This window comes from Scyliorhinus torazame, chromosome 4, assembly GCF_047496885.1.
Source record: "Scyliorhinus torazame isolate Kashiwa2021f chromosome 4, sScyTor2.1, whole genome shotgun sequence".
Classification (NCBI taxonomy): Eukaryota; Metazoa; Chordata; class Chondrichthyes; order Carcharhiniformes; family Scyliorhinidae; genus Scyliorhinus; species Scyliorhinus torazame.
Window position 1 is genome coordinate 225,317,287 of NC_092710.1, and position 136,862 is coordinate 225,454,148.

General features: G+C 46.2%; 1 protein-coding gene and 1 pseudogene across 2 annotated transcripts; one reads left to right on the plus strand and one right to left on the minus strand.

The window, feature by feature from the left end:
• Nucleotides 1–24,821: 24,821 nt before the first annotated feature.
• tube1 (tubulin, epsilon 1) lies at nt 24,822–67,110 on the minus strand. Of its 2 annotated transcripts, XM_072499413.1 has the most exons (12): nt 66,986–67,110; nt 63,976–64,049; nt 63,468–63,520; nt 62,870–62,930; nt 57,620–57,735; nt 56,111–56,232; nt 54,278–54,465; nt 49,032–49,204; nt 40,524–40,664; nt 35,480–35,620; nt 33,976–34,150; nt 24,822–26,625 (listed from the first exon to the last, which is right to left on the minus strand). In XM_072499413.1, exons 1-12 carry the CDS (start codon nt 67,008–67,010, stop codon nt 26,467–26,469), a joined length of 1,428 nt encoding a protein of 475 aa, XP_072355514.1. In that variant the 5' UTR covers nt 67,011–67,110; the 3' UTR covers nt 24,822–26,466. The 2 variants fall into 2 exon arrangements, with proteins under 2 accessions (XP_072355514.1, XP_072355515.1); XM_072499414.1 differs by lacking the exon at nt 33,976–34,150.
• A 95-nt stretch (nt 67,111–67,205) lies between these two features.
• Nucleotides 67,206–99,915, plus strand: LOC140410791 (BSD domain-containing protein 1-like; annotated as a pseudogene).
• The last annotated feature ends 36,947 nt before the right edge of the window (nt 99,916–136,862 follow it).

Sequence of the window (136,862 nt, forward strand, 5' to 3'; positions counted from 1 at the left end):
ATGAAGAAACTGAAGGTATGGTTACTAATTTTGCTGATGACACAAAGGTAGGTAGGAAAGTAAATTGTGAAAAGGACATAAGGAGGCTACAAAGGGACATAGATAGGTTAAGTGAGTGGGCAAAAGTCTGGCAAACGGGAATATAATGTGGACAAATGTTACATTGTCCATTTTGGCAGGAAGAATAAAAAATCATATGAACTAAATGGTGTGAGATTGCAGAGCTCTGGTGTGCAGAGGGATCTGGGCGTCCTTGTGCATGAATCACAAAAGGTTAGTGTATGGAACAGCAAGTAATTCGGGAAACATTTTTAAACATAAATTTAAAGTACCCAATTCTTTCTTTCCAATTAAGGGGCAATTTAGTGTGGTCAATCCACCTGTCCTGCACATCTTTGGGTTGTAGGGGTGAGACCCACGCAGACACAGTAAGAATGTGCAAACTCCACACAGACAGTGATTCGGGATCAAACCCCGGTCCTCAGTGCTGTAGGCAGCAGTGCTAACCACTGTGCCGCCATGCCACCCTGCAATTAGGAAAGCTGATAGAATGTTATAATTTATTGTGAAGGGAATTGATTCCAAAAGTGGGGAGAAGGCTGTGGAGGCCAATTCACTGAGTGTCTTTAAGACAGAGATAGATAGGTTCTTGATTAATAAGGGGATCAGGGGTTATGGGGAGATGGCAGGAGAATGGGGATGAGAAAATATCAGCCATGATTGAATGGCGGAGCAGACTCATTGGGCCAAGTGGCCTAATCCTGCTCCTATGTCTTATGGTATGTTCAAATGTAATTTTAATTGGCATCTTCAGAAACAGGTTTCGAAACCAGACAGTTGTAATGGTTTACAATGCTTTGAAATATATACATTGTATGATTGCAATTAAGTTGCAAATGCTATATTCAAATATTTATTATTTTGCACATTGATACACAGATTTATTGTTCAGTTCTCTATATTCCCTTTGTGGTAGTCAGTATTTAAAAGTTGCCAACCCTAGCTCAGTAATAGGTTTAGCTGGGGCTGGTTTAGCACAGTGGGCTAAACAGCTGGCTTGAAAGGCAGAACAAGGCAGAAGCGTGGGTTCAATTCCCATACTGGCCTCCCTGAAAAGGTGCCGGAATGTGGTGACTTTGGGCTTTTCACAGTAACTTCACTGAAGCCTACTTGTGACAATAAGCCATTATATTATTAATAACGCTCTTGCCTGAGTCAAGCAGTTCTGGGTCGAAATTCCCCTCTACCACAGTGAGCACGTAAAGCAGTCTGACATTTCAGTGCCTTACTGGGAGAGTGCTGTGATGTTTTTCAGATGAGACATTACCCAGAAGTCTGAACCCCTGTGTCCAACTCTAATCAGACACAAATCACCCACTTTCTGGCATATGTTAAAAAGTCTCTGAATTTTGATGGAGCATCCGTCAGAAATTCCTCAGCATAGGAATCCCCTCAGAAAGCAGCAAAGAGAATCTTCACACAGGCCATGCCCCCTTTTTAGATCATGAGCAGCTAAATTCTAATAAGTGTTCAAAGGTCCCCTGACTTCTAAGTGTGTTAGTGAATGAGTGTGTGAGTGAATGTATGTATGTAGGTGTGTACGTGGGTAGGGTGGTAGATGGGTAGGGTGACAGTCAGGTTGGGTGACAGCTTGGTAGGGTGTGTATGAGGTGGGCAGGGTTGGAAGTTGGCCAGGTCATGAGGCGTTGTCAAATCTGAGTCTAGTTAAGTCTGGCTGCAGGGCGGGGTGGGGGGGGAGGGGGAGTCAGATGGTGGGGGCTAGTCAGGTCGGGCTGGGAGGAGTCAGGGGTTACAAGAGGAGTTGGGTGGTGGGGGGGCTAGGAGTTGCAGGGAGGGGAGACACAGGCGGGTAGGTTGGTAGAGTTGGGGGTGTCAGTTGTATAGTTACCCAGAAATGAAACTAAGATTTCCCTCTCTAATATTTCCTGTGTAACCGTGAGGCGGAATTATCTGAAGTTCCAAACTCTTGCTCGGAGTTAATAACGTTTTTAGAAAGTCCCAAGGAGCAGGGGAATTGCCGAGTCATTGCATCGGCACGGTGGCATGTTGGTTACCACTACTGCATCACAGCAGCAGCAGGGATCTGGGTTCAATTTCGGCCTTGGGTAACTGTGTGGAGTTTGTACGTTCTCCTTGTGTCTGTGTGGGTTTCCTCTGGGTGCTCCGGTTTCCTCCCACAATCCAAAGATGTGAAGGTTAGGTGGATTGGTCATGCTTAATTGCCCCTTAGTATCCAAAGTTTAGGTGGGGTTACTGGCTTACGGGAATAGATTTGGGGCATGGTCGGTGTAGGCTGTTCTTTCAGAGGGTCGATGCAGACTCGACGCACCGAATGGCCTTCTTCATACTGTTGGGATTCGATGATTCTATGACTTCAGCATGGTTCTGAAGCACATCTTGGGTCGTGTGTGTGATCTCTGACAATCTGGAGACCACAAAATTTGGGACAATAAACCAAATCTCCCTCTGGTTTCTCGGTTGGACGCAGAGGATAATAATAATAATCTTTTATTGTCACAAGTATGAAGTTACTGTGCCCCTAGTCACCACACTATCCCATACGTATGAGTTCATACATGCCTAGTGTGTCAATTTTCTGGTCATTATAGTCCTTCAAAAAGACTGGCTTATTTAATATTCTGGGTTTAATTTCATAGCTTCAATATCACTGATGCTGATGAGATTCGCTCTCGCTCCTGTATCTAATTTAACATTGATGAGTAATTTATTTATTAACAAAGAAACTGTCCAGTTACCATTTGTTACTGTTGAAATATCATTTTTAGAACTTTGTGTTTCTGTAGGTCACAGTTTACTCTGTTTGGCTTCCTTGGCCCTGTCTTCATTCGAGACTACATCGATGAAAAATGTGCCCTCTGAGTCAATATCATCAATAGTATCGATGGACTTTTCTAGATTAACTTTCTTATTTGTAAAACATTGTTTTTCAAATGCTGGCCATTACCTCAGTAGGTGCCTGTTACCTTATCTTTTCCACATAATGGCTGCTCTGGCAAGTGTTTAAATTGGCTACCACTGTTGAGACCATGTTTTATTTTTGAGTGCTTCACAACATCAATGGAGTCGGCATCGTTCCCAATTTTTGCTCCCAAACTCTGTGCATTCAATGTGTTTATATGTTGCCCAGAGAATGGATTCACAGCGTGGATTGGCATAAGTTGGCATAGATGGGGCATTGGGAGTGGGTGGTGGGGGTGTGTGAGGGCTAAAGAGCTCAATATTTAACTAAACAAGTGGGACAAAGTCCCAGGGAACTGGGACAGGCATTTTAAACAGTCCACCTCAGCGCTCAGCAGCCCCTGTGGCAGGCTCCGATCTGTTCTGGGGCAGCAGGCGCAATTCTATCCTGAACCTGCATCCCCACCTTCTCAGAGTGAAAATTATACCATTCTGGGCACCTTTTTCCGGAGGCAGGTGCACTAAGCTTGGAAATTTCCCAACTTGAACTATTCACCAAGAGTGAACATTTGGCCCCATATAAGCAGAAGTTACAAAAGTTATTTTCAAACTCTAGTCTGTTAACGTATTCAGCAATGTAGATGATGAAACATCTAACTGTCAAACTGAAAGTTTATATTTTGAAAGTGTTCAACAAATCACATGCCCATATTTCATATCGGTTGACTGTAAGACATTTTATGCCACTATTCTTCAAAGAGTTCAAAAGAGAAAATGAAAAAGCCAGAAATATTTTGACTGGCTGGCATTTCACATCCACCTGACTATAAATTCTGAATAAAATGTATTACATAATCACAGAAAAAACAAATGGAGAGGGCATTCAGCAGAGTGCATACATATGTCTGCCACGGTGTGTTAACTCTACATTATTAAAATGATGCATTTCTTCCTTGAGACTTTTCCCTGCCTAGTTGATGTCCTGTAACTACAAAGCTGAAAAAAAATTAATTTTGTTGAAAGTTTCCTTCTCGCTGAAGAGGCCTCAGATGAATCCATATCCTCTGCTCACATGTTGACAGCTATGACAAATTCCACCACAGCAGCTGGGAAAATTCACAACAATCTCAAAAAATCACCAACATTCTAAACCAGTCACGGGCAACCTAGGTTAGTGATTGGTGAGCCGCGTGAGTGACCCTCCTTCACCTCAGTGGCCAGCAAGGTCGAAATCGGGCTCCTTGACCAATCATGAACCCATGAATAAGATTAAATTCATTTAATACACACATAATATTTCATAATGTGTTATAGAAAATTCATATATTAATAGATCCGTTATCAAACTCAAATGGCAAAAGCAAAAAAATATTTACACTTTGGACACAGAGGGAGCACACGGCTCTCACAGTCAATCGTGTGTGCAATCAGAATGCACCTCGCTTCATTTGCTCTTGTTTTCCATGCATATCACTTCAGTCATACAGGTCGGAAAAAATATTACGTGGATGGAAATCGGTGGGATACGGCAACCCTGCATGCGGGCAATGGTCATCAAAATGTCTTGTGGGCCGCACTCAGAACCCAGATAGGCCACATGTGGCCACGGGGCTACAGGTGTCCGACCACAGTTTTAAATAAAACAATCCATGTTTGGTTTAGAAGTCAATATGCTCTCTTTCACAATTTTAATGGATCCTACAAAAGAAAATTAGGATTTGGATCCATGAGCGCAATTCTCCGGCTAACGGCCTTAGAGAATTAATCCCCCATATCTTTGCTCAAACAAGTAATCGGCTCTTCCTTTTCATGTAAATCTGCGTAGTTTTTGAGATATATTGTTAACAGATTAACAAATGGATGAAAACATTACCTCCATCCATCTTCAGTGGCAGAGGTAATTATCAATAAGATTATTGATCTCATGTTTCCATTACATGCACCTATTTTCTATTTGTCTCATCTTGTCTTTACTCTTCTCCCAGAACATGGAAGGTTTAATTGGCCTCGGGTGCAAAAACATATTTCCTAATTATTTTTCCTACAAATGTGGATAATTTCAATGTTCTAAACTGGAGCACCAGGATGAACCCCACGCAGACGCAGGGAGAATGTAATAATAATCGCTTATTGTCACAAGTAGGCTTCAATGAAGTTACTGTGAAAAGCTCCTTGTCGCCACAGTCCGGCGCCTGATCGGGGAGGCCGGTACGGGAATTGAACCCACGCTGCTGGCATTGTTCTGCATTACAAACCAGCTGTTTAGCCCACTGTGCTAAACCAGCCCCTGCTAAACCAGCCCCTGCGTAAACTCAAACGTGTAAACTCCACTCAGTCATCCAAGGCCAGAATTGAACCCGGGTCTCTGGCACTGTAAGGCAGCAGTGCTAACCACTATGCCACCCTGATTAATTGTCTAATTCTATTTCCACATTCTCCCTTATCAAATCACTGTCTCTGACTCTAATGGACCTGCATTTACTTTTAGTAATCCTTTTCTCTTGACATACGTACAGAAACATTTACTATCTGTTGCAATGTTATTTGATTATGCAGATGTTGAATCTTGATGTGGTAGTGTTAACAAGGAATATTAGACTTTGTTTTACAACAAAATTATTTATTACTAACACTACTCTAAAGGAGTACCATAATGTCTAAGATTGGTACAGTTTGGAAATAATGGTCGAACATTAACCTACACTAAGATATGACAGGGCTACTCTAATATGCTATCAACACTTTACTAACACCTTGTCCTGGAACAAATGATGCGTCCAAGTCACGTGCCTGCATTCTCACACTACCTGCTGGTCGGATGCTAGAAATCCAACAGTAAAACATATAACTTATAATACCCATACAGGTGATGAACTACTCATATTATATACAGATAATAATAATTGCTTATTGTCATAAGTAGGCTTCAATTAGGTTACTGTGAAAAGCCCCTGGTCGTCACATTCTGATGCCTGTTCGGGGAGGCCAGTACAGGAATTGAACTGCTGCTGGCCTTATTCTGCATTACAAGCCAGATGTTTATAAGTTAAATAAGTTAATAGCCCATTGTGTTAAGGGTAAGATCCTGGCATGGATAGAGGATTGGCTGACTGGCAGAAGGCAGAGAGTGGGGATAAAGGAGTCTTTTTCAGGATGGCAGCCGGTGACTAGTGGTGTGCTTCAGGGATCTGTGCTGGGAACCACGTTTCACAACATGCATTAATGATCTGGAAGAAGGTACTGAAGGCACTATTGCTAAGTTTGCAGATGATAGTATTGAGGAAGCAAGGGGGCTGCAGAAGGACTTGGACAAGCTAGGAGAGTGGGCAATGAAGTGGCAAATGAATTACAATGTGGAAAAGTGTGAGGTTATGCACTTTGAGACGAGGAATTTTGGCATAAACTATTTTCTAACTCGGGAAATGCTTCCGAAATCAGAAGCACAAAGAGACTTGGGAGTCCTTGTTCAAGATTCTCTTAAGGTTAATGTGCAGGTTCAGTCGGTAGTTAAGAAGGCAAATGCAATGTTAGCATTCATGTCAAGAAGGCTAGAATACAATTCCAGGGATGTACTTTTGAGGCTGTATAAGGCTCTGGTCAGGCCCCATTTGGAGTATTGTGAGTAGTTTTGGGCCCCGTATCTAAGGAAGGATGTGCTGGCCTTGGAAAAGGTCCAGAGGAAGTTCACAAGAATAATCCCTAGAATTAAGAACTTGTCGTATGAGGAACGTTTGAGGACTCTGGGTCTGGACTCGCTGGAGTTTAGAAGGATGAGAGGGGATATTATTGAAACTTACAAGATACTGCGAGGCCTGGATTAGAGTGGACGTGGTGAAGATGTTTCCACTTGTAGGAAAAACTAGAACCAGAGGACACCATCTCAGACTAAAGGGACGATCCTTTAAAACAGAGATGAGGAGGAATTTCTTCAGCCAGAGGGTGGTGAATCTGTGGAACTCTTTGCCGCAGAAGGCTGTGGAGGCCAATTTACTGAGTGTCTTTAACATAGGTTATAGATAGATAGATTAATAGGTTCATGATTAATAAAGGGATCAGGGGTTATGGGGAGAAGGCAGGAGAATGGGGATGAGAAAATATCAGCCATGATTGAATGGCAGTGCAGACTCGATGGGCTTAGTGGCCTAATTCTGCTCCTACGTCTTATGGTCTTATGGTTTAGCCCACTGTGCTAAACCAGCCCCAAATGATAGGCTACCTATCATCACCTCTGTTTGAAAGCCTCTTGCTAGTCAACTCATATTCTCTTTATCTATTTTTTGGTACTCCTTTTCTGAATTCTAAAATGCTCCCAAGTCCTCATCTCATCTCTAATGTTTCTGCCAATCACTTTAAATCTGTACCTTCGTCACTGACCTCTCTGCGAAAGTAAATAGGCTCTTCCCATCTACTCTATCCAGGCACCTCACAATGTTACATCTCAACCAAATTTCCCCTCAGCCTCTTCTGTTCCAGGGAGAATAACGCCAACCAATCCAACCTTTCCTCATAGCTGCATTTTTCCCCATTCGGGCAATGTCCTCATGAATCTTCTCTGTACCCTGTCTAATGCAATTACATATTTTCTGTAATTAGGCGACCAGAACTGCACACAGATCTCAAATTGTGGCCTAACTAATGACTTCTACAATTCCAAACTTCAGTTAATAAAGGAAAGGATTTCATATGCCTCCTTAACCACCTTATCAATCTATCCTGCTAGCTTCAGGGATCTGTGCACATTCACTCCAAGGTCCCCCACTTCCTCTACATCTCTCAGTGTCATCCCCAAATGCATCACCTTAGCAGACATCTCTGGGTTGAATTCCATTTGCCACTTTTCTGCCCACCTGACAGTCCATTGATACCTTCCTGCAATCGACAGATACCCTCTTCGCTTTCAACTACACAGTCAATTTTTGTGTTGTCTTCAAACTTCTTGATCATATCCTACTATACATCCAAATCATTAGCAGAGGACCTAGTACAGAGTCTTGTGAAATCCCACTGGAAACAGCCTTCCATTCACAAAAATACCCGTCATCAATTACCATTTGTTTCCTGTCACTTTTACATGCATGTTGTATCCTGCAGCTATGAATAATGATGGTAGAGGCTCCAAATACTTTAACATGGTTGACCAGGAATCTCTCCCGCATTTACTGCCTACCGTTGGCATATGTTGGAAGGATTTGCAGATTAATACTGTTTCTGTTATGAATGTACCTTTCTTGACCATCAAGCCTTGGAGTGGCACTTAACCAACACTTCTGGTTCAGAGGCGGGAACACTATCCACTGAACAACAAAACCTTAATGATCCAATATCACGGTCATATTAGCTCTTTGGAAGCACAGTTTTTAGCTCTTCGGAAGCACAGTTTAGTAATGTCTAACTTCTTTGAATTTAAAAAACTCCAAAAGTGCCCTACAGGTATGCTACTGAGCTCCTGAGTGAGGCATATACATTTCTACTCCACATTTAATCTACACTGTGCTATTTATTGCAGGTAAGGTTTGCTCAAATGATGATCCGACTAACATATGTTATGCGGCCTAAGACATCTTTCATAGTAGAATTAACTAAACCCAAAGAAAACATCTATGTCATGGCTAAAGATAGTGATGGGCTGGATTCAAGTTTTTAAAAAAAATCTATTCTTGGGATGTGGGCATCGCTGGCTGGGTCAGCAGTTGTTGCCCATCTCTAATTGCCCTTGAACAGAGTGGCTTGCTAGGCCATTTAATTAGGGAGCAGTTAAGAGTCAACCACATCGCTGTGTGGGTCTGGAGTCACATGGTTGCCAGACCAGGTAAGGACGGCAGATTTCCTTCTCTGAAGGACATAGGTGAACCAGATGGGTTATTACAACAACCTCGACAATGGTTTCATGGTCATCATTTTAATCCCAGATTTTTATTGAATTCAAATGTCACCATCTGCCATGGTGGGATTCAAACCCGGGACCCTGGGTCTCTGGATTACTAGCCCAGTGACAATACCAAAACACCACCGCCTCCTCAGAGAACTATGAAGTGCCTTTCAAGATCTGGCAGGGTTGGCAGTTAATTTTTGCCTGCCAGAAATAAGTAACAAGGCCAACAGCGTGATGCAGGCACCAAAGAAGCTTAACGACTAAAAAAGATAATGAACAACCTCAGCAGCATCTGATCAGAGAACATAAAGTAAATAATAAAGTAACAAATTCAACTAACACCACTGCAAATCATTATAAATCAGAAAGTTATCAACAAGCAAAATCGTTCCCCATAATGGGGTCAAAAGATGTCTAAATTCATTACAGCTTTGGTTATACAGGACATTGATGAGACCACATCTGGAGTACTATGTACAATATTGGGTCTCCTCATTTAAGGAAAAGTGCAAATGCATTCAAAGCAGTTCAAAGATTTAGAATAATATCTGGCATGTGAAGGTTGTCTATGAAGAAAGGTTAGGCAAGCTAGCCTTCTATTTGCTGGGGAAGAGGTGACTTGATTGAAGACCTTGAGACATTCTGACAAGGTGGATGTGGAAAGGATGTTTCCTCTTCAGGGAGAGTCTAGAACGAGGGCTAACTGTGTAAAAATTTAAGACAGATGAGGAGAATATTTTTTCTCTCAAAGGATCGAGCGTTGAAGTAGTCTTTGAAGGCAAATGTAGGTAGATTCTTGAAAAGCAAGGAGGTGAAAGGTTATTGTGGTTAAGGAGAATGTGGAGTCGAGGTTACAATCGGATTAGCCATGATCTTATTAAATGACAGAGCAGAATCGAGGGACCAAGTAGCCTGCTCATGATGTATGTTCATATGCAAAGCCTAGCAACCCCGGCTATTACTGTGAAATGCCAACACTTTGCTTCACTTTCAGTTCAGATTGTCAGTAAGAAGCGAGCAGCGATACTCCCCTAAATCATGGCGGCATGGAATCATACAGCATACACCCGTCAGACCACCGTGCATCTTTGAAAGGGCTATTCAATTAACGCTGTTCTCTATAGACCCGCAAACTTTTCCTTCCTGAGTATTTATCAAATTTCCTTTTAAAAGTTACTATTGACTGTGTATCCACCACATTTTCAGACAGTGTATTTCAGATATGCATGTCTGATTTTAAAAAAAATGATTTTTCAGCTGCACTGCTTTTCTTTATATGTAGTTATGTAAAGCCTTCCTAATTTTCCTTTTCAAAATACGCTTTGATATAACTTAGAAATAATGATGTCTCATCTGTTTGAGTTTCATAATTACAGTCAAATATAGTAAAAAAATATAAAGAAAATAAGATGAGCTGAAAGCAGTGCATTGTTAATATTTGAAAACAAGTAATAATAATCTTTATTATTGTCACAAGTTGGCTTACATTAACACTGTAATGAAGCTACTGTGAAAAGCCAATAGCTGCCACATTCCGGTGCCTGTTCGGGTAAACTGAATGTCCTTCAGAATGTCCAATTCACCTAACATCACGTCTTTTGGGATTTTGGGAGGAAACTGGAGCACCCGGAGGAAACACACACAGACACAGGGGAGAATGTGCAGACTTCGCACGAACAGTGACCCAAGCCGGGAATCGAACCTGTAGATCACTGAACAGCTTTCATTTTACTTGGGCAAGACTATGCTGTTCAGCATTTTGCTTGCGTGTACTTCTTTTGTTTCCATGACTCACTTAATTGATTTGGCTTAATGACTAATCATTATATTTACAAAGTTGACTAGTGTGTACTACTTTCTACTGAAATGACCAAAGGATTAAGTGTCCCGGTTTTTTGCAAGTTATTACAAATCAAGCTCATTCTTCGAACTGAGTTATGGCAGTTTAGTGAGGTTGGGATTAAAATGTGTCAGTTTCAGCCAGGAAGAGATGAAATATATGATCTAAACTATGATTATGCCTGGTCGAGCAGGTGTCGATGGACCTGGGAGGTGTGACTGGTGGGGGATGGGGATCGATACAGAGTGAGGTGTTTGTAAGTGGAAGTTGATGGGGAAATTCTGGGGAGGGGGGCTGTCGACGGTAACAAAAAGATGGGGTAGGTCTGGCCGGGTGGGCGGGGCCTGTGCAACGGTGATGGCGAATAAGAGGGGCCGGGGGGTGTGGAAGACCCCTAGTCACAATGGTGACGTGCGACGCGAGGGGGTTAGGGGAACCAGTGGAGAGAGCGAGAGTTTTTATACATTTGAAGGGTTTATAAGCCGATGTGGTGGTGTTGCAGGAGACCCATCAGAGGGTGAAGGATTAGATGAGACTTTGGAAAGGGTGGGTGCTTCATTCTGGGTTTGATAGTAGGGTTTGGGGGGTGACATAGCGGGGGGCAGGTACGTGATCATTACGGGTGCGTTGAAGGGGAGACAGGTGGCACTGGTAAGCGTATATGCCCCAATTGGGATGATGCGGATTCGTGAAGAGAATGTTGGGTGCCATTCCGGATCTGATAGTGGGAGGAGTGCGGGGGAATTGAAATGCAGTATTGGAACTGAGAGTGGATAGGTCCCAGCCACGCTTGCTGATCCTGCCGGAGGAGGAGGGCGGCGAATGCATTGACTGGGCTCATGAGAGAGATGGGGGGGGGGGGGGGTTGCGGTTGGAACCGTGGAGATTTTTACATCCGAGGGACCGGGAGTATTCGCTTTTCTCCCCGGTGCACAATGCGCTCTCAATGACTTTTTTGTGGTGGGAAAGGCACTTTTGGCCGGAATTACAATGGCAGATTATTCATTCATTGTGGTTTCGGATCATGCTCCGCATTGGATTGATGTGGTATTGGAGATGGGGGCAGACCAGAAGCCGGAATGGAGGATCGGTATGAGTTGTTGGGTGACAGGAGCTTCTGTGACAAGATAAGAATGGTGTCAGTAGTTTGGGAGGTTCTGAAGGCAGTGGTAAGGGGGAGGTGATCTTGTTTAAGGCCAAGGTGGATAGGGAGGAGGGAGGAATGCCACCGATTGGTAGAAGAGATGTTGGAGGTGGATGGGAGGTACGCAGGGAACTCGGGGCTTCTGGCAAAGGGGGAAATTTGCATACGTCCGTGTGCTCACCCTAACTTGAAGGTGTACCTGAACAAGAGACCCTAGCTGTTCAAGTGAAGACAAGCATCCAGCAGAGGGCAGTAGAGCAGAGATGCTGATTGACTGTTGCGGGGGAAATTTGCATACGTCCGTGTGCTCACCCTAACTTGAAGGTGGTTTGTGGAGGAGCTGTTGTCAAGTGACACTTAAACCCGAAACACTTCTTCAGTGTTTCCCTCCCTACCCCCTCCTCTAACCAAAAAAGCCCAACCGCTGTGACGATCAAGAGGAAAGCTCGAGGGCAGGCAGAAGTAGAAAGAAGTTGAACCGTGATGTCACAGCCTGCAGGTAAGAGATTGTGTGGTGACTGGTAAGTAGTTTTTCCTTTATTTTCCCTCAGGTGTTATCGTGCGGGGCGCAGAGGTTGCTGAGTGAGTGCTTGCTGAGAAGGGGAGTGAATAACAGCTAAGCTCTTTCTTTCTTTTTCTTTTTTTATCCAGAGGGGATGGCAGGGAAGGTAGTGCAATGTTCCTCCTGCAGAATGTTTGAGGTGAGGGATGCCGTCAGTGTCCCTGTTGATTTCATCTGTGGGAAGAGCACCCAATTCCAGCTCCTCAGAAACTGCGTTAGGGAACTGGAGCTGGATGAACTTCAGATCATTCGGGAGGCAGAGCTGGTCATACATAGAAGCTTCAGGGATGTAGTTACTCCGCAAATAAAGATAGATGGGTGAAGGTGAGAGGGGCTGGGAGGAAGTAGTCAGTACCGGGATCCCCTGTGGTTGTTCCCCTTAGCAACAAGTATACCGCTTTGGATACTGTTGGGGGGGGGGACTTACCAGGGGTAAGCCATGGGGTACAGGTCTCTGGCACAGAGTTTGTCCCTGTTGCTCAGAAGGCAAGGGGGAGAAGAGTAGAGCATTAGTCATTGGAGACTCCATAGTTAGGGGGATAGATAGGAAATTCTGTGGGAACGAGAGAGACTCGCGGTTGGTGTGTTGCCTCCCAGGTGCCAGGGTGCGTGATGTCTCGGATCGTGTTTTTGGGAGCCTGAAGGGGGAGGGGGAGCAGCTGCAAGTCGTGGTCCACATAGGTACCAACGACATAGGTCGGAAAAGGGATAGGGATGTAAGGCAGGAATTCAGGGAGCTAGGGTGGAAACTTAGATCTAGGACAGAGTTATTATCTCTGGGTTGTTACCCATGCCACGTGATAGCAAGATGAAGAATAGGGAGAGAGAGGAGTTGAACACGTGGCTACAGGGATGGTGCAGGAGGGAGGGTTTCAGATTTCTGGATAATTGGGGCTCATTCTGGGGTCGGTGGGACATCTACAAATGGGATGGTCTACACCTTGAAAAGAGGGGTACCAATATCCTGGGGGGGAAATTTGTTAATGCTCTTCAGGAGGGTTTAAACTAGTTCAGCAGGGGCTTGGGAACCTGAATTGTAGCTCCAGTATACAGGAGGTTGAGAGTAGTGAGGTCATGAGTAAGGTGTCAAAGTTGCAGGAGTGTACCGGCAGGCAGGAAGGTGATTTAAAGTGTGTCTTCTTCAATGCCAGGAGCATCCGGAATAAGGTGGGTGAACTTGCGGCATGGGTTGGTACCTGGGACTTCGATGTTGTGGCCATTTCGGAGACATGGATGGAGCAGGGACAGGAATGGTTGTTGCAGGTGCCGAGGTTTAGATATTTCAGTAAGCTCAGGGGAGGTGGTAAAAGAGGGGGAGGGGTGGCATTGTTAGTCAAGGACAGTATTATGGTGGCAGAAAGGACGTTTGATGAGGACTCGTCTATTGAGGTAGTATGGGCTGAGGTTAGAAACAGGAAAAGAGAGGTCACCTTGTTAGGAGTTTTCTAAGGCCTCTGAAAAGTTCCAGAGATGTTGAGGAAAGGATTGCAAAGATGATTCTGGATAGGAGCGAAAGCAACAGGGTAGTTGTTATGGGGGACTTTAACTTTCCAAATATTGACTGGAAACGCTATAGTTCGAGTACTTTAGATGGGTCCATTTTTGTCCAATGTGTGCAGGAGGGTTTCCTGACACAGTATGTCGATAGGCCAACGAGAGGCGAGGCCATATTGGATTGGGTACTGGGTAATGAACCAGGACAGGTGTTAGATTTGGAGGTAGGTGAGCACTTTGGTGATAGTGACCACAATTCGATTACGTTTACTTTAGTGATGGAAAGGGATAGGTATATACTGCAGGGCAAGAGCTATATATGGGGGAAAGGCAATTATGATGCGATGAGGCATGACTTAGGATGCATCGGATGGAGAGGAAAACTGCAGGGGATGGGCACAATGGAAATGTGGAACTTGTTCAAGGAACAGCTACTGCGTGTCCTTGATAAGTATGTACCTGTCAGGCAGGGAGGAAGTGGTCGAGCAAGGGAATCGTGGTTTACAAAAGCAGTCAAAACACTTGTCAAGAGGAAGAAGGAGGCTTATGTAAAATGAGTCATGAAGGTTCAGTTAGGGCGCTCGAGAGTTACAAGTTAGCTAGGAAGGACCTAAAGAGTGAGCTAAGAAGAGCCAGGAGGGGACATGAGAAGTCTTTGGCAGGTAGGATCAAGTATAACCCTAAAGCTTTCTATAGATATGTCAGGAATAAACAAATGACTAGGGTAAGAGTAGGGCCAGTCAAGGACAGTAGTGGGAAGTTGTGCTTGGAGTCCGAGGAGATAGGAGAGGTGCTGAGCGAATATATTTCATCAGTATTCACACAGGAAAAAAACAATGTTGTCGAGGAGAATACTGAGATTCAGGCTACTAGACGAGAAGGGCTTGAGGTTCATAAGGAGGAGGTGTTAGCAATTCTGGAAAGTGTGAAAACAGATAAGTCCCCTGGGCCGGATGGGATTTATCCTAGGATTCTCTGGGAAGCTAGGGAGGAGATTGCTGAGCCTTTGGCTTTGATCTTTAAGTCATCTTTGTCTACAGGAATAGTGCCAGAAGACTGGAGGATAGCAGTTGTCCCCTTGTTCAAGATGGGGAGTAACTATAGACCAGTGAGCCTTACTTCTGTTGTGGGCAAAATCTTGGAAAGTTTTATAAGAGATAGGATGTATAATCATCTGGAAAGGAATAATTTGATTAGAGATAGTCAACACGGTTTTATGAAGGGTAGGTCGTGCCTCACAAACCTTATTGAGTTCTTTGAGAAGGTGACCAAACAGGTGGTTGAGGGTAAAGCAGTTGATGTGATGTATATGGATTTCAGTAAAGCGTTTGATAAGGTTCCCCACATAGGCTACTACAGAAAATACGGAGGCATGGGATTCAGGGTGATTTAGCAATTTGAATAAGAAATTGGCCAGCTGGAAGAAGACAAAGGGTGGTGGTTGATGGGAAATGTTCAGACTGGAGTCCAGTTACTAGTGGTGTACCACAAGGATCTGTTTTGGGACCACTGCAGTTTGTCATTTTTATAAATGACCTGGAGGAGGGCATAGAAGGATGGGTGAGTACATTTGCAGATGATACTAAAGTCGGTGGAGTTGTGGACAGTGCGGAAGGATGTTACAAGTTACAGAGGGACATAGATAAGCTGCAGCGCTGGGCTGAGAGGTGGCAAATGGAGTTTAATGCAGAAAAGTGTGAGGTGATTCAGTTTGGAAGGAATAACAGGAAGACAGAGTACTGGGCTAATGGTAAGATTCTTGGCAGTGTGGATGAGCAGAGATCTCGGTGTCCATGTACATAGATCCCTGAAAGTTGCCACCCAGGTTGAGAGGGTTGTTCAGAAGGCGTACGGTGTGTTAGCTTTTATTGGTAGAGGGATTGAGTTTCGGAGCTATGAGGTCATGTTGCAGCTGTACAAAACTCTGGTACAGCCGCATTTGGAGTATTGCGTGCAATTTTGGTCGCCGCATTATAGGAAGGATGTGGAAGCATTGGAAAGGGTGCAGAGGAGATTTACCAGAATGCTGCCTGGTATGGAGGGAAGATCTTATGAGGAAAGGCTGAGGGACTTGAGGCTGTTTTCGTTTGAGAAAAGGTTAAGAGGTGACGTAATTGAGGCATACAAGATGATCAGAGGATTGGATAGGGTGGACAGTGAGAGCCTTTTTCCTCGGATGGCGATGTCTAGCACGGGGGGACATAGCTTTAAATTGAGGGGAGATTGGGTAAAGACAGATGTCAGAGGTAGGTTCTTTACTCAGAGAGTAGTAAGGGCGTGGAATGCCCTGCCTGCAACAGTAGTGGACTCGCCAACATTAAGGGCATTCAAATGGTCATTAGATAGACATATGGACGATAAGGGAATAGTGTAGATGGGCTTTAGAGTGGTTTCACAGGTCGGCGCAACATCGCGGGCCGAAGTGCCTGCACTGCGCTATAATGTTCTCTGTTCTAGAGCTGCAGTTGAGGTTTGACCTATTGTCCACGGGGCAAGCAGTGCATCAGTTAAGACGGACGAGGGGGGCTGTTAGCGAGTATGTGGCAAAGGTAGGGCGTATGCTGGCTGATCAACTTCGTAGGGAGGCTGCGGTGAGGGGATAGTTCAGGTATGAGACAAGACAGGGGAGTTGGTGGTGGCTCTGGAACAGATTAAGAAGGTACTTGAGGAGTTCTATAGGGACTTGTATAAGTCGGAGCCACCAGAGGATGAATTGGAGATGAGGGAGTTTCTGGGTGAGTTAGAGGTGGAGAAGGCAGGGCTGGAGGACCTGATGGGGGTGGAGGTGGTGAAAGTGGCAATCGGGAGGATGCAGGTAGGGAAAGCGGTGGGGCCAGGTGGGATTCTGGTCGAATTTTATAAAAGATTAAATGATAGGCTGGCGCCATTGATGGTGGGAATGTTCCAGGTGATGGACAGGGGTGCCTTGCCGCAAATGATGGGGCAGGCCTCCATCTTGTTGTTGCTTAAGGACAAGGATCCGCTGATGTGGGTCGTGCAGGCCTATATCTCGCTGAATGTGGACACCAAGATATTTGCAAAGGTGCTGGCGTTAAAGATGGAGGGGTGCCTTCCAAAGGTGATTAAGGAGGACCAGACAGGGTCATAAAAGGTTGTCCTCGAATGTGAGGAGGCTGTTGACTGTGGCACTTTTTCCGGCAGAGGGAAGAGTGATAGAGGTGATGGTGGCATTAGATGTGGAGAAGGCATTTCATCAGGTGGAGTGGAGTTATTTGATGGCGGTGTTGGGCCGAAGTTTGTGGCATGGGTGCAGCTTCTGACGCTTCCGGGTGCGGCGATGACCAGCTAAGTCGCACGTTTCGGCATCTCCCGGTGGAACGGACTTTTGGGCTCTTGATAGGAGCCCCATCGGCAATTTTAACGGCAAATAACACTGTGCAGTAATCCAGAAGGGAATCCCCCCCAGACACGGATGGATAAAAGAGAGGAAAGTAGCCGTATTGTGGTGGATCCTCAAGAGCAGCGGCCAGGAAGGCAGGCACAAAGCAAGATGGCGTCGGAAGAAGGCAGTTTAATATGGGGCCCTGACCAACAAGAGTTCCTGCGGCGTTGCATAGATGAACTCAAAAAGGAGATGAAGAAGGAGCTGTTGGCCCCGATATTACAAGCGATTGAGGGGCTAAAGGAGGAGCAAAAGACCCAGGAACAGGAGCTTTGGGTCGTGAAGGCAAAGGCTGCTGAGAATGAGGACGACATACAGGGCCTGGTGGTGAAAACGGAGATCCATGAGGCACAACACAAAAGATGTGTGGAAAGGCTGGAGATGCTGGAGAACTATGCGAGGAGGAAGAACTTAAGGATTCTTGGTCTTCCCGAAGGTGCAGAGGGGGCGGACGTCGGGGCATATGTGAGCACGATGCTGCATTCGCATGTGGGTCATGCAGGCCCATATCTCGCTGAATGTGGACACCAAGATATTTGCAAAGGTGCTGGCATTAAAGATGGAGGGGTGCCTTCCAAAGGTGATTAAGGAGGACCCGATGGGTCCGCTGGAGGTGGAGGGAGCCTATCGAGTTATGGCGCGAAGACCGAGGGCTGGAGAAACTCCTCGAGCAATAGTTGTGAGATTTCTCCGATACAAGGACAGAGAGATGGTCCTCAGATGGGCCAAGAAAACTCGGAACAGTAGGTGGGAGAATGCGGTGATCCGCGTGTATCAAGATTGGAGTGCGGAGCTGGCGAGAAGGAGGGCAAGCTTTAATCGGGCCAAGGCGGTGTTGCATAAAAGGAAGGTCAAATTCGGAATGTTGCAGCCGGCGAGACTGTGGGTCACACATCTAGGGAAACACCACTATTTCGAAACGGCAGATGAAGCGTGGACATTTATTGTCGAGGAGAGGCTGGAGTGAGCGGGCCAGAAGAAAAAGAACGTTTGGGACAAAAGGGGGGGGGGTGAATTTGTGGGATGAAGGGGGGAAAAGGGGGAAGAGAAGACTTCCCAGATTGTTAAACCTGCGACCCCTTAACTTCTCTCTCTTCCCCATGTCGTGGGGGAGGGGGTGAGGGAAGATGAGGAGCTGTGGGCGCCGGCCATTGGGGGCGGGGCCAAAAGGGGAAGCGCGGGCTTTGTTCCCGCGCTATGGTAATCATGGCGGGAACAGGGAAGCAGGAAGGAGGGGTCCTCGCACAGTGTGAGCCGAGGTTACGGGGGGAAGCCGAGGTCGGCCAGAGTTTGCTGACTTCTGGGAGCAACATGGGGGGTGCAATTACGCTAGCTTGGGATCTAGCGGGGGGGGGGGTTAACTGGGTTGCTGCTGCTGGGGAGAAGGGGGAGCTGGTATGGGAGGGGGGGTGGTCGGGTGCGGGGGGGCGCCGCTTGGGGTCGATACAGCTACGTGGGAACCGGGTGAGGAGCTGGATTGAAAAAGGAAATGGCTAGTCGTCAAGGGGGGGGGGGGGGGGGGGAGGTAAAGAGCCCCCCAACCCGGTTGATCACGTGGAATGTGAGAGGGCTGAACGGGCCGATTAAGAGGGCACGGGTACTCGCACACCTAAAGAAACCTAAGGCAGATGTGGTTTTGCTGGAGGAGACAGAACAGGTTAGACATCGCAAAGGATGGGTGGGGCAGGTGTTTCATTCGGGGCTGGATGCAAAAAACAAGGGGGTGGCCATACTAGTGGGGAAGCGGGTAATGTTTGAGGCAAAGGCTATCGTGGCAGATAGTGGGGGCAGATATGTGATGGTGAGTGGCAAACTGCAAGAGGAGGCGGTGGTATTGGTGAACGTGTATGCCCCGAACTGGGGTGATGCCAAATTTATGAGGCGTATGTTAGGACGCATCCCGGACCTAGAGGCGGGAAAGTTGGTAATGGGTGGAGACTTTAATACGGTGCTGGACCCAGGGCTGGACAGATCGAGGTCCAGGACCAGAAGGAGGCCGGCTGCAGCTAGGGTGCTTAAGGATTTTATGGTGCAGATGGGAGGAGTAGATCCCTGGAGATTTAGTAGACCTAGGAGTAAGGAGTTTTCGTTTTTCTCCTATGTACATAAAGTATTTTCACGAATAGATTTTTTTGTTTTGGGAAGGGCACTGATCCCAAAGGTGACGGGGACGGAGTACACGGCTATAGCCATCTCGGATCCTGCTCCACACTGGGTGGACCTGGAGATAGGGGAAGAAAAACAACAGCTTCCACCCTGGAGAATGGACATGGGATTATTGGCAGATGAGGGGGTGTGTTTAAGGGTGAGGGGGTGTATTGAAAGGTACTTGGAACTCAATGATAATGGGGAGGTACAGGTGGGAGTGGTCTGGGAGGCACTGAAGGCAGTGGTTAGAGGGGAGCTGATATCTATTAGGGCACATAAAGGAAAGCAGGAGGGTAGGGAAAGGGAGCGGTTGTTGAAAGAACTGCTGAGGGTGGACAGACAATACGCGGAGGCACCGGAGGAGGGACTATACAGGGAAAGGCAAAGGCTGCATATAGAGTTTGACTTGTTGACTACGGGTAAGGCAGAGGCACAATGGAGGAAGGCACAGGGTGTACAGTACGAATGTGGGGAGAAGGCGAGTAGGTTGTTGGCCCACCAACTGAGGAAAAGGGGAGCAGCGAGGGAGATAGGGGGGGGTGAGAGATGAGGAGGGGGAGATGGAGCGGGGAGCGGAGAGAGTGAATGGAGTGTTCAAGGCATTTTATGAAATATTATATGAAGTGCAGCCCCCGGACGGGAAGGAGAGAATGATGTGCTTTCTGGATCAGCTGGAATTTCCTAAGGTGGAGGAACAGGAGAGAGTGGGGCTGGGAGCACAGATTGAGACGGAGGAAGTAGTGAAAGGGATTGGAAGCATGCAGGCGGGGAAGGCCCCGGGACCAGACGGATTCCCAGTTGAATTCTAGAAGAAATATTTGGACTTGCTGGCCCCGCTACTGATGAGAACCTTTAATGAGGCGAGGGAAAGGGGGCAGCTGCCCCCGACTATGTCAGAGTCAACGATATCGCTCCTCCTAAAAAAGGAAAAAGACCCGCTGCAATGCGGGTCATACAGGCCCATTTCCCTCCTGAATGTGGATGCTAAGATCCTGGCCAAGGTAATGGCAATGAGGATAGAGGATTGTGTCCCGGGGGTGGTCCATGAGGACCAAACTGGGTTTGTGAAGGGGAGACAGCTAAATACAAATATACGGAGGCTGCTAGGGGTAATGATGATGCCCCCACCAGAGGGGGAAGCGGAGATGGTGGTGGCGATGGATGCCGAGAAAGCATTTGATAGAGTGGAGTGGGATTATTTGTGGGAGGTGTTGAGGAGATTTGGCTTTGGGGACGGGTATATCAGGTGGGTACAGTTGCTGTATAGGGCCCCGATGGCGAGCGTGGTCACAAATGGATGGGGGTCTGACTATTTTCGGCTCCATAGAGGGACGAGGCAGGGATGTCCTCTGTCCCCGTTATTGTTTGCACTGGCGATTGAACCCCTGGCCATGGCATTGAGGGGTTCCAGGAAGTGGAGGGGAGTACTTAGGGGGGGAGAAGAACACTGGGTATCTCTATATGCGGACGATTTGTTGCTATATGTGGCGGACCCGGCGGAGGGTATGTCAGAGATAATGCGGATACTTGGCGAGTTTGGGGATTTTTCAGGGTATAAACTGAACATGGGGAAAAGTGAGTTATTTGTGGTGCACCCGGGGGAGCAGAGCAGAGAGATAGAGGATTTACCGTTGAGGAAGATAACATGGGACTTCCGGTACCTGGGGATCCAGATAGCCAAGAATTGGGGTACATTACATAGGCTTAATTTAACACGGTTGGTGGAACAGATGGAGGAGGATTTCAAGAGATGGGACATGGTGTCCTTGTCATTGGCAGGTAGGGTGCAGGCGGTTAAAATGGTGGTCCTCCCGAGATTCCTTTTTGTGTTCCAGTGCCTCTCGGTGGTGATCACGAAGGCTTTTTTCAAAAGAATTGAGAAGAGCATTGTGGGTTTTGTGTGGGCTGGGAAGACCCCGAGAGTGAGGCGGGGATTCTTGCAGTGTAGTAGGGACAGGGGGGGGCTGGCACTACCGAGCCTAAGTGAGTACTACTGGGACGCCAATGTTTCAATGGTGTGTAAGTGGATGGGAGAAGGGGAGGGAGCGGCGTGGAAGATAATGGAGAGGGCGTCCTGCAAGGGGACTAGCCTGCAAGCAATGGTGACGGCGCCGTTGCCGTTCTCACCAAAGAAATACACCACAAGCCCGGTGGTGGTGGCTACATTGAGAATTTGGGGGCAGTGGAGACGGCATAGGGGAGGGACGGGAGCTTCGGTGCGGTCCCCGATAAGAAACAATCATAGGTTTGTTCCGGGGAGAATGGATGGGGGATTTGGAGCATGGCAAAGAGCTGGGGTAGTACAATTAAGAGATCTATTTGTAGATGGGACGTTTGCGAGCGCTGACGGAGAAATATGGGTTGCCCCAAGGGAATGCATTTCGGTATATACAATTGAGGGCTTTTGTGAGGCAACAGGTGGGGGAATTCCCGCAGCTCCCGACGCAGGAAGTGCAGGATAGAGTGATCTCAGAGACATGGGTGGGGGACGGTAAGGTAGCGGACATATACAGGGAGATGAGGGACGAGGGGATCATGGTAGATGAGCTGAAAGAGAAATGGGAAGAGCTGGGGGAGGAGATTGAGGAGGGGCTGTGGGCGGATGCCCTACGTAGGGTAAACTCATCGTCCTCGTGTGCCAGGCTAAGCCTGATACAATTTAAGGTGCTACACAGGGCGCATATGACTGGAGCACGGCTTAGTAAATTTTTTGGGGTAGAGGATAGGTGTGAGAGATGCTCGAGAGGCCCAGCGAATCACACCCACATGCTCTGGTCATGCCCGGTACTACAGGGGTTCTGGGTGGGGGTGGCAAAGGTGCTTTCGAAGGTGGTGGGGGTCCAGGTCGAACCAAGCTGGGGGTTGGCTATATTTGGGGTTGCAGAAGAGCCGGGAGTGCAGGAGGCGAGAGAGGCTGACGTGTTGGCCTTTGCGTCCTTTGTAGCCTGGCGCAGGATATTGTTAATGTGGAAGGAAGCTAAGCCCCCGGGGGTGGAGACCTGGATAAACGATATGGCAGGGTTTATAAAGTTAGAACGGATTAAGTTCATGTTAAGGGGTTCGGCTCAGGGGTTCACCAGGCGGTGGCAACCGTTCGTCGACTACCTCACAGAAAGATAGAGGGAATGGAAAAGAAATAGATAACAGCAGCAACCCAGGGGGGAGGAATCGGACGGACTCTCAGGGATGTTATTGTACATGTATAGGTATTTGGTATATGTAATAGTATATTGGACTGTAATTTTGGAGTATTTATTTTGGACAAGGCAGTTGCCATTTAGTTTTGTTTTTCTTTTGTTTTTGTTTATATATATTTATTTGTTTTAAACTGGCCACGGCTATTTATAATTTATATTGCTTTATTGTTGTGTGAAAGAAACACTACGTATTGTTATTTGGCCAAAAAACTCGAATAAAATATATATTTTTTTAAAAATGGGTGCAGCTTCTGCACAACGAATTGATGGCTAGCGTACGCTCAAATAATATGAATTCAGGGTACTTTGCATTGCACCAGTGTACAAGGCAGGGATGCCCCATGTCCCCCCTTCTGTTTGCATTGGCTATCTTACCCTTGGGGGTTGTGGAAGGGGATAGTGAGGTGGAGGGGGGTGGGGTTGGAGTGTAGGGTATCCTTATATGCTGTTGACTTGTACATTTCGGAGCCGAGCACTTTGGTGGGTATCATAATGGGGTTGCTTCAGAGATTTGCGATTTTTCAGGATACAAATTACTTTAGGGTGAGTATTTTATGGTCTCCTCTCTGGGAGTGGGAGGGCAGCCATTTCATCTGGCAGCGTCTCACTTTAGGTATTTGGGAGTGCAGGTGGCCCGGGAGGGCATGTCTCCGGAAGTTCAATTTCACTAGCTTGGTAGGGAGGGTGAAGGCCAACTTGTTGAGGTGGGATAACTTTCCCCTATCGCTGGCGGGCCGGGTACAGGCAATTAAAGATGAATACTTTACGATTCTTGATTGTGTTTCAGGCCTGCCAGTCTTTTTACCCAATTAATTTTTTAAGGGGCTGGACAGGCTGGACTCGTTTGTTTGGGCGGGAAAGGTGGCCACGTTTAGGAAACTGATATTGCAGAGGGGCCGGCAGACAGGTGTGCTGGACCTCCCAAATTTGATGTATTACTATTGGACAGTGAATGCAGAGAAGATTCAGGGGATGCAATATGGAAATGTGGGCTCTTGTAAAGGAAGTCAAGATTGTGGGTGGTGGCAACGGCGCCGCTCCCAATGGCTCCAGGGAAGTATTCAGTAAATCCGGTGGTGGTGGCCACGCTGAAGATCTGGCAGTTTAGGTTGGAAGGTGTGGGGGGGGGGGGGGGGGGGAATGCCGATTAAGGGTGAGTCATGGGTTTGAGCTGGGGAGGATGGATGTGGGGGCCCAGAAGGGAAGATACGGGTTCAAGAAAATGAAGGATTTTTTTCTGGGAGGGCGATTTGCGAATTTGGAGGAGCTGGGCAAGAAGTTTGGACTGGCGCAGGATGAGGGTTTTAGGTAAATACAGAAGCAGGACTTTGCAAGGAACCTCTTCCCGAACTTCCCCATAACAACTGCCTCATCGTTGTTGGAGGCGGTTCTTTCAGTGAAGCGGGTTGTTTAGTGTATTGTCTTGGCAATTTATGGGAGGATTTTGGAGGATAGGGTGTCCATGGAGAGGGTTAAGGCAAAGTTGGGGGCAGGGCTGGAGGGCAGATTGTGGTGTGAGGTGCTGTGGAGGGTACAGCTGATACAGCTGAAGGTAGTGTACAAGGCACACCTTACAAAGTCTAGGATGAGCTGGCTGTTTGAGGGGGTGGAGGAGGTCTGTGAGCGATGTGGTTGAGGCTCTGCGAAACATGGGCATATGATTTTGGCCTGCCAGAAGCTGGGAAGGTTTTGGAGGATAGTGTTCAGCATCGCTGGGGATCTACATGTGGAGGTGGAGCTTGGTTCCCTAGAAGCCATATCCAGGGTGCCAGACCAACTGGACCTGCAGGCGGGTGCGGGGGCAGATGTTTTGCCTCGCTGAGTGCTCGCAGGCAGGTCCTGTGGGGATGGAGATCAGCTTCTCCACCCTGCATTTTGGGGAGTTGGTTACCGTTGACTGCTGAGGGAGGGATGAGAGGATGTTAGTCAGGGGTTTGTTGTAAAAAGTTTGAAAATTTGTGGAATAAAAATACTTAAAAACATGTGATTATGCCATTTACACAAGAAAACATTGTTGCTCGAAGTCCAAGCCATTCCATTGTGTTCAACAGCTCAGTTGTCTGGCAGATTTTGTGTATAATTATTTTAATCTTCTCCAGCCATTGTTTTGGTGCGCAAAGAGTGGTATCAGTGGACCGCACTGTACAAAACATTACTTTACCACTTTGTGCTCTAAGTAGGAAAAGCATATGATACACAGATCAAATAATACTGAAACAGCTGCACAAAAATTATTTTAATAGTTATAAAACTAAAGATGTAGGAAAACATAGAAATTGTATTCTTGTATTCTGATGCGCAAATTTACATTATGCAAAAATGAGTATATATTGTATACCCATCTTGCTACACATTGATACTCCACTAAACTAAATATTAGTGAAAGCAATATAATCACCTTTGTTTCATTCACAAAACAAAGTTTGTTGTGCAGATCATTTATAAAAATGTTTCAAATTTAGTTGGTATAAGCAAACAAGGATACAAACTAAATTGATTTCGGATTTTATTTTCTTCTAAATAATTTGCTCAGATGTTCCAATTTGAGAAAAAAAGTTCAACTCGAGGAATCTAATTCAACTTTTAAAGTGCCATTTCAATTCCTTGCAGTGCACTAAAATATCAGATTGTTCATTTGATACTAGGACTATGTCCCTGCATACTCTAATCCAGTGGCAGTACATCATTTTCTATTTAATTTTTCTGATTCAAAAGGAGATAATCAATACTGGTCTGCAATTCCAAGTATATTATCAGCCCTATGGTATATTATATGATAAACTAGCCAAGTAGCTAGTTTCCGTGTTTAACTTTACAAAATATCAATAGAATTGGAAATCATGTCGACACTCCTGGACGATATTGTACTAATCCCAGATGTACCTTCCTGTAAAATTTCCAGACTGAAACTTCCACACACCATGGCTGGATTTTATGCAGCATACAGTGGCAGGAAATATGTTGGCTGGGGCCAGTTAATTGAGAGAGGCCCCATATCAGGCCTACTCCTGCTCCTCAGTCAGTCTCCAGGTGGTGAGAAAAACTCCCCAAGCAAGTCAGAAGGTAGAAGGGACTGACTCAGTATCCTTGGCCAGCATTAGTGGGTTGCCTGGTACCCTGCCCTAACCTGTGCCTCCCCTCCCCCATCCCATCCTGCACTCCTATCCCACCTTCATTCACCTGTGGGCTGGGGTCCCATGATTGTGGGCTTCTATTAGTGTGGGACTTCTGCCACTGGGCACCTCAATTATGGGGAAGGTCCAATGGCAGTCGGGCACTGTAGTAAATGCTGTAAATATTATCATGCTGTGCAATAATATATTATCTGACATAGGAGCAGTAAATAGTCCATTCAGACCCCCACAGCGGTTGGTTCCGTTGGTTCTCTTGAGACCCCCATTAGCCTGACAAAATCCCGACTACAACATCAGGAACAGGAAGACTTGACTGATTTTTCTCTTCCTAAATTACACTGTGCCAGATGAGAATAATTTACCATTAATGTCAGGGATGTAATTTAGGACTTTCCCAGCTATTTAACAAATTAGTACTCCATGTTGGTGGCCTACCAACTCATCACAGGAACACTGCAAGTTTATTGAAATAAATATTGTAATTGTTTAGAAATAGTGAAGAATGCCCATTCAGAATGTTGTAACAGGACACATTTTATGCCGTTACACCTGGCACAGGCCAAGTTGTGAAAGACCTTTCAGGACTGAACAACACAGGCTACCTTTTACATGCCTTCCAGGTTTAATAACTGTGCACTTGATTATTTTAGTATTATATAAAATTAAATTAATGCTGAGGCTCTTTGTATTCCATTATGGGTTTAACAACCCTTAATGTCACTATATGATATTTTACATTGCAATGGAAAGACGGGGCACATTGGCGGATGTTAGTCCTTTAGTAGCATCCAATTGGTTATACTCCTCTATTAGAGATGACAAAGAGTTATTAGCTTCTGTGAAACAGCTTTGTTCCATTCCATCCACATGAAGGTAATGGTGAATGTGAGCCTGAAATGACAAAATGAGTTTGACTCATTATTCAAACAATTAATTAAAACATTTTGTGACTGATAACAATGTCCTATCAATACATCGACAAATTGCACTGAAAAAAATGTAATAACGTGCAGAAGAAATGTTAATGGCACGATTAATGAACATATTTTATTTTGCCCATTAAATGGAAAGAGCTCCCCAAATACGGACAATATTCAATCTTGTTTTGCTTATACACTAGATGTTCTCCAGTTGCATTTTGTAGTAAATGCTGTATGCAATAATGTATTCATAGAATTCAGTGCAGAAGGAGGCCACCCGGCCCATCGAGTCTATACTGGCTCTACGAAAGAGCACCCCACCCAAGCCCACACCCCCACCCCTTCCCCATAACCCAGCAACCCCACCAACACTAAGGACAATTGTGGACATTAAGGGCAATTTAGCATGGCCAATCCACCTAACCTGCACATCTTTGAACTGTGGGAGTAAACTGGAGCACCCGGAGAAAACCCACGCACACAGGGGGAGAAAGTGCAGACTCCGCATAGACAGTGACCCAAGTCGGGAATCAAACCTGGGACCCTGGAGCTGTGATGCAATTGCACTAACCACTATGCTACCGTGCTGCCCACCATTATTATGATGTCAGTATTATCTGACATAGGAGCAGTAAATAGGCCATTCAGCTCCTTGAGCATATCCTATGGTAACTGCAGCAAATATGCTTGGATGGTTACTGAGGGGTAAGGGGTGGGGAGAGAGGATGTTCAAGGACGGCTAGTTTTTTTATCTTCAGCATTGTCTCAGGAGAACGAAAAATGCACGATTGATTTGAAGGCAGCTGCACCTGTTCACCCGAGCGAGATATGGATATTACGTGATTGATTGTTTAGAATACTACAGGAAGTCACAATAACAAAAATGTAAAGTTCTGGATCTTACTTGCACATGAATTTAAATCTATAAAACCAAATTACAAATAAACAAGTAGGAAAACTACTGGAGATATTTGAAAGCAACCAAGAAACAATGAACAGTTATCAAAATCTATCAATAAAAACCATTGAAATAGGATTGCATGGGATATACAGCCATTTAGTTCAACCAGTCCATGTCAGTGATCCTGCTCTAGTCGAGTCTTAGAGTCAGAGTCACAAAGAAGGCCTTTCGGCCCATCGAGTCTGCGCCGATCAAAATCAACCACCTAACTATTCTAAACCCATTTGCCATCACTTGGTCCATAGCCTTGTGATTGCATGTGCACATCTAAATACTTCTTAATGTGATGAGGCAGCGAGTTCCACACTCCCACCACCCTCTGGGTAAAAGTTTGTCCTCACACCTGTAATTTTATACATCTCAATGGTGTCCTCCACCCTCAGTCTCTTCTGCTCCAAGGAAAACAATCCAAGTGCATCCAATCTCTCTTCATAACTACAACTCTCCAGCCCAGGCATCAATCTGGTAATTCTCCTTTGGACCCTTTCAAGTGCTATCACATCCCTCCTATCTTGTGGATTCCACACCTGCACACAATATTCCAGCTGTGGTCTAACCAATATTTTATGCAGTTCCAGCATAACCTTACTGCTCTTAAACTACGCATCGGCTAGTAAAGGCAAGTATACTATTTGCCTTAACCATTGGATCCACCTGCTCTGCTGCCTTAAGGAACAGGTGTACATGCACACCAAGGTCCTCTGATCCTCGATGCTTCCTAGGGTCCTGCCATTTATCATGTGTTCCCTTGCCTTGTTAGTCCTGCCCAAGTGCATCACCTCATACTTATCTGGATTGAATTCCATTTGCCACTGCTCAGACCATCTGATCAGACCATCTGGGGATAGGGTGGAGGTGTTGACCGTGGGTAGGGTGCTCTTTCCAAGAGCCGGTGCAGACTCGATGGGCCAAATGGCCTCCTTCTGCACTGTAAATTCTATGATAATCTATATCCTTGTGTAATCGAAGGCTAGTCTCCTCACTATTTACCACCCACCAATTTCCACATCATCCGCAAACTTGATGATCAACCCTCCTACATTCATATCCAAGTCATTTCTATAAACCTCAAACAGCAAGGGCCCCTGCGGGACCCACTGCACACAGGCTTCCAGTCAGAAAAACACCCATTGACCCGATTCCTGCAGGACCCCACTTCTTTTTTGTTTTTTATTTGTTCATGGGACATGGTTATCCCTGGCTGTTCCAGCATTTATTACCCATCCCTAATTGCACATGAAGGGCAGTTAAGAGCAAACCACATTGCTGTGGCTCTGGAGTCACGTGTAGGCCAGACCAGGTAAGGATGGCAGATTTTCTTCCCTAAAGAACATTAGTGAACCAGATGGGTTTTTACGACAATCAACAATGGTTTCATGGTCATCGTTAGACTTTTAATTCCAAATTTTTATTGAATTCAAATTTCACCATCTACAGTGGCGGGATTGTAACTTGGGACCCCAGAGCGCTATTCTGGGTTTCTGGATTACTAGTCCAGTGACAATACCATTCGGGCACCGCCTCCCCATGCACACAGGCTTCCAGTCAGAAAAACATCTCTCGACCATCACCCTCTGCTTCCTGCCACTCAGCCAATTCTGGAATCAATGTGCCAAATTTCCTTGGATCCCATGGGCTCTTATCTTCGCTATTAGTCTCCTATGTGGAACCTTATCAAAAGCCTTGCTGAAATCCAAATAGTCAAATGCATTTCTCTCATCAACACACCTGGTCACCTCTTCGAAAAATTCAATCAAGTTGGTCAGACATGACCTGCCCTTAACAAAACCATGTTGGCTGCTCTTGATTGATCTCTGCCTCTCCAAATGTAGATTAATTCTGTCTCTCAGAATTGCTTCCAATAGTTTCCCCACCAATGAGGATAGACTGACTGACCTGTAGTTTCCTAGTTTATCTTTTCCTTGCTTCTTGAATATTGGTACCACATTGGCTATTCTCCAGTCTAGCGGCACCTCTCCTGTGGCCAGAGAGGAATTGAAAATTATTGCCAATGCCCCTGCTATTTCCTCCCTTGCCTCACTCAACAGCCTGGGATACATTTCATCTGGCCCTGGACACTTGTCAACTGTTAAGTCTACCAGATCACTGGGGAGGTGGTGGCGTGGTGGTATTGTCACTGGGCTAATAAACCAAAAACCAGGGTTATGCTCTGGGGACCTAGGTTCGAATCTCACCACTGCAGACGGTGAAATTTGAATTCAATCAAAATCTGGAATTAAAAGTCTATTGATGACCTGAAACAATTGCCAATTGTTGTAAAAACAATTTCCTTCCTTTAGGGAAGGAAATCTGCCATTCTTACCTGCTCTGGCCTACAGACCGGCTTTTAACTGCCCTCTCAATGGCAATTAGGGATGGTCAATAAATGCTGGCCCAGCCAGCGATGCCCACATACCATGAACGAATAAAAACTCAGAACCTACTCTCTGTCTATGTTAATCCCTTTAATTTTATTACAGTTTCTATACCCTGATTTCTATACCCACTGTCCCGCTCATCCCATCTTTTCTCATCTACATGCATCATTGAAATTCTCTATTCCAAACACGGAGGGGCGACCCGCGGGTGGGTCACAGAGTCGTCCGTTGCTGGGCTTCCGATCGCGCAAATCCGCGCGCAACAGCCGCAGAGCCGGCTTTTAATAACACCGGCTGCAAGCGGCCTTCAAAATGGCCGCAAACATGTAAATAAAATGCGGTCGCACTGCGCATGCGTGCCATATCATCGGTGCGCAATGCACGCCGGTAATGGGGCACGCATGTGAAGTGCGGTTGCTTTTTTTTTAAACGGTCGCAGCTTTTTTTGTTACAAGTTCAGGCGGTTTTTATTCATTTTATTATTTTCATTTATTTTATTCATTTTATTTTTATTTACAAGTTCGGGGGGGGGGGGGGTTTATTTGATAAACTTTTACAGGAAAAAAATGCAGAACTTTGGACAAATGGAGACTCCATACTTTCTGACACTGGAAGGCTTCACCTTCATCCAACAGGTTCCATTGGAGGAGCGTGTACGAGGGCCAAAGGGACCCAAAACCATTTCCTCCATTTTTGTCAGCACCAAACAAGGTAAGAGAAAATGCTGGGTCGCGCAGGTCAGCCAGCGTGGGCTGCGAAAGTCGGCTGGCATGGGTCGCAAAGTTCGGCCGGCGTGGGTCGCGAAGGTCGGCCGGGTTGGGTCCCGAAGGTTGGCCAGTTGGTAAAAATGGATCCCCGGAAAAAAAGTTTGAAAAACACTGCTCTATTCCCCTCGCTCATATGTTTGCCTCGTTTGCCCTTATGCATCGATATTATTTCACTTCAAACCCTCCTTTTGGTCACAGGCTTTATTTGATGCATTCAAGGGACGTGGGCTTTGCTGGATAGGCCAGCATTCATTGCCCATCCCTAATTGCCCTCGAGAAGGTAACGATGAGCTGCCTTCTTGAGGTGTTGCATTCCATGTCGGTACACCCACTGTGCCGTTGAATTCCAGGATTTTGACCCAGCAACAGTGAAGAAATGGTGATATAGTTTCAAGTCAAGATGGTGTGTGGCTTGGAAGGGAACCTCTAGGTGGTGCTGTTTCCATATGTTTGCCATATTCCACATTCCAAATTCTGAAGACAAGTCATATTGGACTCAAAACCTTTACGTTTTCTTTCTCTCCACAGATGCTACCAGACCTGCTGAGTTCCTCCAGCACTTTATGTCTTGATTCCACATTCTCACCAGTTTTAGGATAAAGAAGTTTCTTCTGCATTCCCTACTGGGTCTCTTGGTGACTATTTTATATTGATGGCTTCGAATTTTTGTTCCTCCTCACAAGAAGAAACAGTCTCTGTATCCATTCTATCAAAATCTTTTGTAATTTTAAATACCTCCACTAGGTCATCCCCAAACTCCTTTTTCATGAGAAGAAAGACCAAGTCGGTCAATCCGTTCCAGAGATGTGTACACCACACATTTGAGATTATTCTTGTAAATATTCTCTGCACCCTCTCTTCCTCCATGTCCTCTTTATAATATGGTGACTGACTGCACATAGTAGCTCTTAAGTGTGGTTAAACCAAGGTTTAATACATGTTTAGTATAACTTCCCTACTTTTCAATTATATTCTTCAGGACGTATAGCCTAGTGTTTGGTTTGCTTTAAAAAAAAAAATTATGTTCCTAACCTCTGGCACAGCTTATACTGATTGAAATATTTGTACTCCAAGCTCTTCTTGTTCTAGAATTCCCACAGGAGGTGGTCATTCAGACCATCGAATCTGTACCGGCCCTCCAGAGGAGCACTAGATAGGCCCATTCCCCCACCCTATCCCTGTAACCCAGTAACCCCACCTAAGGGGAAACATTTTAAAATATTATTCGGCCATGAACCTGGACTGAAAATCAGGTTTTTATGAAATTGTATATTTTTCTTTAATATGAATGGATAGTAATAGTCAAGCCAGGGCACTGTGTGTGTATATATGTACGTGCACGCGTTTAGTACCCATCATCTTTCTGATACCATGGAACTATATCAGTGGTGCGGAAGGTGGAGGGAAGCCTCCGCACCCAGAGGCCAATTGAGATCCATAAATGACCCATGGTTACACACTCTCTGCCAACATGCCCCCAGCTCCTCCTTACCAGTGCCTTCCTGACTGGCCCTGGCAACCCTAACCCCACTTACCTTATTCTGAGGGCAATATAAACACTGTTTCTGTGGGCTGGGTGCAGTCACAGTCGCGTCCAAAAATTCCATTGGCTCTGCTAGAACTGAAGAGTATTGCGTGCAATTCTGGTCGCCGCATTATAGGAAGGATGTGGAAGCATTGGAAAGGATGCAGGGGAGATTTACCAGAATGTTGCCTGGTATGGAAGGAAGATTTTATGAGGAAAGGCTGAGGGACTTGAGGCTGTTTTCGTTAGAGAGAAGGTTAAGAGGTGACTTAATTGAGGCATACAAGATGATCAGAGGATTGGATAGGGTGGACAGTGAGAGCCTTTTTCCTCGGATGGCGATGTCTAGCACGAGGGGACATAGCTTTAAATTGAGGGGAGATAGGGTAAAGACAGATGTCAGAGGTAGGTTCTTTACTCAGAGAGTGGGAATAGTGTAATGGATAAGGGAATAGTGTAGATGGGCTTTAGAGTGGTTTCACAGGTCGGCGCAACATCGAGGGCCGAAGGGCCTGTACTGCGCTGTAATTTTCTATGTTCTAGCTGCTGGCCCTCTGATCAGACAACAGCTCCTGGAGGTGGAATCTTGCCCCTTAATGGGAGGTGCCATGACAGCAGCTCATTAGCTGCCTGATTGTCACAGGCTCAGTCAAAGTTCTTCGGTTTCCTCCCACAAGTCCCGAAAGACGTGCTGTTAGGTGAATTGGACATTGTGAATTCTTCCACTGTGTACCTGAACAGGTGCCGGAGTGTGTCGACTCGGGAATTTTCACAATAACTTCATTGCAGTGTTAATGCATGCCTACTTGTGACAATAATAAAGATTATTATTATAAAATAGCCAAGACAGCATTTTCCCAGCTTTCAGTCCATTACCACCTCAACAAAATTTAGCCGTCTGTGTTTAAACAGTTTTTATCAACTTTAGGTATTGAGAGGCCTGTGTTACTTTGACAAGTCTGAAGCTTTAGCTTGGGGGGCTTCCTAGAGATATCAGTCTCAACAAGGTACCAAGCAACAAGGGGTTGGTTTAGCACAGGGCTAAATCACTGGCTTTGAAAGCAGACCAAGGCAGGCCAGCAGCACGGTTCAATTCCTGTACCAGCCTCCCCGAACATGCGCCGGAATGTGGCGACTAGGGGCTTTTCACAGTAACTTCATTTGAAGTCTACTTGTGACAATCAGCGATTTTCATTTCATTTCAACAATTCCCAAAATGTATGTACATTATTGACGTGAAGACACAATCTGCTGACAACACAAAAATAAGGGAAAAAGGAAGCTGCAAAGGGATATTATATGCAGTTTGTAATGTAAAAAGATGAAATTCAATGTGAAAGAGTGTGAAGTGGTACAGTAATAGTGTGTGCCTCTAGCTAATCACTCCATGAACTAGTTGCCAGGTAAAGTTGCCACAGTCCCAGCTGACCATAGGTTGCATTCCCCTTTGAGGGGGGAAGCTGACTGGTGGCGATTTAAATTGAGGATCACCACACTTCAGGTGAGGGGCAAGTTTGAGAAGGTGGGCCTTGATGAATAACTTCCGCCTCTCACCTGGCCTTGCTTCGCATCACGAATCAGCTGTCTAGCCAATTGAGCTAAACCAGACCCCGTATTTAACCTTTTACTGCTATTCAGCCAGTTCCTTAGCCACCTTCAAGTTGAGATATTGGAATTATTCAGAATTTACCTTTTTCTTGTAAAGTTTTACAAATCGATCCTTAAGATCTGTGAAGGTAGATTTAACACAGGTATTATTGGCTAGTGCCAATAAGGAGTGAGTGTGACCCACTGGCGGTATTGAACAGAGGCTGGTTTTCCAACCTTCCTGATTCCATGAGATAAATTGGAGAGAAGGTTTCAACCTGTAGGGAAATAAGAGTGTTATGCTCTCATCGCTTGATTGAGAATGTGATTTGTAACTGCAGCTTTCACAGAGGTCAAAATGCAATAATGCTACAAATGCAATAAAATATTTAAAAAGCTACTTAGTCATTGTTGTGACAAAATGTAAGAAAATCTTAAGAGTTTGGTCAATTATTAAGCTAAATGTCTAGGAGAAAAGATGCAGCGAACACGCAAATGTTCATTAATTTGATAGGACTGGAAAATCCAGCCCCGAGTAAAATCCAGCCTCAGAGACAGGTGGTCTTAACATCCCAGGAAATTGGTCACAAACTGATCACTTCTGTACTCTCCAGAAACCCCCGTTCAAAGTGAATACCGGATGCGACTGGATCCTGCACATATTGATACAAGTCTCGTTTACCCACTCGGTAATAAATGGTCTGCAGATCTTAATCGTCAGTGTCTTTGTAAGAAAAAGTGCATTATTAATATGTCGATACAAAATTTTCTTTTTAAAAATGTGAAAGATTTTATCACGGGGTGTGGCACGGTAGCACAGTGGTTAGCACAGTTGCTTCACAGCTCCAGGATCCCAGGTTTGATTCCCGGCTTGGGTAACTCTGTGTGGAGTTTACACTTTCTCCACTGTCTGCGTGGGTTTCCTCCGGGTGCTCCGGTTTCCTCCCACAGTCCAAAGATGTGCAGGTTAGGTGGATTGGCCATGATAAAGTGCCCTTAGTGTACAAAAAGGTTTGGTGGGGTTACGGGGATCGGGTGGAGGTGTGTGCTTAGGTAGGGTGCTCTTTTGAAGGGCCGGTGCAGACTCGATGGGCCAAATGGCCTGCTTCTGCACCGTAAATTCTATGATTCTATGATCATGAATCTGTATTTCAAAATCCTCTCTTATCTCTTCCCATTGGGAATAACGGGTGGTTTTGCAAAGTACTGGGGTGTTCAATCACCATGGGCCAGTAAAGGGTCAAAGCTTTCAGAAAGGTGAAAACTGGCACCACTTTAGAGAAAAAAAAACTTCTGTTAATCGCAATCTGTACAATTACTCATTACCCATGACTCCAGTAGAAAGTAAAATGTAATTTAAAATACAGTATAAGACAGCTTTAAACATATGAAAGAGTAGGTATCCATTCTGTGAACATAATTGCTAATCTGGTATGAGATCCTGCCTTAATTTTTATAATTGGCAACTACTAAAAGAAGTGTTTTGACTAAAGATGAATTTCTCCCCCAAGTACGAAACTTCCAAATGAAGAGGAGCTGCACTAATTTCACATAAAAGTACAGCATGTGCGTACACACACACACACACACACACACTTGATTCAAACCTCTCAATGTTTCTTCTGACATCAGAAATCTGAACATTTCCCCGAACCATCAGTGCACAGGCTAGGTACAGGTTACGTTTTGGGTCAGCATGCATCAACTGGTGATCCTTACTAAAAGCGTCGGTGAACATCTGATCCAATCTGTTTAAATGAAGCAAAGAGTGGATGGCTAGGATAGTTTACTATATGTAGTACATGTTAAACCCAACAATAATAAATACATCTTTTAAATTAGAAGTTGTATTAAACTTGTAGGAGGGGATTCTAATCAGCAGTACTATAAAGCATCACAAGAAAAAGTGCATTACTAACCTGCAGATAAGATTTTTTTTTAATTAATAGGTTTTATTAGGAATCTCTATTCCAAAATTATCTGTGATCGGTTTTCTCCCAACTAAAAGTACCATTTGATACCACCCTTCCTTTGGACTAAGAGTTGAGCTCTACAAACTAATTTAGAATGGTTAACCAACAGAAACCATTTCGCCTATTGGTCCTGTACTGGCTCTCCACAAGAGCAATTCACCTAGTGCCATTTGCCTGTCTTTTCCCAACAGCCGTGCAATTTTTTCCTCTTCACATAATGATCCAATTCTCTTTTGAAGCCATGATTAAACCTTCCTCCATCACATTCCCAGGCATTGCATTCCAGAACCTAACAACTCACAGGGTAAAAGGTGCTTCCTCATTTGCCATTGCATCTTTGGTCAAGGAAGGATCTTAAGATGTCTTTCAGTTTTTAATTCCAATAATGGGAACAGGTTTTCCCTCTCAACGCTGTCTAGACCCTCATGATTTTTTATGCATCTATTAAATCTCCTCTGAACCTTCTCTTTTCCAAGGAGAACAGGCCCAGCTTCTCCAGTCTATCAATGGAACTGAAGCTCCTCATCCCTGGAGTAATTCTCATCAATCTTTTCTGCACTGTCTCTAATACTTTCGCATCCTCACTAAAGTGTGGCACCCAGAACTAGATGCAATATCCAGTTGAGGCTGAACCAGTGTTTTATCCCGACGTATTGGAACTTACTTGGTTTTGTACTCCATGACCCTATTTATAAAGCCCAGGATTCAGGTTGCTTTTATTAACTGTGCTCTCAACCTTCCCTGCATCATTCAATGATTTGTCTATATATACCCCCAGGTTCTTCTGCTCCTGCACCCCCTCTAGAATTGTATCCTCTATTTTAAACTATGTCTCCCCATTCTTCCTAATAAGATGAACCACTTCACACTTCTCTGCATTAGATTCCATGTGCCACTTGCCCTCTCATTCCACCAGCCTGTCAATATCCTTTTGAATTTCAGCACAATATTCTTCACAGCAATACTTCCAATTTATGAATAATCTCAAAATTTGACAATTTGAGAATATTCTTGATGGCACGATGGGTAAGGCAGAGGGAGTTCCATCAAGAAGGTATCTGATATTGACGGAGTCACTATCAATGCTGGACTTTGGAGGCCAGATAACAAGGAATAAACCATGTCTTAGAAGCAAGGGCTGCAAGAAGGGGCATAAAGCGGAATTAAATTATTTACAATGAAGGTAAAGAAAAAGGTTTTGATTGTCTGGACTCCCTTGGTTTAATCAGCGGAGCTTGACAAGAATCAAGGCGTTCGGATTGCAGAATTCTGAGTAACGGCAGAGGTATCCTGAATGAATTGTAATTTATGGACCGAGGGAAGCTCGCACAGCGAATAGAAAATTTGAGCCATAGGCTGGAACTCAGTGGCATGGAGTGGGGAACAGTGTTTGAAGGTGGAAAAGTGCTTCTTAATGATGACCCAATGTGAAGAAGAAAATTAATTCCAGATCGAGAGGGGTCAGTTGAGAAGGCTGACTGTGTGAAAAAGAAATGCTCACAAGCTGACTATAGTTTTTAAAAAAAGGGAGGTTGGCGGGTAAAGCCCCGGGTCCGGATGAGTACCCAGTGGAGTTTTATAAAACGTTCTTGGGGATATCGGGGCCAGTGTTGTTGAGGATGTTCAATGAGGCAAGGGAAAGAGGGGTGCTGCACCCGACGATGCCACAGGCAACGATTTCGCTGATTCTTAAGCGGGACAAGAACCCGGAGCTGTGTGGGTCCTCCAGGCCGAACTCCCTGTTGAATGCCGATCCCAAGTTCCTGGCAAATATCTTGTCCTCCAGGATCGAAGGTTGTGTTCCGGACGTTATTGGGGAGGACCAGACGGGGTTTGTTAAGGGCAGGCAGTTGATGGTCAATGTAAGAAAGCTGTTAAATGTGATCATGATGCCCCCGGAAGGTAGGGAGATGGAGAGGTAGTGATCGCAATGGATGCAGAAAAGGCTTTTGATCGGGTAGAATGGGATTATCTGTGGGAGATACTGGGACGGTTCGGATTTGGGCGGGGCTTTATTGACTGGGTCAGGTTACTGTATCAGGCCCCTGTGGCAAGTGTACGGACAAATAGGACAGCATCAGACTATTTTAGACTGCACCGGGGGACGAGACATGGATGCCCCCTCTCCCCACTGTTGTTTGCGCTGGCTATAGAGCCGTTGGCAATTGCTCTGAGAGCCTCGAGGGGCTGGAGAGAACTGGTCCGGGGAAGGGGGGGGGGGGGGGGGGGGGGGGGGGGGTGTGGAGCACAGGGTTTCGCTCTATGCGGATGACCTGCTTCTGTGCATTTCGGACCCAATAGAGGGATGGAAGAAAATCATGAGGACTCGAGGGGAATTTGGCCAGTTTTCAGGGTATAAGCTTAATATGGGAAAGAGTGAGATGTTTGTGGTCCAGGCGAGGGGACAGAAGAGGCGACTGTGAGAGTTGCCGTTTAGGATAGTAAAGGGAAGCTTCAGGTACCTAGGCATCCAAGTGGCGCGGGAATAGATAAATTGAATCTGGCCCGGCTGGTGGACCAAATGAAGGACGATTTTCGGAGATGGGACGCAATTCCGTTGTCTCTGGCTAGGAGGATGCAAACGGTGAAGATGACGGTCCTCCCGAGATTCCTATTTGTATTTCAGTGTCTCCCCATCTTTATTCCGCGGTCCTTTTTTGAGTGGGTCAACAGAGTGATCACGGGCTTCGTCTGGGCGGGCAAGACCCCGCGAGTAAGGAAGGTAATGCTTGAGCGAGGTTGGGGAGAGGGCCAAACTTTAGCAACTATTACTGGGCAGCTAATATAGCCATGATCAGGAAGTGGGTGGTGGGGGAGGGGTCGGCATGGGTGCGTATGGAGGTGGCTTCATGTAAGGGCACCAGTTTGGGGGTGTTGGTAACTGCGCCTCTGCCATTCCCGCCGGCACGGTACTCCACCAGTCCAGTGGTGGTGGCGGCCCCGAGAGCTTGGGGCCAGTGGAGGCGGCATGTGGGAGCATCGATCTGGGCCCCAATCTGTGATAATCACCAGTTTGCCCCGGGGAGTATGGATGGGGGTTTCCGGATATGGCGGAGAGCAGAGATTGAGAGGATGGGGGATATGTTTATAGAGGGGAGCTTTCCGAGTACGAGGGCGTTGGAGGAAATGTTTGGGTTGGTGAGGGGAAACAAATTCAGTTATCTGCAGGTGCAGGACTTCCTTCGTAAACAGGTGTCAACCTTCCCGCTCCTACCGCTAAGGGGGATTCAGGACAGGGTAGTTTCCAGAGGGTGGGTAGGAGAAGGGAGCATCTCGGATATTTATAAGGAGCTAATGGGGTCGGAGGGGACGCAGACCGAGGAGCTGAAGCGCAAGTGGGAGGAGGAGCTGGGAGGTGAGATAGAGGATGATCTATGGGCAGACACGTTGAGTAGAGTCATCACGTCTGCAACATGTGCCAGGCTCAGCCTGATACAATTTAAGGTTGTTCACCGGGCTCACATGACAGTGGCCCAGATGAGCAGATGCTTTGGGATGGAAGAGTTCACCGGGCTCACATGACAGTGGCCCGGATGAGCAGATTCTTTGGGGTGGAGGACAGGTGCGCAAAATGTGCGGGAGGACCGGCGAACCATGTCCACATGTTTTGTACATGTCCAAAGCTGAGGGGATTTTGGCAGGGGTTTGCGGATGTTATGTCCACGGTGTTAAAAACAAGGGTGGCGCTGAGTCAAGAGGTGGCGATTTTCGGGGTGTCAGAAGACCTGGGAGTCCAGGAGGAGAAAGAGGCAGACATTCTGGCCTTTGCTTCCCTTGTAGCCCGGAGACGGATACTATTAGCATGGAGGGACTCAAAGCCCCCGAAGTCGGAGACCTGGCTATCTGACATGGCTAGCTTTCTCCGTTCGGAGAAAATCATCTTCGCCTTGAGAGGGTCACGTTAGGGTTCGCCCAGAGGTGGCAACCGTTCGTCGACTTCTTTGCGGGAAATTAATCGTCAGCAGACGAGGGGGGGGGGGGGGGGTAGTTTAGATTAGATTAGGGGGTCAATAAGGGTGGAACCTGTACAAGAGGTAAATGGCTTTTACACTATGTTTATGGTTTCATGTAAATTGTTTATTTTGTTGTCACCAAAAATCCCTCAATAAAATGTTTATTTAAAAAAATGGAAGATTTTAGCTTTGTATGCAATTTGGAAAACCTTTGATTCATTTGTTTGAGACATGTTGTCAGGTTCCTAAATGGAGATGGAAATAAAATCAAAAGGAGGTGTAAAAGTAAAGTTACATGTTCTCAGCAATATATGTTTTTGGATTATGTCACTAATAGTTCAGGGTTACTGCTGCTAATTGCAGTACCTGTTCTACAACCCACCTTGGATCAGCTAATTCAACACAAACGAGTGTTCAAAACAATTATTCTTAGCTCATCATTAGTGCAATTACCTGATCACCAGCGAGGATTTCAAGGTCCCTTTTCATTAGTCTAACAGATGGAAGAAGTCTCTGTATTTTAAAGAATTCAAAATCTCTGGAATTCCTCCCAAAGATCTTTTCCCTTCTGTTCATTTGATCCCATCTCCCAATACCACCTATCAGTTCTTCCTTTTCATTTTGATTCAGTTTTTGCATGTATGCAGATTAACCTTAATCATATAAAAGAAAATAATTTTGCAGCAATATGATTTTTTCCACAAATCTACTGGTAAAAGCTCTACCTTCTTGTGGGAATGTTTACATCAGCCAGGGTGTATAAAGGAGTTAGACTAGAAACAAGGTAATGAAGTCGTGGAAATGGAACCAGGTTCATGGTGATCTCATTAAGATCCATATTGAGGGATCCTTCAAACCTGGCGGAACTGCGGATGAAATAAACAAGATAAAATAAACAAATATAATTAACAATCTACACAAATTAGGGTTAGTTCAAAAGTTGTTCAAAAAACAGCTTGTTTTCAGTAGAAAAAATTACATTGCATCAACTACTAGCACACAACCATGGAATTAAACAAACAATGAGTAAATCATTCAATGGTCAAATTTACTGTCCGTGTTACTTATGCAAGATCAATCGTATCTCTGTAACTATGTGAAACATTGAACAGTAAATCTCACCTATATAAACAGAAGTACTAGATCTAACAAATACTGGTGGGAGTTCCCATTTTGCAATTAAATGGTATGGGCTCCATAAATGGTTTTCTATAAACTATTACATTCATGATACTAAAAATCAAAGAGAAACATTTCTGACCTATGTTGGGGGAGGAATACAAAGTACAGGGAATGTAGAGAGAGAAACAAAGGCAATTTCAAGCATTTGGTCAGTAAAATACCGAATGGGGACGCAGCAGGTTGCTGTGATTCTTTAATATATATGCAGGAACGAATTACATTTTACAGCATGCTTGAAAACCCACAAAGATTCAAAGTCTACTGATTTTTGGAGAACACTAGATAAACACTGTTCAATAAACATAATTCTTCAATTGATCAATGTTTACTAGAAAACAGTAAATAACACATTTGTTAAGGGACGGTTTTCTGTGGAGTTTTGAAGTACTCTACAGAATACAAGTTGGTTGCAATGAGATACCCCATTTCAGCAGAAGCCTTTTGTCCGGCACTCATCAGGACAGATTTGCAAGAATATCAATAGTAAATGGAACAACACTTAATACTGCAGAAGAGTGCACTGATTGGTTGGCAAGTGAACTCTAATCAATAGAGGCATTGACACGGAGAATGCACCTGGGAACAGTTAAAAGCCAAACTTTAAATTCAAACCAGGTAAGTAGACTCTGGATTGGTCAACGGATTGCCCTGGGGAATAAGCCAGGGAGTGGCTCTCCCAAAAGTTTTTCTTTAGTTGAAAAAGGCATAATGTATGGGCATGCTCCTCTGTCTGCAACTGGCATTTATAATGTACAATATCACAGCACAGCAGTCACAGTGGTGCAGGCCACTGACTTTACAACAAAGAGGTCAGCCATTCTGTCCACTGGGTTACTGCTCGCTGTTCAATAGAAGCAGTCTCTTGGAGTCAAAGACGATTTTCATCCACACTAAAAAGGAGTTCTCAGGTGACTGAGGAGTCCAATGCGTAACCTACAGTGTCTGTCATAGGTGGGGCAGACAGTGGTTGGAAGAGCTGGTGGGTGGGGTGCCTTAATTGGCAAGAGATTATTTTGTTGTCAATTGGTTTCACCTCGCTCTTGGCGATGAAACTAAAGTTGTTACGATCCCCTGGGCTAGTGCGCTATTAATTTCAGCCCCTGAGGTTATCTGAAAACCATCCCACTTGGGGATGACCCAATCACCGCCCGTTACCGGGCAGAATACGGCCTTTTTGCCAATTCATTAGTCACCAACCAACCAACCAATCGAACCAAATCCTTCAGATCGCTCATGGGTGCCAAAATGTTTGACCCCTCTCTGATGGCTAGCAGAGTGTACTCATTTGTAACTTGTGTTCCCCACTTCTCCTGCTCGACTTAAAAGATACATGTCCATTAAGCACCCATGGATCAAAATGGTAATAGTAAAAATAACGAAATTGGAAATAAGGGAATCAACAGAAAGGGCCCTTAGAGTTCAGCTCCTTGCCAGATGCTTTTCCTCTCACTTCAGGTGCTCATGGGCCAGGGATTCCCAGGTGTTGGTGGGGATGTTGTACGTTTCCAAGGAGGCTTTGAGGTTGTCCTTGAAGCATTTCCTCTTCCCTCCTTTGACTCACTTGCCATGTCGAAGCTCCGACTAGAGCGCTTGTTTTGGAGTCTCGAGTCAGGCATGCAGCTGATGTGGCTCACCCAGCAGAGCTGATCCAAGCATAGTCAATGCTTTGATTCTGGAGATGTTGGCCTGAGCGAGAACACCAACATTGGTGCACCTACCCTGCCAATGGATTTTGGAAAGCAAGCGCTGGTGTTACTTCTCCAGGGTTTTGTAGTGTCTGCTGTACGTAGCCATGTCTCTTGAGCCATATAGGAGATCAGTTATCACTACTGCTCTGTACACCATAATCTTGGTGCTAAGTCTGAGGTCCTAGTGTTCAAACACTCTCTTCCTCATGCAACTGAAGGCTGCATTCGCACACTGAAGTCAGTGTTCAACCTTGACATCAATGTCTGCCCTTGTTGACAATAGGCTCTCAAAGTGGTTCACTTTGTTCAAGGCCTCGTTGTGGACTTTGATAAGGGGGGGGGGGGGGGAGTGCTGTGAGGAGGGGGCAGGTTTGTAGAGGACATTTGTCTTACTGATATTTAGTGTAAGGGCCATGCTCACGTACACCTGGCTGAAGGTGTTGACGTTGATTTGCAACTCTGCCTCGGAGTGTGCAAAGACATGAGCATCGTCTACATACCTGTAGTTCAATGACAGGTTGGGACAATCTTAGATTTGACTTATAGGCGGTGGAGCTTGACCAGTTTCCAGTTCGTTCTGTGGTTTAGCTCCATTCCAGCGGGGTGCTGGCTGAGGATGAGATGCAGCATGGAAGATTGAGAAGAGCATTGGTGCAATGGTTCTGCCTAGCTTGACCCCATTCCAAATGTGAATTGGTGGATCGGTTGATCAAGGTCACAGCTTGCATGACATCATGGAGCAGGTGGAGGATGGTGACAAACCTTTGGGGGAAGATGAAACAGAGGGGGATGTTTAATAATCCCTTGTAGTTGACAGTTGAGGTCAAAGAAGGCCATGTACAAAGATTGGTGCTCTTCCCTGCATTTCTCTTGTAGTTGCTGCGCAGTGAAGATCATGTCCATTGTGTCCTTTAGTAGGTAGAATCTGCATTGCGATTCTGGGAGCCACAGGGAGAAGGCAATTAAGGAGGACTCTTACAACAAACTTCCCTGTGACCAACAGGAAGGAAATTCCTCTGTGGTTACTGCAGTCAGACTTGCCACCATTCTCAAAGATGGTTACAATTGTGCTGTCTCAGAGATCTCCTGACATGTATACCAAAATAAGGGAAATTAGGTAATGTATTCGTACCAGTAGTGCGTCTCTGCCAGGTTTTAGGGCTTTGGTAGGGATTCAATTTGCTCCTGATGTCATGCTATTCTTCAGCTGTCGATGGCCTTTTCTAGAGATGTTAGCAGGTAGCATGTGTGGGATGGAGTAGAGGTCTCCTTCCAGCGAGTGATGACTGCCTCTCTGTTCTTGGCCAGCAGCAGGGTAGGGTCTTGGTGCTTGGGCCATAGGTGGTCTTGACTGTGCTAGAAACCTGGGCGTCATGGTTGTCGGCTAACTGCTGGGTTTCCTATGCTTTCTGCACCCATCATGTGTTCTTTAGGTTGTGAGTATTTTGCTGAACCTCAGTCTTCAGCCCTTGAGGGCTGCCTTCTTGCTCTTGTGTTGGGTTGTTGTTTCAGGTTCAGAAAACCTCGTGCTTGCGGTTCATCAGCTCCTGGATCTCCTGGTTGTTCTTGGTGTTTCCTGGTCGAGTGACCAAGAATCTCTTTGCAGGTACTAATTATGAAAGACTTGAGGGCAGACTAGGCACTGTGGACAATCTGCGTCTCTGGGTCAGCGGGAGTTGTCAGGCTTGCAGTGAACCGCTGGCTGAATAGGGCTGTCTTACCAGGGTCTTTGAATGCCTTAGCGTTAATTTTCCTGCAACACTGTTTCTTATGCTGTAGCTGCTTTGCAGCTGCATTGATGTTGATCACAGATTGCATTAGATGGTGGTCTGTCCAGCAACTGTCGGCTCCTGTCCTTGCGGACGATGACGTAGTTGAGCAGTTGGCAGTGCTTGGAGTGAGGGCGTTATTTTGAGGCCTTGTACTCTCTGATGGAACAAGATGTTGGGTATGACAAAGCTGTGTTCCAGGCATTTTGTCAGGAACAGGGTAATCTTGGTGTTGGATGTTTCTAGCCCCTCTCTGCCAGAGGTCTGTCCTTCCAATCCTGGCTTTCAAGTCACCAAAGGAGGCTTAGTTCCCTGTTGGGACCCGTCCCACAGATTGTATGAGGCTGAAGTAAAGTTCCTCTTTGGACTAGTCTGCAGCTTCTAGTACTTTTCTTTGATTGCCACCTTGATGTGATGGAGGGACTTGAATGTTTTGTTGACCCCAAGAGCAATGCCGTTGGGAGTCTTAAAACTCCTGGCAGGGTCATCCATGATGGCAAGGTCGGAGGGGAAGAAGCAAAGCGCAATCCAAAACAAGTCCTCAACAGCGGATCAGACAAAAGATACTCGTATGGTATCAACAGCTGCGATGGCAGATGAAGGCTGCAGCAATAAGATCCCCAGTCGTCGAGGTTCCCTTGCCACTGGAACAACCCTCTGTCAAGAACCATGTGTCTGATGTGCAACGACATAGACATACCCATGTTAGAAGATGTCCCGCACCAGGCATCTACCTCGAAGAAACCAAAACACGCCCCCACAGACAAGCCCTGCGGTGATTGGCAAGAGGTGACGGGGACAAGATTCAGTCGTCTAGCTCTTGGAGTAGGAATAGGCGAGCATTTCAGCAGCTTCCTTCATTACTGAGCAGCCCGTTTCAGGATCCACTTTGCTCACCTGTATGGGGAAAGGGCTAGAAAAGATACCCTAAAAATCACCTGTTCCATCTCCAAACTGGCTGGAAAATTACATCCAGCAGGCTCACCTACTTGCAGTCAGAAAATCAAAATTAAACTAAATTTCAGAACCCGGAATATATGAATACCAGCAATCTAGACTCCAAGGACCAAGCCCATCTCCCTGGGATACCTGCCAAGTGTGCGGTCGAAGATACGACTCATCAGCCACGCAAGGACCCACAGAACCCATGATCAGTAACACAAAGTTTCTAAGGTGGACAACCAGACTTGTTAGCGAGTGATCACTGTAGAAGGAGCTTCTAGTGTGGGGATGTATGTGCTGAGGACTATAGGGCACTGGTTCTGGGCTAGAGTGAGCTGAAGGATCATGAAGCATTTGTTATTCCACAAGGAAAGTCTCGGAGATGGCTAGCTGCTTTGTTTTTAAGGGTGAAACCAACCCCTTGAAGATGGCGATCATCTGCTGGTTTATCTTTCCAGAAGATGTAATTGCCACCTTGTTTCTTGACCTGGCCAGGTCTCGCTTAGAGTGGCGATGTCAATGTCAAAACATCGGAGCTCCTGGACAACGATAGCATTTTGTCATTGCTGTCTGTTGCTGCTGGGGTTCTTCATCAGGGTCCTGAACTGTATTTTAAGGGGTGGAAAATGCCTGTGCAACGTGGAGTGGTCGATGCCCTCCAGCTACCACATGTGCTTGATGAAGCAAGGCCTTGGTCCAGTGGCAAGGAGATCAAAGACCGACTGGAAACCTGGCTCTGCTGTACGGACCTAGTTCATGCATATTCCTACTGTCCTTCTTTCTCCTTCCTACATGACAGCTCTCCCTGGGTTTCATAAAATGCTCTGATGGCTTCATAAGCTCATGAGGTTGGCACTGGCATCTTGCTGTTAATGGATATTTTGCACCTCTCTCGTTAAGAATGGCCCCACTGTTGCTTCTCGCTGCGAATGGCCCTTTGCTCCTCTCTCACTCTTCCACATATTGGTTACTGCCTCCAGGTCCTATTTTCATCCACTGCTCAATAGAACACGGCTACTCTAAGATAGGTTCAATAGAATGTGATTACTCGGAGTCCACTTGAGCCTTATCCTTGAATCTTTCATTATTCTTTCATTTCAAATACCCAATTCAAATTTAGATTATTGAGTTTCCACCTCAAAAGTCATGTATTAGTAAGACAGTCAATGATATAAGAATATTCAGGAGTCTAGTCTATTTGCTATCAATTCAACCACTGAAAGCAACTAATTACCTGTTCAAAATCATTCACAATGTTGAAGAATGGAGAAACTTCTTTTAAATCTCTCCTTTTGGTTCCGGTAACGAAAACCTCAATTTTGCAAATCTTGCTTCAAAACTATAATCTTTTATTTCTAGTAATATGCTAGTGAATCATTTTGATCTTTCCAAGTTTTATTATCCTTCTTCAAGCAGGATTCTCAAAATACACAATTCTTCAACTGCAGCATAACTAATCTTGAGCAAAGGTCAACACCACTTACATATATATGAATAATGTAACTGGCTTGGAAGATAAGAAATAGGAGCAGGAATGGTTCACCCAACCTGCTCCACCATTCAATCAGATCACGGCTGAATTTCTACATCAACTCTAATTTGATGTATGTTTGCTTTTATAGTCAATGTCACCATGTATAAAACCCAGAATCCCGAGCGGGATTCTCCACTCCCACGCCGAAGTGGCCGCACCGTCGTGAACGCCGTTGAGGTTCACGACGGTGCGGAACGGCCCCGGTCCAGACCGATTCAGGCCCTGACAATGGGCCAGTATCGGGGCCGCGTCATCTACCCACGCCAGGCCGCGTAAAAGCGGCGCCGCATAGATGACGCGGCCGGCGCCGCATAACGGACATCATCTGCGCATGCGCGGGTTGGCGCTGGCCAACCCGCGCATGCGTGGTTGCCGTCCTGTCCAAATCCGCCCCGCAAGAAGATGGGGGACGGATCTTGCGGGGCCGTGGAAGGAAGGAGGTCCTCCTTCAGAGAGGACGGCCCGACGATCGGTGGGCACCGATCGCGGGCCACCCCACATTCAAGGTGACGCCCGGTGCAGGATCCCCCTTCGCCCCCCCACAGGCCGCCCCCCCCACAGGCCACCCCCCCCAGCGTTCACACACCGCCCACGACTGCAGCGGCCAGGTGTGGACGGCGGCGGGGGGAACCCGCCGTTTTGGCCTGGCAGCTCGGCTCATCCGGGCCTCAGAATAGTGGGGGTGCCGGAGAATTGCCATTTTGGGTGTCTCTGGCGATTCTCCGGCCTGCGAAACTCGACCGGACCGTTCCTGCCGCTTGGGAGAATCGCGGGAGGGCGTCGGACCGGCGTCCCCGGAAATTTTGGCGGCCCAGGCGATTCTCCCAACCGGCGTGGGAGTGGAGAATCGTGCCCCCCATCTACCCTTTTGCTGACTTTTCTACCTCCACCTCCTAGTTTATAGACCGATGTAACTGCACTGTCCAATCTCTCTGCTCCTCTGCCATAAGAGTTTTACCATTCCCGTACCAGCCTCCCCGAACAGGCGCGGAATGTGGCGACTAGGGGCTTTTCACAGTAACTTCATTTGAAGCCTACTTGTGACAATAAGCGATTTTCATTTTCATTTATAGTACCCTTCCGTTCATTGTTCCTTTCCCCAAAATACTTCACATTCCTCTGCAATGAACTTTATTCTACATGTTTACCTACTCTGAGGACATATGCAAAATATCATGCAATTTACCAGTTTGTCCTCTCCTTAATTTGGGATCAGAAAGTGTCATCAGTGCCACACAAGAGCTAGCAACAAGCATCTTCTAAAAGAGAGAATCTAACTATCTCTCCTTGACCTCGAATGGCATTGCCATGGCTGAATCTCCAAACTTCCAACAGCAGCACCTTCCAAACCTGCAACCTCCACCACCTAGAAGAACAAGGGCTGCAGATGCATAGAAACACCACCATCTGCACATGCCCCTACAATTGATCAGAAACTATTGGACCAGCCATACTGTGACTCCAAGAGCAAGTCACAGATTAGGAACTCTGTGAGAGTAGAGGGATATGGGCCAAATGCGGGTAAGTGGGACTAGCTTAGTGACTAGCTGGGCGATGTGGACAAGCTGGGCCAAAGGACCTGTTTCCATGCTGTAAACATCTATGGCTCTATGAACTCACCTTCTTGACTCCCCAAAGTCTGGCCACCATCTACAAGGCTTAAGTCACAAATGTGATGAAATACTCTCCAATTATATGCAGCTTAAAGAAGCTCGACAACATCCAAGATAAAGCAACCCACATCGATTCACCACCATTCACCACCTTAAACATTCACTCTCTCCACCACCAACAGACAGTGGCAAACAAACCATCTACAAGATACACCGCAGCAATTCCCCAAGTTTCTTTCAGCAGCACCTTTAGGGATTCTATGGGCCACAACGACTTTGGGTATTTCTCGATGAATTATTGGTTAATTCAATTGTTTTTCAACTCCGGGTCCGGGGGGGGGTGGGGGGGCATTTCTTCCAGACACCTTTGCAGTAAAAATTAGCTCAGGAAACCACAGACCCGGGTCCCTGGCAATGTGAAGCAACGGTGCTAACTACTGTGCTACCATGCTGCCCTTGTATCTTGCTGGAATACTATAATTATTAATGATAAATGTTCACTCACCTGGTCAAATTGAGCAGCAAGTTCGCTACAATATTGTTCATAGCATCAAATGGTTTTTCCTGCCGTTTGACTTCATTCTGACCAGAAATCAGTGTACTTTGCAGTTTTATTGCAGATGCTAATTTACGAGAGTTGGCCATCTGATTGATTTTGTTGACAATGTCAATCAATGACTGGTTTTAAGAAAGAAAAGATAAAGTTTAAGGAAAGTGGATTTTAACATTTAGTTCCATATACAAAACATAGTTACATGCGTGACAGATACAGGCCTAAATCTTTGTGGGGAGGCAATGAGGAAGTGGGGGTAGCGTTATGGTAATTGAGAAAAAGGCAGGCTATCTGAAAGCTCTGTTGAATTTAACGGAAAGTGCTGATTTAAAAAATATATTCTCTATTTCTTGGCCAGAAGTCAGCCAGATTGTGTTGAACAAGAATGGAGCGATTGGAGGCTGGGTTGAACATAATGGTGGCTGTGGTAAGGGGAAAATCGGCCACTTGAAAGAAGGAGAGCAGGTTAGCTGAGGTGTGTCAGAGAAAGCACCCCTGCTTCTCCTGGCCCACAAAGAGTCCTGTAAAGGCACTTACCTACAGCTTTGACAAAGAGTCATCAGACTCGAAACGTTATCTCCTTTCTCTCCCTCCAGATGCTGCCATTTTCTGGCATGGTTGCTGAGATTTTCCAGCATTTTCTCTTTTGTTTCAGATTCCAGCATCCGCGTAATTTGCTCTTACCTACAGGTCTGGCCTTTCTCACATCCATTCAGTTACCAGGTTTCCCCAAGTCCTAGGAATAACAAAATCTGGCAATTTTAAACTAAATATGTATCATCATTGGAAGTGAGTAGATGTGGCCTTTATTGGTCCTCTAGTTGCCAGGATATAATTGCTGTCAGAACAGTAATTTTGGTTATTAGACTCAAATATAGCCTCTTCTTGTTTAATTAATGTAGGAGTCACTGACAAACTGGCATTTTTTGCCCATCCCCAAGTCCCCTTACTGTGTTGGCTTAGCAGCCTACTTCAGAGGACAGTTAAGAGTCACTCTTCTATGAAAGCAACATACTGCAGATGCTGGAAATCAGAAATGAAAACAGAAATGTCTGAACTCTGAACCAGCTGTCTAGCCCACTAAGCTTTGGCTACAGAAAGGATCAAAATTCCCTGAAATGCTAGGTTTAGTGACTAGCAACCAATGAACATTGTCTCCTATTAAGGCACCAACTTAATATCTAAGTTGAAGTTTATACTAAGCACTTGAACCATAACTAAAAATAGGGGGATGAGTCCGGACAAAAGGGATTTTGGATGTGCCTGGCTGACAAACCCGAGTGATGAGGTTGGCGTGGTGGAAGAGGTGGAAAATGGGGAGAGTTTGAGATCTTGCAGATCCGGTGGGCACTGGGGACTCCAAAATCAAGTTATCACCCCATTCCCAACAGCTGCCTGCATTGTGAAAGCTGCCAGATAACATGCCTTGTCTCCGTCTTCTACTGCTTCATGTAAAATAGCAGTGGAGTGGAATGAGGTCCTTAAATGGCCATTAATTGACCACTTAAGGGCCTCAATAAGCTTGGACAAGCTGCCTGTCGCATTCCACATCCAGCATAATATGAGACAATTCGGGCAGGTGGGTGGTGGGAAGGCCAGCAGCTTTGTTTTATGAGCAGCTCCCCCCACTCCCCCCCCCCCACCCTTCATACAATGCTGTGGGCGGCGAGTTACAAACTTCGGCCCACTGTTTCACTCTCCACAGCTGCTGCCCAATTTAAATATTTCCAACATTTTTGTTTTTCATATGGGCTCGGTCTTTCATATCAATTTAACTACTTGAGATATGGATTTAAATCCTGGGCTATTTTGAGTTGAGAAACTTTAGCAACACTCCTATGCCAACCTAGTGCCAACTTATGCCAACTCATGCCTGCTTACCTACCACCCTTTTCCCTTACAACCTCCATGCCAACTCTATTTGCATTCTGTAACCCAAGTAAACACCAAATTTGACAAAAATACTTGTATTTCTGTGCTAAAGCACATTTTTCAATGCTGTTCACATAAAAGATGCAGTTTGCATCATTCACAAACAAGGCGATCAATGGACAGTTACAAACTTTCATGAACAATGCTCAATAATCAAAATCGATAATAAATGTTGTGAAGAAAATAAATGATTCTAAGTAACAAATTATTGCCAATGTGTCAGAAATGCAGAGCTAGCAGAATTTTCAGCCCCATGAACCTACTCCTGAGAAACAGTCCCAGATGGTTAGAAAGCAATCCGGAGCTTAGGTGTAATGGGAGTCATGCCCTTGAACCCCAAAGCAGATTGGAGGCAGTACAGGGCTGCTGGGTGCAGAGGCAGGTTGTGGGAAAGGCCAGCCTTGATGATCTGGTACTTCATCCCAGCTGAAAAAACAAACAATGAAGCAAAAATCATCCCTCCAGCCCTCCCACACACTCCCTGTGCCCCAACCATGCCAACCATACCAATCCATGCCATCCCATCTGCTGCACCCAGCCTCCATGGCCTCTCAAACTATCCATGTCAACTTCTGCCCTCACCCCGTGACATTATAGCTCCTATGCCAACCTAGTGCGAACTTATGCCAACTCATGTCTGCTTACCTACCACCCTTTTCCCTTACAACCTCCATGTCAACTCATCACCATGGGTGATGGATCACCAGGACCCATACTGGTAGGAAACAAAGTAAATCTCAAAGTATTTATTGATGAATTCACCATTGAAGAAAAAACACTTTCCATTTATAAACCTTCATTCACTAAGTTTAAATTACTTCAGTTGCTTAATCTCTTATAACAATAAGCATTTGTATTCAGTCAGTCCCACTTCATATAAGCACTCAAGAGTTGATAATTAACTTGTGAACTGATAGGCAGCCCACTGTGATAATGACTGACTTAGTCATGCAGCATTAATTCTATATAAATCAATGGATCGAGTGAAATAGCAAGCACTAATTTTCTTTAACACTGCAGTTAAATATTTAAAAGGCAGGCGATTTAATTGCCTTGATAGCTTTCTTGACTGCTCCCTTGACAGTTTCAATGAGCCTGACAGATCTAATAAGTGTATCCACTTTTTACATAGTTTGATGACTACTTTTAACATTCCCAAAAGTTCTGCACCAAGCAGACATCTTGGGACAGAATTTTCTATTTCTATGGGTCAGCATGTGGTGCCTTTAAAATTTAATGTAGCAATGTGTGTGCCTAAACTGTGATTACATTCTAAAACACATGCCCGAACATGTACTTGGCGGAAAGTTGAAGAATTAACCCCAACCAACAGAGCTGATACTGAATATTCACTTAAATTTATAAGACTTTTTCACCATTTTACGATCTATACTCAAGACTATTCTATCATTTACAGATTATTTTCATGTTGTATTTACTAACCAGGCCAAATAAGCATTTTGTAGTCTGTATTTTATAATCTCACGTGCTTGAATTAAGGGTTATTACATAATTAAGAACCATCTAGAAACAGGTGATTGACCAAATAGTGTACCTCATCAAGTTGTAACCGAACTAATTAAATCAAGTAATTACATTAAGGCTGAATTTAAAAGATAATGGCTGGGATTTTCCACCCACTCTCAAGGTGTGTTGATTTCTGCTTTGGATGGGCATCAAATCAAATATTTTGGGACAAACTCAACATAAACTTTGACCAAAACAGAAAACAGACAATTGTGCAAAGTCAAATAACAAAACACACTGCGAAAGAACATGAATGTGTCAAACTCTAATTCAAAACAAAATCAAATCAACCAATTATGAATGTACACAGACAAGGTCGAGATGCGGTACTGACAATTTAGGGGGTTGTAACTGCTCTAAAATACATCTTTCGCCAGCTAGTCATGTACTGGATGCTCCCAAGGTAAAATCTGAAAGAATTACTGTCAAAGGAAGAACTGGTGGACAACCTTGCTACAACACCAACCTGATCACTCATTTGAAGCTGTACAGTCTATTTTGTGTTGTTAAAGTAATGCGCACTTTTCCCTTTTAAAATGAACTACCTTTTAATTTACTTTTCTTTCCCTTATGGTTAAGTCTTGAACCACAACATTTATTGATTTTATTATGTTAATTTGAAGTTAGATAACTGCATGATTAAGAATTAAAATAATTCTACATAGAAACAAATCTAGTCATCAGCTGCTTGTCCGATATCTGGTTTGTGACTTCCCATTTTTTAATTGGAGGTCAAAACCATCATCTCCAACTCCCAAAACTCTTGTTATCCCTCACAACAGGCTCTATCTCCAATTTATGCTGAACCAGAATTTTTGTAACCTATATAGCCATCACCTGAGCTATAATCCTTTCCACCACAATAACCACCAACTTCCATCTCCATAACATTGTTTATTTCTGACCCCTTCCCAAGTTCGCCTAGTGCTAAAATCCTCCATACTTTTGCTCTTGCCGTACATGACTATTCCATTACTCTCCTGGTTGGCTAACAACAGCTCGTTCACAAACACCTCAAATTAAAATTTACATTCTTGCGTTCAAAGCCACCACAGCTTTGGCTCTCCGTCTCCATAATCTCTTCCAGACTGGTGAACTTTCAATAACCCTTGTTTCTTCCACTTTGGCATCTCATTTACCCCATGCTTTTTGTCCCTCCATGGGCATCCATGCTTTCAGCTGCCTCAGCCCTCAGCTTTGGATTTCTCTCAATAAACTTGTTCACTTCTCTCCTCCTTTGAGAATGGGCGGGACGGTAGCACTGGTTAGCACTGTTGCTTCACAGGCACAGGGGCACAGGTTCGATTCCCGGCTTGGGTCACTGTCTGTGCGCAGTCTGCACGTTCCCCAGTGTCTGCCTGGGTTTCCTCTGGGTGCTCTGGTTTCCTGCCACAAATCCCAAAAGACGTGCTTGTTAGGTGAATTGGACATTCTGAATTCTCCCTCAGTGTACCCGAACAGGTGCCGGAGTGTGGCGACGAGGGGCTTTTCACAATAACTTCATTGCAGTGTTAATGCAAGCCTATTTGTGACAATATTAAAGATTATTAGATGCTCCTCAAAGTCTATATCTTTGACCAACTTTTTACTCCCTTATCTGAATATTTCCTCAGTTTTGGGGACAACTTCTTTCTGAATTACACTCCCATTGGCATGTTTTCCTACTTAAAAGATACTATTTAAATGTAAACTGTTTGTAAATCCTTTTAAAGATGTATTCAAACAATTCTTATGCATACCTGGTTTTCAATAGGTAAAACACAATCTGCATGCTCAGTCAGCTCTTTCATGGCAAGAACACTGTTGTAAGGTGAAGTGATAACATCATCCTCAGCAGAAGGGTAGACAGAAGTAACAAATCTGTAGACTTCTGGAAACTCATCCTCTAAAAGGTTCAGCACAAAGGTACCCAGACCAGAACCAGTCCCTAAAAATCAATTTCTGTTAAAACTCAAATCTCAAGTTAAATTAGAAATCAAATTTATGTTACAGATGCTCAAAACGAATTGTCCAAGATTCAATTGAGGAAATAGATAGCTAACTTTGATTTATGTTTGCAGACAGGTTGGGAGACAGAAGTTAGAGAGAGAAAAGGAATGTTTTCTCAATGGATCGGAGCCAGGGCTTCAGCTTTTCATCATATGTATTAATGACTTAGATGATGACAAAGAGCATTATGGATCCAATTCTTCAGGTGAGCAAGTTGTGTAGATGGAAGAAATAAATTACAAAGGGTCATAGAAAGGCGAGTCTGCAAACAATATGGCAAATGCAGTTTAACATGGGAAAGTAAGAGGTCATCCGCTTTGGGCCTAAGACAGACAAATCTGAATATTTCCTTAATGGTGAGGGATTATGAGTGAGGAAGGATCAAAGTGATTTGGATGCCCATGTACACAAATCATCAAAGCTAGTGCAAATGTACAAAACAATATCAAAAAGGATAGTACAATGCTATCATTTCTCAAGAGTTGAAACAAAACCTTGCTGAGTGGCCATCTGGAGAACGGAATTCAATTTTGGACACTGAACCTCAGGAAAGCAAATTAGGAAAGGCACAAGGAAGATTCACCAGGCGTAAAGGGTTCAATCGCGAGAACAGGTGGCATACATGATTTGTATACCCTTGAGTTTAGAAGTTGGGGGGTGATACAATCAAGATATTTAAAATGCTAAAAGGTGTTCAACAGATAAGATACAGGTAAATGATTTTCACTGGTGGCAAGAGGGGATTATGTTAAAATTAGAAATAAGGCATTCAAGAGTGAAAATAAGAAGCAGTTTTTCATGTACAGGATGATGGAAATCTGGAATTTGCTTCCCCAAATGCCTGTGGATTCTGTATTAATTGATATATTCAATATGGAGATAAGTACATTTTTGATGGGGAAGGGTATCAAGGAGTGCAGAACAAGGGTAATTTAATGAAATTAGATATACAGATTAGCCATGAACTAACCGAATGGTGGAACAGATTAGAGGGCTGAATAGACTTCTCTTGCTCTTATGCCCCAGTAAACACTTGCATTTGTTGTAGAGCGTAAAAACTGTCATTCAATTATATATTCAGAGCAAATAAGAGACAGTGAAATATTGGTAATGTCATTGGACGAGTAACCTGGAGGTCCAACTCATGCTCTGGGGACATAGGTTCAAATCCCACCATGGCAGCTGGTGGAATTCAAATAAAATCTGGAACTGAAAGCTGGTCTCAGTAAAAGTGACCATGAAACGCTCATCGATTGTCATAAAAAACCCATCTGGTTCACTTATGTCCTGTCGGGAAGCAAGTCAGCTATCGTTACCTGGTCTTGCCCAAATGTGACTTCAGACCCACAATAATGTGGTTGACTCTTAACTGTCCTCTGAAACGGCCGAACAAGCCGCTCAGTTCAAGGGCTATTAGGGATGGGTAACAAATGTTGGCCATGCTAGCAATGCCCACATTTGATATTTTTATTTTTAGTAAATTCAGATGGTTAAAAATTAGTCATTTAGTTCTAGTTTATAAATCAATGAAAAATAGGAATAGGCAGTGGTTGAGGAAGGCTTTGTGAAGAGTTATTACTCACCTCCACCCATTGAGTGAATTAAAAAAAAACACTGCAAAGAATCACAGTGCTCAGCTGTTTTTCGGAATACATCTAGAATTTGGTCACGGTATTGACAACCATACTGTTTATGCCCAACTGCCCTGTGGGGAAAAATAAATCAGAAAGTATACATGAACTACCAGAAATTTACGTTACCCCCAGCAGGATCAGACGGGAGGGGCGTGAAATTGCATGGACAGAATTATCCCCAGGGAATGTAGTGGCTGGGCACTATAATTTTCTAGAGACTATCTGGATCAGTGATTTAACTCAAGATGATTCATTTAATTCAGATTGTTCCTAGATCAATAATTTAGACTCCCAGGTGTTTTAAGAAGGTTGCAAATCTGTTTCCTTTTGACTTATTTCTCGTCACCAAGAGCAAAAAAAATGCCTACGTTTTCAAAGTCTACTTGCTTATAACATATCCGACCATTAAATACAAGAAAAATGTTTGTAACAAGACGTCTGTGTTACTGAAGTGTTGTTAGTAGTTTGCTTAAGTTATTGAAACACCTCCTGATCACAAAGAATGTTGACAAAGGGAAAACAAATTATCAGTTAGCACATTGTACATACTATATCAAAATCATAAAATACAGCCCTATATCTTTGCCCAAATACAAATTTAAAATAAGTAAATTAGCATTTGTAGTCTTTGACAGGGAGCAACAATAGATAAGTCAGTATCAACCCTAATGTGTATGTAAAATACTGCAGATATTGGAAATCAGAAATAAAAACTCAAAATACCAGTAATACACAGAAGGTCTGGCAGCAACTGTAGAAACAAACCGAAACACCGTCAATATTCCAGGCTGGTGTTCTTTCATCAGAAGAAAAGATTTCCAACCATTTACTCGGTTTCCCGCTCCATAGATGCTGGCAGATCTATGCTGTACGGTTCCAGCATTTTCTGTTTTTAGTTTAGTCAGTTTCAATACCGAGACAAGGTGAGAAGTCATTTAAAAAGGCAAACATTTTTTAATATATCTAGTCGGAAAGGTTTTTGGATGCTGTGCTGAGCTTCATATAGTGCGGTTCAGACCAAATTGAGAATTACGACATTCAATCTCATCTGGGACAGACATGTATTAGGGTTAGAGGGAAAACAACTAAAATGAATCAGTGTGTAAACACTACAAGTTACAAGAAAAGAAACGATCAGACGAGGTCCAGACTAGAGAGAAGGTTGGCAGGGAGAATCTCATTAAAATACTAAATAGTGCACATAAAATTAAGCTACTTATGCTAGGTCAAAACAAGAGAAAAAACATATATGAATTAAATGAGTAAAAACTAAATTTAATAGAAATATTCATTAAAAAAATTCTAACTCAAAAGGGTTTACCATGTAAATAGTACAGGCAAAAGACATTAGGAGCATGCAAAATGTAGTTTGATGTTAGATTGGGAGGGATGGTATCTGGTGCATCCAAGAATCTTGACTCATCCTTGTTTTTTTTTTCTTATATTTGCCAGCCTTACCAATTATTTCCAGAACCTGATACGTCTGTTATAAGTTGTTTACTGTCAAAAACATCCCTCAGTGGACCCTGGAGTAGTTCATTAACAACACCTTCTTCCATATCAATGAGTACTGCCTAGAAGACAAAAGAAAACTTTCAGGAAATTCGATTTCCACCATTATCCAACCATGATTTGAATTTGTTGAATGAGATTACATTTAGATGATATTAGGGGCAGCATGGTGGCGCAGTGGTTAGCCCTGTTGCCTCACGGCATTGCGGTCCCAAGATCGATCCCGGCTCTGGGTCACTGTCCGTGTGGAGTTTGCACATTCTCCCAGTGTTTGCATGGGTTTCGCGCAGAGGGCAGTAGAGCGGAGCTGCTGATTGGTGTTGCACGGGAAATTTGCATACCTCTGATCTGGAGATTTAAAAAGAGCGGGAGCTGCGAGTCGGAGCGGAGATTTAAAAAGAGCGGGAGCTGCGAGTCGGAGTGGAGATTTAAAAAGCGCGGGAGCTGCGAGTTGGAGCGGAGATTTAAAAAGAGCGGGAGCTGCGAGTCGGAGCGGAGATTTAAAAAGATCGCGGCCTAGTTTCGGGAGCCGTTCGGAGGAGGAGGAGCAGTCTCTGTCAGGGAGAGAACCTGAGAACATCTAAGACCCTCAGAAGGTAAGTAAGTGATTTTTACTCATTTTTACTTTTATTACCTTTTCAAATTTGTGTGTGTGGGGGGGGGAAACTGAAGTAACATCACAGAAAAGCTGTGACCTGAGTGGCTGGTTGGGAATCTACACTAAATTAAAAAATTAAGCATTGGTAACTAATCAAACATAATTACTTAATTATAATTTAGAGGGGTATCTAAGCCAGAGATAAGAGAGTACCATATTTAGCTTTCACATTTATAGTAGAAATCTAGTGCTAGGAAACAGATAGTTAACAGTAACTTTAAAAAACTTTTTAAAAAAAACTTTGAATTTTAATTTACGAATTAATTGACGCAATGTCAGTTAGAGGGGTGCAGTGCTCTGACTGTGAGATGTGGCAGGTCCGGGAGGCTTCCAGCGTCCCGGATGGTTACATCTGCAGAAAGTGCACCTAACTGGAGCTCCTCACAGACCGCATGGTTCGGTTGGAGCAGCAATTGGATGCACTTAGCAGCATGCAGGTGGCGGAAAGCGTCATAGATCGCAGTTATATAAATGTGGTCACACCCAAGGTGCAGGCAGAGAAATGGGTGACCACCAGAAAGGGCAGGCAGTCAGTGCAGGAATCCCCTGTGGTTGTCCCCCTCTCGAACAGGTATACCCCTTTGGATACTGTCGGGGGGGATAGCCTATCAGGGGAAAGCAGCAGCAGCCAGAGCAGTGGCACCACGGCTGGCTCTGATGTTCAGAAGGGAGGGTCAAAGCGCAGAAGAGCAATAGTAATAGGGGACTCTATAGTCAGGGGCACAGATAGGCGCTTCTGTGGACGTGAAAGAGACTCCAGGATGGTATGTTGCCTCCCTGGTGCCAGGGTCCAGGATGTCTCCGAACGGGTAGAGGGCAAACAGGCAGAGGTCGTTGTACATATTGGTACTAACGACATAGGCAGGAAGGGGCATGAGGTCCTGCAGCAGGAGTTCAGGGAGCTAGGCAGAAAGTTAAAAGACAGGACCTCTAGAGTTGTAATCTCAGGATTACTCCCTGTGCCAAGTGCCAGTGAGGCTAGAAATAGGAAGATAGAGCAGCTAAACACGTGGCTAAACAGCTGGTGTAGGAGGGAGGGTTTCTGTTATCTGGACGACTCGGTGCTCTTCCGGGGCAGGTGTGAACTATATAAGAAGGACGGGTTGCATCTAAACTGGAGAGGCATAAATATCCTGGCCACGAGGTTTGCTAGTGTCACACGGGAGGGTTTAAACTAGTATGGCAGGGGGGTGGGCACGGGAGCAATAGGTCAGAAGGTGAGAGCATTGAGGGAGAACTAGGGAATACGGACAGTGTGGCTCTGAGGCAGAGCAGACAGGGAGAGGTTGCTGAACACAGCGGGTCACGTGGCCTGAAGTGCATATGTTTTAATGCAAGAAGTATTACGGGTAAAGCAGATGAACTTAGAGCCTGGATTCGTGCTTGGAACTATGATGTTGTTGCCATTACAGAGACCTGGTTGAGGGAAGGGCAGGATTGGCAGCTAAACGTTCCAGGATTTAGATGTTTCAGGCGGGATAGAGGGGGATGTAAAAGGGGTGGCGGAGTTGCGCTACTGGTTGGGGAGAATATCACAGCTGTACTACGGGAGGACACCTCAGAGGGCAGTGAGGCTATATGGGGAGAGATCAGGAATAAGAAGGGTGCAGTCACAATGTTGGGGGTTTACTACAGGCCTCCCAACAGCCAGTGGGAGATAGAGGAGCAGATAGGCAGACAGATTTTGGAAAAGAGTAAAAACAACAGGGTTGTGGTGATGGGAGACTTTAACTTCCCCAATATTGACTGGGACTCACTTAGTGCCAGGGGCTTAGACGGGGCAGAGTTTGTAAGGAGCATCCAGGAGGGCTTCTTAAAACAATATGTAGACAGTCCAACTAGGGAAGGGGCGGTACTGGACCTGGTATTGGGGAATGAGCCCGGCCAGGTGGTAGAGGTTTCAGTAGGGGAGCATTTTGGGAACAGTGACCACAATTCAGTAAGTTTTAAAGTCCTGGTGGACAAGGATAAGAATGGTCCTAGGATGAATGTGCCAAATTGGGGGAAGGCTAATTATAACAATATTAGGCGTGAACTGAAGAACCTAGATTGGGGGCGGATGTTTGTGGGCACATCAACATCTGACATGTGGGAGGCTTTCAAGTGTCAGTTGAAAGGAATTCAGGACCGGCATGTTCCTGTGAGGAAGAAGGATAAATACTACATTTTTCGGGAACCTTGGATAACGAGAGATATTGTAGGCCTCGTCAAAAGGAAAAAGAAGGCATTTTTCAGGGCTAAAAGGCTGGGAACAGACGAAGCCTGTGTGGAATATAAGAAAAGTAGGAAGGAACTTAAGCAAGGAGTCAGGAGAGCTAAAAGGGATCACAAAGCGTCATTGGCAAATAGGGTTAAGGAAAATCCCAAGGCTTTTTACACATACATAAAAAGCAAGAGGGTAGCCAGGGAAAGGGTTGGCCCACTGAAGGATAGGCAAGGGAATCTATGTGTGGAGCCAGAGGAAATGAGCGAGGTACTAAATGAATACTTTGCATCAGTATTCACCAAAGAGAAGGAATTGGTAGATGTTGAGTCTGGAGAAGGGTGTGTAGATAGCCTGGGTCACATTGAGATCCAAAAAGACGAGGTGTTGGGCGTCTTAAAAAATATTAAGGTGGATAAGTCCCCAGGGCCTGATGGGATCTACCCCAGAATACTGAAGGAGGCTGGAGAGGAAATTGCTGAGGCCTTGACAGAAATCTTTGGATCCTCACTGTCTTCAGGGGATATCCCAGAGGACTGGAGAATAGCCAATGTTGTTCCTCTGTTTAAGAAGGGTAGCAAGGATAATCCAGTGAACTACAGGCCGGTGAGCCTTACTTCAGTAGTAGGGAAATTACTGGAGAGAATTCTTCGAGACAGGATCTACTCCCATTTGGAAGCAAATGGACGTATTAGTGAGAGGCAGCATGGTTTTGTGAAGGGGAGGTCGTGTCTCACTAACTTGATTGAGTTTTTCGAGGTCACAAAGATGATTGATGCAGGTAGGGCAGTGGATGTTGTCTATATGGACTTCAGTAAGGCCTTTGACAAGGTCCCTCATGGTAGACTAGTACAAAAGGTGAAGTAACACGGGATCAGGGGTGAGCTGGCAAGGTGGTTACAGAACTGGCTAGGTCATAGAAGGCAGAGAGTAGCCATGGATGGATGCTTTTCTAATTGGAGGGCTGTGACCAGTGGTGTTCTGCAGGGATCAGTGCTGGGACCTTTGCTGTTTGTAGTATATATAAATGATTTGGAGGAAAATGTAACTGGTCTGATTAGTAAGTTTGCAGACGACACAAAGGTTGGTGGAATTGCAGATAGCGATGAGGACTGTCAAAGGATACAGCAGGATTTAGATTGTTTGGAGACTTGGGTGGAGAGATGGCAGATGGAGTTTAATCCGGACAAATGTGAGGTAATGAATTTTGGAAGGTCTAATGCAGATAGGGAATATACAGTGAATGGTAGAACCCTCAAGAGTATTGAAAGTCAGAGAGATCTAGGAGTACAGGTCCACAGGTCACTGAAAGGGGCAACACAGGTGGAGAAGGTACTCAAGAAGGCATACGGCATGCTTGCCTTCATTGGCCGGGGCATTGAGTATAAGAATTGACAAGTCATGTTGCAGCTGTATAAAACCTTAGTTAGGCCACACTTGGAGTACAGTGTTCAATTCTGGTCGCCACACTACCAGAAGGATGTGGAGGCTTTAGAGAGGGTGCAGAAGAGATTTACCAGAATGTTGCCTGGTATGGAGGGCATTAGCTATGAGGAGCTGTTGAATAAACTCGGTTTGTTCTCACTGGAACGACGGAGGTTGAGGGGCGACCTGATAAGCGGTCTACAAAATTATGAGGGGCATAGACAGAGTGGATAGTCAGAGACTTTTCCCCAGGGTAGAGGGGTCAATTACTAGGGGGCATAGGTTTAAGGTGAAAGGGGCAAGGTTTCGAGTAGATGTACGAGGCAAGTTTTTTACACAGAGGGTAGTGGGTGCCTAGAACTCGTTACCGGAGGAGGTGGTGGAAGCAGGGACGATAGTGACATTTAAGGGGCATCTTGACAAATACATGAATAGGATGGGAATAGAGGGATACGGACCCAGGAAGTGTAGAAGATTGTAGTTTAGTCGGGCAGCATGGTCGGCAGGGGCTTGGAGGGCCGAAGGGCCTGTTCCTGTGCTGTACATTTATTTGTTCTTTGTTCTTAATCCAAAGATGTACAGGCTAGGTGGATTCGCCATGCTAAATTGCCCCTTAATTGGAAATCATGAATTGGGCATTCCAAATTTATTTTAAAAAATTAGATGATATTAAATCATGACAAATAGAGGAGGTTAAATTTAAACTGCAAAACAAAACTACTACAAGTTCAAAATAGAATCATCAGCAGAATGTCTACAAGTGTCCGTTCATCTCATCCTACTCGCAACTGTAGAAAAATCCCTTCACAAAATGAATCCTACATAAAGAAATACTTACAGTCTAATAGGCAATTATTGCAGAGTTAAATTGCTGATATATTGTATATTATAATGGATTCAAAAAATTTACCCGAGCTTTAAGAGATCGAATTGTTCCTTTGGAAAGATTTATATCATCTCCATTAGTAGATCTGCAAAATAATGGATGAGTTTTGAATAAATCATTCTAAAGAAAATGATATCACAAAGCACAAAATTTCGACATTTGTGATTTTAAAATATTAATTTTGACGCATCACTGGCTTGGCTGGCATTTATTGCCCATCACTAGTTTCTCTTGAGGTGGTGGTGAGCTGCCTCCTTGAACCGCTGCAGTTCCTGAGGTGTAGCAATTACATGTACACCAGACGAGGACCGCAATTTTCCTTCCCTAAAAGACAATAGTGAACAAGATGGGCGACAGTTGACAATAGTTTCATGGCCATCATTGGACGTTTTAAATTCCAGATGTTTTTTTAATCAAATTCAAAATTCACTCCGGATTCCGAGAACATTACCCAGGGTTGCAGGATTATCATCCCAGTGACAATACCACTGCGCCATTGGCTCTCTTTTGTACAACCATTCGGCAGTACAATTTGAAGTTTATTTTAAATCTCCACAGCAAGAAAATGTTGCAACTTAATCTTTTTAATTTTAAAAGCTTTATGTAAAATTGCATTGCTTACCTTGTATCCACATTTCTAAAGAAGTTACTGAGTGCTTCATCATAGATTCCTTTCTGAATTAAAAACAAAATGTAATTTTTCTAATAAACCATGGCACGTTGAGACTGACAGCAAAGTCCAACCTATCTATTATAAAATCTAACAAGCTTCTTTAAAGTACTGAAAAAAGTAAACAAACATTGATCAATAAAGAACACTTATATTAAGAGAGAGGTAAGCAAGATCAGGAAGAGTATGCTGCCTAATTTGTTGAAAACTGTTAAGAGAGTGGGACAAGTCAGTATTTAATTTTACTAACTTAAAACTATCAAATCATGCCAGCACTTCAAAGCTTTCAGTACTTTGCATAAACAGTAGTTTGCTCATATTTTCACCCTCCTCTATGAACGTTGCCAGGTTACACTGGGGTACGGTTCCCTGGGTTCCAGATAACCTCTGATACCTCACTCAAGTGAAGTTTATTTCTATTTCTAAAATTTAGTATTTATAAGCATTCCTGCTTATTTACCTTATTCACATTTGCATGTTCCCGTAAGACCAAGTCCCAAAATCTGCAGCCAACTTGATTGCCACACTGGCCAACTAAAAAAAGAGTGAAAACATAAGATTACCATTTGCAAAATCATGAAACACTAATAAAGAGCTTTTTTTGATTCCCATCGCAATTTTTGCCTTTGGAACATACTCTGAAGGATGGATGGAGGGGGAGAGAAGGAAAGAGAAAAGATCAACTGGTTCCTTAGACTCATCTTCAATTAACATGTATTACCTTTAGTGAATTTTATGTCTTTATTACATTAGTTGTAGCATGAAGTTGACCAAAGTTGTAATGCTCAAGTTCTTCAACTTCAAGACCTATGCAAGTGCAAGTACTGTGAGCATGTGCCTGCAACTGTGTCTGATGCGACATACAGTTGTCTGGTGGTAAAGCTTGTAGCTTCACTGGATATGCACAATGGCATTTGACAAGACATGATCCAAACCAGGAACAGTTTTAGAATTTGTGAATTAAGCCAAAATCTACTCGGACTGCGTCATTGGTCACACACCAGTGTTGTCCACCAAAACATAACAAATAAAAACAGCAATACACTTCAGGCTACACTGATTACTTTGCAGATCATGCCTAATGCATATCGTGCAGAGGTCAGCCATTTATTCCAGAAAGAAGAAATCCCGCTGAAACAAAATGAATGGTTAATAGAAGGCAACTGCATGATCTTGTAAAACTGAGGTGTATTCCAACTGCCTGCCTCTTTTTCAAGCCCCCCTACTTCCTACCTAGGTGACCTTGCAATGAGCACATGCTGTTTCCATTAGCTTAAGTGAATTTCTGGAATCAAGTCAGCAGCAATGATCCTCATACTGAACCTTGGGACACGCTACTCAGGACTTCTCCCCCACACTTGGACACAAACACACTGTTGTTTGCTAACCTTCTAATTTCTTATCTAGACACAATATTCTGCCTGCATCCCCAAAGCTTTGAGCTTAATAGTAAATTTCCATGCAAAACTTTATTAGCTGCCACTTGAAAGTTTAAGTGAACAATGTTGTAGAGTTTTTCAGTTGACTTGGATCGTCACTTCAAGGAATTCAAACTGACAGAATCTTCTCCTTTTAAATCCATGATGCCTGCTGAATAGTTCATCCTCAAGATGACGCCTCTCAATTGATTTTGTTATTTTACATATGTCACGTGAGAGTACCTTTAAGAAATGGGTGCTTAAGAAATGTACCTTTAAGAAATGGGTGTTTATCAGTGATGTTAGAGTGTGGGTGGAGCTGGGCTGTCTGTCAGCTTTTTACTTTCGTTTCAGGCTGTTTGTTGCGGGGTGTGTTTTAGTTTCGTTTTCAGAGCTGGATAGCTGCAGTCACAGTCAGAAGGCCACAGCCAGGTGTATTAGAGTGTCTCTCTGTAATCTAAAGACTGTAAATCGATCCTGGTGATTTAAAACTGATAACAGTAGTGAATTTAACCTGATTTGCTTCTGGTAAAAGGTGTTTTAAGTCTTATGGATGTTAAAAGGAAAGCTTAAAGGATTACTTAGTGTTGTATTTGAATTAATGGTTGCTAAGATGTTCACTGTATGTTTTAAAAAGGTTAACTTGAGTTCATAAAATAAACATTGTTTTGCTTTAAAAAATACTTTTCCATTTCTGCTGTACCACACCTGTAGAGTGGGCCGTGTGCTCCCCATACCACAATCTATCAAACGTTGTGGGTCAAGTGAACTCCATGATACACTTTGGGGTTCTCTAAACCCTGGCCCATAACACATGTAATTAAAATAGCTGTCAAGCTTGTTTTTTCCTGATATTTTTGAATATGGGTACCATATTAGACTATTTCCAATCTATCTTAACAGTATTCATTAATTTTTTCATAATGTCCATCAGTGCACTTTTTCTCTCAGCAGTCTGGGCGGCACGGTAGCACAGTTGCTTCACAGCAATTTATCATCAACGGGGTTTTACAGCAATAATGATGAAGTTAGCATAGTAGTATTTATTTTACTTTTAATCGTTAAAAATTTTTAAATCGAAAAGCCCAGTTGCACCTCACCCAAATGAAGTGTAACTTTTTGGTTTATGTAGCGAGAGCAATGGTTGACATTAGTCAACCACATAATATAATAATCTTTAATATTGTCACAAGTAGGCTTACATTAACACTGCAATGAAGTTACTGTGAAAATCCCCAAGTTGCCACACTCCGGCGCCTGTTCCGGTACACAGAGGGGGAATCCAGAATGTCCAATTCACCTAACAGCACGTCTTTTGGGACTTTTGGGAGGAAATCAAAGCACTCAGAGGAAACCCACGCAGACATAGGGAGAACGTGCAGACACCGCACAGTGACCCAAGCAGGGAATCGAACCTGGAACCCTGCCGCTGTGAAGCAACAGTGCTAACATGCCGCCCACCATTCGCCTTGACTTATTGGTCACGCAGAGCAGATTTGCAAGGTCCACGTGTTTTTGGCGTGCACAAGTTACACTCCCTCACACATTGTACCCTCACATCCCGAAATGGTGCAAACAGCAATGGCATGAGTGAAGAAGGTTCTGCTCAGTTCAATGATCCCTAATCGATTCTGGTCTGGGGGAACTTGGGGAAGGGCAATAAATGTTGGCCCAGCCGGCGAATCCTCCCAAATCGCCTGTATTATTTCTAAAAAACAGAACAGCCCATGGTGGGGGTGGAGAGCAGAATTACCAACTGCAACTTCACATTTCCGCCTGCCTTCAAACGGTGCATGAGGCGGAGTGCCGACGTTGCAATCAGTTTAGGAGTATTGAGGAAGAACACCAACTGCTTCACCCTCCCCACTGGCCCCTATCAACGGCCAATGCTTCAGTCGCCGGGGCAACCGGTCCCGTTTTTGTTGGTGCCCCAGGAAAGGGGCCACTGGCGGAGATGTCGGGCACTGGTCTTACGGACAATACGGACCGCCGAGCTACCCGCACACCTCCAAGGCCGACAGTGAATGAGTGATTGAACGCCACTGCCTTTACCTTGCACTAATACAGACTGGGTCATCTTCGAAGGGCTTCTTCTGTGTGGTTGTTATGGTTCCCCGCGCGGAGGGGGCGGGGCCTATTCGCCGCCGGGATGGCGAGTTCACGCGCCCTTTTTCCGAGGAGACGTCGCCTGCGTCTGACGTCACGTTTCCAGGACGACAGGATGCCCGTGGGGGCGTGGCCGGGGTGTGTGACGTCGCCGCCGCCACCGCGGCGAGTGCGAGCCCGGGGCATGAGCAGCCCGTGTGTTTGCAGCCTCACTCATCACGCCTTCCTGCACTTTTATTCCAACTGCAATACATTGTCACTGAATAATTCGTGCCCCTATTAAAGTGATGCCGAGTCTTCGCTCCCTTTCCCATTGTGGTTTATTGCTTCGGTGGCAATGATGGCATGTCTATGGTTTTTTTGATTGTCTTCTCCCAGGTGGCGGGGAGTTTTTGACCGCAACCTTTGTTTTGGTCCAAGATTCTCATGGTTGTAAAGTCGCTCCTACCAACCGAATGGCGGATAGGAGGTAAGTAAGTGGCTGTTGTTGCAAACAGTTGATAAACTGAAGGTAACGCGAGGCGGCAGCAATTTGTTAAAACAAATAGATTGTATTCAATTCTCCTGATTCCGTTGGCAGGTGGTGGGGAGATTGGATCCAACAGAACATCTCAACGATGAAAACCAAGGTATGGCGCTTTTAAACAAAATTCAGATTTCATACGTAGTCGAATAGAATAGTACCGGGATTCGTGAGCTTACTTTAGGATTTTTAACAAATTAAATTTGCTAATGGTTTTGTTCAGGATTCTAACACATTTCACTAGTGTGTGCCGTTATAGCCCATGTAGACCCACAATGAGAAATATCAGCTCAAAGCCTCCTGTCTCCAGAAAGGGGCAACGTACGGTTGGCTCCCTGTGCAAGTCCCGGCTGATAGACAGATGTAGGAATTGCCCGGGACAGTCCGCAAATGTCTCCGACTCTGAACTTGGAGCGGTGCTTGGGCTAGATACCGCGACTTAGCTGGATGCTGACCCAGGAAAGACAGTTTAAAACCTGGATAACTCCATCACCAAACTCACCTCTACCCCCACCTCCAGAGTTGACACCCTTCCCCCAAATACCAGAAGATCCAACCACCCAAAGATTTCTCACCACTTTACCACCCCCCCTTCTACGCCATCTGACTATCGCCTGTGACCACCTGACCATCAACATTAAACACCTCTCCCACCAACCCAATCACTCATTCACCCACTTATCTGCTCACTTATTCACCCACTTATCTGCTCACTTATTCATCCGGGAAACCCACATTTATCCTAGGTTTAGAGTAGATGTACAAGGCAAGTTTTTTTCCCAGAGGGTAGTGGGTGCCTGGAACTCGCAGCCGGAGGAGGTGGTGGAAGCAGGGACGATAGTGACATTTAAGGGGCATCTTGACAAATACATGAATAGGATGGGAATAGAGGGATACGGACCCAGGAAGTGTAGAAGATTGTAGTTTAGTTGGTCGGCACGGGCTTGAAGCGCCGAAGGGCCTGTTCCTGTGCTGCACTTTTCTTTGTTCTTTGTTTTCTTTGTTCTAGTCCACTCATTTGATTTAGACAAGCATTGTTATACGACCATTTCTCTTGTCTGAAAAACACCTTCTCGTTCAGGTTGGGAAGATATAAGAAAATGCTCACTGTCAATTGTAACCCTATTTTATTTGGGTCCCTGACCATCGACCTTAACCACCATTCCCATCAACCCAATCACTCATTCACCCACTCCTCTGCTCACATACATTCAGTAACCCACACTTATTCAAAGACTAGACATATAAAAACCTACCTGAATATGGCATCTACTGCTGGGGAAAAAAAGGCATGTTCTCTCCTTCCCCTGACTCTAGTCCAGTGTTCTTCAACTTTTTTTCCGGGGACCCATTTTTACCAAACGGCTAACCTTCAGGACCATCTCGGCTGACCTTCGCGACCCACGCCGGCCGACCTTCGCGACCCACGCCGGCCGACCCACCATTTTCTCTTACCTTGTTTGCTGCTGACAAAAATGGAGGAAATGGTTTTGGGTCCCTTTGGCCCTTGTACACGCTCCTCCAATGGAACCTGTTGGATGAAGGTGAAGCCTTCTGGTGTCGGAAAGTATGGAGTCTCCATCTGTCCAAAGTTCTGAATTTTTTTCCTGTTAAATTTCATTAAATAATACCCCCCCCGAACTTGTAAAAAAAAAATGTTTTTTAAATAAATGAAAAAAATGAATAAACCCCCCCCCCCCCCGAACTTGTAAAAAAATTAAATGAATTGAATAAAAAATGCGGACAACGGTTCCGCGATACTCCCGACACCTGCCCGCGACCCACCCGCGGATAGCGCCCCCGACTTTGAAGAACACTGCTCTAATCCACTCATTCGATTTAGACAAGCATTGTTATACGACCATTTCTATTGTCCGGGGAAACCCCTTCTCGATTAGGTTGGGAAGATACAAGAAAATACTCACTGTCAATTGTAACCCTATTGTATTTGGGTATTCATCTTCAAGATCAATCACACAAAATATTATTCAGACTCATAGATGAGCTCTAGGTATTACCTACGCTCGTGAAGAAGGCTGGTCGGGTTACGATCACTCAATATGGATGTCATCTTTTCTGAGCACCGAGCTCAGAGCATCTCTTGTTATGGTTGCTCCTTGCTGTTCCCAGGTTGTCACTGATGATGCGTTCCATGGTTCCTTCATTAATCCAGGTTCTGCTAGAACTGAGTCATGATACACACACACCTGGCCTGAGTCATATGGCCCTATCAAGACTTAAAACTTATTAATAGAAATAAACAGGTTATTCCTGTTCAGCCAGGGTGATTCAATCAAGATCCATTGTCTTTGAAACATTCTTGTCTGACCAGCTATTAGTCCATTATGGAGTCTGACAGCCTCTTTGTTCATCGTTTGTCCTGTTGCAAAGTTGATCACTACAGTCTCAAAGTTACATATTCATAGCATGGTCCTTTGTCCTTTTGTGTAATACGTGATAACTACTGTAAATGGTTAATCACAATGATCCATATAACGATTATTTATGTGATCTATCGGCCTTTCTGTGTCCAACTCGGGACCTGGCGAGGCCGCACGCAGATCTACCCAGGCCGAACGGCCTCACCTCGGAGACATTTAGCACTGGTTTCCACCAGCGTTGCCCAGGCATACCATCACTTGGGAGGTCTCCCAGGTGATTGGGGGGCCCTGGGAGGTTGAACACTGGGCAGGGTGGTACCCTGGCACCCCTGATTCCACCTGGATGCTGCCCTGGCAGTGCCAGGCTGCCCAGGTGGCACCATGCCAGTGCTGGGGATCCGGCCTAAGGCTGCCCTGTACTTTAAAAAAATTATTCATTTTACGGGATGTGGGCGCCGCTGGTTAGGCCAGCATTTATTGCCCACCCCTAGTTGCCCATCCGAAGGTGGTGATGAGCTGCCTTCTTGAACTGCTGCAATCCTTGATGTGTAGGCATAACCACTGTGCTGTGAGGGATGTTGCCTCAGTGACAATGAAGGAATGGGGATATATTTCCAAGTCAAGTGTTGAGTGACTTGGAGGAGAACCTTCAGTTGGTGGGGTTCCAAGGTATCTGCTGCTCTTGTCCTTCTGAATGGTTTGTGGTTTTGGAAGGTGCTGTCTGAGGAACCTTGGTGAGTTACTGCAGTACATCTTGTAGATTGTACACATGGCTGCCACTGTTCGTCGGTGCTGGAGGGTTTGAATATTTGTGGAACGGGAAGCAATCAAGCGGGTTGCTTCGTCCTGTGTTAAGCTTCTTGAGTGTTGTTGGAGCTACACTCAACCAGGCAAGTGGTGAGTATTCCATTACACACCTGACTTGTAGATGGTGGACAGGCTTTGCGGTGGTCAGGGGTTGAGTTACTCACCGTAGGATTCCTAGCCTTTGACCTGCCCTGGTAGCCACAATATTAATATGGCTAGTCCAGTTCTGTTTCTGATAAATTGTAACCCCAGTGATTGTGGGGGATTGAGCGATGGTAATGCCATTGAATGTGATGGGGCGATGGTTAGATCCTCTCTAGTAGGAGATGGTCATTGCCTGGCACTTGTGTGGCACGAATGAAACTTGCCACTTGTCAGCCCAAGCCTGGATATTGTCCAGGTCTTGCTGCATTTGGACATGGACTGCTTCATTGTCTGAGGAGAGGTGAATGGTGCTGAACATTGTGCAGTCATCTGCAAAATCACCACTTCTGACCTTATGATGGAAGGGAGGTCATTGATGAAGCAGCTGAAGATGGTTGGGCCTCGGACACGACCCTGAGGAAATCCTGCAGTGATATCCTGGAGGTGAGATGATTGACCTCCAACCACCACAACCATATGCCAGGTATGACTCCAACCAGCGGAGAGTTTCCCCCTGATTCCCATTGACTCCAGTTTAGTTAGGGCTCTTGATGCCACACTCAGTCAAATGCTGCCTTGATGTCAAGGGCAGTCACTCTTGCCTCACCTCTAGCATTCAGCTCTTTTGTCCATATGTGAACCAAGGCTGTAATGAGGCCAGGAGCTGAGTGATCCTGGCGGAACCCAAACTGAGCATCCATGAGCAGGTTATTGCTGAGTAAGTGCCGCTTGATACCACTGTTGATGACTCCTTTGACTCTGTATGCACTTCCTGCTGCCTTGGGAAAGTGACCCCTCCCACCCGGGCTATTCTCTCTTCCAACCTCTTCCATCGGCAGGACATACAAAAGTCTGAGAACACGCACTAACAGACTCAAATATAGCTTCTTCCCTGCTGCTACCAGACTCTTGAATGACCCTCATGGATTGAACTGAACTCTTCTCACATTTTCTCTACTACACGCCGGCCTATGTATTTACATTGTGTATTTATGTATGTCCTATGTTTTCTCATGTGTCCTTTCAAATAAAAACTGTGTCGCATCCATTGCAAATGTAGAATTTTATGTGTCCCTAGACTAATGTAGACACTAGAGACACCCATATTGATTTCTCTAAAAGAAAATCATAGCTCTAATGTTATTATAGGAATGAGAAAACTTGCATAAATTTTGGCTTTTTGATAGCATTGCCATCTTGTTCACTGCATTCCAATGTCTACTGTTTAAACCCAATCCTGCAATGATTTCACATTTGTGTGTAATAGAATTAAGGCTGTATCCTTTTTATCAATCATTTTAATTTCCAGTCTGCGAAAGCTGTGGAGTTTTTGACGCATGATCTGGCTGAATTCATTGAGGTTATCCAACATGATACTGTGACTAACATTGCAGCCACAGCTTTAGCATTCTAAGAGAAACTAAATGTGAGTTTATACCCTTTTATAACTTACACCATATATCAAGTTCCTGAATGCACATCTGTTAATAAATTGACCTTTTTTTGTAAGAGAGTATAAGCATGTTCAGGTGTTGATCTCCTATTTTCTTTCTCTGTCAGTCTGGCCTCAATAAAAGTTGAGACGGATTCGCACGTAAACAGAAGTTATTTATTTAGCTTGCAAGCTTTATCATCTTACAGAATGTAACAGGACGTCCTGCCTCTTACACTCCAGAAAACGACTGAACTAACAGACAAAGGAATCTCTGCAAAATCAGTTCAAATGGTATCAAGTTTCACATACTCGACGGACATAGGTCAGCCTAGGTCCCTCCTGACCTGTTTAATCCATTCTGATTGGCTCACTTCCAATCCCTTTCTCTGGCCCCTATCAATGCATCCTCACTCTTATAGACACACCTCTTCCTGCTTTTTCCATGCGGTCCCAAATTCCTTTGTCCCTAACTGCAAAAATCAAAGTGGCTTATTTCTACATTACATTAACTAGTATCTCTAAAGTAACTATTTTATATCACATTCGTCATTCCCTCCTTTTATCATTCCATGATAACCGAACTATCCAATCTATAGCTACGGTTCCTCATCTAAAAAGATTCGTCGCTGCATTTCCAATTCCTGTCTTAGCCCCCCTTCATCTGCTTCACCCTCATGGATTTTAACAGTTAAATTTTTTTGGCCGGTGATTGGGGTGGTGATCTGATCCAGTGCACCCCGCATTCTACCCATCACACATTTAAGGATGGCCAGGCCCACAAAGATGCAGCCGATAGCTACCACTAGATACATGGCCATATTTATCAACCAGTCCTTCCATCCCCCAAATCCCCAGTTACCCCAAGAGCCAGGATCCTGCATCCCGTCCAAGTGATCCCGTATGCGATCCATAAATTTAGTGATGTTAGCGGTCAAGTCTTGAACACCCATAATACACTTGCCCTGTACTATGGCGCATACCCCACCCTCACGGGCCAGAAGATAGTCAAGAGCATACCGGTTCTGCATTGCAAACAACCGTAGCTGAGACAACTCCTTAGTTATTGCCCCGAGGGCTCCCAAGGTTTACTACCCGTGTTTTCCTCAGTTTGGCCTTTAACTAACTTAAGTGTATCTCCCGGTAACCTACGTTCTAGCTGTACTTCCCTTCTCATACGCCCCATCCTCTCTCTAGTCCCTTTCACTTCCTCATAGCCTCTTCCTACGCTCTTCTGACAGCCTGATATTACCTTTCTTGCACCACTCTTAACACATCCAAAATCGAATTTACATGTATTCCAAAAACAAGGCAATGTCCATATAATGTTCCCTTCCCATCGCCGGGACCGGTGCAGCTGCTTCATGACTCCCGCATTCTCCTTAACTTTGATGACCTTCCATGAGTCGATACCATGTCCTCGTATATGGGGGCAGTGAAGAACATCACCTGTGCACAGGTGATGTATCCTTGTAGATTGGTTGGGGCTACACAGATACATAATATTCCCCTTTTCCATGTCCATCGCCAATAACACGCCAAGCGAAGTGAGGCCAAATATCAGACAGACGATGCGTAGCCACTCCATCATGCTCCACACCTGTAAAATAGCACTGGAGAAGGGAGGCAGGTTAGTATCCGACCTTTTACAGTAGTGGAGATGGACTCAATGTACAGTGATGTAGGTGCACCCAAGCACTTCGCCCCTCCACTTTAACTGCTGTGGGGGTGGCAAGGAGAACTTGGAAGGGCCCGTCCCATCGCGGCTCCGACCCCTTCCTAGTCCAATTTTTTGACCATGACATAACTACCGGGCTGGACTGAAAGTGAGCTAGGTACTGGGGGCAATGGCTGGTGAGCCGCGCGGACCTGGCCATGGAGTTCCTTGAGCACTTGCGTAAGGGCCAGAACATAGGTGGTCATTTCCTCAGTCATCTGATGAAACTGAACCCGTCTGGGAACCTGCAGGCTCCAAGGAGTTCTAAGAGGCCTGCCATAAAGAATCTCGGCGGGAGAAAGCCGGACCGGTCCCGCAGGTGTAACCCGCAGCTGGAAGAGGGCAACGGGGAGCAACTTAAGCCATGTCAGTCCCGTGTCTGCTCTTAATTTAGCCAATTTAGTTTTGAGGGTCTGATTGTGTCTTTCAACCAACCCGGCCGCCTGCGGTCTGTAAGCACAGTGTAACTGCTGGCGTATGCCCAACTGGGAGCAGAACTCCTTGTTAATTTGTCCAATAAAATGAGGCCCATTATCAGAACTTAACTGAGCTGGTATACCGTACCGGGGAATGATTTCCCTCATCAAGACTTTAACCACAGTAGCAGCTTTACTATAGATAGTCGGATACGCCTCAACCCATCTGCTGAACACATCCACAATGACCAAAACATATTTATAACATTGACACCTTTCCAACTCAATGTAATCCATTTGGAGCGTCTCAAAGGGACCACTGGGCAACGGGGTTTGCCCCTTCCCACAAGGGATACCTTTTCCGGTGTTATATTGCTGACAAATCAAACACCGATTACTGATACTTTGGGCCAACCCCTGCATTTTAGGGTGCCACCAAGTGTCCAGCAACAAATCACTAGTCCCCCGAGCCCCACAATGAGTTGCAAAGTGTACACATTCGATGACCCATAAAGCCAGCACATCAGACATACAAGTCTGATGTGCAGGCGTGGTCCATAAAGAGGAAACAGAATCATATGTACAACCTAACCGTTTCCACATTTGTTTATCACTCTCAGGAGCATCCTCCTGTAACCTTATGGCATCTTGGATGGTTGGCATTGGCTTGTCAGAAGCAGACACATTCATAGTAGATCGTTTAGTCTGACTTAACATTTTAGGCACCATCACTTGCTGAATTTGCGCGGCTGTGCGCGCTGCACGATCTGCTCGTTCATTACCAACGTCAACTGGGGTTGTACCATTCGTGTGGGCAGCGCATTTAATAACGGAAATCTGCGCTGGCAGAAGGAGGGCCTGCAGTAGGTCATTAACTAAACCCCGGTGGGATATTTGACCACACATAATCATGTCAGGTTGTTCTGACGAAATGTCACTCAAATCGCCCCTTATTGTGGTAGTTTCCTGAATCAAGGCTAACCAGTCGTGGCCAGGTGCGTCTTCATGGATAGGGGGACCACTAAGAAAACAGGCTGGATTGATAGTGGTACAGTATTTAAATGTCAGACGTGGATTGTTCAAAAGGTATATCTCATACCTATTCTGACGAGCTGCGGTAAGATGCTGACCATTCGCCCCATATCCCTGGCATGGTACCGGTCATGGACCTGACGTGTAATATGAGGGCTTACCGAAGCTGACTGTGGCCATAAATGTGGTGATATTGTAACAAAATCGGCTGTACCTTCTTTTCCCGTGACTGTGGCTGTAACCTTGACTGGCCATTCGGTCTCAAGTAATGGCCAGTATTTGTCCTCCAACTCCCTGTTTCGTCCAGTTCTGTCATAGGCCAGGGTAACGTGATGCAGTGATAGTGGCTGTTCAATGTCTAACGTCCACCACTGGGGGGTGATAGAAATATAGCACTGTTGTCTCATCCTCCATGATGTAACCGTTACCCCCTCATCTCCGCATTCTAGCTGTAGCTGGAAGATACACAGTAAATCTCGGGCCAACAAATTACAGTCCAATCCAGTAGTCACTACAACCTGATGCTCTGCAGACTTATTCTCGTAAGTGACTGTCACAGGTTCAGAAATAGGATACTCACACACCTGTCCTTGGAACCCTGACAATTGCTGCGTGTGGTCGGATAATGGTAATTTAAGTGCTGATTGCACAGAAGACATGGCTGCCCCGTCCTCTTCTTCCAGTAGACCAATGGCCCCTCAGAGGGGGCTGCGGTTGTAGAGCTGTTGATTCGTTCGGTGGGCCATAAAAAAGGGGGTGAGGGTCCCTTTGGGTGGGTTTGGTATCCTCCTCTTCGCTGATCCACCCACCCAAAGTCACTATATTGGGGCTCCTGCTGGTAAACTACCATTTCTGCCGCTTGTTGGGGTCGTAGATCATCCTTTTTCATTACATACTCAGTCTTAACCTTTGTAACTGAGCCTCCTTCTGGGCCTACACCCTCCTTCCAGTAAAATCTGACTGCCCTTGCCATCTGGGAAGGGTCGTTCTCCGTCCAATTCATGTTATTACATTTCACAGCAGTAACCACAGAAGGTGGTAGGCAATGCATTAACATAGCACAGTATTGAGGGGAATTCTGACCATTTTGATACAACAAATCGCCTGACTGCCCCCGGTAGATTTCATTAAAACGCCCCAGAAATTCCTCTGGGTCTTCATTCTTCTTAGGTTTTAGGTCTAAGATAACAGAAAGATTTATGGGCCTTTGAAATGTGCTATTCAATGCATTTAAGATCTGTGTCCTTCTATCGTCGTCTAACGCATAGGCCTGCTGGAGTGCGGCATGACTAGCATAATTCAGGTGGTTAAGACAAGTGCGGTACTCTGCTGGGGTTAAAATCTGCTGAACTAGGGCCCAGAGGTCCCTTGAATCAGCTTGATAAATTGAGATAGTAGTTCTCAATGAATCCACAAAGGCAGCAGGAGATTTTTTTCTATCTGGGATTGTAGTCATAATAGCCATCATCTCACTGGGTGTCCATGGGAAGTAAACGTCTATTGTGGGGTTTGCAGCCGCCGTCCCTGGATCGGGGTTTCTCATCTTCCTAATCGGTAACTGTCTCTGAATGTCACCAGGGGGCACTCTAGGTATTTCCCCTGGTTGTTCCAAGACTTCAACGTCTCTCCCTGTCACTAGGGGGAGTTCTTTCTCTTCAACCGAAGTTGTTTCAGCTTTCTTTGTTCCCAACTCTTGTGATTTCTCCTTAGTTTGGGGAGACTGAGGTGATATGCTTAATTGTTTCTGGTGAGCTTCAAGCCCCTCTCTTGCTGTCCGAGATCTTGTCCTAGAGCTAACTGGGCTTGTGGGACAAAGTTCCTTTTGCTCTTTCGGTTGTGAAGTTGGTAAAACAGGACCCACACTATCACCCAAAAGGGCTTGAGTTTCTGGCATATTTGAAATCTGGGGAGCAATGACTGGGTATATTATTGTACTCTGGTGGTTCTGGAATGAGCGCAGACCATGCTATGGGTGCAGACGGAACTTTTACTGACTTTTCCAAATTATTGAATTTTTCTTCTTCTGTCAATTCAAGGCCAGCCATTAAACTACGTAGCTCATCTCTTGTGTGACCCGTGTCCTTCCTCTACTTGCGCTTTTTTAAAAAACTTAAAAATGTTTGAAAATTCAAATTGGATTACTGCAACTTGCAAGCTCAGCTCTGATCTCAACTCAGAACTAAATTTACAATTTGCTTAACACAAACTTGTACAACATTTACAACTTAATTATTTCTTTATCTTAACAATTTTTCTTTTAACAAGTTTTTTTCTTTTACATACACATAAGTATTAGCAAAATCAACTATAATTTCCAGATTTACACTTTTTAAAATGGTGTCCATGATCTTCTTTAAGTTTCTATTAATCTCCAGATAAAGTGAGATAAACCTTATTTCAAGTAAGTAAAACTTAAGATTCTGGCAATTTCAATCAATTGCTTTCGAAAATAATAACTTTTATCAAAGAGGTGGAGAAACCCACTGGTTTCCTTTAATTAATTCAAAACGTAACTTTGCTGGAGTTCACTGACTCAAAGGAAAGGTATCCGATTACACTGCAGACTGTTATCTCAAGGCCTGAGTGAGAAGCACTGTCTGTTTTCAACTCCGCCTGCTGCTGTTAACCCTTTGAGAGACTTCTGCTTCAACCTCACAATCTCAACTAGACCTCGGAACTTTACAGTCCAAGGAGACAATTTTAGCTTAATCAACTATATATTTAAAACACTCACACATAGAGTTGAACCATCTTCAGATTTAAAAACAGTTATACTGGACTGAACCCCCATTTATTTAAGTCACATCAGCCTCTGAACCCCGATAATAGACTGAACCTTTATTATTTAAAGTCACATCAGCCTCTGAACCCCAATAATAGACTGAACCTTTATTATTTAAAGTCACATCAGCCTCTGAACCCCAATAATAGACTGAACCTTTATTATTTAAAGTCACATCAGCCTCTGAACCCCAATAATAGACTGAACCTTTATTATTTAAAGTCACATCAGCCTCTGAACCCCAATAATAGACTGAACCTTTATTATTTAAAGTCACATCAGCCTCTGAACCCCAATAATAGACTGAACCTTTATTATTTAAAGTCACATCAGCCTCTGAACCCCAATAATAGACTGAACCTTTATTATTTAAAGTCACATCAGCCTCTGAACCCCAATAATAGACTGAACCTTTATTATTTAAAGTCACATCAGCCTCTGAACCCCAATAATAGACTGAACCTTTATTATTTAAAGTCACATCAGCCCAAAACCCTAACCCAAGCCGAAACAACAATATGAAATCCCATCAATTAAAGTGCTAATCCCCAGACTGACCTGTGATTTCGTCGAGGCGGTCTTTCTGTGCCAACCGCGAGTGACCAGACTAATCAGACAATAGGAAGAGGGGAACAATCAATGCTGGTCGTTTTCCATTTCTACATTGAGGGCCCTTTGTTCCCGTCCTCCTGTTCATAATCAGTCTAATTCTGATTTCGCAGTTGGAACAGGATCGCCCAGAGAAATCCCGGGTTTCGGCACCAAATGTTGATCTCCTATTTTCTTTCTCTGTCAGTCTGGCCTCAATAAAAGTTGAGACGGATTCGCACGTAAACAGAAGTTATTTATTTAGCTTGCAAGCTTTATCATCTTACAGAATGTAACAGGACGTCCTGCCTCTTACACTCCAGAAAACGACTGAACTAACAGACAAAGGAATCTCTGCAAAATCAGTTCAAATGGTATCAAGTTTCACATACTCGACGGACATAGGTCAGCCTAGGTCCCTCCTGACCTGTTTAATCCATTCTGATTGGCTCACTTCCAATCCCTTTCTCTGGCCCCTATCAATGCATCCTCACTCTTATAGACACACCTCTTCCTGCTTTTTCCATGCGGTCCCAAATTCCTTTGTCCCTAACTGCAAAAATCAAAGTGGCTTATTTCTACATTACATTAACTAGTATCTCTAAAGTAACTATTTTATATCACATTCGTCATAGGGAAAAGTATTAAGTTCCTCTTAAGGAAACTTGTTTTGCTTAACAACATTGCATGAACATATACCACAATAACATGTATCTGTGCATTTATATTTAAAATTATCCCTTATATTTGCTCTTTGGATTAGCACAATTTTAGATGTGCTGTGATTTCAATAGGTAAACTAATCAGGCTATGATTGTATTGCTCACTCCACAGATGCTGCCAGACCTTCTGAGCATTTCCAACATTTTTTGTTTTTATTTCAGATTTCCAGCATCCACTGTATATGCAGTGGATGCTGGAAATCTGAAATAAAATCAAAAAATGTTGGAAATACTCAGCAGGTCCAGCAGCATTTGTGGAGAGAGCAATACAAGCCCTCCAATTCCCACAGCTACATCGACCACAGCTCCTCACAACCTGTTTCCTGTAAGGACTCTATCTCATTCTCCCAGTTTCTCTGCCTCCTGCATAGCAGTTCCAATGGTGCCACTTTTGAAAATCGCGCTTCTGATATACCTGCCTTTTCCCTTAACCAATGTTTCTACGCCCTGTGGTTAGCAGGGCACTAAATCGAATTTGACCCATTTCCCGCACCTCTGCTCTCACCCCTTCACCTCCCACCCAGAACCAGGAGAGGGTCCCCTCTGTCCTCACTTTCCACCCTACTAGCCTCTGCATTCAAAGGATCATTCTCTGCCATATCCGCCACCTCCAGCATTATGGTACCATGAAACATATCTTCCCCTCATCCCACCTTTTGGAATTCCGCAGAGACTGCTCATACTATAGTCCACTCCTCCATCACCTCCACCTCCTCATCCCCTTCCCTTGGAACCTTCCCTTGGAACCTCCCTCCTCACCGTTCAAGGCTGCGAGCACTCCTTTCAAGTAAGGCAACATTTCACTTGCAGCTCCTTCAATTTGATCTACTGTATTTGCTGCTCCCAATGCGGTCTCCTCTACATTGGGGAGACGAACCACAGCTTGAGTGACCGCTTTACGAAGCACTTCTGCTCAGCCCGCAAGCATGACCCCAACCCTCCTGTCACTTGTCATTTCAACTCAGCACCTTGCTCTCGGACCTACATGTCCATCCTTGGCATGCTAAAATGCTCCAGTGAAGCCCAACACAAATGGGAGGAACTGCACCTCATCTTCCGATTAGGCACGTTACAGCCCTCAGGACTGAACAGTGAGTTCAACAACTTTAGACTCTGACCATTCTCCTCCAGCTTAACCATACCCCCTTTTTTATATCCAAAATATTGTTTGCCCCAGTGCAACCCCCCTCACCCTTTGGGCCATCTGTCACTTGTTCTTTAGTTTTGTTCTCACTGAGCACTGACCGTTGTTGTCTCAATAACGCACTCTAATATCTTAAAGTTATGCCACTATCAGCACCTTCTAGAGCACTGCACACTGATATTAATGCTTCCTCTATCTCGTGACCTACACATCTTTGTTGCAATCTCTCTTAGCTCCCATCAATCACTGCCCTTCTACTCTGCTCCAGCTGCTCCACGCCCTGTTATACAATATATAAACCACCATAATTCTCCTCTTTAGCTCTGCAGAAGAGTCATATGGACTAGAAATGTTAAATGTGTTTCTTTCTTCACAGATGCTGCCAGACATGCTGCATTTTTCTAGCACTTCCTATTTTGATTTCATTTAATAATGAGGATGTGGTACAGTTAACAATGATTTCCAATAACAAAAGATGAAATGTCATTCATGTTTCAGTAGGTATGTTCCAGCAACAATGCAACTACAAATTTTTGAATTTAAGAATTATATGTGGAACTATATTTAATCTGATTCCAAAAAAAGTATACACCATCTTTCAGTTATCAAGTTCACTGATTTCCCTGAACTAATATGATCTAAAGTCTTATTGTAAGCTGCTGTCATTTTCTCCCCCTACTCCCACGCTCCAGCAGAACAAGAGCCAAATATTACCATGGTACTCACAAACTGTGGAACTATACAGGATTTATTTTGGTGCTTTTCTTCTCTTCTAGGTTGAGGAGCACACTGAAGAAGATCAGGCATTCAGCAAGGGGCTTTCAAGCTTGCTTGGAGCTATCTCTGAAGTGTTTACACCTACAGTAAAAGAATCCATCACAACTGATGTTAAAACAATAAAGGATTTTGAGATGAGAAATAGTCAGTCCTACGATGGTTTTAAGGTACACAACATTATCATATGATGGACAGAGGTTGAGTAGAAGGACAAGTTATTTAAGAAATAGTTACCTTTCTTTTAATATTTTTTATTTCACAGGTCCGGCTCTGTAACCTTCAGGCTAATCCTGCAACATACTCCAGCACAGCAGATGGTAAGATCTAACATAATAGTATAATCAACATTTGGAGAGTTGCAAACAATATTTCTTCCAAAGCATTTTCAAACTGTAACTCGTACATCATTCCTCTCTATGTACGGGATTATTTTACACAGTGACCCACCAAAAATACCCGAAGAGTGTGTTAATCTGTACTGAACAGTTCCACACATAATGACTGGAAAGCTACAATTTGTTTCACTCAGTAAACCGATATTTCTTGTAACTGAAATAAGATCGAAAGCTGACATTTCAATCTCGTGCAAGTGTGTTTCAATCTTTGAGACAAATGTCACATTCTAACTGCAGTCAAAGATGTAGCATTGACACTATTTCACCATGGTCCAGTTGGGAGCCATGTTTTTAATTGCCTTCTCAAATCATGCATGCAAAGATGGGTGCTCCTGTCTGATTCTTTTTAAATGATCCAAAATAGTTACCAAGGTGATCAGTTCTTTTCAATCACCTTGAAATTAAGAGGCTTTAATTATCATTAGAAGAATAAGAGATTAGTTTATTGAAACATATCCTGAGGGGACTTGACAGGGTGGATCCCGGGAGGATGTTTCTTTTTCAGGGAGAGATTGGAACTAGGGAGACATAGTTTTTTTTTTAAAAGGGTCCTGTTTAAGATGTAACTGAGGAGAATTTTTTTTTTTTTCAGAGAGTTGTTAGTAAGTGAAATTCTCTTCCCCCGAGAGCAGTGCAGGCAATGTCATTGAATATTTTTAAGGCTGAGTTAGATTGTTGATTAGCAAGAAAGTCAAAGGTTATAGCGGTTCGACCGAAAGTAGAGATCAGCCATGATCTTATCAAATGTCTGTGCAGGCTGAGGGGGTCAAATAACCAACCTACTCCTGTTGCTGATTTGTATGTTCTTATCATTGTGAAATCCCATCCAACCTATTAGCAAGGATACAGCGGCTGTCCAGAATTTTGAAAAGTCACCTTTCATGTCCAGCTTAACAGCAGTAGCTTTTTATATCACTGCCAAAATCTACTCCTTCCTCATTGGTGAAGGAGAAAATACGCCCATTCTTTCTGAGCTGATCATTTTAAGCCTGTTGTATAGTTATCATGAACCAAATGGTCTCCTTCAATGCTGTTTTGACTCTCCTAGAGACAGATTTCTGCCCTACCAAGAACCAACCATTGTCAATAGTTTTGAATAATGCATCCATTGTAATAGGAAAACAAAGTGCAGAATGGGTTGTTCCCTGTTGCCTGTCTATTTATTGTCATTTTCACTGTGTTTCTAATTACAGTGCAAGGCAGATTTTTAGATAGTCACCTGACTTGCCCACCTAAGATTTGACTACTATATTGAACTCACTGGTTTCAGCCTCCCTACATATCCTTCAGCTTTACTTGTTCTTTGAAAGTGCATCGTGAGAAAATTAAAACTTTTTATTCTTCTATGGGATGTGGGCACCGCTGGCTGGGCCACCATTTATTGCCCATCCCCAATTGCCCCTTGAGGCATTTAAGAGTCAACCATGCATTTAAGAGCCAACCACATTTCTGTGGATCTGGAGTCACGTGTAGGTCAGACCAGTTAAGGACAGCAGATTTCCTTCCCTAAAGGACATTAATGAATTTTTTTTCCGACAATGGTTTCATGGTCATCATTAGACTTTTAATTCAATTTGTATTTAACCACCTGTAGTGGTGGGATTTGAACCTGGGTCCACAGAGCATTACCCTGGATCTCTGGAATACTAGTCCAGTGGCAGTACCACTGTTCCACTGCCTCAATGCTTCTGACTTTGATACTGTGATATGCATTGGTCAAATACTAGTGCGTAGCCTTGGTCTAACCTGCAGGGAACATTTGTTTATAATTCAGAACATCCAAACATGTTTACTGCAAGTTAAATACTGATGCCCTGTTTTAAGAGATTATTTGGATTAACTCACTTTTTTCTCATTCTATGTAAATCTCTTTATGTCTGCAGATCAATATAACATCTGGCTGTTGACCTTCAGTTTGGAATTTCAGAAGCGTGCAATATCGGATCTCTTGGTCAATAGTCCACGAATAAGAGATCTTTACACAAAACTGGTATGTTTAACAAAAAAATTATTGAGTGAAATAAAATACTTAGCTAAGTTGCATGAACTATACATATGCAAAGACAGATTTCATTTTCAGCTACTTACCAGAGGCTACTTTGTATCACTCTGAAAAAAAGTGAATTGTGGAGCAAAAACAGTTTCTTCAAATTGCTACAAAGAATATTCTAATTCGGTTTGAATGAACAATTTTAGCTTCAGAATATTGTTGCTGTAAACTTACAACATTGTGGTTGAGTCAAGGGGCAGAAATATTATGTTCTTTTGAGGATCAACCTTACAACCTAACTTCTGTGAAAGAATTGAGCCATGCTAATTTAAACAAACTTGTTAATTTATGTAACTCATGGGAAACATTGTTTTATTAATACCCTTTTATCACATTTGTGCTTCAACTTTACTGTGTATTGTGCATTCTGAACTTTTAATGTTGTTTGATTTGGCTATTTTTATTTTATATGTTTTTGACAGGTTCCATCTGAAGTTACTCATGCTGACTTTTGGTGCCGGTATTTCTACAGAGTCCATCAGCTTTATCAGGTCAGGGCTGCAATATTTTAATTTACGGGATGTGGGTTAGGCCAGCATTTATTGCCCATCCCTAGTTGCCCTTCAGACGATTGACATTTTCTGGAAAGGCAGTAAAGATGGGTAGTATGGTTACCAGTGTTAATTTCAGCATCCCTGGGTAGTGATGGTGGAATGGAAGAGTGAAAGTAAACAACTGCTGTGAATGCCCCTGTTTTGGATGGCAGATGATGAGTAGATCATGCCTGGCTGTGGCACCCTCTCGACATCAAGAGCGGGATTCTCTGAACCCCTGCCGGGTCGGAGAATCGCCGGGGAGCGGTGTGAATCCCGTCCCCGCCGGCTGCCGAATTCTCCGGCACCGTGGATTTGTCAGGGGCGGGGATCGAGCCGCGCCGGTCGGCGGCTGCTGGGAGCCCCCCCCCCCGGCGATTCTCCAGCCCGCGATGGGCCAAGTGGCCGCCCGTTCTTTGCCGGTCCCGCCGGCGTAAATTAGAGTAGGTCCTTACCAGCGGGACCTGGCGGCGCGGGCGGCCTCCGGGGTTCTCGGGCGGGGTGGGGGGGGGAAGTCTGGCCCTGGGAGGTGCCCCCACGGTGGCCTGGCCCGCGATTGGGGCTCTCCGATCCGCAGGCGGGCCTGTGCTGTGGGGCACTCTATTCCGCACCGGCGGCTGTAGCGGTCCGCCATTGACGGTGCGGAGGCGAAGCCCTCTGTGCATGCGCTGGGATGACGCCAGCACACACTGGTGCTCCCGCACATGTGCCAACTCGCACCAGCCGGCGGAGGCCCTTCGGCGCCGGTTGGCGTGGCGCCAAGCCCCTTCCCCGCCGACTGGCGCGGCGCAAACCACTCCGGGGCCGGCCTAGCCCCTGAAGGTGCGGAGGATTCTGCACCTTTGGGTCGGCCCGATGCCGGTGTGGTTCACGCCACTCCTTCCCACTGGAGTTGCCCGCCCCGCCGATTTCGGCAGAATCCCGCCCCAAATGTCTAGTTGCTACAGAGAAACACTCATTGCAAGGTTAATTATTGGAAGACTATTGTCATTCGTGAAAATGTGCTGCACCGTGATTCACCTTTTGCAAGGGCGAGAAAGGATAAGACCAGAAAATCAGAGGCCAGGTTTGACAGAAAATGGAATTTGAGGGTGGGGATTGCTGTGAAATTCTCTTATTGATGAGACCCGGGGGTAGCAGTTCTAACTAAATATTCTCCTGATGTTGTGTTTTTGTAGGTAAATACATTTGTAATACATCTAGACAATCTCAGCAGGTCTGTGGAGGGAAAAGGGAGCTAACATTTTGAGTTTGAATGACTCTTTGTCAAAGCTTTAATCTGCTGAGATTGTCCAGTATTTTCTGTTTTTGTTTCAGATTCCAGCATCTGCAGTAATTTGTTTTTATCTTCATGTAATAGATCATAGAACAGTACAGCACAGAACAGGCCCTTCGGCCCTCGATGTTGTGCCGAGCTTTGTCCGAAACCAAGATCAAGCTATCCCACTCCCTGTCATTTTGGTGTGCTCCATGTGCCTATCCAATAACCACTTGAAAGTTCCTAAAGTGTCCGACTCGCTCTGTCATTTTCAGCCAAGTACGCTGATTGTCTTTCTTCGTAGAATAGCACTATCAAATGGGCTTGAGCAGAAGTAAACTTATTACACTAGCAAAGTGGTATCAAAATATTTTCTCTTCGGTAATTCCACAATCTCTTATTATCAGCAGGTGCATAAGACAATAAGAAATAGGAACCGGGTGCTCCGGTTTCCTCCCACTAGTCCCAAAAGACGTGCTGTTGGGGTAATTTGGACATTCTGAATTCTCTCTCTCTGTATCGAACAGGTGCCAGAATGTAGCGACTAGGGGCTTTTCACAGTAACTTCATTATTATGTAGACGACAACCACAAAGGCCACAGTTGAGTGGCTTTGCCAAACTTTCAGCACACGGTATTCCAGAAGTGCTTGTTTCAGATAACGGCACAGCCTTTACCAGCGCAGATGTTCAGCTCATTCATGCGCACGAGCAAAATTTGCCACGTGTGCACTGCTCTGTACCACCTGGCCTTGATCGGATTGGCTGAGCGAGCAGTCCAAACATTTAAATAGGCTATGGAGAAACTGACCCCGGGATCCCTAGAGACACATTTAGACAGGTTATTTTCTTGCTACGTGATACACCACATGCTGTGACGGGGGAGCTGCCCACGGGGCGCTGCCTCCACATCGCCACACTTGGTTGAGTCTGGTGCTCCCAGACATTGGTGGAAAAGTTCGTTGTGGCTAGGACAGATCCGAGGCGGACACAGCCAGGCATACGCCCCTACACAACCTTTCACCGGGTGACTTGGTGCACATCTGGAGCTTTCTGGGCCACTTGGATCCTGGGCGTGGTGCCGTGGCAGACCGGACCAGTATTGTATAAGGCATGAGCGCAAGGCCGTGAGTCAAACAGGCACATGAACCACCTCTGCAGTCGTGTCCCCGATCTACTGGACCCTCTCCGCGATGCCGTGGCCCGCCATCTCCACTGCCATTACTGCCCCCGGCCTCATCGGCAAGGAATCCCAAGACGCCGAGATGGCAGATGTGGACCTTTCGGACTCCGATTCGGAGAAGGAGGCTCCGCCGCCAGTGGAGACTGATGACCCACTTCCCAATGCCGAGCCGGCAACACTGACCCCGCTCTGGCAATTTGCGCAAAAACGTCGATTCCCTGCCTGGTATACAGCACCGGATCCTGCACTAACAAAGCCAGAGTGCTAACCCTGGCTGAAGAGGACAAAGGGGCCCTCGTGCAGTCCACCGATGTGGATGCCACTCATGACTTGGTTGTGAGGGGGTGAGGAGTGTTTCAACCCCCACGGAGGTCACTGGGTATAGATCATCCAGTTCCCTGTCACCTCCAGCAAGTACAAACCTGTCCGGTAACGGAACGGGGCTTCACCCTTTAACATCGGGAACCTGTGCAGTATGAAAAATCCTGACCTGGATGAAGGTCGGGGTGGGAGAACCCTTCGGGGAGTGGAGTAGTTCAATGTACATGATTATAAACCTTTACTTTTTGCATCCTAGTTCTGTCGTTCTTTGTCATCACTATGTGTGGATTCTACACTCTGTCACCCTTAATTCCTCCACTGATTATCGTTCTCAGCCTTGAAAATGTTGAAAGACTTGGCCTCCACAGCTTTTGAGGTAAACAATACCAAGGATTTATCACTATTTGAGAGAAGAATTTCTTCCTCAAATCCGCCTTAATTGAGCACCCCCTTATTCTGCAACTATAGCCTCCCAACATTTACCCTGTCTAATTCCCTAAGAACCTTGTATGTTTCAATCATAGCACCTCTCATTCTTCTGACCTCCAAGGAGTACAGAAACAACCTGTTTAAACCTTCCTCAGGTGGCAGTCCCTCCATACCCACGATCAACCGAATAAACCTCTGTGCTGCCTCCAATGATAATACATCTTTCCTTAAATAAGGGGACCAAAACTGCACGTAGTATTCCACATATGGCCTCACTTGTACCCTGTACATTTGCAGCAACATCTCTTTACTTTTATACTCCAGCCTCCTTGAAATAAAAAACAGAATTCCATTAGCCTTTCCTATTGCCTTCTACACCTGGATGTTAGCTTTCTGTGTTTCATGAACAAGGACCCCCCCCCCCCCAAGTCCCTTTGTGCTACAGCTTTCTGCAATCTCTCTCCATTTAGATGATAATCTGCCGTCTCGTTTCTTCCAAAATGAACAACTTCATATTTTCCCAGATTGAATTCTGTTTGTCAATTTTCTGACTTGTCAATATCTCTCTGCAAACTATTTATATCCTTCCTATAACCTGCCTTTCCTCCCACCTTTATATCATCTGCAAATTTGGCCACATTACACTCTGTTCCTTTCTCTAAATCATGAATACATATTGTGAGGAGCTGCAGTCCCAGCAGTGATTCCTGTGGCCCTCCAACCAGACAAAGACCTCCTTATTACTACTCGCTGCTTCCTGTTAGTTAGCCAATCCTCCATCTATGCAAGTATGTTACCTCTAACACCATGAGCATGAGCTCCTACTAGCCTTTTGTGTGGCACCTTATCAAATGCCTTTTGAAAATCCAAATACACAGCATTGATTCCTTTATTGACTCTGGCTGATACTTCGAGTAAATTTGTCAGACATGATTTCTCCTTCGCTAATTCTGCTTTATCAGATTATGACTTTCCATAATTCTATTCTCTCTCATAATTTTCCAGTAACAGAAGTTCGACTAACTTTATGGGCAGCACGGTAGCATTGTGGATAGCACAAATGCTTCACAGCTCCAGGGTCCCAGGTTCGATTCCGGCTTGGGTCACTGTCTGTGCGGAGTCTGCACATCCTCCCCGTGTGTGCGTGGGTTTCCTCCGGGTGCTCCGGTTTCCTCCCGCAGTCCAAAGATGTGCGGGTTAGGTGGATTGGCCATGCTAAATTGCCCATAGTGTCCAAAATTGTTGGGTGGGGTTACTGGGTTATGGGGATAGGGCGGAGGTGTGGACCTTGGGTGGGGGGCTCTTTCCAAGAGCCGGTGCAGACTTGATGGGCCGAATGGCCTCCTTCTGCACTGTAAATTCTATGAACTGGCAGATTCCTGCATTTTGCCTCCTTCCCGTTTTGAACAAGAGAACCATATTGACTGTTTTGAAATCTTTTGGCACAGTTCCAAATACAAGGATTTGGAAAATGACTACCAATGCATCCATGATCTCTCTAGCTACCTCCGTTAAGATGCTGGGACGAAAACTATTAGGTCCAGAGAACCTGTCAGCCATTAACGCCATTAGTTTGCCTAAAATTAATTATCTGTTGATCGTATGTCATTCCTCCCCGGTATTTTTAAACTATTTCTGGGGTGATTGAAGTATCCTACACAGTAAAGACCGATTCAAAATATTTATTTGCCTCCTCTGCCATTTCTTTGTTCCCCATAATTACTTCCCCAGTTTAATTCTCTAAGGGGTGAATGCTTTCTTTCAGTTCTCTCTTCCTTTTACTGTGCTTAAAAATTTCTTATTGTCTGTTTTTATGTTTCTTGCTAGCTTGCCCTCATAGTTTATTCTTTGTTTCCTGATTATATGTATTAGTCCATCTTTGCTGCATTCTATATCTGTCCCACTTTTCTGGCCTTCCACTAACCTTTGCCATCATACAGGTTTCCATTTTCAACTTAATACCCTCCTTAACTTCCTTCATAATCCATGGTAGGTTATTTCTCGCCTTAGAACCTTTCCTCTTCATTAGGGTGTGTTTTTGCTGGGAGTCATGAATTATCTCCCTAAATGTCTGCCACTGCCCATCTATTGTCTTACCTACTAATGTATATGACCAGCCCATCCTGACCAATTCCATCCTCATACCTTCTTAATTCCCCTTTTTTAAGTACTGTGTGTAACTTGCAACAAAAAGTTTATATATAAACATGGAAACATGGAACAGTCATGTAATAACAAAAATAAACCAACAAATTCAGCAGATAACAGTGAAGAAGTGGACGGGATATTAAAAGAAGGAATATTAAAATTAAATCAGAATTACAAACCAAATTCCCCATATTACTTTATTACTTTTTGCAACTCTTGTTTAGGAGGAAGCTAGGAGAAGAGCTTTAAAAGAAAGAGCAGAACAAAGCACACACTCAGAGGACCTTAAATGGGAAGATAACGAAGGTATAGGACTGTACTATGAACCCCTTACTCGTCACTGAGATTTATTTACATGAATCTTGTATATTAAAATTGTACAATGAACTAAGGAATTCAAAATTGTTAACTTTTTTGTTTCGGCTTTTTGTTCTCAGATGAGTTGGAAGGCACAAGTGCAAACAGGCACTCAGCTGCTACTTCTACACCCAATAATCTAAATGAAGTAACTAACAACTGGCATAGTCGAACACATGAACAACCAGGATACAAAGTGCAAGAAACTGGCTTGGGAGTCACCGTGACAAGTCTTTCTGAAAGCACATCAAATGAAATGCAGCCAGTTGCATTGTCTTCTGTTGAGGACAATAAAGGAATCCAGTGTAAATCCACGGCAGGAGAAACTATCCAAATTTTGGAATCACTTTTAGAAATCGAGTGTTTTGAAAGAAGAATTGTGTTACAAACTATTTGCAGATGATGGCACAAGGATTGGTGAGAACACTCCAGGATTTGAAGAGTGCTCCATATCCACTCTTGAGCTGAGAAATCATGATAGTATCTATTTACAGCCTGACATTGCTCAAAATGCAACAGTAGAACTAAATACTAACATTGATGAGCCTGCTTTTATGGGTAGAAATGGTGAGTATTTTACTTCAAATTTTCTATTAAACTTAACTTTCTAATATAGTGTGATTTTTAAAAAATGTTCTGAGTATTTTTCGGCCAATCTTACCCCTCCTGAAATTTTCAGCTCCTTGCTTCAGTACAGCTTGATGGGCACCAGTCAGCCTCTGGTACCTAGCACAAATGACCATTCTTCAAACTTGCTTCTTGTCACTGAGTGCCAGCATGCCCAGTTTGACAGTCAGAGAAAATTCTAGCATGTATTCAGCACGTTTCTGACAAGCTTACTTGTAGTAGTTCCTGGACTGCAATCAGGAGTGGAAACTATGGTTAATTTTCCTTTCTCTAACTCGAGACAGCTCAGACCCGTTATACCTTAACACTACTGCAAACTGGCTGAAATCATCAAACTTGGTGCAAACAATAATTTGAAATTGAGATCAGTCTATATTCACTGCCTTGGTTTATTTTTCTTGTGTTTGAAAATCTCTTAAGATGAATCATCTGTGGTTCAGCAGTTGCAGAAGTCATTAAGATGAAAAGTTTTGCATTTAGCTCAGACTTCCTGTTTAGTTGGGTGGAAGAGTGTGCTGTGAGGAGGATTTAGAGATGCTTCAGGGGATTTGGACAGGCCGAGTGTGGACATATCTATGCATGGCAGATGCAGTATAATGTGGATAAGTGTGAGGTTATCCACTTCGGTAGCAAAAATAGGAAAGCGGATTATTTCAATGGGTGTAAATTGAGAGAGGTGGATACTTAATCAGACCTTGGTGTCATCGTACATCAGTCGCTGAAAGTGAGCGCTCAGGTACAACAGGCAGTAAAGTAGGCAAATGGTATGTCGGCCTTCATAAACGAGAGGATTTGAGTGTAGGAATAGGGATGTTTTACTGCAATTGTATAGAGCACTGGTGAGGCCACACCGGAGTCTTGTGTGCAGTTTTGGTGTCCTTATTGTTATGGAGGGAGTGCAGCAAAGGTTAACCAAACTGATTCTTGGGATGGCAGGACTGTCATTTGAGGAGAGACTGAATCAGTTAGTATTATATTCATTGGAGTTTAGAAAAGAGGGGATCTAATAGAAACTCATAAAATTCTAAGAGGATTACATTCAGAAAGAACGTTTTCGATGGTGGGAGAGTCCAGGACAGGGGTCATAGTTTGAAGATAATGGGTAAACCTTTTCGGACTGAGGTGAGGAGAAAAGTCTTCACCCAGAGACTGGTGAATTAGTGGAATTCACTACCACAGAAAATAGTTGAGCCCAAAATATTGTGTAATTTCAAGAAGGAATTAGATATAGCTCTTGGGGCTAAAGTGATCAAGGGATATGGGGAGAAGGCTGGATCAAGGTATTGAACTTGATGTTCAGCCATAATCATAATGAATGGCGGAGCAGGCTTGAAGGCCCCAATGGCCTCCTCCTGCTTCTATTTTCTATGTTTCTATGTTATGTCACACCTTTTCTGTCATGCCATTCTATCACTTTACTTTTAAAATTCTCACTTTAGAGAAATATATACATTAGTGGTAATTAAGGCCCACAATCTGAGCCTCCCAATTGGGTTGTGCTGTGGCGTGAAACTGTTGTTAATCGTTAACCTATAATTGGTTACAGTTTATTATGGGATAAATATTATTAATTCTTGGGATGCAGACATTACTGGTGAGGACAACATTTAATGCCCATCCTCAAAGGCCCTTGAGGATGTGTTGGTGAGCTGTCTTCTTGAACTGTTGCTGTACATCCACAGTGCAATCAGAGAGAAAGTCCCAGGATTTTCACCCAGCAGCAGTGAAGGCAAAGCAATATTATTCCAAGTTAATGTATATAATGTGGAAGGGGATTTGCTGGTGGTGGTGTTCCCATGCACTGTTGCCTTTGTTAAGGTTGCAGATTTGGAAGCTGCATTCGAAGAATCCTTGGCTACTTAGAGTGAATCTTATGAATGGTCCATACTCCTGCCACTTTGGAGGAAGGGAATGTTCAAGGTGGTAGGTAGGTTGCTGTTAGGATCCCAGTTGATGATCCGAGAATGCAAACCTCACTCAAAATATCGTAACTTTTTCTTTTTCAAACGTGGCGGAACAGAGTCCCAGGATTGCCAATTAGTTTTAACAACAAGAAAAAACATGTAAAATTGGATGATGATACAATACTTTGTTACTCCCCAGTACTTTTGATGGTGGCCATTCCTGATTCTACCCCTTTTTATTCTAGGTTTTATTTAATTAATGCCAGGTCTTCTGAGGAATAGCAATCATAGATGGATTGTCACCCTACTCCTTTTCACTTAGTTGGGACCTGCAAATTTCTTGCCCAATCCTCTGACTTGGGCCTGCTATGAAATGTGCAATGGATCAGCTCCTGGGAAATTTCTTTGTAGGGCAGCAGCATGGGGGAAGTGAAGCCACGTCCCTTTTTATGACACTAGTTACCATAAACTGGGTAGATTTAAAGGTCCGAGCCATTTCATAATCATGATCTTTATTATTGTCACAAGTAGGCTTACATTAACACTGCAATGAAGGTACTGTGAAAATCCCGTAGTCGCCACATTCCGGCACCTGTTCGGGTACACTGAGGGAGAATTCAGAATGTCCAATTCATCTAACAAGCACTTCTTTTGGGGCTTATGGGAGGAAACAGGATCACCTGGAGGAAACTCACGCCGACACGAGGAGAACGTGCAGATTCAGCACAGACAGTGACCCAAGCCGAGAATCGAACCTGGGACCCTGGCGCTGTGACAGTGCTAGCCACTGTGCTACCGTGCTGCCCATGCTTGAGAGGATGAGGGGGCACTGTGGTATTGAATGGGTTAAGAGGGTAGGATGGTAATTTAGGGGCTGGGGGGTAGTTGGTGGGTGAAGATATAGTTGGAGCGGTTGGAAAGATGAATGGGAGGATAATGGGGGTTCAGGAGGGTGATTGGGGATAGTCGAGGGTCAGGAGGGTAGTTGGACAAGGGGGGGGGGATGTGGTGAGGGTGTAGTTAGGGTACCCAGTGTGATTGGAGGAGGTGCCTGTCACGGGAGTCATTACTATAGTTACCCAGATGTTTGAAGTGGTTTTACTCCCTCTAACATTTGCTGGGTAACTATTCTGCCGAGAGAGTTAGATTCATTCAAAGTGATTTGATCACCCATCTCATTTAAGTTGGAACATTGGATGATTTTCAGTGCAATGTATTATCAAAAATAATACCTAGACCAATGATTTTAAATTCCCTAGCTGGTGGAATTTGACCTCCTATCTCTGGATCTATTGTCCAGTCTTCTTGGTCACTAGTCCAGTAGCATAATCACTATGTAACCATACCCTATGGTAGCTGAGATTTTTTCAGCTACAGTTCCTGTTCACTTTGCCACCCATTTGTTCCACCATCCTTCTTGCTTGTACTGCTGATAACAGTTTCCTGTCAGCCTAATAGTGTCTCCTGCGTGATCACTCCTTTCCAGGTGACATTGCATGTCCCAATGTAATTTGGGAGCCCTTAGCCTTCACTCTTGCATATTATATCTCATGCCCAATATGAGTCCGATTTTTGTTCCTGTTTCCCAACACCCAGCTAGGATCTCACACAAGATGTAGTGCTTGTACTGTGCGGAGATGAGACTAAGAGGTATGGAAGACAGAGGGGAGGTGGTGGGATGGGCTCAAAGGAGGTGATTTGCCAACTGCAAAAAACATGTTTTGTAAAACTGAGGAAACTGCCAAATTTTGGGATCTAGTGCTGAGGATGTGTAGATGATTCTTCTTGGCCAATGGCGATTGTGGAACATTCAGTCGGATAGATGGGAGGTAGAGAGGGAGGTATAAGAAGGCATAGGGTTCAATGGAGGCAGATTAAGAGACGTGATAATGGGAAGGAATTTGTGTGAGGGGACAGGAGTTTCTTTGAGCCAATGGCTGACCTTTTCGACAAGTTCTCCATCTAAACTTCTCGTTCCATTAGCTTTTTTAATGCTTCCAGTTCTTCATTTCATTTCATTTCAGATAGCCATTTGAAATGAAATGAAAATCGCTTATTGTCACAAGTAATCTTCAAATGAAGTTACTGTGAAAAGCCCCTAGTCGCCACATTCCGGCGCCGGTTCGGGGAGGCTGGTATGGGAATTGAACCATGCTGCTGGCCTGCCTTGGTCTGCTTTCAAAGCCAGCGATTTAGCCCTGTGCTAAACCAGCCCCATTTACATCAAAGGGACCAGAAGATCCCGCCGGAAACCAATGGAAACCCCCTCAGCCACTGGAAAACACACCGCGGGGCGAGGTGGACAATCCCGGCCTGGAAATCTAAATATTGATGTGAACGCATCATAGAAATCAACAGATTCATTTAATTAATTTTAACATATTAAACGCAGGTATAATAGCACTGGTTAAGTTATATCAGAATGATACAGACAGATGAACAGTATAGTTCAGTGGTGAAAGCTTATCAAAGACTGTCACAAGTTTATTTTGAGGTGAAGACTATTGCTTAGCAAAATGTTCAAAAGAGTTAACAACTAGACTGATGCTCACAAGAAAGATAGAAAGGACCATGATTTGGAAGAATAAAAACCTGTCATTTATTATAGAGGCTGTTTAAAAATATGACGCCGATTTTAGTCTCATTACTACCCCATTTATGCAAGTAAATTGGCCGATGTGGTACAAGTATTCAAAACAAAATGCCGATGCATGCTAGAAGAATGTTTTTTGGGGAACCTCTCCATTTGGCTTATGGGAACCTCTCCATTTGGCTTATGCTGTTGCCTGAAATAGATGGAGGCCTAATTAAACCATTGAAAAAGGGGTCAAGTAGCAATTCAATTTTTTAAGAAGTGCTTATATTGACTACATGGCCTTCTGATATCTCAAGGGATACTAGTAACACACTTCTTTCAAAATGGATATCCTTCTAACAGTTCTGTTTCAGCCAAGGGTCAGAAATTTCTGCAGCAGGTTGAAGCAGCACGTGGAGCAGAAGATAGGTGCAACATGCCTGCACTTCTCTGGGGAACAATGCGTAAGGAGGCTGCAGTTCTCAAAGAACACTGTCTGTGTTTTGACACTTCCTATGACCCACCAATGTTGAGCTGCACTGGGGTTTACACAAATTACAAATTTTCCCAAGGTCAAGGTTTTATTTATTTAGTCATTCATGTGGTGTGAACATTGCTAGTAAGGACACCCTGACGAGTTCATACAGTGATATTGTGGGGCTGAGATGATTGACTTCCTACAACCACAACTATCATCATTTGTGCTCGACATGACTCCAATTGGTGGTGTGTGTCCAACACCCCCATCCCTTACTTTCATTGATTTCAATTTTGCTCGGGCTCCTTGGTGCCACATTCCTCCAAAATCTGCCTTTACGTCAAGAGCAGACACTCTCACCTCATCTCTAGAATTTAGTTATTTCATCCGTGTTTGGACTCGCGCTCCAATAAGATCTGGAGCTAAGTGGCCCTGGTGCAACCCAAACTCCAAATCATTTATTGATGAGTCAATGCCCTTGATAGCACTGTCAGCAACATCTACAATCTGCTGATTAGCGAGAAGAGGCTGAGGGGACAATAATTGACAGAATGGCTTTGTCCTGATTTTTGTGGAGAGGTCAGAACTGGATAATTTTCCACGTTCCCGGATAGATACCAGTGTTGTAGCTGTACTAGAACACGTTGGCGTGGTTATTTCTGGAACACAAATCTTCTGTACTATCGCTGGAATGTTGTCAGGACATAGGCCCATCCAGTGCCTTCAACCATTTCTTAATATTACATGGAGTGAATTGAATTGGCTGAAATCAGGCTTTGGTGATGCTGAGGACCTTCGGAGGAGTCTGAGATGGATCATCCAATCAGCATGCCTGGGTAAAGATAGTTGCAGATGCTTCAGTCTGGTCTTTTAGCACTGATATGCAACCTCATTGAGGATGGAGATATTTGTGGAGCTCCTTCCTCCAGTTAGTTGTTTAATTGTCCACCACCATGCAGGATTCGATGTGGCAGGATTGCAGAGCTTAGATATGATCCGCTGCTTTTGGAATCACTTAGCTCAGTTTGTCGCATGCTCGTCCTTTATTTAGTCCTGTGTTCTAGTTTCACCAGCTTGGTGACTCATTTTATGCTTTGTAATGTTGCTGGTTTGGTCTCCTGAAATCTACAATGAGCTAGCATTCATCTCCTGATTTAATGGCCATCATAGAGTGAGGATATGTCAGGCCATGAGGCTACAGTTTGTGATCCTATACAATCCTGCTGCTGCTCGATGCCCAAATTTGAGTTGCTAGATTTGTTCTGAATGTGGTTCATTTAGTACCATGGTGGTGACACACAACACAATAGACTCTGCAGTGTTCACTCTTACTGATATTGTCAAGGGCAGGTGCATCTGTGGCAGGTAGGTTGGTGAGGATGAGGCAAAAAAATGTTTTCCCTCTTGTTGATTCATTTACCATTGGCCTAGCCTGACATATGTCTTCCAGGACTCTGCTAGCTCAGTCACTAATAGTGCTACTGAGCCACTCTTAGTGATGGACGTTGAAGTCCCCCATCCAGCATTCTTGTTACCTTCAAAGTTTCTTCTAATTAGTGCTCAACATTGAGGAGCATTAAATCATCAGCTGAGGCAGGACAGTAAGTGGTAATTAATTGGAGGGTTGTGCCCATGTTTGACCTGATGCCATAAGACTTCCTGGGGTGTGGAGTCAATCTTGTGGATTCTCAGAGCCATTCCCTCCAAACTGGACTACTATGTTGCCACTTATGGTGGGGCATTGGCTATAAGGTATGAGTGGGTGGGTATGACTGTTAGGCTTTTTCTTGACTAACCTTGAATCTGGCAATTTTGGCATGTCCTGAGATGGCATGTCTTCAGATGGTAGCGAGGAGGACTTTGCAGGGTCTGTCAATATTTGATCCTTTCATTTTTCTGCAGCTGTTAGATACAACATGAATGTTTACTCGGTCAGCTCCGAGGGTAATTAAGCATCAGCCAATCTGATTCTGGTGGATTGGTGGATTTCTATCCCTGAAGGGCTTTAATGAGCTTGTATGACAGTGCTGTCATTTCATATTCCCCTTAGTGAGACAAGCTTTGTAATTCCATATTTATTAATTATTTGAATTTAAATTCCACCAGGTGTCACAGGGGGAATTTGAACTCCTGTTCCTGAGCATCAGTTTGGGCCTCTGGATTATTTGTCCGCTAACTGTTACCATTCCCCTCAAACTTGCCATGCACATTTGAATGATGCCCAAACATTAAGTGACTCAAACCATTCAACTAAGACATTGGGTGGGCAGTGCAATCTCTTGCTTCCACTCTGCCTCTGCTCAAAGTTAAAATTCACAGCACTATTCTGTCTCTTGTTGACTGCAGCTTTATTTTGGTTGATGTAGGTTACTGCTTTATTGGTGAAAAATCCAGCTGCTTAATTAATCTAAATCCACCAGTTGAATGAATGTTCATCATTGTGGCTTATATGAACTAAATACAGTGTGGCCAACAGGAGGAAAAACTTACATGAACAGGTTCGCAGATAGGAGGGATAAAAGTAGCTCAGGTAATTTATAGCTGAAGAATGGGATTTTGAAGGCTGAATCTTTCCATAACTTGGCATCACAAGCTTAGAGAATTAAGGTTAGAGCAACATTCCAGTTACAATGGTTGTGACAATAGGTTCGAACAGTGATAATGGGTTCAAACATTCCATAATACTGAAAAGTATTTGGAACTTCTTCCCAATGATTAATGAATTGTGTTTTATGGACTCTGGTCTCATGATTATTTTTGTTATAGGGAACACTTCAAATTATGTTGAAAACTGGGATGAAGATCTTGATCTGGACATGACTGAAGAGGAAATCCGGATGACTTTATCTCGAGCTGAAGCCTCAGGAGAGGTACTAGTTTAGTTCTGTATTGCTTCTCTGCCTTGATGATTACCGATTGCAAGGTGGTGACTATAATGCATTTTTGTTTCTTTTGCAGCTTGAAGCTGAAGAGTTGGATGATTGGGCTTGTGATCAGAACTGAACTCTCGACACATCCAGACAATTACCTACAATATTTATTGTGCAAGAGCATGAGTAACTGCTTACTGTGCCACAAGCTGTTGCCATTTTTTGAGTGCTGCATTAATAGAGATAACAAACTGTTTATGGACCACAGGGCTATGTTGCTTTGTGGGGCGTTATACACTTGACAATCATTTTTACATTGTGCAATTTTATGAGGTGATTGAAGATCTGCTTTTGAACATGACTTCGACCAAATAAGGATAGCTAAATTCAGTGATAAATGCTAATACTGAATAGAATTCTGGCATCCTTGGTCTAATCCACAGTGTGTTAATAACATAGAAGATGTTATATTAAAGGTCTTTTAAAGGTTGAAAGAATAAGACTAAGGATTGCCAAAGATTGAGAGCATTATGCGATCAATAGCCTCAGTGACGTGGGACCCAACAATACTCAAACATTTGATAGCCCAATCAGTCATCTGCATGGAAGTACCATCAAACTATAAATTGATCTGACCTAGCAAAAAAGGCATTGATTATACTGAAAATTGGCCAATCTGAAGGAAGCTCTCCGTGGCTCCCTGGATGATCCCTGTTGCATAAGCATTGTGAGCTGTAGTGATTTTCTGTGCCACAGGCAGCAGTGCATAGGGTGCGATCCACCGGCTGTGTTGCGCGCTCACTCGGGCACGGTGCAAGCAGTGGATGTCGGAGAGACATCCTTTGGGTTTCCCAGCAGCCTTCACACCTGGCGGGATCGACCCAGGTCAGTCAGAATCACATCCAAAAGGTGTGGTGATGTGCATCAATGTAAATACATGTCGGCTAGCTAGAAACTAGAGGGAGCACCAGAAACATCACACACACACTCAACCAATAGATAAGTTAGATAGGATACGACCAATGGACATTCACGATACACAAGGAGGTGACACGGTCACAGGGGGGCATTACACCAACCCATATATAAAGGACACCACACACATGATCTGCCTCTTTCCAGTGGAGACAGTCAGTGAGAACAGACACAGGGTTGATTCAATATTGCACCCACCACGTGGATTGCAGCAGCTGGTTAGTCAGTCTGGGTAGCTATAGTAGGATTAGCAGTAGTGTCGAACCCGAGTAATAGAAGTGTGAATAGTTTAATAAACGTGTTGAAGTTATCTGCACGCCTGAACCTTTGTCAAGTGCACCACAAGGAAGCCGCTTATGTTACACCTACAACATAAATCATGGTACCAGGAGTGAACTGTTTCAATCCAGATAGCCAATCCTCAGCGTACAGTGACAACCAGCAACGATACCCAGGCAAGATGTTTGAGATCAGGGTTCCGCAGCAGCTCCAGTGCCACGGTGATCTCCGCGAAAACTGGCGGGTATTCCGGCAAATGTTTGAAATCTTCCTGGTGGCAGCCGGACTAGAAGAAGTGGCCGATCTTGAAAAAAACAGAGCTTCTGCTCACCGTCGCTGGTGCCAGAGCAGAAGGAATCTTTAAAAATTCAAGTTCTCCAAGGGGCAAAACATGAGCGACTTCCAGGCAGTCCTGGACAAATTTGGCAAATACTGTGAGGAAAACACACTCCAACCAGCAAGAAAATGTAAGAGAAGTGCCAGTACTCACCTCGGAGCATAGAACAATTTTGGTCGGCGGCCATCTCTCTACAGGGACTGCAGTTGCGCAAGAAGCGCGCAAAAAGGGAATGTCCGTTTGCGCATGCGCAAGACGCGGCGCATGTGCAATCACGAAAACGGCCATCAGTACAGGAACCGCGATCTGCACATGTGCAAACGCTTCCTACGTGCTACGTCACGCGCGTCATGACGTCAGAGGCCCCGGACCATGCCCATTTAAAGGGCAACGTCCCAAATCAAAGAAAAAATCTTTTAAAGCTGTAAAACAACCTTCCTTCACCTGGAATGACAGCACAATGCCTCAAATTGAACCAGGGAATGAAATTAACCTCCGAAGAACCCTGAAACAAGCAGTTACCTACACCCAAACCAATGGTTCCGACCTTGAATACTTCGATACCGACCGTTACATTTTCACTGGACCTCGCGAGCCCAATACCAGCTCCGGAGCAAACAGTGATGATATGGTTCTAGAAGACTACAACTCGGACAAACCTTTCACCTTGGGAGGCTACCCCAGTACCAAATCCGAACCGCAACTCGACGTGTTGCACATTGGCGACCCCGACGACAGATTCTTCGGATTTGGAGATCATCAGCCCAACAGATATGACATCCCAACTCGTGAGTGCAGGATGATGCTGCAGCCTGACACCAAGAAACAGAGCAGTACAAGCCCACAGAGAGCAGCCAGCTGCCACACAAAGCGTGGTCCACGCACCGCTCAGGGTTCCCGACTCTACGAAAGAAGACTCCACAATTGGAGAAACGCAAGTCTCCAGAGCGCAGTGCTTGCACACACCAGACGTGACTCCAGTGTCACAAGCCTCCGCAGCGAGCTCGTGGACAGCCTCTACGATAGAAGCAACGCAAGACTCCGACGCGCAGTCCTTCCAGGAACAAGACCATGAGGGTTTAGCAACCTCCTCTGATCAACTAGCGGCAGATGATGCAATTCTGCCATGCTCAAGTAAACAGTAAGAAGACTATGAAAGACTACCATGCTCCAATGCACAGTAGGACTATCATGCTACAGCGAAGAACAAAGCGACGATGACAGTCCAAGCCCAAATGAAGGACAACAGCAAGACAATGACAGTCCACCCACATTGTTTGCACCACCAGCAGAAGACTCTGACGATTTACACAACCCAAGCGAACAACAAGCAGCTACTGAGGATCTACCCACGGTACGTGAGACGAGTGACGACAGCATCCCACCTCCCATGCAAGATCTGCAAAGTGACATACCTCAGCTAACGTGTACAGAGGCACTTGACGATCACTGTGAGAACACTGGTGACTCCGGTGGCACCATGATACTTCCACCCTCATACGCTCGAACCTCTCCACAAGTCAATGCATTCCTTCCGACTCCAGACGGGCAGCTTCAAGAAATCTCAGCTGATTCCAGTGAACTTGCTAAGACTCCGGACGGGGAGCATCAACAAACCAACACTGACTCAGTTAAAACAGACCCGACTCCAGATGGGGAGCAACCAAACGCCGACTCTGATTCACATAAGCCGGACTTTACTCCAGACAGGGAGTGCCGCAACCTCAGTGATGGCACGCTCAGGGTGACAGCAAATTCCACAACGACAGGAGATGGATCACTTAACAATTACACTGGGCCAGGGATAACAAGCAGCGGCTGCACTCCAAGTGGAATACACCAATATTCACCACAGCTATGTCCACACATTTTTTTCCACATCAGCAGTGCAGCCAATGACAGCTCATGCTGGACAAGCCCAGTATTCAGGCATGCAGCAGCCAGCAGTCTATGCAGCATATTCTCAAACAGGCCAGCACTACGGATTGCCCACTAATGGAATCAAGACCGAAGGAGGGCTACCGCAAGCGCAATCTGCACTTTAGACTGGATGGCTTAGTTACAGCCCAGGATTTGCTGCACCCCAGCCTGGCCAGACGGAATATTCCTATCAGATGCAAAGTTCTAGTTTCACACCATCACCAGGTATTAATGCGAGCAGAAATTCTGTTTCCAATTCAACAAGCTTCAACGGTTCTCAGCAGGATCACCCTCCCTGCACAGCATGTGACCAGAACCAGTATGTACAGTCTTATCCAACTTCACCATATGGCACATCCATGACCTCAAATGATACTGTTGATGGTACCTCTTCAATGTCAACACCTTCTCAGCAACAAGATGCTATCCAACAGCACCATCACAAACATCGAAAAAAGAAAGGGACTCCAAATCAGACAGCGAAGTGATTTGACCACTTCTTGGTTCCTGTGGCACAGGGATGCCGTTCATAACCAAGAGAGACATTTGACCATGATAATTGATGGTTTTTGGGACTCACACGAATGATTTGGGCTTATTGTTTAATCACTGTTCCCATGACTTGTATAGACCTTACCTTATCTACCTGTTATTTGTTCAATTTTCTTAAAAGTGTACAGAAAATATGAACATATAAAAAAGGGGGATGTGGTGATGTGCATCAATGTAAATGCATGTAGGCTAGCTAGACACTAGAGGGAGCACCAGAAACATCACACACACACACACTCAACCAATAGATAAGTTGGATAGGATACGGCCAATGCACATTCACGATACACAAGGAGGTGGCACGACCACAGGGGGGCATTACACCAACCCATATATAAAGGACACCACACACATGATCTGCCTCGTTCCAGTGGAGACAGTCAGTGAGAACAGACACAGGGTTGATTCAATATTACACCCACCGCGTGGATTGCAGCAGCTGGTTAGTCAGTCTGGGTAGCTATAGTAGGATTAGCAGTAGTGTCGAACCCGAGTAACAGAAGTGTGAATAGTTTAATAAATGTGTTGAAGTTATCTCCACGTCTGAACCTTCCTTTGTCAAGTGCACCACAAGGAAGCTGCTTATGTTACACCTACAACATAACAAATCAAAAGGGACGACCAGACAGCGCAGAACCGACTTCGGCGAACTTACTCAGGATCGACTGGTCTTCCCAGGGAGGTCGCAACCAGGCGTCGTTCAGCCCTGGTCCACACAGACAGAGACCCCTGGAATGGTCAGGGATAGTGCAGGGTGCCCGCTGGCCTCCACCCGGAATAGGGGCACCTTGGCATTGCCACCCTAGCACCTCCAAGGTGCCTGGGTGACACTGCCAAGTGGTCAGGGGCACTGCCAAGGTGGCAGCATAAAGGTGCCAGGGTGCAGGGTGGGACTACCAAGGCTTGTGGACTGAGGGGGCCATGACCATGAAAGGAGGGTGGGGGGTATGAAGGGTAGGGGTGTGCATGGCAAGTAAGTAGGGGCTCCTGGGAGGTTGCAGGTGACAGGTGGGAGTCCTGGAAGACGGAGCCTGAAGAGTGGGATTCTCAGGGACCACATAGTGGGATGTCCTCAAGTGGGGCGGGGGGGGGGGAGGGTGACAGTTGACATTGTTCATGGGTGGGGAGTGGGGGACCCACAGGTTTACTTAGAGATTGGTGTGGTAAACCACTGTATTGTACTGTTGTATTGTTACATGCCTGGGCTTGTCCCGGCTGGCTCTGCCTGTGGCTCCTCCCCTCGGGCTCATGTATAAAGGTCGCTAGTCTCCACCTCTGATCCAGTTCGGGATCAGACGCCAGGAGGCTTGCTGTTTAGTGTTTTAAAGCCTCAGTTATGTTTATTCGTTGTGTGTTTATTGATGGCAAATCAATTTAATACACTAAACATCTAAGATGAACTCATCACTCAAGCCTGATCGCCTGGAGCTGGACCCACAGCCAGCCGATGCCACAGAAACATTTGAGCACTGGCTAAGCTGCTTCGAAGCATACCTCAGATCCTCGCCGAAGACTTCACAGACCTCCCGAAGAAGCAGATCCTCCACGCACGGGTGGGCCCACAAGTCTTTCTTCTCATCAGGGACGCCCCCTCGTATGCGGAGGCAATAATGCTGCTGAAGGGACAATATGTGAAGTCCATTAACGAGGTGTATGCTAGGCACCTCCTTGCCACGAGATGGCACCGCCCTGGGGAATCACTTGCAGAATTCCTGCATGCTCTGCAGGTACTCTGCCGGAACTGTGATTGCCAGGCGATATCGGCTACCCAGCACGTGGAGCTGCTGATGAGGGACGCTTACGCCGCAGGCATGAAATCAAACTATATCCGGCAGTGATTACTAGAAGGGGGTACACTTGGCCTCCCAGAGACAGTACAACCCTCCAACTCGCTGGAGGTGGCCTCCCTGTACATGGAGGCCTACAGCTCCGACCGCGCGGCACCCTCGTGGGCGCCGCTATCATCCGACCCGGGTGTGATGCAAGCCTGTGCCGCGCAGCAGCCCGGCAACTCCGGAAATAGCAACGAGGCGCTACTTTTGCGGCCAGGGTAATCACCCCAGAAAACGCTGCCCTGCACGGAACGCGACTTGCAACAGGTGTGGGAGGAAGGGCCAGTTTGCAAAAGCCTGCCAGGCCCGATCTCCACCTAAAACGTCTAGGCCCAGCAGCGCTGCCTGCTGCCTACTGCAGGCCGCCCCCAGCTGCCGCGCCACCCGCCATGTGCGATCCGTGGGCGCCGCCAACTTCGTCGCCATCTTCAATTTTGGCCGCCACGTGCGACCCATGGGGGCTGCCATCTTTAACGCAATTGTGTTCTCCACCCGCCACGCGCGACCCACGGAGGCCGCCATCTTGGACGCCATCGCCAATGCCTCCCGCCACGCGCGACTCTTGGGGGCCGCCATCTTGGGATCACTCCGCAGCCTCCCGGGAACCTGGCTCACTTGACCGTATTCTGGCCGCCGCTACCTCCGACCGGCCTACCAACCGCATTCCGAAGCTCGCTTCCATCACGCTCGACCAGTCGTGGCCTCATCACCTCACAAAGTCTACGATGACTGTCCGGATCAACGGGCACGAGACGGCCTGTCTTTTCGACTCCGGAAGCACAGACAGTTTCATTCACCCAGATACGGTAAGGCGCTGCTCCCTCCCAATTTTACCCGCGACCCAGAAAATCTCCCTGGCTTCCGGATCCCATGCAGTAGAAATCCGGGGGTACTGTGTCGCGACCCTTACTTCAAACTCTATGTCCTTCCCCATCTCTGCGCTTCCCGATTACTGGGTCTTGACTTCCAGTGCCACCTCCAAAGCCATACTTTAAAGTTTGGTGGACCCCTGCCCCCCCTCACCGTCTATACCTCGCGACCCTTAAGGTCGCCCCACCCTCGCTCTTCTCAAATCTCACCCCGGACTGTAAGCCGTCGCTACCAGGAGCTAACGATACAGTGCCCGGGACAGTGTCTTCATCAGGTCGGAGGTCCAGCGACTCCTGCGAGAGGGGATCATTGAGGCTAGTACCAGCCCCTGGAGAGCCCAAGTGGTGGTCGTCAAGACTGGGGAGAAGCATTGGATGGTCAGATGGTCATCGATTACAGTCAGACCATCAACCGGTACACGCAGCTCGATGCGTACCTCCTCCCCCGCATATCTGACATGGTCAACCAGATTGCGCAGTATCGAGTCTTCTTCACAGTTGACTAGAAGTCCGCGTATCACCAGCTCCCTATCCGCCCGGAGGACCGCCAATACACTGCCTTCAAGGCAGATGGCCGCCTCTACCACTTCCTCAGGGTCCCCTTCGGCGTCATCAATGGGGTCCCGGTCTTCCAAAGAGAAATGGACAGAATCGTTGACCAGTACGGGCTGCGGGCCACATTCCCGTTCTTAGACAATGTCACCATTTGCGGCCATGACCAGCAGGACCATGACGGAAACCTCCGGCACTTCCTCCACACCGCTAAACTCCTGAACCTCATCTACAATAAGGAAAAATGCGTTTTCCACACAACCCGCCTAGCCATCCTTGGCTACGTCGTGTAACATGGAGTCCTAGGGCCCGACACCGACCGCATGCGCCCCCCGCCCCCCGGAACTCCCTCTCCCCCACTGCCCCAAGGCCCTGAAGAGATGTCTGGGGTTCTTCTCGTACTATGCCCAGTGGGTCCCAAATTATCGGGACAAGGCCCGTCCACTTATCAAATCCACCATTTATCCCCTGACGGCTGAGGCCCGACTGGCCTTCAATCGCATCAAGGCAAAGCCGTGATGCACACTGTGGACGAGTCCATTCCATTCCAGGTGGAGAGCGATGCGTCGGACCTTGCTCTGGCCGCTATCCTCAACCAGGCGGGCAGGCCTGTGGCTTTCTTCTCCCGTACCCTCCATGCCTCCGAAATTCGACACTCCTCCGTCGAAAAGGAAGCCCAAGCCATCGTAGAAGCTGTGCGACATTGGAGGCATTACCTGGCTGGCAGGCGATTCACTCTCCTCACTGACCAACGGTCAGTTGCCTTCATGTTCAATAACACACAGCGGGGCAAGATCAAAATGACAAGATTCTGAGGTGGAGGATCGAGTTCTCCACCTACAACAACGATATCTTGTATCGACCTGGGAAGCTCAATGAGCCCCCAGATGCCCTATCCCGCGGTACATTCAGTAAGTTTTAAAGTACTGGTGGACAAGGATAAGAGTGGTCCTAGGATGAATGTGCTAAATTGGGGGAAGGCGAATTATAACAATATTAGGCGGGAACTGAAGAACATAGATTGGGGGCGGATGTTTGAGGGCAAATCAACATCTGACATGTGGGAGGCTTTCAAGTGGCAGTTGAAAGGAATTCAGGACCGGCATGTTCCTGTGAGGAAGAAGGATAAATACGGCAATTTTCGGGAACCTTGGATGACGAGAGATATTGTAGGCCTCGTCAAAAAGAAAAAGGAGGCATTTGTCAGGGCTAAAAGGCTGGGAACAGACGAAGCCTGCGAGGAATATAAGGAAAGTAGGAAGGAACTTAAGCAAGGAGTCAGGAGGGCTAGAAGCGGTCACGAAAAGTCATTGGCAAATAGGGTTAAGGAAAATCCCAAGGCTTTTTACACGTACATAAAAAGCAAGAGGGTAGCCAGGGAAAGGGTTGGCCCACTGAAGGATAGGCAAGGGAATCTATGTGTGGAGCCAGAGGAAATGGGCGAGGTACTAAATGAATACTTTGCATCAGTATTCACCAAAGAGAAGAAATTGGTAGATGTTGAGTCTGGAGAAGGGTGTGTAGATAGCCTGGGTCACATTGAGATCCAAAAAGTCGAGGTGTTGGGTGTCTTAAAAAATATTAAGGTAGATAAGTCCCCAGGGCCTGATGGGATCTACCCCAGAATACTGAAGGAGGCTGGAGAGGAAATTGCTGAGGCCTTGACAGAAATCTTTGGATCCTCGCTGTCTTCAGGGGATGTCCCGGAGGACTGGAGAATAGCCAATGTTGTTCCTCTGTTTAAGAAGGGTAGCAAGGATAATCCCGGGAACTATAGGCCGGTGAGCCTTACTTCAGTGGTAGGGAAATTACTGGAGAGAATTCTTCGAGACAGGATCTACTCCCATTTGGAAGCAAATGGACGTATTAGTGAGAGGCAGCACGGTTTTGTGAAGGGGAGGTCGTGTCTCACTAACTTGATAGAGTTTTTCGAGGAGGCCACTAAGATGATTGATGCAGGTAGGGCAGTGGATGTTGTCTATATGGACTTCAGTAAGGCTTTTGACAAGGTCCCTCATGGTAGACTAGTACAAAAGGTGAAGTCACACGGGATAAGGGGTGAGCTGGCAAGGTGGATACAGAACTGGCTAGGACATAGAAGGCAGAGAGTAGCAATGGAAGGATGCTTTTCTCATTGGAGGGCTGTGACCAGTGGTGTTCCACAGGGATCAGTGCTGGGACCTTTGCTCTTTGTAGTATATATAAATGATTTGGAGGAAAATGTAACTGGTCTGATTAGTAAGTTTGCAGACGACACAAAGGTTGGTGGAATTGCGGATAGCGATGAGGACTGTCGGAGGATACAGCAGGATTTAGATTGTTTGGAGACTTGGGCAGAGAGATGGCAGATGGAGTTTAATCCGGACAAATGTGAGGTAATGCATTTTGGAAGGTCTAATGCAGGTAGGGAATATACAGTGAATGGTAGAACCCTCAAGAGTATTGAAAGTCAAAGAGATCTAGGAGTACAGGTCCACAGGTCATTGAAAGGGGCAACACAGGTGGAGAAGGTAGTCAAGAAGGCATATGGCATGCTTGCCTTCATTGGCCGGGGCATTGAGTATAAGAATTGGCAAGTCATGTTGCAGCTGTATAGAACCTTAGTTAGGCCACACTTGGAGTACAGTGTTCAATTCTGGTCGCCACACTACCAGAAGGATGTGGAGGCTTTAGAGAGGGTGCAGAAGAAATTTACCAGAATGTTGCCTGGTATGGAGGGCATTAGCTATGAGGAGCGGTTGAATAAACTCGGTTTGTTCTCACTGGAACGAAGGAGGTTGAGGGGAGACCTGATAGAAGTATACAAAATTATGAGGGGCATAGACAGAGTGGATAGTCAGAGGCTTTTCCCCAGGGTAGAGGGGTCAATTACTAGGGGGCATAGGTTTAAGGTGAGAGGGGCAAGGTTTAGAGTAGATGTACGAGGCAAGTTTTTTTCCCAGAGGGTAGTGGGTGCCTGGAACTCGCTACCGGAGGAGGTGGTGGAAGCAGGGACAATAGTGACATTTAAGGGGCATCTTGACAAATACATGAATAGGATGGGAATAGAGGGATACGGACCCAGGAAGTGTAGAAGATTGTAGTTTAATCGGGCAACATGGTCGGCACGGGCATGGAGGGCCGAAGGGCCTGTTCCTGTGATGTACATTTCTTTGTTCTTTGTTCTTTGTTCTTTGTACATGTGCTAGCGTACAAGTAGACCGACTCCGTACCCTCCACAATGACCTCAGTCACCCGGCGGTCAACCATTTTTTTCACTTCATCAAGGCTCGCAACCTGCTTTCCTCCATCGAGGAGGTCAGGACCATGACCAGGGACTGCCAGGTCTGCGCGGAGTGCAAGCCGCACTTCTATCGGCCAGACAGGGCGCACCTGGTAAAGGCCTCTCGCCCCCTTGAGCACCTCAGCATCGATTTCAAAGGGCCCTCCCCTCCACGGATCGTAACGTGCACTTCTTCAACATTGTTGACGAGTAATCAAGACTCCCCTTTGCCATCCCGTGCCCTGACATGACCTCTGCCACCGTCATCAAGGCCCTGCACAGTCTTTTCACCTTGTTCGGGTTCCCCACCTACATCCAAAGCGATCGGGGTTCCTCCTTCATGAGCGACGAGTTGCATCACTTCCTGCTTAGCAAGGGCATCGCCTCCAGCAGGACGACCAGCTACAACCCCTGGGGAAATGGACAGGTGGAGAGGAAGAACACGACGGTCTGGAAGGCCATCCTCCTGGCCCTACAGTCTAGAAGTCTCCCAGTCTCCCACTGGCAGGAGGTCTTCTCCGATGCGCTCCACTCCATCCGGTCGCTCCTGTGTACAGCCACCAACGAGACTCCTCACGAGTGTATGTGTCACTCTGTTGTATATATTAGGAGATGTGTGACAAGGCACTGTACTACAGGTACGGGGGTAGTCCCTGCCTGCTGGCTCCGCCCAGTAGGCGGAGTATAAATATGTGTGCTCCCTCTACAGCAGCCATTTCGCCAGCTTCTGTAGGAGGCCACACATCTTCGAGTAATAAAGCCTCAGTTGTATTCAACACTCGTCTCTGTGCAATTGATCGTGCATCAATTTATTACTTTAAGATTTTCAGAAGATGGACCTCCGCATCAAGCCGGATCGCCTGCAGCTGGATCCGCAATCAAGCGACGCCAAAAAGGACTTTCAACACTGGCTAGCTTGTTTCGAAGCTTACATCAGGTATGCACCAGACCAAATCCCGGAAGCTCAGAAGATCCAGATACTCTACTCGCAGCTGAGCTCCAACGTCTTTCCTCTTATCCAGGACGCGCCGAACTACGCCGAAGCCATGGCACTACTGAAAGAGAAATGCGCCGAGCAGACGAACACGCTCTTCGCCAGACACGTACTCTCTACTCGCAGTCAACTCCCTGGTGAGTCAGTAGAAGGTTTCTGGCGTGCTTTAATTCCTCTGGTCAGAGACTGTGACTGTCAGGCCGTCACGGCCACGGAACGTTCGAACCTCCTCATGCGGGACGCCTTTGTTACAGGGATAGGGTCAGACCTCATACGGCAGCGACTTTTAGAGGGGGCCACGCTCGACCACGCAGCAACAAAAAAACTGGCGCTATCGATGACGGTCATCTCGTGCAATATTCAGGCCTACACCCCCAGCCGCGCAGCCTACCCCTCCTACACACCGTGGACTCCATAGACGGCCGCCTCCCCGGGGGCCTCACCCAGTCAATATGCCTGTGCCACGCACCAGCCAGCCAACCCCGGGTGCCCACGATGTTACTTCTGTGGGCAACAGAAACAACCCCGCCAACGCTGCACGGCCCGCACCGCCCTTTGCAAGGCCTGTGGCAAGAAGGGGCACTTCCCTGCGGTGTGCCAGGCCCGCTCAGTCGCTGCTATTGCCCTGACGCCCTTCGCTTACGGACAATGGGCGCTGCCATCTTCTCCCACTCAGACCATGCGCGGCCAGTGGGTGCCGCCATCTTCTCCCCCTCAGACCACACGTGGCCAATGGGTGCCGCCATCTTCCCCTTCTCGGACCAGGTGCGGCCCATGGGCACCGCCATCTTTTTCAACCGCCGCCACTTGCGGCCCGTGGGCGCCGCCATCTTTTCCACCCCAAGATTATCAGGTGCCGCCATCTTGTCTTCCTCACAGCACATGGGCACCACCATTGTTCCAGGACCCGTGCCCCCCGGGCACCCCATCGTTCGACACCAGCAACGACCAGCCACGACTTGCCTTGGTCACGATCGACCAGTCTCGCCCGCACAATCTAGCCACTGCCTCAACAAGCGTGAAGATCGATGGGCACGAGACCTCTTGCCTGCTGGACTCCGGGAGCACCGAAAGCTTCATCCATCCAGATATGGTAAGGCGCTACTCCCTTGCGGTACACCCCGCCAATAAAAAGAATCTCCCTGGCCTCCGGATCACAAACCGTGGCGATCCGGAGTACTGTATAGTCACACTCACGGTCCAGGGCGTAGAATTCAGCGGCTTCCGCCTCTACATCCTCCCCAACTTCTGTGCTGCCCTGCTACTCGGCCTGGACTTCCAGTGTAACCTCCAGAGCCTAACCTTGAAATTCGGCGGGCCTCTACCAACCCTTACTGTGTGCGGCGTCGTGGCCCTAAAGGTCGACCCACCTTCCCTATTCGCTAACCTAACCCCGGATTGCAAACCCGTCGCCACCAGGAGCAGACGGTATAGCACCCAGGACAGGACCTTCAGTAGGTCCGAGGTCCAGCGGCTGCTTCGGGAAGGCATCATCGAGGCCAGCAACAGCCCCTGGAGAGCCCAAGTCGTAGTGGTGAAAACTGGGGAGAAACACAGAATGGTCGTGGACTACAGCCAGACCATCCATAGGTACAGCTCGACACGTACCCCCTCCCACGCATATCTGATATGGTCAATCAGATTGCCCAGTACCGGGTCTTTTCAACTGTAAACCTCAAATCCGCCTACCAACAGCTCCCCATCCGTAAGGCGGACCGCCCATACACTGCCTTCGAGGCAGATGGCCGCCTTTACCATTTTCTCAGGGTTCACTTCGGCGTCACCAACGGGGTCTCGGTCTTCCAAAGGGAGATGGACCGAATGGTCTACCGGTACAGGTTGCGGGCCACCTTCCCGTACCTAGACGATGTCACCACCTGCGGCCACGATCAGCAGGACCACGATGCCAACCTTGCCAAATTTCTCCACACCGCCACTCTCCTAATCCTCCTGTAACAACGAGAAGTGCGTATTCAGCACAAACCGCTGAGCCATCCTCGGCTATCGGGCCTGATCCCGACCGCATGCGCCCCCTCATGGAGCTCCCCCTTCCCCACTGCCCCAAGGCCCTCAAACACTGCTTGGGGTTCTTTTCATACTACACCCAGTGGGTCCCAAGCTACGCTGACAAGGCCCGCCCACTCATCCAGTCCACCCTTTTCCCCCTGATGGCCGAGGCTCAACATGCCTTCAACCGTATTAGAGCCGATATCGGCAAGGCCGGGATGCACGCAGTAGACGAGACGCTGCCCTTTCAAGTGGAGAGCGACGCATCAGACGTCGCCCGAGCCGCCACCCTCAATCAGGCGGGCAGGCCCTTGGCATTCTTTTCCCGCACCCTACATGCCTCTGAAATTCGTCACTTCTCCGTCGAAAAAGAGGCCCAAGCTATCGTTGAAGCTGTGCGGCATTGGAGGCATTACCTGGCCGGCAGAAGCTTCACTCTCCTCACTGACCAATGGTCGGTAGCCTTCATGTTCAATAACACACAGCGGGGTAAGATCAAAATGATAAAATCTTGAGGTGGAGGATCGAGCTCTCCACCTACAACTACGAGATTTTGTATCGCCCAGGCAAGCTCACCGAGCCCCCAGTATGCCTACGTAGCGTATCCCGACGGCCGCGAGGATACTGTCTCCCTCAGGGACTTGGCACCAGCAGGTTCCACACACACACACCCCTCCGGCCCGGCTCCACCCCCCCTCCCCCGGCGCACCCAGCAGCAACCCCCCCGGGACCATCCATCCACGCTCGAGTATGAAGAGGATTTCGGCACGCTCCCGGAGTCACCAAGGACCAGACCAACAGCAGAATCGCCGCCACCACTGCTTCGCTCCCAACTCCACATCAACTCCCCGGACCGGCTAAATCTATAATTGGTTTGGGACTATCAAACCATCTTGTACTGGATTTCAGAAAGAAATATTTTTTTTCGCTTCTGTATATTAAACATGCTCTGTATATAGTTCTCCACCACCCCCGCCGGACACAATTTTAACAGGGGGTGAATGTGGTAATTGATGTATTGTGTACTCTGGATCTGTGGAGACTGCGTTTACCTTAGCAATAACATAGACAGGCTACCAATATTTGTAATAGTACAACTCTATTTTATTTAACTAAGAGCTGTTAAACATACTTGCACTGTGGGTCGACACTATGTTAGATTGACTGAAGACCTATGCCTAACCTGACCATGCTAGCACATGGTGGATGTTTGTGCCACTGACTGCGGGCTCTGTCTGTCTCAGAGGCTGCATCCCGAATGAGCGGGAAAACTAGTGCCCTCTGTCTTTATAGTGACCATACCCTAACTGGTGATTGGCTGCTGTGTTGTGGGTGTTGATTGGTCTTGCAGTGTGTCAGTCAGTGTGTATCTCTGCACCATCATACACTGATGTGTATATAATGACATCCCCCCTTTTCTAAAAAAAATGTGTGTTCGTGGCAATAAATAATAGAGTATGCAAATGTTCCTAACTATGTGTGGCGCATGCGAGCATATTTACAGGACTATGTACAGAAACTCTAAGATATTTACATTGGAAGGTGTCGAGTGCAGGTGGACAATATGTAACACAAAATATAACTAGAACAACAGTATGTACAAACCAGTGAGTTAACAAACAGGGTAACAAAACAATCAGTTCATGAGTTCAAAGAGTCCATGAATTCAGGCAGTTCATAAATTCAGTCTCTGAGGTAGGCGATGAATTCTGGTTGGCCGCCTCAAGGGTGGGTCAGGAGCCGGCTGATCTGGAATGGGCGGGACTGTGTCAGCCTCAGAGGGTGGCAGAGCGAAAGGAAGATCTGCAAAGTCCGTGACGGGTTCGTCGTGACGGCGAGGCAGGACATGATGATCTGGTGGCGAGCGAGGAAGGAGTCGCAGTGCTCACCTATTTCGGCGAAGAAGAGGGCCGTCTTGTAGATGAATCAAAAATGACCTGGGGGTCACTTGTCTAAGCACCACAGCGGTGGCGGACCAACCAACATCGGGAAGTTGGACACGGACCTCGTCATCAGGAGCCAGAGCAGGGAGATCCGTGGCGCGGGTGTCGTACGCCGATTTGTGTTGGGCCCGAGACAACTGCATTCGACGAAGGACCGGAAGGTTGTCCAAGTCTGGAACGTGAATGGCCGGCATCGTCGTCCGCAGCGTGCAATTCATCAACAATTGACCCGGTGACAGGCCGGTGAACAATGGAGCTCATCTGTAAGCAAGCAGGGCAAGGTAAAAATCGGATCCTGCATCGGCCGCCTTGTACAGGAGTCGTTTGACAATGTGCACCCCCTTTTCAGCTTTGCCATTGGATTGGGGGTAATGGGGACTGGACGTGACATGTGTGAAGTTGTATCGTTTGGCAAAATTGGACCACTGCTGACTGGCAAAACACGGGCCATTGTCGGACATGACCGCGAGGGGGATGCCATGGCAAGCGAAGGGTTCCTTGCATGCACGGATGACCGCAGTTGAGGTGAGGTCGTGTAGCCTAACTACCTCCGGGTAGTTTGAGAAATAGTCCACTATGAGGACGTAGTCCCGGCCAAGTGCATAAAACATAGAACATAGAACATTACAGCGCAGTACAGGCCCTTCGGCCCTCGATGTTGCGCCAACCTGTGAAACCACTCTAAAGCCCATTTACACTATTCCCTTATCGTCCATACGCCTATCCAATGACCATTTGAATGCCCTTAGTGTTGGCGAGTCCACTACTGTTGCAGGCAGGGCATTCCACACCCTTACTACTCTCTGAGTAAAGAACCTACCTCTGACGTCTGTCTTATATCTATCTCCCCTCAATTTAAAGCTATGTCCCCTCGTGCTAGACATCACCATCTGAGGAAAAAGGCTCTCACTGTCCACCCTATCCAATCCTCTGATCATCTTGTATGCGTCAATTAAGTCACCTCTTAACCTTCTTCTCTCTAACAAAAACAGCCTCAAGTCCCTCAGCCTTTCCTCATAAGGTCTTCCCTCCATACCAGGCAACATTCTGGTAAATCTCCTCTGCACCCTTTCCAATACTTCCACATCCTTCCTATAATGCGATGACCAGAATTGCACGCAATACTCCAAATGCGGCTGCACCAGAGTTTTGTACAGCTGCAACATGACCTCATGGCTCCGAAACTCAATCTCTCTACCAATAAAAGCTAACACACCGTATGCCTTCTTAACAACCCTCTCAACCTGAGTGGCAACTTTCAGGGATCTATGTACATGGACACCGAGATCTCTCTGCTCATCCACACTGCCCAGAATCTTACCATTAGCCCAGTACTCTGTCTTCCTGTTATTCCTTCTAAAATGAATCACCTCACACTTTTCTGCATTAAACTCCATTTGCCACCTCTCAGCCCAGCGCTGCAGCTTATCTATGTCCCTCTGTAACTTGTAACATCCTTCCGCACTGTCCACAACTTCACCGACTTTAGTGTCATCTGCAAATTTACTCACCCATCCTTCTACGCCCTCCTCCAGGTCATTTATAAAAATGACAAACAGCAGTGGCCCCAAAACAGATCCTTGTGGCACACCACTAGTAACTGGACTCCAGTCTGAACACTTCCCATCAACCACCACCCTTTGTCTTCTTCCAGCTAGCCAATTTCTGATCCAAACTGCTAAATCTCCCTGAATCCCATGCTTCCGTCATTGCATGGAACAGGTTGATGCCCACTTTGGTCCAGGAGGACGTGACCAACTCATGGGGTTGCAAGGTCTCCCTTGGCTGAGCAGGCTGGAAACGCTGGCATGTTGGGCAGTTAAGAAGGGCGTTGGCAATGTCCTCGTTGATTCCAGGCCAGTACACTGCCTCACGGGCCCATCGGCGGCATTCCTCCACTCCCAGGTGGCCCTCATGGAGCAGCTCAAGAACATGGTTCCACATGCTGTGCGGAATGATGATCCTGTCCAGCTTTAGTAGAATTCCATCTACCACCGGCAGGTCATCTTTAATGTTATAGAATTGAAGGCATTGGCCCCTGAGCCACCCGTCTGTCAGGTGGCGCATGACACGTTGGAGCAGGGGATCGTTGGCCATCTCACGACGAATCTGGATTAGTCGTTCGTCTGTGGCGGGCAGATTGGATGCGGCGAATGCTACCTGAGCCTCAATTTGGCACACAAAGCCCGCTGGGTCGCAGGTTGTAGTGACAGATCGGGAGAGTGCATCGGCGACGATGAGCTCCTTACCCGGGGTGTAGATGAGTTTGAAGTCGTACCGCCTGAGTTTAAGGAGAATGCGCTGAAGGCGCGCCGTCATGTCGTTAAGGTCTTTTTGAATGATATTGACCAGTGGCCTGTGGTCTGTCTCGACTGTGAACTTTGGGAGTCCATAGACATAGTCATGGAATTTGACGACTCCGGTAAGAAGGCCCAGGCACACTTTTTCAATTTGCGCATAGCGCTGATCGGTGGGCGTCATTGCATGTGACGCGTATGCGACAGGAGCCCATGAGGAGGCGTTGTCACGTTGAAGGAGCACTGCTCCAATGCCAGACTGACTGGCATCCGTGGAGATCTTTGTTTCTTTGGCCAGATCGAAAAATGCCAACACGGGACCTTGGTCAGCTTCGCCCTGAGTTCCCGCCATTCTTGTTCGTGGGTGGGGAGCCATTGGAACTCGGTCGTCTTCTTAACAAGGTTCCTGAGAGCAGTGGTGTGGGAGGTGAGGTTAGGGATGAATTTCCCCAGGAAATTGACCATGCCCAGGAAGCGGAGGCCTTCTTGTCCTCCGGTGTCTTCATGGCCTTAATGGCAGATACCTTGTCAGCATCTGGCTGCACTCCAAACTGTGAAATGTGGTCTCCGAGGAATTTAAGTTCTGTTTGACCAAAGGAGCATTTGGCCCAGTTGAGGCGGAGGCCATGCTCATGGATTCGTCGGATAACGCGTTGGAGGTGATCAATGTGCTCCTGTGGGGTGGTAGACCAGACAATGATGTCATCCACATATATGCGAACCCCTTCGATAACTTCCATCATCTGCTCCATTAATCTATGGAACACTTCCGATGCAGATATGATGCCAAATGGCATCCGGTTGTAGCAATACCGGCCAAATGAGGTGTTAACGGTGCAGAGTTTCCGACTGGATGCGTTGAGTTGGATCTGCCAGAACCCCTTGGATGTGTCTAGCTTGGTGAAAAATTTGGCACGAGCCATCTCGCAGGTGATTTCTTTGCGCTTTGGAATGGGATAGTGTTCTCTCATAATATTGCGGTTGAGGTCCTTGGGATCAATACATATGCGTAATTCGTCGGATGTTTTTTTCACGCACACCATAGAGCTGACCCAGTCAGTCGGTTCTGTAACTTTCAAAATTACGCCCTGGTCCTGGAGTTCCTGCAGCTGCTGCTTGAGGCGGTCCTTGAGGGGTGCTGGTACCCTGCGAGATGCGTGCACCACAGGCACCAAGATTTTATAAGTGTATGGGAATGTGCCCATGCCCTCGAATACATCGTGGTATCAGGTGATGATGGCGTTCAGTTGTGTCCGAAAGTCAGCGTCTTGAGATGCGGAAGTGTCAGCGGGTGACAGGGAGTGAACCCTTTGGACAAGGTTTAGAAGTTTGCAAGTCTGAGCACCAAGCAGGGAGGCTTTAGTGGATCCCACTATTTCGAATGGCAGTTTATCCTTTACTGACCGGTGCGACACTTCAATCTGGCAAGAGCCACTGGCAGCAAATGCATTACCATTATACTCCAGAAGCTGGCAGGCGGATGGCAGGATGGTCGGCTTGACATGAGGTTGGCTGAAGCACTGGTGTCCAGGCGGAATCGGATGTGGGATCGGTTGACCGTGAGGGTGGCACACCACTCCATATCAATGCTGAATATTGGGAGAGACTTGGCTTTTGTCTTCTGGAGCATCTTGTGTTTGGTGATGATGCCCACCCAAAATGGTGCTTTAGGGTCCTCGGTGTCAAGGTCCGGAATCAAGTCGGAGTCGGAATCGGTGACCGGTGGCGGGATGGTTCGGACGTCCTTGCCTAGCTGGTTGGAGCGACAAGAGGTAGTAGGTTGAGCAGACCTGCATAGGGCTGCATAGTGGCCAAGCCTGCCACATTGGAGACAATGTCGGGATTTTGCAGGACATTGCCGCTTTAAGTGGGCGGAGCCACAGTTGCCACGCGTCGTGACGTCAGATCGTTCGGTACACCACCGCGCATGCGTGGTGTGGTCGTACGTAGTGCGCGCCTGCGCAGTGCGGTCTTCGGCCTCGTCGTCCCCTCGGTCATTGCGCGCATACGCAGGGGCCCGCTAAAAGCGCGTGAAATGGCCACCCTCATCCAAGCTTAGGCCCTGGAGTTGTTTAATGGCTTGCACCCGCTCTGCCTCGTGGGGACCTTGTCGCGCCGTTTCAGCCGCTTGAATGTGCGAGTATCGGTTAGTGGCGTGTTCATGCAGAACACAGGTCTCGATGGCTATCGCAAGGGTGACCTGTTTAACCTTGAGGAGCTGCTGGCGTAGGGGGTCCGATTGCACACCGAAAATGATCTAGTCACGGATCATAGAGTCGGAGGTGGAGCCGTAATTTCAGGACTGTGCGAGGATGCGAAGGTGGGTGAGGAAAGATTGAAAAGGTTCATCCTTACCCTGCAGACGCTGTTGAAAGACATAGCGCTCAAAACTTTCATTTACCTCGATGTCACAGTGACTGTCGAATTTGAGCAGGACTGACTTGAACTTGGACTTGTCTTCACCTTCAGCGAAAGTGAGAGAGTTGAAGATATGGATGGTGTGGTCCCCTGCCGTGGAAAGGAAGAGAGCAATCTTCCTGGCGTCCCGAAACAGCTCCCAAGTCTGTAGCTTCGAGGTATAGCTAGAATCGTTGTTTAAAGATTTTCCAGTTCGCACCAAGGTTGCCGGTGATGCGGAGCGGCGGGGGAGGGCGGACGCTGTCCATACAACCGGATGGCTGATTGCTGGTCGAAGGCAGATCACTTGAAGGAAGGTCTATTAAACTCTAATATCACATACTGGTACCATGATGTGTTGGGTACTCTGGATCTGTGCAGACTGCGTTTACCTTAACAGTAACACAGACAGGCTACCAACACTTGTAATAGTACAACTCTATTTTATTTAACTAAGAGCTGTTAAACATACTTGCACTGTGGGTCGACACTATGTTAGATTGACTGAAGACCTATGCCTAACCTGACCAGCCTATACTGCTAGCACATGGTGGATGTTTGTGCTACTGACTGCGGGCTCTGTCTGTCTCAGAGACTGCATCCCGAAAGAGCGGGAAAACTAGTGCCCTCTGTCTTTATAGCACAGTTTAGGACCGTGCCCTAACTGGTGATTGGTTGCTGTGTTGTGTGTGTTGATTGGTCTTGCAGTGTGTCAGTCAGTGTGTGTCTCTGCACCATCATATACTGATGTGTATATTATGACAGTAATCACCACTGTTGTATATATTAGGAGATGTGTGGTAAGGCCCTGTACTACAGGTACGGGGGTAGACCCTGCCTGCTGGCTCTGCCCAGTAGGCGGAGTATAAATATGCGTGCTGCCTATACATCAGCCATTTCGCCAGCTGCTGTAGGAGGCCACACATCTTAAGAGTAATAAAGCCTCAGTTGTATTCAACTCTCGTCTCTGTGCAATTGATCATGCATCAATATGTTTGCCTTCCCCAGGAGGTCCACCTCCGGGGTCTCGCTCCCGTCCTGGCTGACAGTCCCAGGGCCCGTCCTCCTCCGGAAGCATGCGAGGAGCTATAAATCCGACCCCTTCATCGAGAAGGTCCTGCTCCTCTATGCCAATCCACAATATGCCTACGTGGCACATCAGGACGGGCGACAGGACACAATCTCCCTTCGGGATTTGGCACCTGCAGGTTCCCCAGCGACCATCACCACCACCCCCGACCCTACACTGTCTTCCCCCACCTCTACCCACCTATCTCAAGAACTGGCACCCGCAGGCCCACCAGCGACCATCACCACCACCTCCGCCCATACCCCCCCCCCCCCCCCCCCGCCCCCACCGTCTCAACAACTGGGTGAAGAAGAGGACAACAGGCTCCCGAAGGCGCAGGTCTCGACACCGGTGCCCACACCATAGCCAGGACTGAGCGATCATGGTGGAAGGTCAAGGACCCCGACAGACTTGACCTTTAAGACCACTTCGCCCCTAGCTGGACTCTTTTTTAACAGGGGGTGAATGTGGTAAACCACTGTATTGCATTGTGTTGTGTTGTTACATGCCTGGGCTTGTCCCGGCTAGCTCCGCCTGTGGCTCCTCCCCTCGGATTCATGTATAAAGGTGGCTAGTCTCTGCCTCCAACCCAGTTCGGGATCAGAGGCCAGGAGGCTTGCTGTTTAGTGTATTAAAGCCTTAGTTATGTTCATCACACGTCATGGGTTCATTGATGGCATATCAATCGGGCACTGTTTCAAAATGGTGGCCTGGTCCCTGCGTTCAGCTCCCCAGTGCTGCAAAAAATTATAAGGCTGGGATTCTCCGAAATCCCGGCTGAATGTTGACGCCGGCGTAAACACTGGAGTGTTTCATGCCGGCGTCATCGGGCCTCCTGGCCCAGTGATTCAGCGGCCCTCAGGGGGCCAGCACGGCGCCGGAGTGCTCCATGCACCTCCAACAGCGAAAAGCGGCCTGCACTGCCGGCAAGGGTCTGCGCATGCGCGCGGCGGTCATTTTCCACATCGGCGCATGCACGCGGAGGCCGATTGCGGGCCTGGACTTTGTGGAGGGCGCCCCCCCCCCCCCCCCCCGGGTCTGATCACCCGCCCCTCCACCAGGATGGCCAACGAGGCCGTGGGCCCGAGCTCCCGCCGGGTGGTACCAGGTTGGAACCACACCGGCGGAACTCAGCGGGAATTTGGCCGGTCAACCGCGGAGAATCGCTGCGGGGGCCTCTTTCAGTGGCCCCCGACCAGCGCCGTGTCGACCGCGTGCACACCACTGGCGGAAATTCTCCGGTTGCCGGAGAATCGCGTCCCGGCGACGGAGCGGCGTGGCGGGAATTTTCCGCGTCACCGCCGATTCTCTGATCCGGTGTGGGCTCTGAGAAGCCCGGCCGAAGTGTGGGTTAAACCATTGAGAAACTCCTCAAGGCCCAAAAAAGTGACTACGGGCACGATTCTCCCAAACTGGAACAAATTCCCCTCGCAAGCCTTTTTAGCCGCTTGTTTTCTGGTGCTCTCAGTGCCGTGAAACACATGGCTATTCAACGCGACTAACAATGCCAGGAGCAGTGTATCCCGCCTTTCATCAGCCACGTTGCGCCACAGCGAGCAACTTTTCTGGCGCAACGTGGCTGTTGGATCACGCCCATAGAGACTTACTGGCATTGCATCTGCCTGCACTTCCTGCCCACAACATTTATTTCCTGTTGCAATTAATTTGAGTCACGCTTTTTAGTTTGACATTGAACACTGATTTTACTTTTCTCCATCTCATTTCCTGTCGTATGAAAATGAGTCCAGTTTTCAAGGTGAGCTTCTTCTATTGCTCACTGCCTTCCCAGCAGCGCCTTTTTCAGACTGTTATAACCTGCCTGCTTACCATTGGCTGGGGACTAAAGACAATCCCACAATCCTGTGAGAGTATGAGCTTCCCCAATGAGGGGGGCGGAGAAACCATTAGTAAACTCCATGTATAAATAAAGCTGGCCAGTATATATATATATATATGTGTTATTGTAAATAAATGTTATTACTTTGTATCCTTAAAACCCGTGCTGGATTCTTCGTGGCCCTCACAAAACTGCCGACGAGGGTTAAAGTGGATAGCTGTCTACACTGCTGAAGCCACCTCCCTGGATTTTTGTTAGATACAGGTTGGAAGATGTTTTCTATTATACCATGCCTCTGTACGGATGTTTGGATGTTTTTGATGCTGCGCTGGAAAGCAGGAACCAGTACGCACAACGGATGCGTTACTATTTCCGGGCAAACAATATCACCGAAAACGAGCGCCAGGTGGTCATATTGCTCACCGCCTGCGGCCCACATACGTTTGGGGTGATTAGGAGCCTTGCGTACCCAGCTGCGCCGGACACCAAAACGTTTGATGAACTTGTGAATTTAGTGGGGCAACATTTTAACCCAACCCCGTCCACGATAGTCCAGCGATATTGGTTTAATACCGCTGAGAGGCCCCCAGGAGAATCCCTTGCCGACTTTCTATCCAGGCTACGCAGGATTGCGGAGTACTGTGACTATGGTGAGACCTTGTCAGAAATGTTACGCGACTGTTTGGTTTGCGGTATTAACAATGCTGCCACCCAGAGAAAGTTGTTAGCTGAGCCAACATTGACTTTTCAACAGGCCATTCAAATAGTATTGTCCCAAGAGAGCGCAGAACAAGGAGTGCAGGAGCTACAGGGAATGGAGGTGCATGCCTTGGGGCGCAACCCCTTCCGTCCAAAAACGTCCCCCCGCACTCCTGCGGTACCTTGGGCGAGGCGACGTCCGGATCGACGCCAGTGGCTGTCGGACATTCCTCCCCGAAGGGAGCCTTCTCCAGAACCAATGAATGAGGAGCCATGTCCGTGTCAGACTTGTAGGCGCTGACCCCGTCGCGGACGCCGGTCCTGGGGGCGCCAGAGGCGCCGTCGTTCCGACCGAAACTGGGACCAGCCTAGGGGCCGTACCTTCCATGTGGATGAACCTGCGGCAACTACTCCTGAGGACGTGGAGATGGAGGACGACTGCCTGCAGCTGCATTGTGTGGCAGCTCCCTGTGTGGCTCCCATTAAGGTGACAGTACGGATCAATGGTCACCCGCTTGAGATGGAGTTGGACACTGGAGCATCGGTCTCCATGATCGCCCAGAGGACATTCGACCGCATCAAGCAGGGTATACAGACCCTTACATTAACCGACTCACAGGCCAGATTGGCCACCTACACAGGGGAACCACTGGACATTGCAGGAACTACAATGACCCCTGTTGTTTATGGACGCCAGGAGGGGCGTTTTCCACTTATCGTGGTGCGCGGACATGGGCCCAGCCTGTTGGGTCGGGACTGGTTGTGCCATTTGCGGTTGCAATGGCAGCACATCCTCCAAACAGTTTCTGGAGGGTTGACTGAGGTGCTAGGACTATACCCAGATGTATTCCAGCCCGGTTTGTTCCAGTAGTCCATATCCAAGTCGAACCAGGAGCCACGCTGCGCTATTTCCGGGCGCGCCCGGTGCCTTACGCCTTGCTCGAGAAGGTAGAAGGGGAGCTCACTCATTTGGAGAGTTTGGGTATTATCAGGCCCGTCCGTTTCGCTGACTGGGCAGCACCAATTGTACCTGTAATGAAGCCAGATGCCACAGTTCGCTTGTGTGACGCCTATAAACTTACAGTGAATACAGCTTCCCGACTCGACCGATATCCAATGCCTCGCATAGAGGATTTCTACGTGAAGCTTGCAGGCGGACTCTCGTTCACAAAGTTAGATATGAATCACGCCTACCTACAGTTGGAGCTGGACCCTGCCTCCCGACCATATGTAACGATTAATACACACCGTGGCCTGTATGAATATACACGGTTGCCCTTTGGAGTATCCTCTGCCTGCGCTATTTTTCAACATGTTATGGAGGGCATTTTGAGAGGTTTACCATGTGTCGCTGTCTACTTAGATGACTTTTGATTAAAGGGACGTCGGAGCAGGAACATTTGGAAAATCTGGAGGCTGTCCTTAGACGCTTTTCGGAGGCTGGAGTCTGTTTACGTCGCACAAAGTGCGTATTTCTGGCAAAGGAAGTAGTCTACCTGAGTTATCAGGTGGACCGCGAAGGTTTGCACCCCGTCGCAGAGAAGGTGCGCACGATTCAACAGGCCCCCGCCCCGACTGACACTTCGCATCTTCATTCTTTTCTCGGTCTCGTAAACTATTACGGGAAGTTCCTCCCCAATCTGGCAACTACGCTGGCCCCGTTGCACCTTCTGCTAAAGAAAAATCACACCTGGGTTTGGGGTCAGCCTCAAGAAACCGCTTTCCGGCGGGTAAAGCAACAATTGTCGTCGTCTGGGTTACTAACCCACTATGATCCTGGAAAGCCTTTGCTCGTCACATGTGATGCATCCCCGTATGGTATTGGGGCCCTCCTGTCCCACAAGATGGAGAACGGGGCCGAGCGGCCGATAGCTTTCGCCTCCCGCACATTAACTGCAGCGGAGGAAAAGTACGCGCAGATCAAGAAGGAGGGCCTGGCATTGTTTTTTGCGGTGAAATGCTTCCACCAGTACGTGTGCTGGTCACGGATAACGGCACTCCATTCACGAGTGAGGAGTTTGCGAGGTTCATGAAAATGAACGGCATACGCCATATCTGCACTGCCCCTTACCACCCGGCTTCAAATGGGTTGGCAGAGCGTGCAGTGCAGACATTCAAACGAGGCCTAAAGAAGCAGTCTTCCGGATCAATGGACACGAGACTGGCTCGCTTTTTGTTTTTGTATAGGACCACCCCCCATGCGGTGACTGGGGTAGCTCCTGCAGTACTCCTAATGGGCCGGAGACTTCGTACCCGCCTTAGTATGGTTTTCCCGGACATTGGCGCAAAAGTACGGCGCTCACAATGGCAGGGACAGGGTTTTTCTTGGCATCGGCCGATTCGGCAGTTTGCGCCCGGTGACCCAGTGTTCGTTCGGAATTTTGCTGGTGGTGCCCAGTGGGTTCCTGGCGTAATCTTTCGCCAAACGGGCCCGATATCTTACCAGGTGCAAGACCAGGGTCGTCTCCAGCGCAAACATGTAGACGACGTTCGGTCCAGAAGACTATTCCTTCCAAAGATTCCCCGGCCCCGGAGCTCATTGCTACAGCCACAGAGACCAGAGACAATGGAAGGTAGTCCTCACAATCTTCCTCTGGTGCCTCACTCAAAGCCTGCGCAGGTCGTTACAGAACCGCACGGAGATAGAGACGCCGAGATGACAGAGGCAGCAGATTCTGACTCCGAGATGGAGACACAGAGGGGAATCCTCGGGCCCACGGGCCGTGGATGTACAACCGTTACGCCGTTCATCACGGAAGCACCGGTCTCCGTCTCGTGACACGCCGCCTGATCCAGAGCCGTGTGCAAATGGTGTCCGGCCTGCGGCCAAACGAGTCTGACGCCCTCCTTCGCCAGGGTCTTCGGTGGATTCCTTGGACTTTGGGGGGGAGGAATGTTATAACCTGCCTGCTTACCATTGGCTGGGGACTAATGACAATCCCACAATCCTGTGGGAGTATGAGCTTCCCCAATGAGGGGGCGGAGAAACCATTAGTAAACTCCAAGTATAAATAAAGCTGGCCAGTTTGGAACCAGCAGGAAGGAGTGTGCAGCAAGGGAAGTTGCTGCTGCTGCTGCTGCTATATATATGTTATTGTAAATAAATGTTATTACTTTATATCCTTAAAACTCGTGCTGGATTCTTTGTGGCCCTCACAAAACAGACAGTCAGCTCTGCTCTGGTAACCTGCTGATTAAAAGAGACAGTAGAATGCTTATTTACAATCAATGCGAAGGAATGGCTCCACAGCTTGCAATTGCAAATATAATTTTCACTGGGCCATACGGAGTGTGAGAGATGTTTGAGAATGCAAACTATGTTCTGTTCCATATATAACATTGTACATCAACAAGGTCACTAAATTTTGATCAATTGTTTCCAAAAACGCAAAACATTGTCTTCTACATTTACAGTAATTTGGTAGATGACGAACTCAAGAAAATATCAATTTATTTTTGTTTGGTTCCTCAGCTTAACTACCTTGCCAGCTCCTGTTTATCTTTATTTGATTGAGGTTTGTTCCAATTTCCAATCAGTTTATTCCCATAAAACAATCACTGAAGCCTTCAGCGGACTTATTCAGTCGGAACTCCCGCAATGTAAAAACAATCTCTGCATTTATATGGCACCTGTTCACGTGAGTGTTCCATTGTGTTTGGCGGTGCTGAAAAATGTATGGCATGCTGTTTTGACACAGTCAGGCCCAGTCGTGTGGTGTTTAAGCTATTCCATCTTTATTTACTGCACCATAATGAATGTTTTCATTTCTACGGACTACACTGTAATGTTTTTTGGGATCTCCCAGTTTACTGCCAATTTATAGGTAATTTTGTACATTGCAGCTGCCAAATTCATTTTGCCCAACATCCAGCTGGCAGTGAAAGATTTTTTTTGTCAGCTTACCCAAAACTGCCTATAAATTGTTGCAAACTGCTAATAAAATGAATGAAAATTGCTTATTGTCACAAGTAGGCTTCAAATGAAGTTACTGTGAAAAGCCCCTAGTCGCCACATTCCAGCGCCTGTTCGGGGAGGCTGGTACGGGAATCGAACCGTGCTGCTGGCCTGCCTTGGTCTGCTTTAAAAGTCAGCAATTTAGCCCACTGTGCTAAACCAGCCCCTAAATTGGATAGGATTCAATCAGGTGCAAGTATGAACATAGTGAACAAAAATGTTAAGTGGTTCCTTTCATTATTCGTACACATAGTCCGCATATTGCTCAGATTAACTTTTTAATATATATTTTTATTAGTTTTTAAAAAATAAATTTTGAATACCCAATTATTTTTTCTCCAATTAAGGGGCAATTTAGCGTGGCCAATCCAACTGCACATCTTTGGGCTGTGGGGGTGAAGCCCACGCAGACATGGAGAGAATGTGCAAACTCCACACAGACAGTGACCCAGGGCTGGGATTCTAACCCAGGTCCTCAGCGCCGCAGTCTCAGTGCTAACCACTGCGCCACATGATGCCCCATTTTTATTAGTTTTATAATTTTTACAGATAATGCAACAAATTTTCAAAACACCACTGGTGCAGTACAGCACAAATATTTCTGCAAACGTAAGAACAGAGAAAGGCAGGATAAATTCAGAACAACAGAACAACAGTGCGCAGCACGGTAGCATTGTGGCTAGCACAATTGCTTCACAGCTCCAGGGTCCCAGGTTCGATTCTGGCTTGGGTCACTGTCTGTGCGGAGTCTGTATATCCTCCCCGTGTGTGCATGGGTTTCCTCCGGGTGCTCCGGTTTCCTCCCACAGTCCAAAGATGTGCAGGTTAGGTGGATTGGCCATGATAAATTGCCCTTAGTGTCCAAAATTGCCCTTAGTGTTGGGTGGGGTTGCTGGGTTATGGGGATAGGGTGGAGGTGTTGATCTTGGGTAGGGTGCTCTTTCCAAGAGCCGGTGCAGACTCGATGGGCCAAATGGCCTCCTTCTGCACTGTAAATTCTATGATTATTCGTGCCTCCACCTGTAGACCGGAAAATAAGGGTGAAAGAGCATAGGGCTATATAAACATAATAGGATAACATATCAAGATGCACAACTTTATGTATAGCAAGATCACAACTTGTAATATGTCTCATGGGAAACCTTGCAGGAGCAAGCCTATAAATTTGAGATGGGGGTCCCACACTCTGTGGAATGTATCCAATTTACAATGGACCACGGACGTCTGGAATTACATAGGAATACATTCCATGATAATTTTATGCCAATTTTGAATCAAAGGATACATTTAAAAATATAAATTTAGAGTACCCAATTCATTTTTGCCAATTAAGGGGCAATTTAGCGTGTTCAATCCACCTAACTTGCACATCTTTGGGTTGTGGGGGTGAAACCCACGCAAACACGGGGAGAATGTGCAAACTCCACACGGACAGTGACCCAGAGCCGGGATCGAACTTGGGACCTCGGCGCCGTGAGGCTGCAGTGCTACCACTGCGCCACCGTGCTGCCCCTAAATCGAAGGATACATGTCACTGATCCAGAGGCAAAGGATATTTTTCCGAGCTGCAAAAGTTAAGATATTAAACAGTCTTTTTTCATTAATGTCAATAATTCTCCCATCTGGTAGACCCAGAATTAGGAACAAAAGATAAAATTCTAAGGCCCTGCCAAATTACCTCTCAAGCTTGTTAGCCACACCAGACCAATAAGATTGAATCTTGACATAAGTCCATACGTAGTTTATATAATCACCAGTGACTAGCAGACACTCTGGGCACATCGGGGAAATAGGAGGATCAAACCTGTGTCTCAAATTCGGCACGATATGCAAGCAGTGCATTATCTTGAACTGAAACTCCTTCATTCTATTGCATACTGAAATCTTATTGACATAATCCCAAATGCTAACCCATGCCTCCTCATCAATACTTCAAAGTTTGCAAAGCACCCAATGTACTGACACAGGATCTGGAACATAGGGGGCAGGATTCTCTGACCCCGCACTGGATCGGAGACCCGGGGCTGGAGTGGGGGTGGGGGGGATCACACGACACCGCTCCAACGCAGGTTCATCGATTCCTCGCCGATAATCGCCGGCGAGGTCGGCGGCCGCTCAACGCGCCCCCCCCCCCCGGCGATTCTCCCCGCGCAATGGGCCGGGTGCACACCGAGTTAGACTGAGTCCCACTGCCGTCGTTCTCATGTTGTCCTACCCGGCAGGACCTCGGCGTTCATGCTGCGGGGGAGGGGGGGGCGTCCTGGTGGGGGGAGGGAGGGATTCGGGACTCCGGAGGGGGGGGGCCTCCACGGTGGCCTGGCATGCGTTCGGGGCTTACCAATCGGCAGGCGGTCTTATCCCGGTGGGGGCCTATGTTCCTCCGCGCCAGGCCCCTGTAGGTCTCCGCCATGTTGTGTTGGGGCCGGCGTGGAGGTGGCAACCCACATGCATGCGCGAACTTGCACCGGCCGTGGCGAGCATGCAGGAACTCGTGCCGGCCGTGGCGCGCATGCGTGGACCAGTGGCGCCCGTCCTGACGCCCGTATCGGCAGCTGGAGCAACGTGAGTTGCTCCAGTGCCATGCTGGCCCCTTGTGTGACACAAGATTGCTGATCCTTGGGGCCAGATGACGCCATCGTAAAACGCTCCGGCGTTTACGACGGCGTCAACACTTAGCCCCAGGATCGGAGAATCCTGCCAGGGTATCATAAGCTGATTAGGCTCTGCAGAAATCAGGATTTCTTTCCCCCGGGAAAATGGAAGAGTCAACGCAAAATTGTTCTCTCTTGAGTTACAGATATTTAAAAATTCAAATTATTGGCATCACTGCTCAAAGGATGAGGAGGAGGCACCACACCATATTCCCCAGCCTACACATGCCACTGTCTCCAAATATCAAATCCATGGTCCATAAGACCTTGTAGGAAGTCTGTCCTGCCCTGGATGGGAGATAGGGCGGAAGTCAGTTTAGAACTCCCTTCTCATTGATGGACCGTCGTCCACACTTTAATAATTGTAGGATTTTCGCACCTAGCAGAACATGACCTAAAGACCCCGTAAAATAAAGATCTGCAAAGGGTATAACGGCTCGTCTACTTCAATATTGAGCCAAATGGAGGTGGTATCCTTTTTCACCCAGTCCCTTATTGGATTGGATTTGATTTATTGTTACATGTACCGAGGTACAGTGTAAAGTATTATTCTGTGTACAATCCAGACATTGTTCCATACATGAAAAAACAAAGAACATACATAAATACACACTATAAATACATAGACTCAGGCATCGGGTGAAGCATACAGAGTATAGTACTACTCAGTAGAGAAGATGTGTGAAGAGATCAGTTCAGTCCATAAGAGGGTCATTTAGGAGTCTGGTAACAGTGGGGAAGAAGCTGTTTTTGAACTTGTAAATTTGTGTTCTCAGAATTTTGTATCTCCTGCCCAATGGAAGAAGTTGGAAGAGTGAGTAAGCCGGGTGGGAGGGGTCTTTGATTTTGCTGCCCGCTTTCCCAAGGCAGCGGGAGGTGTAGACAGAGTGAATGGATGGGAGGCAGTTTCGCATGATGGACTGGGCGGTGTTGACAGCTCTGTAATTTCTTATAGCCTTGGGCCAAACAGTTGCCATACCAGGCTGTGATGCAGCCAAATGCGATGCTTTCTACGGTGCATCTGTAAAAATTGGTAAGAGTCAATGTGGACATGCCGAATTTCCTTAGTTTCCTGAGGAAGTATAGCCACTGCTGTGCTTCCTTGGTCGTAGCATCGACATGGGTGGACCTGGACTGATTGTTGGTGATGTGCACAGCTAGGAACTTGAAGCTGTCAACCATCTCCACCGCGGCACCATTGATGCAGACAGGGGTGTGTACGACACATCGCTTCCTGAAGTCAATGGCCAGCTCCTTAGTTTTGCTGATGTTGAGGGAGAGATTGTTGTCATTACATCACTCCACTAGGTTCTCTATCTCCCTCCTGTACTCTGACTGTTCGAGATCCGACCCACTAGGGTCATGTCATCTGCAAACTTGTAGATCGAGTTGGAGCCAAATAAACCTAAGATCAGAGGCTAGTTGGTACAGTCTAATATTCGGGACTCCCCAGACTCCCTTAGAAGGTGGGAGCTGCAACTTGATTAACTTCAAACAAAGCTACTTCATTCCACATAAACAAACAGATAATTCTATTGGTCTCCTTTAAGACCCTAGCAGACAGTAAGACTGGCAATATCTGCAAGGGGTACAGCAATAGAGGCAAAACATTAACCTTAATCAATGTAATCCTACCCAGCTCGACACTAGCATGGAGGACCACAAGTCAGGTCCCACCTAAAAAACAAAACCAACTGAGACAAATTAGTCCTATATAGTTGTTCGAAAAAAGGGGTAATTACCACACAGATAAGTAAACCCTGATAGGGAACACCTCAGAGGGAAGTGTGCAAGGGGAGGTGGTCTATCTTTCAACACTCCCACCGGCATTGTCTCAGACTTTATAAAGTTAATTTTATAACTGGAGAAGGTACTAAATCTATCTACCATGCTGATAATGGCAGAACTGAATTGTCTGTCTTTGATACGTAAGGGTTAGAAGATTGGGAACAGATGAAACCCGTGAGGAATATAAGGAAAGTAGGAAGAAACTTAAGCAAGGAGTCAGAAGGGATAATAGGGGTCACGAAAAGTCATCGCCAAGCAGGATTAAGAAAAATCCCAATGCTTTTTATGAGTATATAAAGAGCAAGAGGGTAGCCATGGAAAGGGGTGGCCCACTCAAGGACAGGGGAGCCAGAGGAAATTGGTACAATACTAAATGAGTATTTTCACCAAAGAGGACTTGGTGGATGATGGGTCTGGGGAAGGTTGTGTAGATAGTCTACATTGTGTCACATTGAGATCAAAAAGGAGGTGTTGGGTGTTTTGAAAAACATTAAGGTAGATAAGTCCACAGGGCCTGATGAGATCTATCCTTGAATACTGAGGGAGGCAAGGGAGGAAACTGTTGGGACTACAGGTGAGGTTACAGAGGACTGGAGAATAGCTAATGTTCTTTTGTTTAAGAAGAGTAGCAAGGATAATCCAGGAAATTACAAGTTTTACATCAGTGGTAGGGAAATTATTGGAGAGGATTTTCTGGAAGCAAGTGGACGTATTAGTGAGCGGCAGCATGGTTTTGTGAAGGAGAGGTTGTGTCTCACAAACTTGATCGAGTTTTTTGAGGAAGTGACGAAGATGATTGATGATTGTCTACATGGACTTCAGTAAAGTCTTTGACAAATTCCCTCATGGCAGACTGGTACAGAAGGTGAAGTCACACAGGATCAGAGGTGAGCTGGCAAGGTGGATACAGAACTGGCTCAGTCATAGAAGACCAAGGGTAGCAGTGGAATTGTGCTTTTCTGATTGGAGGGCTGTGACGAGTTGTGTTCCACAGGGATCAGTGCTGGGGCCATTGCTGTTTGTAAGTATATATAAATGAATTGGAGGAAAATGTAACTCGACTGATTAGCAAGTCAGATGACACAAAGTTTGGTGGAATTGAGGATAGCAATGAGGACTGTCAGAGGATACAGCAGGATTTAGATCGTTTGGAGACTTGGCGGAGAGATGGCAGATGGAGTTTAATACAGCAAATGTGAGCTAATGTATTTTGGAAGGTTTAATACAGGTGGGAAATATACAGTAAATGGCAGAACCCTTAAGAGTACTTACAGGCAGAGGGATCTTGGTCCACAGGTCACTGAAAGTGGCAATGCAATTGGAGAAGGTAGGCAAGAAGGGATACAACATTTTCATCGAATTTACAGTGCAGAAGGAGGCCATTCAGCCCATCGAGTCTGCACCTGCTCTTGGAAAAAGCACCCTTCCCAAGCCCATGCCTCCACCCTATCCCCATAACCCCACCCAACACTAAGGACAATTTTGGACACTAAGGGCAATTTAGCATTGCCAATCAACCTAACCTGCACATCTTTGGACTGTGGGAGAAAACCAGAGAACCTGGAGGAAAACCACACACACACAGGGAGAACGTGCAGACTCCGCACAGACAGTGACCCAAGCCGGGAATCGAACCTGGCACCCTGGAGCTGTGAAGCAATTGTGCTAACCACTATGCTACCATGCTTGCCTTCATTGGCCGGGGCATTGAGTATAAAAATTGGCAAGTCATGCTGGAATATAGTGTTCAATTCTGGTTGCCACAGTATGAGAAGAATATGGAGATTTTGGAGAGGGTACAGAAGAGGTTTACCAGGATGTTGTCTCGTATGGAGGGCATTAGCTATGAGGAGAGTTTGGATAAACTCAGTTTGTTCTCATTGGAATAACAAAGGTTGAGGGGTGACCTGATAGAAACTACAAAATGATATGGGTCAGGAACAGAGTGGATAGTCAAGCTTTTTCCCAAGGTTGAAGAGTCAATTACGAGGGGGCATAGGTTTAAGGTGCAAGGGGCAAAGTTTAGAGGAAATGTGCAAGGGAAGTTTTTTACATAGAGGGTAGTGGATGCCTGGAACTCGTTGCCAGAGGAGGTGGTGGAAGCAGGTACAATCGTGACATTTAAGGGGCGCCTTGACAAATACATGAATAGGATGGGAATAGAGGTATACAGACCCTGGAAGTGTAAAGGGTTTTAGGTTAGATGGGCAGCGTATTTTCTTTGTTCTTTGATACAAACAGCAGCACAACAGCAGCTTAAAGTGTGATCTTGTTCTGCTTCCCCCCACAGCCCAAATACTAAAGGATCTTGCCTAACAGCCAGTGGCCCTATGGCCAATGCAAACAGCAAGAGGGATAAGGGAAAGCCGAGACTTTCTCTGAAAGCAAAAATTCTCATATTTATAACCATGCACCGTGACCAATGGCCTATGATGCAACACCTGAACCCACTTAACATATTTCTCACCCAACCCAAATCTCTGCAACATATAAACCAAGTAATTCTGCTCCACGCTATGAAAAGATTTCTCTACATCTAATGCCCACTTTTGAAAAACTTGGATCACATTATTGCTCGAAAACCGACCTTTTATGAACCCAGTTTGGTCCCCCCGAATGATCAATGGGAGAATTCCTTCCAAACGTCTCGCCAGCACTGTAGACAACAATTTCAAATCAACGTTCAGAAGTAAAATTAGCTTGTCGGAAGCACACTCGTCTCACCTGCCTTCAAAATCAGGTAAATATTTGCTTCCCGGAGTGTCAGTGGTCAAACCTGCCTCAAATGAATGACATTACATACCAATTAATGGGTCTATTAACAGGTCCTTCAACCTCCTGTAAAACTCACACCCTAAACCATCCGGCCCAGGAGTCTTATCTGATTGAAGCTCCGCAATGGCCAGAGCCACCTCTCTCTAGAGATAAGAGCATTAAGGACCAATCATTGACCGTCCAAGGCCATAGGAAGCTCGAGGGAAAAGGAGAAGCACTCCATACATGCCAATAAATTTCCAGACTGGCTCAACCTATACTGTTCAGAATAGAAATCCCTAAATGCTCCAATTAATGCCTTTGGTTTTAATTAATCTACTATCCCTAGAATTATGCACAGAGGGGATAGCCCTAAAATCAGCCCCTTTATTAGTCAAAGAAAACTAAGTATTTACTCGGCTTGTTCACAAACTCATATAATTTTTGCTCCGCAAACTCAAGACTCCTCTCAACTTCCTGGGTCAGCAGGGAATCAAGAGCTGCCCGAGCTGCGTTAACCTCCCTCAACAATTGCTGATTAGAATTCCTCCTGTATTCTTCCTCCACTTCGGCCCATCTAGCCTCCATCTGGCACTGGCTTTCCAGCATTCTGCGTCTTTTGTTGACTGTCTAAGAAATAATCGATACCTAGCATAAGCCTTGCAGATTTCCCATAAAATAGAAAGGGAATTGACTGAGTAAAAAATCTTAAACTCGTTCTTAAAATACATAGTAAATTAATTGGTCTAAGTCAGCCATGCAAAGTCCATGAAGACTTTAGTCACAAACTCCGGGGAGTAATTTGGAGGGCCACATACATTCATTATCGAGACAGATTGCCATATATAAGCCCCTTAATAATCACATATCTACCCCATTTAGCCTTCATATGATTCTCCACCTTGAAGAGAACATTTTTGTTGACCAACTCCATAGAATTCCTACAGTGCAGAATGAGGCCATTCGGCCCATCGAGTCTGCACCGACCCTCTGAAAGACCACCTTGCCTAGGCACACTTCCCATAACCCCACCTAATCACCTAGTTGCTGGTGATGGGGCATGTCCTTCTGATGTCTCCCACCCCAGCCACAGCCACTGTCAGAGCCCCAGGTGCCAAGCAGTGATGAGGACACCGACAAAGATGAGAGACATAGATCCGAAACCCAGGACACCCCAGAGGATGACACTGACTTCCAGTCACAGCTATCTCCAACACCCTCCGCCATCCCAGAGACACAAACCTCAATTGGGCACTTTAGTGAAGAGGCTCCTGGGACACTCTCCTGTGTACAGCAGCTGGAGGTAGGAACTCCCAAAGGGGCAGACAGTCAGAGGGCGGGACGACCCCAAGGACTAGCGGCCTTTCAGGGGTTTCGCACTTCTGAAAGTGACAGTCCCATCGATTGTGGAGATGCAGTCGTAGAGCCAGGGGTTGTCGGTGAGCATCTAGCATCTGCAGATGGAGGAGTCCAACCGCCAGCAGGAGGTGGTGCCGGGCATACGTGCCACCCAGGCCAACACCGCATGGGTGGCGTCTGCAGTGGAGGCCTTGGGGACGAGGGTTACGGCTATGGATCAGAATGTCCAATCTGTGCATGGGGTAATCTGTGCAGGCAATGGCCGAGGCCCAGGGCTGCCCTCTCACAGGCAGCGAAGTGCCAGACCCACCTGGACATCGCAGCAGCACCCACAGTTCAATCACAGTGGCCATGGCTGAGAGCGTTGGCGGCCTTGTCCAGGTGCTGGCAGACTTGGCACTGATATAGAAGAAGGTGGCCCAGTCCCAGAGGTAGACGGCACAGTCATTGACTGATGTGGCACAGACCCAGAAGGTAGTGGCACAGACCCTTAATGTGGTGACACAGTAGCAGTGTGATTTGGCACAGTTCCAGTCAGAGGTGATCCATTCCCTGTGCTCCATGGCTGCGAGCATGAAGGCCCTGGTCGAGATGGCAGCTGGCAATCCGGGACTGGTAGCGGCAGGTGGCGGGAGAGTCTCAGGGGTTAGCTCCGCTCACATCCCCTTCCCATGGAATACAACCCACTTAGCACTTCATGCTTTGAATAAAATTAATTGGGTAAGCAAAACACAGATTCTCACAACTCACAGTTAACCGTTCGCCTTATCTCACGGCTACAGACAAATCTGAATTTCCTTTTAGACAGGAACCCATCTCTTACGTTTTTACCTTAATCTTCTATTTACTCCCCTGTTAAAAGGGGTCACTCCTTTTAATTCCTATGGGGGACATATAGGTATCCCAACATCATTCCGTTGGTTTACGATTGTTTCTTTTTATTTTCTTACTCATTTTGACTCCCTTATCTGTCTCCTTTGAGGAGTTCACCTTCTTTCTCGTTCCGGATGTCTTTACCGAGGCTTCGGGACGACCTGTGAGGGGGCATCTGAATTTGTTGCTCATTGTTCCTCCTGCAAAATACTTTAGAACATATATACAACAGTAACAACGACCGCGGACATCATTTACAAATACTACACGGAGCGCACACCGGTGTTTATCCTTTCGCGAACCTCAATTCTTTTTTTTATTTAAAATTAATTTTAGTCTCGATGGCACCTTTTTCTCCCCATGCAGCTAGCGTTAATTTATTAATTAAGATAACTTTTCCTAGCCTGAGTCACTGGCCGGTAATTAAGGGTGCCGAGCGCTGCCCTCCCCTTTCAGCTGGAGTCGCACTATGGCTCTCTCCCTTTCAGCTGCGAAAGTCCTTTTGGAGTTCATGTCCCGTTAAATTAGGGAACCTGTGAAGACTACGCCAATTTGTCGTGGAAATTATGATAAAGACAAATTCTTCGAGGCTTCGATTCAGGAAATTTATTTGACACAAATATTTGCGGAGTGGCCCATAGCCTGGCTAAGCAGCTATTCCCCAGTATTCTGAATTATACAGTTAAACACCATTATATTTATAGTGTGAAATAAACAACTTTAAAGAGATAAAACCTTGGAACATACGCAAGAGGAAATGCAAATATTTTGCCCTTGGTTTAAAAACAACTCGATTGCGCATTTTGTTGTCCTTCAGAAGAACAACTTCTTATCATAATAAGGCCGAGTCCAAAGTAATAAGCAGTTTTTTGTTTATGTTACCTGACCTACTTATTTTCGTTCAAAAGCAATGTTAAAATATAGACCATATTCCCAGCATTCTTCTAAGTGGGCAACTCATTAATTTCCCTTCCACAGATTACGTGATGGAATGGCCAGCTCACGTGCAGTGATCTCCCAGGTGGACGGTG

Excerpts from the sequence above, each read along its gene's own strand:
- tube1 (XM_072499413.1), bottom strand. The coding sequence starts at position 67,010 with ATGACCCAGTCTGTATTAGTGCAAG. Across the intron at positions 56,233-57,619 it reads TCAGGTTCTGGAAATAATTG|GGCAGTTGGGCATAAACAGT; the intron begins GTAAGGCTGGCA and ends TTTTCCCCACAG. Across the intron at positions 35,621-40,523 it reads GTAAACATTCCCACAAGAAG|ATTGGATCAGATGTTCACCG; the intron begins GTAGAGCTTTTA and ends TCATTTAAACAG.